The 144,179-nt window shown below is 46.8% G+C and overlaps 6 protein-coding genes across 12 annotated transcripts in view; 3 read left to right on the top strand and 3 right to left on the bottom strand.

Annotated features, from left to right (window-relative positions):
- The window catches only part of LOC139832797 (L-type lectin-domain containing receptor kinase SIT2-like), a 2,294-nt gene extending 1,061 nt beyond the window's left edge, over positions 1-1,233 (top strand). The window contains exon 1 of the mRNA XM_071822683.1: positions 1-1,233. This exon is cut by the window's left edge and continues 1,061 nt beyond it. Within this exon, the coding sequence (XP_071678784.1) occupies positions 1-1,029 (1,029 nt within the window). The 3' untranslated portion in view covers positions 1,030-1,233.
- Positions 1,234-5,457: 4,224 nt separating this feature from the next.
- Positions 5,458-7,705, top strand: LOC127329061 (L-type lectin-domain containing receptor kinase SIT2). Its single transcript, XM_051355608.2, has one exon. The coding sequence runs from the start codon at positions 5,489-5,491 to the stop codon at positions 7,505-7,507; it is 2,019 nt and encodes a 672-aa protein (XP_051211568.2). The 5' UTR covers positions 5,458-5,488; the 3' UTR covers positions 7,508-7,705.
- A 19,621-nt stretch (positions 7,706-27,326) lies between these two features.
- On the bottom strand, positions 27,327-29,164 carry LOC139832501 (uncharacterized). The gene is made up of 2 exons (XM_071822276.1): positions 28,118-29,164; positions 27,327-27,545 (listed from the first exon to the last, which is right to left on the bottom strand). The coding sequence occupies exons 1-2, from the start codon at positions 29,162-29,164 to the stop codon at positions 27,327-27,329; spliced, it is 1,266 nt and encodes a 421-aa protein (XP_071678377.1).
- A 26,075-nt stretch (positions 29,165-55,239) lies between these two features.
- On the top strand, positions 55,240-56,371 carry LOC127334488 (photosystem I reaction center subunit IV, chloroplastic). Its single transcript, XM_051360951.2, has 3 exons — positions 55,240-55,620; positions 55,734-55,799; positions 56,060-56,371. Exons 1-3 carry the CDS (start codon positions 55,351-55,353, stop codon positions 56,162-56,164), a joined length of 441 nt encoding a protein of 146 aa, XP_051216911.1. The 5' UTR covers positions 55,240-55,350; the 3' UTR covers positions 56,165-56,371.
- Positions 56,372-56,634: 263 nt separating this feature from the next.
- On the bottom strand, positions 56,635-111,597 carry LOC127334487 (uncharacterized). Of its 7 annotated transcripts, none has more exons than XR_011747269.1 (8): positions 110,799-111,597; positions 110,422-110,649; positions 110,104-110,227; positions 61,258-61,366; positions 61,085-61,148; positions 60,461-60,739; positions 60,258-60,320; positions 56,635-56,964 (listed from the first exon to the last, which is right to left on the bottom strand). XR_011747269.1 is itself a non-coding variant. In XM_051360949.2 (8 exons), the coding sequence occupies exons 2-5, from the start codon at positions 110,467-110,469 to the stop codon at positions 61,111-61,113; spliced, it is 228 nt and encodes a 75-aa protein (XP_051216909.2). In that variant the 5' UTR covers positions 110,470-110,649; positions 110,799-111,597; the 3' UTR covers positions 56,635-56,964; positions 60,258-60,320; positions 60,461-60,739; positions 61,085-61,110. The 7 variants fall into 7 exon arrangements, 2 of the variants coding, with proteins under 2 accessions (XP_051216909.2, XP_051216907.2); XM_051360949.2 differs by having other exon boundaries at positions 61,258-61,275; XR_011747265.1 differs by having other exon boundaries at positions 60,461-61,148.
- Positions 111,598-112,083: 486 nt separating this feature from the next.
- LOC139829707 (tubulin-folding cofactor C) lies at positions 112,084-116,275 on the bottom strand. The gene is made up of 3 exons (XM_071822682.1): positions 115,155-116,275; positions 112,981-113,913; positions 112,084-112,872 (listed from the first exon to the last, which is right to left on the bottom strand). Exon 1 carries the CDS (start codon positions 116,181-116,183, stop codon positions 115,167-115,169), a length of 1,017 nt encoding a protein of 338 aa, XP_071678783.1. The 5' UTR covers positions 116,184-116,275; the 3' UTR covers positions 112,084-112,872; positions 112,981-113,913; positions 115,155-115,166.
- Between the last annotated feature and the right edge of the window lie 27,904 nt (positions 116,276-144,179).

The raw sequence follows: 144,179 nt of genomic DNA, 5'->3' as shown, positions 1-144,179 counted from the left end.
GAATTCGGGCCACGACGATTCGCATACAAGGATTTGTACCGTGCAACAGGAGGTTTTAACAACACACACCTGTTAGGAATTGGAGGATTCGGCAGGGTATACAAGGGTGTCCTTCCAGCGTCTGAGGTGGAGATTGCTGTGAAGAAGGTGTCACACGACTCAAAGCAGGGCATCAAGGAATTCATTGCAGAGGTGGTTAGCATAGGACGTCTCCAACACCGCAATCTTGCACCATTACTTGGTTACTGCCGACGAAAAAGTGAGTTGTTTCTGGTCTACGAGTACATGTCAAATGGAAGTGTTGACAAGTACCTGCACGGCAGAGAAGGCAAACCAATTCTGAATTGGGCTCGTAGGTGGCATATCATCAAAGGCATTGCATCATGCTTGGTCTACCTTCATGAAGAGTGGGAAAAAGTTGTAATCCATCGGGACATCAAAGCCAGCAATGTCCTCCTGGATAGCGACATGAACGGAAGGCTTGGTGACTTTGGCCTTGCAAGATTGTACGACCACGACACTGATCCGCAGACCACACATGTGGTTGGAACGATAGGATACCTAGCTCCAGAGCTAGGACACACTAGCAAAGCGACCCCTCTTACTGACGTATTTGCTTTTGGAGTATTCATTCTTGAAGTTACTTGTGGGCAGAGGCCTGTCAACAATGCAAGCTTACAGGAGAGCCAAGTGCTGCTGGTCGAACGGGTGCTCGAGCAATGGAGCAAGGAATCGCTCCTCGATACCGTGGATAAGCGGCTTGAGGGCAACTACGACGCTGCCGAGGCATGTGTGGCTCTCAAGCTAGGCCTGCTATGCTCTCACCCATTCGCGAATGCAAGACCATCTATGCGGGAAGTGATGCAGTACCTTGAGGGGGACATGCCGCTGCCGGAGATGACACCGACGGATTTAAGTTTTCAGATGATGGCCATAATGCAGAATGGAGGATTTGACCAATTCATCATGGCATATCCTTCATCGTCAGCGAGTATTGAAAGCACGTCTCTAATTTCAGTTGGAAGGTGACATGCACCGTGATGCTGATCCGGACCCTGCGACACTACCATTCAGTGCATCAACATATATGTAATTTGTAACGGTTGTCATGTAATAGAACTCTTAGCAAGAGTAATACTTTTTATTTTGAAAATACCTAATGTAATAAGTGGTAGAATCTTTTTAGAAAGAAATTTTATTTATATAAATAAAATATCAATGCCTATGCACCCACTCGGTCTGTCCATGAAAATCAAGGCCACCAAACTACTAAGATCGAGGGCAAGGCCAAGCTTCTCCATACCAAGCACCACAAGTACGACCAATTCCTTATGCCAACACACAGAGCTCCAGATGACGAAAGACTGCGATTTGGCTGCCCGTGGCTTCATCAGTATGAAGCTCCTAATTTTCGCTATCCTCTGCGATACCCACTTCAGAAGTTCAACACCGCAAGATGGTAGATCCCCATCGAGGAGAGAACACGGCTTGCCCCTTCCCACAATCTTCCATGCGTGCCCCGAATTTGTCTACCCCGATAGGTGCAATGAAATGCACCACACCACAACGAGAAAATCGCCAAAGTCAATCTGCTCCACTGAGTAGCAAACCGGGAAGGTCTCCAACTTTGCCAGGTTCATGGCAGGTCACTAGCGTCTCCAAAGGTGTGCAAGATTGCGCACATTGCCTTTAGAGCATCTCCAGCCGCATCCCCAAAATCGTCCCCCAAACCGCGCCGGATTGAGCGTTTGGGGGACGTGTTTTGTTCGTGTCGCCTTTGGGGGACGTCGCTCCCCAGCCGCGTCCCCCAAACGCCTCCCCCAAACATTTAAAATACTTTTTTGACATTTTTATTTCAATTTCCACAAACTAATACATAATTGGGAACGTGGTTTACATGAAGACACGGTTTGGAACATGGTTTTCCACAAACTAATACATAGTTTGAACCATGGTAGACACAAATATAAAATTTTGCAAAGAAACTAAACCTAACTAGGCCGTGCATCGAAGGTTCCATGTGTTCGCTGCTAAGAAAGAACACTCGAGGGCACACCCAATCACCTAAACTGGAAAATCCAGCGGGAGGATGGTGCCCTTGTTGGTTCTACCGATGAGGTGAACATCCAGAAACTTCTGTGCACGTGTTCGCTGCGAAGAAACAACACTCAATCGTCCTCCTCATCGGTGCTGTCGCCGTGGTAGTCCCGGCGGTAGCGTGTCTCGTCGAAGACCTTGACGCTCATGTCCCTGTCGCCGAAGTAGGAGAACAGGAGGATGAAGCCGGCTTCGAGGCTGTGGTGTCGCGCGAACTTCTCTCAGCCGATGTTGAGGTACATCTTGTCGCGCGCATCGTAGATCACGTCGACGATCCACCGGTAGTAGCCGCACGCAGCCTCCCGCAGATGCATCGTGCACGGGCGGTCGTCGCCGGCGACGTAGTCGGCGAAGGAGTCCGGCAGCCTCTGGATGCTGCGCGGGTCGCCCTTGAGGACGAGGACGAACTCGAACAGCACGTCCGGCTCCACGTCCATCTCCAACGATGAAGCCGACGGCGTGGGAGGCGACGGTGAGCGTTCAGCTCTGCCGCGGCCACGACCACGACCACGGCCGCGAGGTCGGCCTCCGCATCTACCAGACATAGCGTCGAGTCTTGTTGAGATGGTGGTGACTAGGGTTTGGGAGAGAGGCGCTAGGGTTTGTGTGTGAGAGGGACGATGAGAGGCGGCCCTTTTATAGGCCGGAGGGAGGCGGAGGAGCGGTGGCGCTCATTAACGCCGGCACGCAGAGCTAGGCGCGACGGGACGCGTCACCGCGGCTCTGCGGGAACTGCACCGTTGCTGCGCGCCAATAACTTCCGTCGCGAGGTAGGCGATAGTTAGGTTAAAATTTATTGTGCCGCTAACGAGTCGGCCCCGCCACTCTCCGCCTCGCTTTTCGGTGTGTCCGGCGTCCCCGGTGCGTTCCCTGTGGGACGGGGACAGGCTCGGGACGCCGGACACCGTATGGGAGCGTGCCGGACAAAAATGGGCTTTGGGGGACGCGACTGGAACGGTTTTTTGGTCCGGCGCGCCCCAAAATCCTTTTGGGAGACGCTTTGAAGAACGCGGCTGGAGATGCTTTTATGTCCTTCATTTCAGACACATCTCACCTGTCTAGAGGTGAAGTGCTGAAGAATGCCACTATCCATGGCCGTGCGGAACAAAAATATGCACACGGCATGAGATAGTAGAAACTCTATCTTTAGACTTCATTTATTAGTTACATAAACGTGGCATACTACCTGGAAACTTCAAGTTACATAGAAATGTCCAAACATGCACAATCTATCACTTCAACTTATGTGGACCAGTAGCTAGAAAGCAAGGATCGCGTGACAAATGAAGATTCCATGGATAAGGGTGGCTGAGGACCGCTACACATTTTTCCAAAAGATACAGCCATGCTGCATTTATTGACTTGTAGATCAACTGGTAGACTATTCTGGTGAGATGTAAGGCACTAGTCAAAGTCACATACTCCTCATAGGCAAAGCCATGCTGCATTTATTGACTTGTAGATCAATCGGTAGACTATTCTGGTGAGATGTAAGACACTAGTCAAACTCACATACTCCCCATAGGCAAAGCCGTCAAAGTCATATAGGAGTAGTAGAACATGCAAAACTCAAATTGCCATCAAAGTCCAACTACCAAAACGTCATCATAGGGCGGCTCGGGTGGAAACACTAAGCCGCCGCCGCCTCTCCCCCCTCTTCCGATATTCCTCCTCCATGCCGCCGCAGGCACGCGCGGGGGTAAAGCCCGTGGTGCTCTGGGTGGCGGCATGCTCCCCTCTCGCGTCGCGCACGCAGAGGACGCGTGGGATCGACGATGGTGATCGATGGCCGGTAGCGGGGCTGTTCGGGGATCGGCGTGGTGGGGTACTATGCAGGATCCAGGGCGGCGGCCTCGGCCGGTGGTTATTCGGCGCAATGCACCTAGCTACCCTGGCGAGGGTTGCGGTGGCCGGGTGATACTTCGGCGATGCGGCCGGCAGCGGGGCTGTCCCCGACGGTTCCGGATCCGACATCTACGGCGCCGGGTCTTGCCTGGTGGTGGTCGATGGGTCCTCTATGCCTCTCCCTCCCGATGGCTCACGGTGGTGGCCTACTTCGGTGTTGGCGGTGGCGGCGGACGACTCGTCGATGGGTCTATGGTCGATGGCGGCCTCATTTTGCGTCGATGAGGTCGATCGCGGGCGACGACGTGGGGGCTAGCCGATCTTCCTAATAAAGGTGGTTGTTCTAGGGTTGTTCTTTTGCGAAGATGGTGACCTTCCTGAGGCCGGTCCTTCTTCATCTGGCTGGAGTGATGAGTTTTGGAAGGCTCCGCCGACGAATGTAACAGTGCACCTTATGCCTGGAGTTTGCTGGATCGGGTGGTATTCGGTCGTGCGCACCCATGCTTTTATTCCGACCGTTTGGTTTGGTTCTGGAGGAAGCAGCGTGAAGCTCGATGACATTCTGGTCCATGGTGAAATCAGAGGCGGAGGATTAGTAATGAAGGTTCAAGTCTCTACGATTTGTGATGTTGAGGGGCTTGCTTGGTGTTCTGGATTTCGCGGCAGTACGCAATTGGGGTCGGCAACGCAGATGAAGTTCAAAGTCTTACCTTTTAGGGTGAAAATCCAAGGTCTGGGGTTGTGCCTAGCAATGGCTTTGTTGAAGGCATTGTTTTGAGAGCTTTAGGATGAAAACCTAAGATCTTTTGATTGAGCGACGATGGCGCTTGTGAGTGTTTCCTTCTTAGAGGCATCGCTTTTGTAGAGTCTGGAGTTCATGTGTTGTCCTGGTGGTGGATGTATTGTTGTTGCTAGGGCTGGAATACCTTAGTAGTACTTTTTATTTCTTAGTTTTCCTTTTTTTTTTTAGTTGTGTGCATCCGTACTACTATTAGGGTATTGCGTTGTTGCAGAGGGTGAGTGTCTCTCAATATTACTATATTCCTTTTGTCGAGAAAAAAAAATATAGTCCCATTTCCTCCCGGAAAAAAACATGGAAGAGATCTGTCACCACATGAGTAGTTCTGACAGGCACTTCCATATATACATCTATATTTCTACATTCCTTCCATCTTCTCGTGGGCCTTTAAGACATATGAACTATCTTTGATTCATTCAAAGACGTGTAGTGTAAAGGCTGTAAGTCCCTCTTTTCTGAGAGAGAATTGCGGTCAGGTGTTGCCTAGTGGTTGCCGTCTAAATCAGGCAATTGATTCCATCACTACAAAAAAAAAAGATGTTGAAACTTCAACGTCGATCTTGACATAATTTCCAATATCTAATAGGAAGGAAATTGGACCTAGTGTTGCACTTTCTCTCGTAGATGGTGACGTATATCTTACTCGCGACTTGGTAAACATAATTAGTAATCCTATTTACGTACTCCTCTTTATACATCAGAAAAAGTATGATGCATATACTCCTAGTCGTTGGCCAAGCTCCAGACATGTATCCGATGGAGCGCACGTTGTTCCTACTACATGCCATCCCCTTCCTCGTTCTTCTTCACCTTGCAGCTTCCACAACCAGCAACGACCAATTCGTCTTCAATGGATTCGCTGGTGTTAACCTCACCCTCGATGGCAACGCCATGATCACACCAGACGGGCTCCTGGAGCTCACCAACGATACCGTCAATCTTGGCCACGCCTTTTACCCAACTCCACTGAGCTTGCAAAAGTTGCCCAACGGCACCGTGCAATCCTTCTCGCTCAGCTTCGTGTTCGCCATCCTCTCCGTCCACAACGGCATAAGTGCCGATGGCATGGCCTTCTTCATTGCTCCGACAAAGAACCTCTCCAACACATGGGCGCAGTACATGGGCCTCCTCAACAGCGGCAACAACGGCAACAAGAGCAACCACATGTTCGCGGTGGAGCTGGACACCACCCAGAATCAGGAGTTTCAAGACATCGACAACAACCACGTGGGCATCAACTTCAACAGCCTCAGCTCTTTGCAAGCCTACCCCGCTGGGTACTACGATGACAAGGCTGATGGATCCTTCAACAACTTGACTCTTATCAGTGGCAAGGCGATGCAGGTATGGGCTGACTATGATGGGGAATCCACACAGATCAATGTGTTCTTGGCTCCCATGGGATGGGCTAAACCGGTGAGGCCACTGCTTGCATCTTCCTACAACCTCTCCACAATTCTGAGAGACCCATCATACATCGGTTTCTCAGCCACAACCGGTGCAATCAGCACAATACACTGTGTTCTCGGCTGGAGCTTTGCCATTGATGGCCCTGCTCCAGCTATTGACATAGCTAAGCTCCCAAAGCTGCCACGGCTTGGTCCAAAGCCTCGCTCCAAGGTGTTGGAGATCACCCTGCCGATAGCCTCGGCCACATTCGTCCTTGCAGTAGGAGTTGTTATCATTGTATTTGTCCGCAAGAGATTCAGGTACAGAGAGCTGCGCGAAGATTGGGAGATTGATTTCGGGCCACACCGGTTCTCCTTCAAGGACTTGTTCCATGCAACGGAAGGGTTCAGGCAAAAGAATCTGCTTGGTGTGGGCGGGTTTGGCAAGGTGTACAAAGGTATGCTCCCAAAGTCCAAACTGGAAGTAGCGGTGAAGAGAGTGTCTCACGAGTCGAGGCAAGGGATGAAGGAGTTCATCGCTGAGGTTGTCAGCATTGGCCGCCTCAGACACCGCAACCTTGTGCCTCTGCTTGGGTACTGCCGAAGAAAAGGTGAACTTCTTTTGGTCTATGACTACATGTCGAATGGTAGCCTCAATCAGTATCTGTATTGTGAAAATGGTCGGGCATCACTGAACTGGGAGCAGAGGCTCCATATTATCAAGGGCATCGCATTTGGCTTGGTCTACCTTCACGAGGAGTGGGAGAAAGTCGTCATACACCGAGACGTTAAGCCAAGCAACGTGCTTCTAGATAGTGAAATGAACGGAAGGCTAGGCGACTTTGGTCTTTCAAGGTTGTACGATCATGGCACTGACCCACAGACCACACATATGGTTGGAACCATGGGGTACCTGGCTCCCGAGCTGGTACGCACGGGCAAGGCGTCCGCTCTTACAGACGTTTTCGCGTTTGGCGTATTTCTTCTCGAGATCGCTTCTGGGCAGAGACCTATCAAGCAAAATCCATTTGGGAACCAACATACATTGGTCGATTGGGTTATAGAGCGCTGGCATAATGGATCTCTCGTGGACACCCTGGATCCGAGACTCCAGGGTCAATACAACATCGATGAGGCATGTTTGGTGCTAAAGCTAGGCCTTCTCTGCTCCCACCCTTTTACCAGTGCAAGACCCACAATGCGGCAAGTCATGCAGTACCTCCAGGGTCATACACCGCTACCACAGCTAACAGCAGCACATTTCGGCTTCACTATGCAAGCTCTGGCGCAGAACAAAGGGTTGGAGTCCCCAAGTATGCCGTATCCTCAGCTATCGACCAGTTTTGCCACATTCTCTGGCCTCTCCGGAGGAAGATAGCTTATTATTTGGGATGGTATCTACACTTGGGATCTTATAGTCCCACTATAATCAGGACTGTCATGTACTCCCCCGAAATTCCCAATAAATGCTTTCGTAAATGGTATTCAGGTTTAACACATGATAAGATAGAGAAAGCATGTAGTCACATCTCATTCAGAAAATAGAAAAGCAATACACCAGGAACTGTTCCAACAACCTGCAGCAATCTGCAAGATTCTGCACTTGATTCAGCCCAAAAACGTGTAAAGGAAATGGAAGTTTGAAGAAGCAAAAAACGCTTCGGCCCGTCCTGTCGCTCCCCGTGGGCGACGGGCGGGCGATTCCCAAACCCTAGCCCCAGCCCCCTCCTTCCGCTCCCCCCGCCGCCGCCGCCGGCGTCAGCCGCCGGGCAAAGCCCAGGCGGTGCCGGCGGCGGCGGGCCTGGATCTTGCTTGTGTGGAGGTGGCACGGGGCCTCTCCCTCGGGCGGCGGAGATCCACTACGAGGAGTCGACGGCTCCTCGCGCGGCGGGCCGGCGTGCTGCGCGAGGCGGCTCCTCGAGGTCGAGGCGGCGGAGCTCGACGGTGTGGTCGCCTTCCTCGCGGGCGACGGCTGCGACGTCGTTGCTTCTACGGGACGCTGAGGCGGCGGTCTCAGAGAGAGGCGCCACTGGCTTGGCGGTGAGCAGTGCGCGTGGATGCGGGCCAGCACCCTCGGCCGTGCGGACGGCGAGGTGCTGTCGGGCGCTGGTCGTGGCGTGACGGCGGTTTCGCGTTCGCCGGCGCCATATCTGAAGGCCATCCTCCCCACTTCGTCCTAGGCCCACCCTGCATCTCCGGTACTGTCCATGGCGGCTCTCGTTCGCCGGATCTCTGGCCGGGTTAGGTGTTGGTTCTCGGGTTGTGAGAGAGGGAGAAATCCCTGGTCAGCCTCGCTGGTCCGACGGTGACGACACCTGCGGGCGCCGTGCATCCTTTGTTGGGGGGATGACCCCCGGTATACCAAAGGCATGCCAAACCAGATGGTTTGAGCCATCAAGATACCGGTTTAATGTTTATACCGGAGCACGAAGATAAGAATTTGGCTAAGTAAAGCTAAGCCGGTATCCCCAAGAGGGGTATACCGGAACCGGATAAAGAAGATACCGGGCTACCGGAAAGAAGAGAATGTCGGCAAGACTGGTCAAAGATTCTCTTCAGAGCTAGAAGACAAGGATGAGCTAAGCAAAGTGACTTTAATCGGAGCCCTGGCGCCAAAGAGAGGGGTGACGCTGAAAGAAACCGGAGGACGTCAGCGTCCCTGATTAAAGAAGACCCCGGCGTCATCCATGATTAAAGTAGCTTTGTAAAGTAGTTTGTCCAGTCAAAGATGCCATTAGGGTTTCTTGTTCTGTAAGCCACCCTCTCCCCTATATAAGGAGAGGGGGCACCGTCCTTCAGGGACACGCTCATGTACGCCCAGGAGATCGATCCCTAGAGAAATCCTGTATCCAGAAACCTGTAACCATGTTGAGATCAATGAAGCTAGCGATCTAGAGCAGAGTTCTTCCTCTTGTGTTTCTTCTTGCATACCGGCCTTTGGTTGTGTTCTTGAGGAAAGCATCCGGAAGTTCATCCCATCTAGTCGCAAACCCTCCCCCGAATCCTCTTGCGCCCATTCGGCCCCAACTTAAGCCATACCATGGCATATGCTCGTTCGCCACGACGACAGTTGGCGCCCACCGTGGGGCATGAAGTGGCGCTTGCTGGAGTTCACATTCGGGCGGGCATCCTCGACGTCGCCGGCCAGCGTACGGTGTCCGCGCTGGTGCAGCGCATCTACGCCATGGACTTCATCAACGACAACGCGGGATGCTTCGCCAACGGCGGCATCTTCCCCAAGAACGGCCGCATCATCGAGTTCGGCAGCCACCGCATCTACTTCGGCACCGTCCCCGTGCGCCAGCGCCCCTCACCGGTGCTGGTGGCGCCGGATCCGCCGAGATGGCTACATGCTGGCCGTGCTCCTGGCAGCGTGGAGGTGATGATGGCAGGCGCGGTCGACGCCGGCAAAGAAGCTATGGAAGAAGGTGATGGGCGTGCGGTTTCGACCCGTGCGGCCAAGCCACCGCTGGAGCGCGGCGCAGACGCTGCGGGAGCATCATCCGCACCACCGGAGACACCGCTCCAAGCGGCGATGAACGTCCTCGCCACCCCCATCGCGCAGAACATCGACCCGGCAGCGGCTCAGGCGGAGCTGGAGGCGCAGCGCCAGTGAAAGAGATATGCCCTAGAGGCAATAATAAAGTGGTTATTATTTATATCTTTATGTTTATGATAAATGTTTATATATCATGCTATAATTGTATTAACCGAAACATTAGTACATGTGTGATATGTAGACAACAAGAAGTCCCTAGTATGCATCTTAAACTAGCTTGTTGATTAATGGATGATTAGTTTCATAATCATGAACATTGGATGTTATTAATAACAAGGTTATATCATTATATGAATGATGTAATGGACACACCCAATTAAGCGTAGCATAAGATCTCGTCATTAAGTTATTTGCTATAAGCTTTCGATACATAGTTACCTAGTCCTTATGACCATGAGATCATGTAAATCACTTATACCGGAAAGGTACTTTGATTACACCAAACGCCACTGCGTAAATGGGTGGTTATAAAGGTGGGATTAAGTATCCGGAAAGTATGAGTTGAGGCATATGGATCAACACTGGGATTTGTCCATCCCGATGACGGATAGATATACTCTGGGCCCTCTCGGTGGAATGTCGTCTAATGTCTTGCAAGCATATGAATAAGTTCATAAGAGACCACATACCACGGTACGAGTAAAGAGTACTTGTCATGAGACGAGGTTGAACAAGGTATAGAGTGATACCGAAGATCAAACCTCGGACAAGTAAAATATCGCGTGACAAAGGGAATTGGTATTGTATGTGAATGTTTCATTCGATCACTAAAGTCATCGTTGAATATGTGGGAGCCATTATGGATCTCCAGATCCCGCTATTGGTTATTGGTCGGAGTGAGTACTCAACCATGTCCGCATAGTTCACGAACCGTAGGGTGACACACTTAAAGTTGGATGTTGAAATGGTAGAACTTGAATATGGAATGGAGTTCGAATATTTGTTCGGAGTCCCGGATGAGATCCCGGACATCACGAGGAGTTCCGGAATGGTCCGGAGAATAAGATTCATATATAGGATGTCATTTTATGTGAATTAAAATGACGCGGAAAGTTCTATGGAAGGTTCTAGAAGGTTCTAGAAAAGTCCGGAAGAAACCACCAAGGAAGGTGGAGTCCACATGGGACTCCACCTACATGGCCGGCCAACCCTAGTGGGGGAGGAGTCCCAAGTGGACTCCCCCTTAGGGTGCCGGCCACCCCCCCATATGGGAGGTGGAACTCCCACCTCTAGTGGGAGTCCTAGCTTGGGTAGTTTTCCCCACCATATGGAAGGTTTTTGGTTCGGGTCTTATTCGAAGACTTGGAGACCAACACTTGGGGTTCCACCTATATAATGAGGGGCCAAGGGGAGGGGGCCGGCCACCCAAGAACCACCAAGGTGGCCGCACCCCTTAGTGGTCGGCGCCCCCTCACCCCAAACCCTAGCGGTCTCTCTCCTCCACCATATCCCGCACGCTTAGCGAAGCTCCGCCGGACTTCTCCACCACCACCGACACCACGCCGTCGTGCTGTCGGATTCAAGAGGAGCTATTACTTCCGCTGCCCGCTGGAACGGGGAGGTGGACGTCGTCTTCATCAACAACCGAACGTGTGACCGAGTACGGAGGTGCTGCCCGTTCGTGGCGCCGGAAGCGATCGTGATCAAGATCTTCTACGCGCTTTTGCAAGCGGCAAGTGAACGTCTACCGCAGCAACAAGAGCCTACTCTTGTAGGCTTTGGAATCTCTTCAAGGGTGAGACTCGATAAACCCCTCGTTGCTACCGTCTTCTAGATTGCATCTTGGCTTGGATTGCGTGTTCGCGGTAGGAAAATTTTTGTTTTCTATGCAACGTTGTCCTACAGCCAGAAGATACTCGAGAGCGGCAAGGACGTCGTCAGGGCGCAGCGCGAGCTGAACCTAACCGTACGTGAGTATAACGCTGCCCATGGCTTTGCTTCTGTTAGCGCTCATGCTGCTAGGATACCGGAGAACCGGCTTAAGGCTCGCAATCTAGACCAGGATCTGCGTAAAGAAATTCATGCCGGCAAAAGCACTTCTGCATCTGTGAGCATAGTAGAAAAGCCTAAGTACAGTAGCCCAGATAAAACAATAAAAGCTGCTAAAGCTGCTGTGCAACTATGTGAATCGCTTTCCGGGGACGCTCTGGCAAAACAACAAGAGCGTGTCCGGGAACTTCTTGAAACTATCGAACAGCAGAACGCTGAGCAGCTTGATAAGCTAAACAAGGCTGTGGCTTCAAAATCCGTGCGTTCGACAAGGAATGCCGGTAGCAAGTCCCATGGGCAGGCTTCGTCCCCCCATCCGGACAGAAGAAGAGAAAAAGAGATGAATGCGCAGCAAATGACTGTGTATGATCCGGTTCTTGCCGGAAAACAACAAGCCAGGCAACATGATGCCGGTAGAAAAAGCCAAGGGGCAAATAGAGGCTACACCAAAGAAGGCTATGCCAGAAACAATCATGCCGGTAGACAAGAGACCGGGCAAAATTATCGAGCTGCAAGGGCGGCGTACGATGAGGAGGAAATAGATCCCCCAAGGTACCGGCAGGCAAGGGCCGCGGTACCGGAATGTTATGATGAGGCTGATTCCACAAGACCGGCAGCATACCGGATCCCGTTGGGAGAACGCTTAGGAGAAAGATACCTGCCAGAACGGGATGCGAGGCACCGTCTGGATAGAGTATACTTGTCAGAAATGATCGAGGCAGAAGGACCTCCGGGCCCAAAATGTTTTGGCCCTAGGATCATGAAAGAGGGGCCACCGGTTCGCAACTTCCAGTTGCCCCGTGACACAAAAACATACGATGGCACCACGAAGCCGGAAGACTGGCTCGCAGATTACGTGACCGCGGTATACGTCGCAGGCGGCGGAGGAAGCGTAGCAGGAGGAGGAAACCGGCGTTGGGCCGTGAGAATCATACCATCATTCTTGGTAGGACCGGCAAGAATTTGGCTGAACAACTTGCCGGCAGGAAGTATAAATGGTTGGTTGGACTTTGAGGAAGCTTTTGTGAGCAACTTCAGCAGCACCTATCGAAGGCCAAACAGGCCACAGCAGCTCGCTCTGTGCATACAGCGCCAGAATGAAACAGACCGGGACTACCTGGCCCGGTGGAACACCACAAGGAACTCTTGCGAAGGGGTGATAGAGGCGCAAGCCATCGCCTGGTTCAGCAGTGGGTGCAGAAGAGGTTCGCCGTTGTGGCAAAAGCTGCAGCGGAACATGCCGACAACGTTGGCAGAGATGATACGCGTGGCGGATAGCTATGCGTTGGGAGACCCAACGCAGCCGGCGGTGCAACTTGAGCCGGAACAGTCAAACCCGCCTCAGCAGCGCCAAGAGCAACACCGGGATAACCAGAACAACAAAAGAAGAGAAGATTTTCCGGATCGAAGGTACGGTCCGCAGCAAGTTGCTGCTGTACAAGAAAACTCTGAGGCCAGCGGCGATCGGAAGGCGAAGAACCGGATCACAGCCATGGGCGGGTCCAAAGAAACAGTGGGTCGAAAAGAAACCCTGGGGCCAGAAAAAGAACTGGCAAGAACCCGCGAAATACACCATGGAAGCTGCCATGGACCAACCTTGCCGGTGGCACACACCAAATCCGGCACACCCATCAAACCATCTGACGAAGGATTGTACCTGGACCAAGTACTTGATGCAAAAGGGAACGGTAAAAGATGCACAACCACCGCAAGACATGCCGCGGCAACAACAGCTACCACCACCACCACCGCTTACCGGGGCAAATGCCTTACCGGTACAGCCAAACCGGCAGCAATACTAGCAAGTTAACCAGGTGGGAGAAGGCAATGGCCAACCGCCTCCACCGGCACCTTTGGGCCGGAATGTTTACCATGACCCAGATATGTGCTGCGTTGTGTTCGTAACTGAGCCAACCGACAGACAGAGCCTACATCGCCGTTCTATGGAAGTGAACGCGGTGATGCCGGCAGTGCCAAAATACATGCTGTGGTCTGATCAAGAGATCTCGTGGTCGTTCAAGGATCACCCCAAGATCATGCCTAACCCGGGTGGCTATGCTCTCGTCTTGGACCCAATCATGCAAGGGCCAAACGCTCGAGTCAAGTTCAGCAAGGTGCTGATAAACAATGGGAGCAGCATAAACATCATGTACCGGCACACCATGAACATGATGGGGATAAAAGAAAACATGCTTCAGCCAACGCGTACGACTTTCCATGGAATCGTTCCGGGTCTGTCCTATGCACCGGTTGGAAAAGTCCGGGTGGATGTGTCATTTGGAGGACGTGACAACTGTCGGGTTGAAAACCTTGAGTTTGAGGTGGTGGACTTAGATAGTCCTTATCATGCATTGCTGGGGAGACCGGCGTTGGCTGCTTTCATGGCCTCAACTCACACGACGTATCTCAAGATGAAGATGCCGGCACCTCGTGGACCCTTAACTGTGGTGGGAAACTACAAAGTCTCACTGGAAACAGCTTCCGCCGGATCAAACCTGGCAGAGTCGCTGGTGATCGCAGAGGAAAAGAGGAGGATGCAAACTGCTGTTGCGCTGGCTCAGTCCTCACAGCTGAGCTTAGCGGCAATGAGTGCAAACCTGGGCACACCGGCATTCAAGCCGACAAAAGAAACAAAGGACATTGTGCTGGATCCGGCTTACCCTGAGCGCACCGTTCGTATCGGTGCCGGCATGAATGAGGCATAGGAAAGTGCGCTCGTCAGCTTCCTCCGTGAGAATCGGAATATCTTTGCCTGGTCTACTGATGACTTGGTAGGTGTTCCGAGGGAGCTGGCTGAGCACTCATTAAATGTCCGGAAAGATGCAAAGCCGGTAAGGCAGCCGCTGCGCCGGTTTGCTGAAGACAGGAGAAAGATCATCGGAGAAGAAGTGACAAAGTTACTGGTTGCCGGTTTCATCGTGGAAGTACTGCACACTGAGTGGCTAGCCAATCTGGTGCTGGTCGAGAAGAAGAAAGAAGAGAACATGGAAGCAAAAGCTCCAAAGGTGTGGCGCATGTGCATCGAATACACCAACTTGAACAAAGCTTGCCCGAAAGACCCTTTCCCTTTACCTCGGATCGATCAAGTGATTGATTCCACTGCAGGATGTGAGCTGTTGTCTTTCTTGGATGCTTATTCCGGTTTCCACCAAATCCCCTTGAAAAAGGAAGATGAAATAAAAACTGCGTTCATTACCCTGCACGGGGCTTATTGCTATGTCACTATGCCTTTTGGTTTGTGCAACGCTGGTGCAACGTACCAGCGCTGTATGCAAAAATGCTTGTTTGATCAAATCAGAAAAAACGTGCAAGTCTATGTGGACGATGTCGTGATAAAAACCAAGGTAAAAGAAACCTTAATCAATGACCTTCGGCAAACATTTGATAACTTGAGAAGATTCCGGATGAAGCTCAATCCGGCAAAATGTACCTTTGGTGTCCCTGCCGGCAAGCTGCTTGGCTTTCTCGTATCAAGCCGGGGCATTGAGGTCAATCCGGTAAAAATCCGGGCAATTGAAAGAATGACTATACCGCGCGATCTCAAAGACGTGCAAAAGTTTACCAGAAGCTTGGCATCGCTAAGCCGGTTCATAAGCAGGTTGGGAGAAAAATCTCTGCCACTCTATGCTCTCATGAAGAAATCTGATACGTTCGTCTGGACCCCTCAGGCAGACGCGGCGTTTAAAGAGCTAAAAACAATGCTGGCTACAGCGCCTATACTGGCTTCACCTCTAGAGAGAGAGCCTATGATGTTGTATATAGCAGCAACGAACCGGGTTGTGAGTGTAGTGGTTGTAGTTGAAAGAGAAGAGGAAGGAAAAAACCGTCCAGAGGCCGGTATACTACCTGAGCGAGGTGCTCTCCCTCTCAAAACAAAACTACCCTCACTTCCAGAAAATGACTTATGGCGTGTACATGGCCGCCACAAAGCTTAAGCATTACTTTGAGGAGCACCCCATGAAAGTGGTGAGTGAGGCACCCATTTCCGATATCATGTGCAACAAAGATGCTAGCGGAAGGATTGCAAAGTGGGCAATTCAGATATCACCATATGTACCGGTGTACGAAAGGAGAGACGCCATAAAATCGCAAGCTTTGGCGGATTTCCTTGTCGATTGGGCGGAAATGCAATACAAGCCGCCGGATCAAAGAATAGAGTACTAGAAGATGCACTTTGACGGATCCAAACTTAAAGAAGGTCTAGGTGCCGGTGTGGTGCTTACTTCACCCAAGGGAGATCATCTTCGGTATGTTTTGCAAGTGCATTTCAGGGCATCAAACAATGTCGCTGAGTACGAAGCTCTGATTCATGGGCTTAAAGTCGCAAAAGAAATCGGTGTGCACCGGATCATTTGCTATGGGGATTCAGATCTCGTGGTGCAACAGAGTTCCGGAGATTGGGACGCAAAAGATGCAAACATGGCCTCGTACCGGTTTCACGTGCAAAAGATTGCCGGCTTCTTTGAGGGCTGTGAGTTTCACCATGTACCGCGAGCGGAAAATGAAGCCGCGGATGCTTTGTCCAAACTGGGCTCATCTAGGCAAGAAATTCCTCCCGGAATAGCCTTGGAACACTTAAGGGTACCATCGATCAAACCGAGCCCGGAGTCGGAATCAATTTTCGTACCGGAGTCACACATAGTACCCATGGACATCGATGAAGGGAACCCGGGGACTGCTCCGGTAAACTCGGGGACTGCACCGGCAAGCTCGGGGGCTGTTGCAGCTATACCGGAAGAGACAATGCTGGTGGATAACATGGAGATAGACGCACCGGTGTTTCTAGTTCGGGAAGCACCATCGTGGGTTAAACCTATTAAGGAATTCCTGATCAACGGCACCTTGCCGGTTGACGAAAATGAATCCAGAAGGATCCAGAGGAGGTCCAAAGTATACACCATCATCAATGGCGAGGTGTACAAGAGAAGTGTTACCGGTGTCCTTCAAAGGTGTGTGGAACCGGAAGAAGGAAAAGAAATGCTTGAGGAGATTCACCAAGGAGAATGTGGGCACCACGCTTCATCAAGGGCGCTGGTAGCAAAAGTATTCCGGCATGGGTTCTACTGGCCTACTGCGTTGGAAAACGCTGAGGATTTGGTAAGAAAATGCAATGGGTGCCAAAGGTACGCCAAGCAAAATCATACCCCAGCGTCCGGTTTAAAAACAATACCGCTAACATGGCCATTTGCTGTTTGGTGCCTTGATATGGTTGGCCCATTCAAAAATGCAAGGAGCAGCATGACTCACATCTTGGTTATGGTGGATAAACTCACCAAGTGGCTAGAAGTGAAACCTATCGCAAAGTGTGATGGGCGCACAACGGTGAAGTTCTTAAAAGATGTCATTTTGCTGTATGGCTACCCGCATAGCATCATCACAGACAATGGAACCAACTTTTCTCACGGTGAGTTCAAAAGATTTTGCGAGGATAACAATATCCGGCTGGATTTGTGCTCAGTGCCACACCCACAAGGCAATGGCCAAGTGGAGAGAACGAATGCTTTGGTACTTTCCGGTATCAAACCAAGACTAATCGAAGCGGTGGAAAAGTCACCGGGGTGTTGGCTCGATGAGCTACCATCAGTGCTATGGAGTATAAGAACAACTCCAAACCGGTCCACCGGATACACTCCATTCTTCATGGTTTACGGAGTAGAAGCAGTCATACCAACCGACATCATCCATGACTCACCAAGAGTGCAGCTCTATACCGAGCAAGAGGTCAAAGAGGCCAGAGAAAACGATGTGGACTTGCTAGAAGAAGCAAGAGAATTGGCATTGGCAAGAACAGCCATTTACCAGCAAAACCTCAGATGCTATCATAGCCGGAAGGTTAACCCGAGAGTATTCCGGGAAGGAGATCTGGTGCTACGCCTGGTGCAGCGCACTGAAGGCCGGCATAAGCTTTCACCCCCATGGGAAGGTCCCTTTGTCGTGAGCAAAGCTCTCCACAATGATGCTTATTACTTGATCGATGCACAGGAGTGGAAAAAAGGAAAGGCGGACAGGTCCGGAGAGGAGAGCAAGCGTCCGTGGAACGTAGCTCTGTTGCGTCCTTTCTACTCTTGAAGTTGTGGAGTAAGAAGTTCCTTTTTTGAACCTTATATGCTATGAATAAAAAGATGTCGGAACCTCGAATGAATCTCGGGGACTACCCCTAAAGTTGCATGCAATATGTTTATTTTTTCAGTTCACCGGTTGCTTAGTGAACATTTTTTCTTTCCGGTTTGGTAGCATGCTAAACCTACCGGAGTCTTCGACTCTACTGCTGTCCGCAAACCGGCTTCGTGGCAAGCAAGATAAACCGGTAGCAATTAAGCACGCGAACTGCGAAAAGAGAGAGTGGGAACAAACAATCCGGAAAAGCTTAACGAACCCCGGTTAAACCGGTTTTTTGCAAAAATTTCGAGTTATTTCTAAGTTCAAGAAAATGCTTGTTTGGCAAAAGAACCTTGTGCTCATACGCCAAAGAACGCCCAGAGAAGGCAGGCAGAGCCAAGGTTAAAGAGCCAAGTGTGCATCAAATTGGATGCGGAAACAATTCCGAAATGTTTGCAGTGCAGGATAAAATCAAAACGATAAGCAAATATGCTAAGGCAAACATAAGATAATTAACTACCGGTATAACATACCGGCATGAACTGTTGTGCCACAGCCAAAAGGGAGATTAAAGTTTTACATCACGAACCCCGGCATACCGGGGTAGAATTTAACGGATAGTGTTTTGAGTCAAGCAGGACCAACAGGCATTTCATAAGCAAACAGTTAACAGCAGATAATCAAGCAGCAGGGGCTTCGGGAGGAGCGTCGTTGGCACCAGGACCCTCTGAAGGCGCGTCACCAGCTTCGGCCTCCTCATCAGCTTCACCTTCCTCCTCGTCACTGAGATAGTCCTTGATGTCTGGAGGAGGGGGGATGAAGGTGCGCATATCAGCGTACTCCGCGATGTGGTACGCCTGATCCTGCCGCTTAGCGGTGAGGACCGGGTCCAGATCGGTTTCAGCTCCTTCACGTACTCCGAGGAGGGCGTCCAGGTCTAGCTCCGGGTACCAGGAGCAGGCAACGCGAAGCGCGGAGTCTGCTCCGGCACGGGCAGCAGAGCACTGCCACTCCCGGATCCTTCTACTGGCACCCTTCAGGCGGTCGCTGATAAGGGAGAAGGTGTCTGGCACCACTTCTCCAGGCCAGAGAGTGCGGAAGAGTTGCGTGGCCACATCAGGGATGTCGGAAAGGTTCCGATCTATGGCGCGCATATGGGAGACCCGCGCGTTCAGCGCAACCAGGTGGTCATAAGGATCCCAGGGCGCACCCAGGTTCTCATATGCCTGTGCCACCCGGCGCTCTTCAACCCTCTTCATGGCAAACGCCTGGGAGTCCGGGAAGAGCCCTATAAGGTGAAGGAAAGAAGTTAAGCAAATGCTACCAGAAGAGATAAGCTTATAAGCAGAAACCGGAAAGGAAAAAAGAAATACTTACGAAAGGCATGCGCATCAGTTTCCGTGACCAGAAGGTCGTATTCCTTCTGCTCCGCCTCCAGCCGCGCGGCCTTGTCCTCAGCAGCTTTCCGCGCCTTGGCGGCCCCCTCCAGCTTGGCCTGCAACACCACACTGGCGATGCCGGCATCCTCCAGCGCCTCGTGCAGCTTGGCCTCCGCAGCAGAATCAGCGGCCTTCAGCGCCTTGGCATGGTCAAGGCCAAGCTGGATAAGCTGGCCCTTGAGCTCCATATAGCTGGTTCTCTGGGCGCTCAGCTCCTCTTGATGCTGCCGGATGAGCTGGTCCTTCTCCTCTGGAACCCGGAAAGAAAATGTTAGCAAAAGGTGAACTGGTATAATGAAGAAGGAACAAGCCAACCGGAAAACAGGAAGCCGTACTTTGGGCGGTGGCAAGCTGCGTCCTGAGGGCCTCAATAGAAGCTTCCGGGATAGCTGTTAAAGAAGAAAATCATAAGTACTCAGAAAAAGAAAGCTTTCCGGTAAGAGGATGCCGGAGGCGCAGAGATTTACCTTGGCACTTGCTGTGTGCCTCAGCGAGGTCCCGGTGCTCCCAAAGAAGCTCCTCAAAGAGGATCTTCCGAGCGTCAGCCGTGGTCTGTTCAAGAAAAAGATGTTAGCTAAGTTTCGCGCTAAGAGCAAAGTTCTTAACCCAAAACTCGGGGACTGGCTATGCCGGTTTCGCACGTTTCTAACTAAGTTTCGCGCTAAGAGCAAAGTTCTTAACCCGAAACTCGGGGACTGGCTATGCCGGTTTCGCGCGTTTTTACTTAAGTTTCGCGCTAAGAGCTACGCTCTCAACACGAAACTCGGGGACTGGGAGAATAGACAAGATTCAGGAAAAAAGAGAAACCGGCAAAAGTTTAAAAGATGAAGAAAACATAGACAAGATCCGGAAGGAAACAAACCGGCAAGAATTGAAGAGAGTTGATGGAACTTACCATCAAGTTATTCGTGGCATCGTACCACGCGCTGTCCAGCTCTTTGACGGCCCGACGCAGCCGCATGAAATGCTCCTCAGAGGACCGGTCACCGGCAGGGTCAGGCGCCGGTAGCCTATCCTTGCCCAGGCCGCGGGTCGCCGGAGACATGTCCGCGGCGTTCCACTTCTGGGCGTAAGGCAGCAAGTGCCCCAGCTCCCGGCCTTCGCGCTGGAACTCGGTGATCTGGCCAAGCAGGCCGGTGGCCTTCTCGCCGGCAGCGCTAGCGGCGCGGGCGACGTGCAGCACCAAGGGCTGCTGACCGCCGGAGGCGACGTTGGAGGTCATGGCCTTCCCCTTGACGAGCGTCAAGGTCTTGGCCGGCAGCGGTGTTGGAGTAGCACCGGCCGGCTCGGTGCGAGGAGCTTTCGGCGGTGGCGTTGGAGTGGTCCTTGGAGAAGGGGGAGCGCCAGGCGCGTCACCCGGATTGGAGGAAGCCGGCGCGGAAGTTTCCGGCGCGGCTCTGGAGGGGGGAGACGTCGTGGTCTTCTTCTTCTTTTCTGGGACGGGAGGAACCAGAGGTTCCGCCCGCCCGGTAGCTTCTTCTCCGGCGCCGATGTTGCTGGCGCCGGTCTCTTGGTTCTCAGGAGGGGAGACAAGGTCCTCCTCCGCGCGGTGATCTGGCGGTGTAGGGGCCGCGCGCCCCGAACTTGTAGTGCCTCCCAGAGGGGAGGCAGAGATGTTGCCGGCACCAGATGGTGTCGGGCTTGAGTGAGGAGGAGGGGTTGAGGTCCTTGCGGATCCAGCAGAGCCCTCAGGCCTTGGGCCAAGCTTGAGCGCAGGGCTGAACGAAAGAAAAAGAAAAGGTTGGGAAAAAGCAACCGGCAAAAGAACTTAGTAAAAACGAAAGAAGCAGGGAAGCAGGAGCTTACCCAGAGGAGGTCGGCATTTGTTTGCGCTTGTAGCGCCTCACGTCTGCTTCCTTCCCCGCCAAAGGCTCCGTCTGGAAGCGCTTGGATGCAGGGGCCTGGCTCGAGCCGGCGTCAGAGACCGGAGCCTTGTTCTTCTGGCCCTGGGCCATGAGCTTCTCCACGAACTCGTCACCGGCCTCGGCCTGCAGCGGGGGAACGTGCTCGTGGACCTGTGGGTTGATGTTGGCTGAGGGAACATTCACAGAGGAATAATATCAGGAAAATATAAGAGATCAAAAAGAATAGCTACCTCAAGCAAGGTCAGGTCGTCAGACGAACCGGCTGGCTCCGGTGGATTCTTGCCGAGGCGCGAGGCTGGAGTCCGGCCCATTTTCAGGTCTTACCAATGAATATAGGGGTCCGGGTCGAACTTGTCCAGGCCACGCTTCCGGCAAGGGCCTCGCCGATCTGCGTCAATCCGGGGGAAGCGCTCCTTGGCCTAAAAACAAAAGAAAAGAAGATTAATCACAGTATAAAAGTTACCGGTAAACCGACCCGAGTTGCGTAATTTCTTACTTCTTGGGTCGGAGGGTTAGTGGAGCTAAGAGGCCGGAGGCCCCATTCCCAATCATCCGGCATGGCAGTCTGGCAGATCTGCCTAGCCTTGCGGACGATGTCCTTCTTGCTGAGAGGAAGCCCGGAGATCTTGGTGGGATCACCGGGGCCATACATCTCGCTCATCTTGTGCTGCCGGCGCTTAAGAGTAAGCACCCGGCGCGAGATGAAGGCGCGGATAATATCGTCGGAGCAGATGTTAGTCCCCTGCATCAGCTGCCCCATGAAGCGTACCACCCGGTTGGTTTCGATATGATCTGTCTTCGGGTGATAACTCCAGTTGATCTTCCGGGGCGGCGCCGGATTAAAAGGCGGCAGATCGATGAGATCTGCGACGCCGGTGTTCTTCACATAAAAGAAGGTCCCTTGCCATAACCGGCATGACTCGAGACCGAAAAACTTGAAGAAAGGGCTCCCTTGGCGGGAGCCGATGATAAAAGACCCGCACTGCACGGGGGGTTTGGGTTTAGGGATTTCCTTGCCCTGAACGGAATTGATCCGTAGAGCAAAGAAACGGGCAAACGTCTCGCGAGTGGGACGAATGCCGATGTAAGCCTCCATAAAGGTGGCGTAGCAAGAAAGGTAAAAAATGGAGTTGCCGGGAAGATGATGAGGTTGAAGCTGGTAAAAATCAAGGAACTCCCGGAAGAAAGGAGAGGCGGGAAGGCCGAAGCCGCGCTCAAAGTGAGCGAGGAAAACAACGCGTTCACCGGGTTCGAGCACCGGTTGAATCTCGTCGCCAGGGAGCCGGCAGGATACTCCCTCCGGAATCCTCCTGGACCGGTAAAGCCAGTCGATTTCGTACTGGGTGACGTTGGAGCCCATCCAGGCCCCGCGTGTGGCACCGGAAAGGTCTACGCCGGAAGCTTGGCTAGAGCTACCGGCTTCTTGATCGCTACCGGCATCGACGTCCATCTGGACGAGGTCAGCAGTCAAACCGTCGGAGGAATGGCTACGCCGGCTACCAGAGGAAGAGGCCGAAGAAGAGGCGGAAGAAGAAGCAGAGGAGGAGGCGGAGGAAGACTCCTCGCTAGACATGAGTTTAGATGCGGAAAAACAAGAATCCCACGATTTGCCCCCGCGCGAAGATCTACGAGTAAGAGAAAAAGCAAAAGAAAAGGGGAAATAAATATACTACCGACCCAAGATCTGGAAAGCAAGCAAAGAGGAGTAAAGGTAGATTGAACCTAACCTGAGGCGATGACGTCGCGGTGGAAGAGGTTCGCCGGCGGAAGGGAGAGCTTGCAGTTGCCGACGAAGTCCGTCGACGGCGAGGTGGAGAAGAGCGCGAGGAAGCACCAATGCTACGGACTCGAGAGAAGCACCACGGAGATTCTCCGCGCGGCGAAGTCCGGCGAACTCCGGCGGGACAGCAGCGAGGACTCACCGAGCGCAGAGGTTCGACCGGCGACCGAAGCGGCGGAGGCGCAGAGAGCAAATGGCACTATGCGCGAGGAAGTGGAGAATGCGAGAAGAGGAAGAAGAGGGGGCGGTTTTGCCTTATAAAGGAAGAGAGAGAGGTGGGCCGAAAACCGCCGGGCCGCGGCGGTTCGCTCCGCGGGCCATGACGGTTCGCCTCACGGGCCGCCACGTGGCGCAGTGATACACGCGTAAAAGCAGGAAGCCACAGGGAGGCGCACACGGATCCGGAACAGTGACTAGGATCCGCTGTGAAGCAGTTAATGCGCGCGCAGGAACCGAAGGGAAGTGACCCCTGACACTGGCGTGTCAGTCACAGTGCGCATGTCACTGACAGGCGCGGGGCCCGAGAAATTCTCGACTTCGCCGAGGAGGTAGTTAATGACTAAGATACCGGAAGACAAGATACCGGAGAATACTTTGCAGAAAGAGAAAGAGTGAATCCGGGCAAAGATGTCGGATCCAAGCTAGGCGTCGGAAGGATTAAACCGGTATCCTAAGACGAAAGAACCTGGCATGGTCTGTTGGATAGGACCAGACTATACCAGCTTCGGGGACTAATTTTGGGGGGATGACCCCCGGTATGCCAAAGGCATGCCAAACCGGATGGTTTGAGCCATCAAGATACCGGTTTAATGTTTATACCGGAGCACGAAGATAAGAATTTGGCTAAGTAAAGCTAAGCCGGTATCCCCAAGAGGGGTATACCGGAACCGGATAAAGAAGATACCGGGCTACCGGAAAGAAGAGAATGTCGGCAAGACTGGTCAAAGATTCTCTTCAGAGCTAGAAGACAAGGATGAGCTAAGCAAAGTGACTTTAATCGGAGCCCTGGCGCCAAAGAGAGGGGTGACGCTGAAAGAAGCCGGAGGACATCAGCGTCCCTGATTAAAGAAGACCCCGGCGTCATCCATGATTAAAGTAGCTTTGTAAAGTAGTTTGTCCAGTCAAAGATGCCATTAGGGTTTCTTGTTCTGTAAGCCACCCTCTCCCCTATATAAGGAGAGGGGGCACCGTCCTTCAGGGACACGCTCATGTACGCCCAGGAGATCGATCCCTAGAGAAATCCTGTATCCAGAAACCTGTAACCATGTTGAGATCAATGAAGCTAGCAATCTAGAGCAGAGTTCTTCCTCTTGTGTTTCTTCTTGCATACCGGCCTTTGGTTGTGTTCTTGAGGAAAGCATCCGGAAGTTCATCCCATCTAGTCGCAAACCCTCCCCCGAATCCTCTTGCGCCCTTCGGCCCCAACTTAAGCCATCACATGGCATCTCGTTCGCCACGACGACATCCTTCTTGAGGTACCGTCCTTACTCTCCTCCCCTCCCCCGCCCCCTTCGTCTCCCGGGTGAAAACCCCAACTTTGTTGGGGCGGCGGCGGTGCTGGTAGCGTCGTGACCTTCTTGAAGGCGCCGCCTTGGGATAGATGGGGCGGTGGGTGTGGCTCTTTGTTGGCTGGTGGTGGCGGCGGCGGCAGTGTGGCTCGGGGTTGGTCTTGGTTCCTTGTGTACCTCGGTGAGCTCCTAGTCCTTTGCATCTTCTTCATCAACGATTAGACCCGCGGCTTCGGCTCGGCGTGAGTGGATCCATGGCGGGCGGCAAGGCGTCTCAAGGCGAGCTCGGTGTAATGTGTAGCTCGTCTCTTTCGTGTCCATTTGGCAGTCTGGTTCCTGGATGGTTATCTGCTCAGGGTGAGATTTTCCAATGATGGCGGTGCGGCGCCCTTCGAGCCGGGGCAAGAGGGCAGGGGTCCCTCTCCGATCATGGAAGAGAACGCTCAGGCGATGGCTTGCTTCTTCTGGCAAGGACGGCCACTCTGTTGATGACGCTTCTTCTTCGAATACTCCCTTCGATGCCCCCTGGTGCTTCGCTCTCGTTTGAAGGGCATCGAGGACTCCAGCTGTTTTTCTTGTTTTTATCCTTTGTTGTGCTGTTGTATGTGTTGCTTGTAAGCTGCTCCTCTACATCTTGTACCAAACCTAGCCGTATGGGCTTTATTAATTTAAAGCTGGGCACTTTGTGTCTTCTGTTTAAAAAAACACATGATAAGATAGCAGAGTGTAACATAATGGACAATATTTCTGCAAACCTGGCCCAGGTCCACTTCAAGCTCTTCCCGCAATCATAGATAACTAGCAATGATAGTTAGTCCAGCTAGTTCGGAATTTATCCTTCTCAATTGAAGAGATAAAATCGTTGCACTTTGAGCTTCTCTGTGGGCAATAAGCAAAGGCCAATGTAGATTTAGAGCAGAGATCTGGGAGTACAATTTCCTTGAGGCTTGAGAGATGGTTGTTCTGAAAGCGACTGGCTGTTGATGTCTACAGCATAAAATTTCAAGAGCTCAAACTTAGGGGCTACTCCTTCATACTTCAACGAGAGCACGCCATTTACATGTTCTAGCTCGATCCAGAGCCTAACACTACGCTGGAGAACGTCTATAGATGGAAACCGAGACAAACGCAGCAGCTGAGGAACACTATTTCTGACACTGCAATGAAATGCCATCCCCTGGTCCATAAATCATATGACCAGATCTGTGCGTGAACGATAACAATCTGTGCGTGACCGTGGTGCGCCGCCTGTGGAGGTGCGGCGGGAGCAGCAGCCGCCGGTGCTGGCTCAGCGGCTGACGCCGGCAAGGGAGCGGCTTGGGCCGCGTGGTGACCCGCCGGCCTCTTCTTCGCCGAAGGAAATGCCCTTTAGGCCGGTGGAGGAGCTACGCCGGGAAGGTCGAAGCTGGGACTCGTCGTTGCATGCGGCTGGCTCGGCGGCGGCGATCTCCAGCGAGCACAGAGCTGCTACCGGTCAAGGGGTGGAGCGCTGCATCATCTACCGCTCGCCGGATGTGGAGGAGGCGGAGCAAGCCCTGCGCTGAGCCTGGTTGCCTACGTCTCTGGCACCAGGAGGCCGGTGAGCTGCGGTGCGGCACAGGACGCCATCGTTGAGCACTTCCCCGCCTCGGATGGGCACGCCTCGGTTCACAGTGTAGAAGGGTTTTGGGGGGAAGCCTCACACGGTATAATGACGTGGGGTTCCAGTGTTTATATAATAGGCCAGAGGCCTATGGTTTGGTTACAATTACAATATAGTCCTACTGTAAATACAATATAGACAATCTAACACCCCCCTCCCGCAGTCCCAGCGGGAGGTTCTCGGACGTTGAGACTGGACCGGAAGTCGAGGAAGAGCTGACTCGGTAATCCCTTCGTCATGACATCCGCGAACTGGTGGGAGGACGGAACATGTAGAACACGGACCTCTCCCAAGGACACCTTCTCGCGGACGAAGTGGATGTCTATCTCGATGTGCTTGGTACGCTTATGTTGCACCGGATTCGAGGACATGTAGATAGCGGAGACGTTGTCACAGTACACAACCGTGGCGGATCTCATGGGGCGGTGAAGTTCCTGGAGCAACTGGCGGAGCCAACAACACTCGGCGACGGCGTGGGCGACGGCGCGGTACTCAGCCTCTGCAGAGGACCGGAACGGGATACGGTGGTCTGTCGCTTGGAGGACCAAGAGATGAGACTATCACCGAAGTATACGCAGTAACCGAAGGTGGAGCGGCGCGTGTCCGGACAGCCGGACCAGTCGGCGTCGGAGTAGGCCACAAGGGCGGTCGACGAGGAGGCGTGGAGCTGTAGGCCAAACTGCAGCGTACCCCGAACATACCGCAGAACACGTTTCACGAGAGCCAAGTGAGACGTGCGCGGAGCATGCATATGAAGGCAGGCTTGCTGAACAGTGTAGGAGATATCGGGGCGCGTCAGTGTGAGGTACTGAAGGCCTCCCACAATGCTCCTATAGTCGGTGGCGTCGAGAAGGAGCTCGCCGTCGGAAGCGGAGAGCTTAGAGGACGTGTCGACCGGTGTAGGCGAGGGGTGACAGTCAGACATGCCAGCCCATTGGGGGCACGGACGGCGTGCTGAAGAGGTCGTCGAGTCCGCGCGGCGCAGGAGGCGCAGGCGCGGATGACGAAGTTGCATGCTGAAAAGGAAAAACCGTCTCATCGAAGACAACATGTCGCGAGACGAGAATTCTCCCAGTGACAGGGTTAAGGCAGCGGTAGCCACGATGGTTAGAGGGATACCCAAGAAAGACACATGCCATGGAACATGCACTGAGCTTGTGTGGGGCGGTGGACGCGATGTTAGGATAGCAAAGGCAACCGAAGACTCGAAGATCAGTGTATGAGGGAGGATGACCATTGAGGCATGTGTAGGGAACTTGGGAGTTTATGGCTGTACTAGGACGGCGATTAAGCAAGTAGGTGGCAGTGGCCAGAGCCTAGGCCCAGAAAGGAGCTGGGATATGAGCCTGGAACATGAGGGTGCACATAGTATCATTAATGGTACGAATGGTGCGCTCGGCTTTACTGTTCTGCTGGGAAGTGTATGGGCATGACAGCCGCAGGGCGGTGCTGTTGGTGGTGAGGAGAGTATCAACAGTCTTGTTTAGAAACTCTTTACCGTTATCTGTCTGGAGTGAGCGAATAGTGACACCAAACTGCGTGCGCGCATAGGCGAAAAAGGTTTCAAGAGCACGGGCAGCACATGACTTGTTGCGAAGTGGAAAAGACCAATAAAAGTGAGAATAGTCATCGACAATGACAAGGTAATATCGAAAACCTGAGGTGCTTATAATTGGAGATGTCCACAAATCACAATGTATCAAATCGAATATAGCACTAGACGTTGTTGTAGACTGACTGAACGGTAACGGACGTGCTTGCCAAGTTGACATGCATGACACACCCGAGTACAACTAAATTTATTACACTTGATAAAATCTATACGCTAAAGAGCCGACATGGCATCATGCCCGGGATGGCCAAGACGCTGGTGCCATAGCTCAGCGGTGGCGGTGACGACCAAAGCGGTGGAGGAAGAACGGCGAAAGCTGCTCCTCCTGGGAAAAGTGTAGAGATCTCCGTCACTATTGCAACGAAGAATCACACGACGGGTCTTCAGGTCCTTCACAGAGAAACCAAAGGCATCAAACTCAATGTAACACATATTATCGCGGGTAAACTTGCGAACTGAAAGCAAATTGCGGATAATGTGCGGTACTAGGAGTACGTGGTTGAGTCGAAAGACGTGACCAGAGGGTGTGCGAAAGGAGGTGAAACCAGAAGAGGCAATAGGGATGGTGGTGCCATCCCCGACGGTGACGGAGTGAGGAGTGCGAAGGGGGAAGGAACGAGTGAGGTTACCATCGTCGTTGGTCATGTGAGAGGACGCGTCGGAGTCCATGACCCAACCACCTTGCTGAAGCGCGAGGTTGTTGAGGGCGGCTATGAGAGCCGAGTTGTCCCACGTGGACATCGAGGTCGACGGCGTGGTGGCGGTGTAGGCCTGGGGGCGAGGGCCCAGGATGCCCTGTCCAGAGGAGGGGGCGCGCCACTGGCCAGCTCCCGGGGAGAAGCAGACCCACAGGCCGGCCGGGGTAGGTGGGCGGGCGGTCTGGGTGGCCTGGGTGGCGCCTGCACCCTGGCGTCCGCCGGTGCGGCCCTTCGGCTTGGCCGGCTGCTTGCCCTTCCCGGCGCCCGCGCTAGTGGCGGGACCCTCACCGCGGCAGCCGGGGTCGGGGCATGGAGGGGCGGGGCCGCGGGCCTGGGTGACGAGGGCGGTGGTTGCGGAGGTGGCTGTCGCGTTGGCCTGCTGCATCTCCTCCATCTGGAGCATCACCCTGGTGCGGAGGAAGGTTGGTAGAGGGTCGGTCATGGAGATGACCGTGGCGGCGGAGGCGAAGCGAGGGCCAAGGCCGTGCAGGGTGTTGAGGACGAGGGCGCGGTCGCTCACGGGAGAGTCATTGTCGGAGAGCGCATCGGCGAGGTGCTTCTGGCGGCGACAGTACTCGTGGATGGAGAGGGATCCCTGCACAAGCTGGCGAAAGTCATTGTCAAGGTAGATGGCTTTGTACGCTTTGTTCGCGGTGAAGAGGTCGCGTGCCGCGAGCCACAGCTGACGCGCGGTCTGATTCCCCGCAAGGATCATGTCTGTGACGTCTTCGTCGATGGCGGCATGGAGGTGGTTGAGGACGGTGTAGTCGGCGGTGGTGGGGGCGGCGGCGATGGTGCCGTTGATGTGGTCGAGGTAGCCGGAGCGGCCGAGAGAGGCGCGCATGTAGATGCACCACTTGGAGTAGTTCCCGACGGCGAAGGAGAGGAGGACGGGGCCTGCGTGACGCGGGCGCCGGCGGGTGCGAGGGCGGCGGCCGAAGCGGCCGCAGGGGCGGTGGAGGTCCCGTCGGTGAGGGCAGGGAGCTCCATGGCAGTGGAAGGTGGGGTGGCGGCGGCTCGACCTAGGGCGGCGGCGGTGGCTAGGGTTGGGAAGGGGGCGGCGGCGGCTAGGGTAGGACCGAGATTAGTCTGATACCATGTAGTAGGGTTTTGGGGGAAGCCTCACACATATAATGACGTGGGGTTCCGATGTTTATATAATAGGCCAGAGGCCTAGGGTTTGGTTACAATTACAATACAGTCCTACTGTAAATACAATATAGACAATCTAACACACAGGTTCTGGCCGGCCGACTTCTTGGTGGTCTTTGACTCGAGGGATCGGCGCGATGAGGTGCTCAATGCTGGGGCTGGCGTGCTGGACGCCGCGGACTTCTCCCTCCTTTTCAGCCCGTGGAACGGAAAATTTCAAGGTACCCGCCGTGTGTTCAGCTACCGTGTCCATGCCGAGGTGGTGGGCGTCCCAGCCATCGCCTGGAGCTTAGCCACGGCCAATACCATCTTTGGCTCGTCGGCGTGGGTGGAGAGACTTGGCACTGAGACTGCAAGCCGGGCCGATATGGAGAATTTCAGAGTCACGGTTTGGACGGACGACCCGGCACGGCTGCCTCGCTCCAAGCAGTTGTGGCTGGCTGAACCCCTCGAGTTTGACGAGGAAGATGAGGATCTCTTGCTGCCGGTCATGGTCCTTGTGCCACAGGAAGTTGCTCTGCTCGAATTCAACGCTACCATCCACTTGATGAGGATCGAAGACGTGGGAGCTGTTGGTGGTCGCCATCCTCGCGACGAGGATAGGCGCGACCACGGTGATGCTGGGGCTGGTAGCTCTGCAGGCGCACCCCCTGGTGGCCACGGACCTGGTGCCTCCTCGCCGCCCTCTAGATGGCCGGGGGCCGGTTCTGGTGTGGATGCTCTGAGGCCTGTAGGACGCTGGGGTGGTGGCCGCGAGCGGAGAGTGGCTCTGGGCCCGTTGTGGCGGTGAACCAGAACCCGTCGATGGTGCGCACGTCTCTTCTTCAGCTTGATGGCGCTGGCGCAGCCGTCGTGGCTCTGCTGGTTAGCTCCTCTAGGAGCGTGGATGAGGACAAGTCCCCAGGCTCTCCGCCTGCTCCGGTTTGCTCCCCTCCCAGCGCGGTGGCAGATTCTCAGAGGCCTCCCGTGCTAGGGGCTCTCCTTCGCTCCAAATGGGGCCGGCGGGGTTCGGCGAGGGTTTTGGCCCCGTGCTCTGGTCTGATGTGGACGGGGATTCGGAGGCTGACTCTCCCTCCGGCTCGCGTTGTTCGAGTGTCTCGTGGGACACTCCGCTGGACTTTGAGGTTGGTCCTCCCGGCAGGACGAACACAGAGGGGATGTCCATGTTCACCATCGAGATCTCCCCGGACTCTTACTTGCAGCGGCCGGGCCGGGAGATGATGAGCACTGGCCGTGCGTCGCTGTTGTCCGTGGATGCGCAGCCGGATAGTGTGGGGAGGGCGCTCGACGTGGATCCTCCCACTCCCCTTGGGGCGCGGCTGGCAACGCCGACTCCCTCGCAGCCGGCCTGCACCGCCCCGGCTTCCTCGGCCTCTACGGACTTGGGCATGGGACTGGTGGCTTTCCGCGAGAGATGCAGGCTCAAGAAGTTGCAGCCACTGCTGCCTCGGCCAGCTCCAAGGAAGCCAAGGAAGAAAAGGCAGCCTCCCTCGGTGATCCACCGCAGCAGTAGAGTGGCGGGGCGCTTTGCTCCTGGCTCTTCGATCAAGGTGCAACAGAAGACGTTGATGCTGCAGCTAGGTATCGCCAGGGAGGGCGAGACCACTGGTGAAGATACGCTGCAAGCCTACCTCAACTACTTCCAGAAGAAGCCACTTACGGTTGAGGATCTTTCAGCTTGCCTGGCGCTCTTTGGCTGGGTGCCGTCGGCCTTGCCGCTTGCCGGCGATGATGATATTCTCGTGGTGTAGCCCTGTCCTACATGGTTCGTATGACATTCCGGTGTTGTAGACATCTCTCTTTCTAAATCTTGATTATGTCGGATTACCTCTCTCTGTTGGTGTGGAACGTAAGAGGGCTTAACTCCCCTGCCCGTTGTGATGCCATTTATCAGTTAGTTTTGCTCTCGGGTGCGAGCGTGGTTTGCTTTCAGGAGACCAAGCTGCAACTGGTCACTCGGGCAGTGGTGGACCGTTGTTGTGGTAGAGATTTCGACGGTTTCTTCTTTCTGCCCGCGGCTGGTACGTGTGGAGGCATCCTCCTCGCGTGGAAATCGTCCGCGGTCTCCTTCACTAACCCGCATATCTCCACCAATGCGGTGACGGCTAGGGCCGAGGTGACTGGGTCGGCTGGCTGGTGGTTTACGGGGGTTTATGGCCCTCAGGCCGATGTGGACAAATGTCAGTTCCTGCAGGAACTGAAGGACATTCGCGACTTGCACCCGGGTGCGTGGGTGGTGGCCGGAGATTTTAATCGTTGATGACGCAGATAAGAACAACAACAACCTCAACCGGCATATGATGGGAAATTTCCGCAAGATTCTTGCCGACCTGGAGCTCAAGGAGCTCTATCTTAATGGCCGGAGATACACGTGGTCTAGCGAGCGTGTGCGGCCTACGCTGGAGCGCCTCGACGGGGTTTTCTCGACGGTGGACTGGGAGACGGAGTACCCCTCCTCCTTTCTCTCAGCCTTGAGCTCTTCCACTTCGGACCACTGCCCCCTCCTTCTCAACCCAGCAGCCCAGCTCAAGACTGGGTGGAGATTCAGGTTCGAGGCTTTTTGGCCGAAGGCCGACGGTTTCATGGAGGTGGTGGCAGGGGCTTGGGCCTCGACGCCGGTGATCGCCAATCCTTTCAAGAGGTTGGCGGCCAAGCTCGCGGCTACTTCTAAGGCCTTGATGAGCTGGAATGATAAGTTCATTGGCAATGTTAAACGGCAAATCTTGATTGCCAATGAGCTTATCTTACGTTTCGACATGGCGATGGAGACGAGGCCCCTATCCACGGGCGAGCGGGGTTTGAGGAAGTTGCTTAAACGGAAGTTGTTGGGCTTGGCTTCCCTGGAGCGCATCCTAGCCAGGCAAGGATCGAGGATCACGTGGCTCAAATAAGGTGATGCTTGTACACGCTTCTTCCACCTTCAAGCAAACCATCGGCGTTGAAAGAACTTCATTCCCAACCTGCGGGTCGACGGGGTCTTGGTTGCCGACCAAGAGGATAAGGCTCGAGTTGTTGACGACTTCTATGAGCAGATGTTGGGCTCAGCGCCTGAGCGTGGTTTCTCCCTCGACCTTGACTTCCTTGGTGTGCGGACACATGACTTGTCAGACCTGGATGCGCCGTTCTCTGAGGAGGAGGTGTGGTCAGTGATCAAGTCTCGGGAGCCTGACAAAGCTCCTGGACTGTGATGACCCAGCGTACCACTGCATGGTGTAGTACACAAGTCGTTGACATAACACAAGTGAAACACCGTTCCACTCATATTACATCTCTCAGAGTGGTACAACAGAAACATATGCGAGTCCAAGGTATGTCTATAGAAGTACACACGAGCTGTTTACAGAAGATCAACACAGCCTCCTATTTTACAGTGAGGTAAAACTTCAAATAAAGCTCCAGAAGAACAACTCGTAGTCTAACTTGTTGCTAACTCAAGCTTAAGAGCTACTTGGCTTGCTATAGAAATCTAGCTACTTAGGTGCTATGATTAGGGAAAAGTTCCCTTCTATTACTAGTCTAGGTTTCCATTATAGCTGATGCAGAAGTTGACTCCATTGACTCATTTGATTGGATTCTTCATCTTGTTGCAGTTGACTCCTTTGTCTTCGAGTTCCACGGAAGTTTCTCCTTCGGTGCCTTGATCTAAGAAGGGGGTTCAAACGAGATAGAATGAGTACGAGCGTACTCAGTGTAACATCCCAAGTTTCAATAAAATGAACAAGAGAGAGAGTTCAAGAATCCAAAAATCAGGGTTAACAAAAACTTTTCTCACCATATAGGTTTATGCATATAGATCACCTTATTAATTATTTTGAGTGTGCACTTGCCATGATGTTTGCTTATGTGTTCTCTCTCACTCTAAAACCCTAGCAATGATCACTTGATCACCCAAAGTCAAATAAAAAGAAAATAGAAAAGAAATAATAAAAACCCAACTTCACACACCCATAAGGCTTAGGCCATTTTTACAAATCTTTGTTATAGACCTTTTTGGTTTGCACCATTGGGTGTAAATGGATACCAAACATATATTAACAACTTTGGAAACCCTCAAACACTTTTCAAATCAAATTTGAAGCAATTTTGAGCTCACATGTGATTATGGTCACATGAGCCATTTTTTAGTCTGATGCTCACTTTGAGCCCCTGGTTTTCTTCTTTCCACTTCTAAACTTTGTCAAACCTTTTCACCTCATCCAAGACAACATCAAGCACTACAACTTTGCCCAAAACCATCACCCCAAATTCATCACCAATTTCAAATAGGAAGCAAGCAAAGTTGGAACTTTCTCACAAAAACAAGATCATATGCAAAATGTGATTTTGCATATCAATTCCATTTTGACCACCACCACCACCAAAATGCTCCATCTATTATATGTTTTCAACCCACCAAAAAGATTTTCAAAATTCAAAAATATGTTTCTTGCGGGCATTCTGTCGAACACATTGCAGGCAGGGTAAAAATTTGAGCCCATACTTCATTTTCTACCTTGGACTTGGTCCAACCTTGCTCTCTCTGCACCCTGGAGTCTCCCTCTCACCTCACCACATCAACCTCACCACTTGCACTGGACATGGTTTGAATTAAACAACCCAAACCATGCCATGCCGTGGCATGGCATGCCACTTCATGCCATCTCCTCCCCTGGTCATTTCCAACGTGCCACACCGTGTCAAATCTCTCCCTCTCACTCCCCTGATGCTGCCCAGCCACTGCCCGACGAAGCCAGGCACCAGAGACGTCAGCACACGCGCGCCCAGTGGCGCCCAGAACACGTCCATGCCGCGCCAGAGCGCGCCTGGCGCCGACCCTGGACGCCCAGAGCATGACGACGCCCCGCGCCCTTGCGTCACCTCCGCCCTCACGCTCACCGCCAGTAGACGCACCACGGCGCCCTGCATCGCCTGGACACGCGCACGAGGCCGCGGGAACGCCGTGGACGACGACCGCGTCCACGACCATCCGCCACTGTACCCCACGGACGCGTGACGCACTCCATCGTAGCTTGACCACCGAACGCTGTTCGGAGCTCGCCGTGACGTTCCCTGAGCCTGCCTAGACACGACCATGCCCTCGCCCACGCCGTTGATCGACGGGAGCGCGCCAGAGCCACCGTCACCATGACCGTCCGCCCTGGCTCGGAGCCGCTATAAAAGGAGCACGCCGCGCCCCAAATTGAGCACGCCAATCGCCTCCACACATCCTCAGAACTCCCCCTGCCACCTCAATTTCATAAATACGCCGCCGGAGACCGCCAATCGCAAGATCGACGCCGCCGCCCGTACACGGAGGCCGCCGGAGCAGGAGGTCGCCATTGGAGACGCCGCTGCTTCCATCTGCTTCACCGTCGTCGACAACGTTGCTGTGCACCTCGCCCTCGACCGCCGGAGCTCCGACGAGCTCGCCGACCCCCTGCCGCCGTCGCGGTGAGTTCCCCCTCTCGCCGGAGACGAAGGCCATCCTCGATCGTCCGATCCAACTCTAATCCTACGGTCCACCTCCCCCGTACCGTTTCGGTGTTTAAAACACACTGACGTGTGGTCCCCACACTGTCAGGCGGCCCGCTGCGCTGGACGCAGTACTGGGCCGGCCCAAGTCTTTTCCCGCGCAAGCCCACCTATTTGAATTCAAATTTGGAAATTTGATAAAATATACATTCTGATGCAAACTTTGAAATTCAATTGTGACAAATCTACTCAGCCAAATTTTGCAAACTTTATATTTTTAGAAACCTTATGAAATTATCTACACCTTGCCACTGGATAGAACCCTAGATCCTTTGTAGAATTAAAGTGACAAAATAAACAAGGCAGGGACTTTTCTGCCTTATAATAATACTTAAAAATCAACCATAAATGCTTTTCAGTTAATTCCACCTCCAATAATTCACTTTTCACTTATACTAATTGTTTCTACAAAAATATGCCATGCTTTCTTTGGATGATCATGGTTTAGTTGATTTAAATGCCTTATGGCTATTTTCTAGTCAAAGATATTATCCAAAACTATTAAGAAATCTTATGTGGGAGTTTTCCCTCATTTAAATCTTGTCACCACCAATTCCAAATGAAGTGGAGACTCTGGTTATTTAGGTCCCATAGGAATTGTTGGTGATATTAAATCTTTGTTATGCTAGAATTAAATGGTATGAGGTGCTCACCTCATTTAAATCTTTTTCTCCAAATGCTAAGTGTGAAGAGGTTGACTTGGGTCAACCTAGGTCACATATTATGCATAAGAGAAATTAAATCTTAATAAGATAATGAGAGGAAATTATTTCTCTAAATAATTCAAAGTAACATTTAAGTTTAGTATGAGAGGAAATTATTTTTCTTAAATACTAAGAAAAACACATCCACCAACTTTAGCCAAATGTGATGCTAGTTTAGGTGTGTGAACCATGTTTGTGCATAGTTTAGTAGATTAGTTTGGTGTGATGATTGTGTACTCCGTATTCGTATTTTAGACGCTAGTACCGAGGAGTACCAGGAGGAGGAGGAGGTCTACTTCCAGGAAGAAGAAGACCACTGTGACCAGTTTCCCAACCAAGGCAAGATAATACTCTTGCAAAGTGCAAAGCTCACCATGAGCAAGGCATTACCCCATTTACTTTATGCTTATGATCCTATTTTCCCAGTTTTACTTTACAAGCTTTATTTACTCTTGTTTTATCAAAGTACTTCTTGAGTTATGAATTACTAGATTAGTATGGAGTTAGTACAAGAGTATCAAACTTAGCCTAGAAGCAAAGCAAATACTTAGCACCCCTCACACATAGTGGCTAGTGCTAAATTTAAATTGACTACTCTAGATGGGAACAATGTGTTGATGAAATAATGATGGTGAAAACCTTGGAATGATTAGTCATTTCCATTGAAAGATTTTGAAGGTGAATATGACACTGAAGTTGACTTGGGGACTTTGGCTAAAAACTGATGATTGATTGGATGCGATACCATTCCAATATTGAGTACCCCCACAATACCTGATTATGGGTAGGGCTTAGCTGGAAATTTACGTGTCTTAGTATGGGTTCCCTCTGAACACACATCATAGGGGTTATGCTTGAGGCTGCCTCCGTGGTTGAGAAATGATGTGAATTGAAGGTGAATTGTACGGCCAAGCCCTGTGCGATTCGGGTTAACGATTGGTTTTCACCGGGAGGCCAAGCTCATGGGGAGAGGTGCCTATACTAGGGTGTGTAAGTGAAAGGTTAACGGTTGATGATCCGCGTCTTGAGTTACGATTATTCAGGGTTTTATCACGACGGATGTAATCAAATGTTGTGGCACAAGTGTGCGACCTCTGCAGAGTGTAGAACTATTCGAATAGCCGCGTCCGCGGATATGGACAATTGGAAAGGCCATTCTGTTTCCGTCATCAGAATTTATATCTTCGTGACTGATGATTTTTGAACTTGAACTTGAACGGTGATTTTTGAATCACAACTGAGTTGTGGGAATGACACTAATGTTCCCACTTGAGTTAGTTAGCACATGAGGAGTTGTTTACAAAAAGTGTTTATGAAATAAAATTGGCTTTATGCAAATAACCTTAGAGCTTAGAACACCTTCAATAGTGATGTTAGTACTTACATTAGTATTAGATTGCGAGTACATAAAGTACTCACGGCTTTGTCCCTGGCTATTCAAATGGCCAGAATATGAAGCCGAGCAGCAGTACGAGGAGGACGATCAGCAGGATGTCTACCACAACTAGGAGCTTCTAACGTCAAGCGTTGGCCTGTGGACTAGAGAGTCCTTGTATCTTACGCTTCCGCTATGAACTTGTGTTTGTTCGTTGATCATTAGATCAACTATTCGTGTAATATGGATCATGTGATTCCAAGTTGTAAGACATTATGGTTTGTAATGGATGATGACTGTGATACTTAACTATTATGCCTCGCAACAACAATTTCCTGGGATTGCGATGTATGACATAATAGGCATCCGGACTTAAAAATCCGGGTGTTGACAAGTTGGTATCAGAGCCATTGTTTGACCTTAGGAGACCCTAGTTAGAAATGGACGTTCTGAAAAATTGAGTTTCAAAAAGAAATGAAGTATTTCTGAAAATTTTAATCTTTGTCTTCTCCTTGAGCTCTTTGGAAAAACAAGAAGTCATGCTCTTCCTTAGAAATATAACTAAAATTTTGCCACACTTGTTCACTTCTCTAACTTAATCCTTTACTTCACTTTCAGATGGAGCCCGTGAACACGAAGTTTTACCAGCTTGGGAATGGGGGAAGCTTGATCTTGAGCACGACCTCAACGCCTGTCCGACCACCTTGGTCGCCCGCACCCGAGTTCCACGGATCGCAGATCGCGAACCAGCCGGGAGGCGAGCTGCGGTGGATCATCACCGCTGACTTGAGGGGCAAGATGGAGCCTCCCACTTACGAGAGGATCCTCTTCTCCTTCATGGAGAGCAACCGGCTGGACGGACTCGCTCGCGGACTTCGGGAGGGACTCGCACGCTGTGCGGGATGAGCGGGGAGGCACTCAAGCACCCTCGCTTTTCGCACCTTGCGAGGCGTAACTCTGCTGGAGAGCCCATGGACATGACATCTCACCCGGAGCTGAAGCACCATGTGGAGCATCTCGACTTCATGCTGTACCACACTCAGCAGGATCTCGACCACTCCCGTGAGTACGCCAACCAGACTCACGCCCGCATCATCGAGCAAGGAGACGCCATCAAGATGCTCGCCAACGACCGCAGGACTCTCCGCGACAGCGTGCGAAGAAGGATGCCACTATCACCCGCCTCCGCGCGAAGATAGCCGCACTCGAGGCCACCGTCAAGGCCCGGGAGGAGCAGATGAAGAAAATGGAGGAAGATGGAGAAGACATTCAGGGAGGAAGCAACTACGAGTGACGACAACGACCGAGGAAGATGACAACACCGACGCGGAAGACTACGACTTCCTGGACAACGAGGATGATGACCACACCCCCATCGATGTTGATGAGGAGGAGGAGTAGTTCACTTATGCACTATCGTAGGTGTGAGTTGTATCCCGCCCCATGTATCGTAGCTTGGAGAAGAAGGGTTCTTAAAACCCTTAGTGTGTTAGCTTGTAATGTGTGTTGTTTGCTATGAATGAATGTATGTTTGTGTCATCATGAAAAGACTTCAAGTTTTAAGCTTTTGAACTCAAACACAAAACAAGCCATAGAAAATTTCCCCCTTATCTCATGATCAATCTCAATACTCAGATGGCCCCTCCAACTCGCAACGCGAACCAAGATGCTATGATGCAGATGTTGCAAGTTATGCTGGAAGATAGAGAAGCAGAAAGAGCTGAAAGGCAAGCCAACATTGCAGCACTCCAACAGCTTGTCAACAACAACCAAGGTCACCATGATCATCCAGGATCCAAGCTCAAGAACTTCCAGAATACCAACCCGCCAGTTTTCAGCAAGACTGAGGAACCACTGGATGCAGATGATTGGCTCCAAACTATGGAGAACAATCTAGAAGTAGCTGGAGTGGAAGAGAATGAGAAAGTGCTGTTTGCCACACACTACTTAGCAGGACCAGCAAGAGCTTGGTGGACAAGCACCCGTGCCATGAACGCGGGACAGTTCATGACTTGGACTGATTTCCAGCTCAAATTCAGCAAGTACCATGTGCCCCCGGGTCTGATAAAGAAGATGAGAGATGAATTCCGTGAACTGAAGCAAGGCCGGATGTCCGTGGTAGAATACCGCGACAAGTTTCTCACACTGTCCAGGTATGCCCCGGATGAGACCGACACTACTGAGAAGAGGAAGGAAAGGTTCTGAACGGACTGCATGATGAGATGCGGTTGTGTTGATCAACATCCCCTTTGCCGACCTTGAAGCCCTCGTTGACTCCGCCATCCAGATGGAAGGCAAACTGCACCAAGCCAGCGAGAACCGCAAGCGCCGCATGATGAATCAGAGTGGGCCCAGCAATGCCCCAAGGTATCGCCCCAACTCAGGCGGAGGTTTCAGAACCAACAAGCCCAATGCACAGATGTCACGTCCGGTTTATCAGAACCGGAGTGGAGGAAACCCCAGGCCAGGAGGCCACCACAACAACAGCAACTACAACACCAACAACAACTTCAACCGCGCTCCGCCAAGAGCCCCCAACAACCACAACAGCAACAACAACACCAACACCGCACCAAGGACCGGGAGCAATGCAATTCCCGTCGCGAACAAGCAAGACAAGACCACCATCACTTGCTATGAGTGTGGTGTAGTGGGGCATTACTCCAATGAGTGTCCCAAGAGGCTCGCCAAGCTCGCATGAGCAACCCCGCACCACCTGCTCAGCAGCAACGCCGTGTCTCCACCGGCAAGAAGTTCGCCCCCAACAACCCGAACAACCGCGGGGGTCGCCTCTACCACATGAATGTTGAGGAAGCCCAGGAAGCACCTGACGTGGTGCTGGGTATGTTCTCTGTTAACTCAATACCAGCAAGAGTGTTGTTTGATTACGGAGCATCGCATTCGTTAGATTCTGAGAAGATTTTGTGTGCACTAGTAAGATTCAACCAATCAGCTTGAAACATGTCATGGTAGTTCAAATACTGGATCAACAACTAAAGCTAGAAAATTTTGCAAAGATGTACCCATCGAGAATCCATGAAATAGACTTTTATGCAAACTTGATTGTTAAGGGAACAAAAGGATTGGAAGTAGTCCTGGGTATGGTGGATGGCGAAACATCATGGATTGATAGACTGCGCCAAGAAGGCCATCACCATGACAAGTAGCACAGGAATAATAATAGAACACCTATACGAAAAACTACCCAGAAAATTCACTGCAATCAAAGTGTAGCAAAGCCAACTACGGATCAAATCGGGGTCGTTTGTCGATACCACGATGTGTTTCCAGGATGATCTACCCGGTATGCCCCCGGATCGGGATATCGAGTTTATCATCGAGTTAATCCCTGGAGCAGGACCTATAGCCCAGAGAGCCTATAGCATGAACCCCTTGAGAGCTGATGGGCCCAGAAAAAGCAAGCTGGATGATATCTTGTACAAAGGTGCGATTCGACCAAGTGCGTCACCTTGGAGATCACCCGTTTTGTTTGTGGATAAAAAGGACGGTGCCACTCGTTTGGTTACGGATTATCGTAAGCTTAACGATGTCACCATCAAGAACAAATATCCCTTGCCAAAGATAGAAGACCTGTTTGACCAGCTGACCGGTGCCCAAGTTTTCTCAAAGATTGATGCGAGGACGAGTTACCATCAGCGAAGATCCGAGCAACAGATATTCCAAAGACTGCCTTTACCACCGGATATGGACTGTATGAGTACAATGTCATGTCCTTTGGGTGACCAATGCCAGCTTACTTCATGAATCTCATGAACAAGATCTTTATGGAATTCTGGACAAGTTTGTCGTTGTCTTCATCGACGACATCCTTATCTACTCCAAATCGAGAAGAAGAACATGAGCAACATTTGGAAGTGGTTCTAGAAACCCTTAGGCAACATCGGTTGTACGCCAAGTTTAGCAAATGTGAGTTTTGGTTAAGAGAAGTGGGATTCTGGGACACATCTTGTCTGCGGGAGGAATTCTTTGTAGATCCCGCAAAAATCAAAACCGTTGAGGAATGGAAGGCCCCAACCACCCAGACGGAAGTCCGAGCATTTCTAGGATTGGCGGGATATTACCGCCGATTCGTTGAAGGATTTTCCAGTATCGCAAGACCAATGACTCAACTGTTGAAGAAGGACCGGAAATTTGACTGGAATGACAAGTGTGAAGAAAGCTTTCAGCTACTCAAACTCAGATTAACCACCGCCCCAATACGGATCATGCCCGAAGTCACCAAGCCATTTGATGTCTATTGTGATGCATCCAAGACTGGACTTGGATGTGTGTTGATGCAAGAAGGCAAGGTGATATCTTACCTATCAAGGCAACTGAAGCAACATGAACAAAATTATCCAACTCATGATTTGGAGTTAGCAGCCGTAGTGTTAGCCTTGAAGGTTTGGCGTCATTACCTCATGGGTAATCGATGCGAGATATATTCAGATCACAAGAGCCTGAAGTACATCTTCACCCAGAAGGAGCTGAACATGAGACAGCGCAGATGGATAGAGTTAATCAAGGATTACGACATGGAAATTCACTACCACCCCGGCAAGGCCAATGTGGTAGCGGATGCCTTGAAGCGATGCCGTGTCGGTTGAACTCCATGATCGCAATAGAGCAACCAAGCCTGTACCAAGAGTTTGAACAATTCCGAGCTAGAGCTAGTGAGCGAAGGATTCCTCACTTGACATTGAACTCCAACCCACTTTGATGAGCGAGATAAAAGAAGCCCCGGAAGGGAAATGCCAGCATTGACGGAATAAAGAGTCAGATAGCTGCAGGAAAGGCACCAGGATTCACCGTAGACGAAGCCGGAGTTCTTTGGTACAAAGAACGTCTCTGCGTACCATCGGACTCTGACTGGAAACAAGTCATTCTGCAAGAAGCCCATGACACCCTTTATTCAATTCACCCCGGAGGTACCAAGATGTATCAAGACCTGAAGGAACAATTCTGGTGGCACGGAATGAAGCGAGAGATAGGAAGCTACATCGCCAAGTGTGATATCTGTCAGCGAGTCAAAGCAGAACATCAACGACCCGCAGGCCTGTTGCAACCTTCTGATTCACGAGTGGAAATGGGATTAATCGGTATGGACTTTATCACGGGATTGCCCAAATCTAGCGAGGAAATGACTCCATTTGGGTAGTCATCGATAGGTTAACCAAGGTTGCACATTTCATCCCTGTCAAGACCACATACCAAGGCCCAAAGCTAGCTGAGTTATACATATCCAGAATAGTCAGCCTGCACGGAACACCGAAGTCAATTGTGTCAGATAGAGGATCACAATTCACCTCAAGATTCAGCGAGAAAGTGCATGAAGGACTAGGAACCCGTACTGAATTTCAGCACAGACCTACCACCCGCAGATGACGGACGGCCGAGAGAGTCAACCAGATCCTAGAAGATATGTTGAGAGCCTGTGTGCTAGAGTACGGATCCAAATGGGAAGACTGCTTACCATATGCAGAATTCTCCTACAACAATAGCTATCAAGCCAGCTTACAGATGGCCCCCTTTGAAGCCCTGTACGGAAGGAAATGCCGTACCCCTCTGAACTGGTCGGAAGTCGGAGATAGTCAAGTCTTCGGCCCCGACGTTCTCCGCGAAGCCGAAGAAAAGGTGCACAAGATCCGCGAGTACCTCAAGACCGCCTGATCCAGGACAAAAGAGCTACGCAGAGCAAGAGACGCCGAGAGATGACATTCGAGATCGGAGATTTTGTGTATCTCAAAGTCTCACCCCTCAAAGGAATGCAGAGATTCCAACTTAAAGGAAAGCTCGCCCCAGATATGTCGGACCATTCAAGATTACGGATCGCCGAGGAGAAGTCTCATATCAGTTGGAACTACCGGAAGAGATGTCCGCCGTACACAATGTGTTTCACATCTCACTGCTTCGGAAGTGTCTAGAAGTGCCTGAGAAGACCGAAGTATTCAAGAACATCGACCACAGAGCCATTGATATCAACAAGGACCTAACCTACCGCGAAGTGCCTATTCGCATCCTTGAAGAAGCATTCAGGACCACCCGCACCAGAAGTATCAAATTCCTGAAAATACAATGGAGTAACCACACCGAAGAAGAAGCAACTTGGGAACGCGAGGAAGATATGAAGAAGGAATACCCAAATCTCTTTAGTACCTAGTTTTCTCTAGATCTCGGGACGAGATCTTTTGTAAGGGGGAAGGGTTTGTAACATCCCAAGTTTCAATAAAATGAACAAGAGAGAGAGTTCAAGAATCCAAAAATCAGGGTTAACAAAAACTTTTCTCACCATATAGGTTTATGCATATAGATCACCTTATTAATTATTTTGAGTGTGCACTTGCCATGATGTTTGCTTATGTGTTCTCTCTCACTCTAAAACCCTAGCAATGATCACTTGATCACCCAAAGTCAAATAAAAAGAAAATAGAAAAGAAATAATAAAAACCCAACTTCACACACCCATAAGGCTTAGGCCATTTTTACAAATCTTTGTTATAGACCTTTTTGGTTTGCACCATTGGGTGTAAATGGATACCAAACATATATTAACAACTTTGGAAACCCTCAAACACTTTTCAAATCAAATTTGAAGCAATTTTGAGCTCACATGTGATTATGGTCACATGAGCCATTTTTTAGTCTGATGCTCACTTTGAGCCCCTGGTTTTCTTCTTTCCACTTATAAACTTTGTCAAACCTTTTCACCTCATCCAAGACAACATCAAGCACTACAACTTTGCCCAAAACCATCACCCCAAATTCATCACCAATTTCAAATAGGAAGCAAGCAAAGTTGGAACTTTCTCACAAAAACAAGATCATATGCAAAATGTGATTTTGCATATCAATTCCATTTTGACCACCACCACCACCAAAATGCTCCATCTATTATATGTTTTCAACCCACCAAAAAGATTTTCAAAATTCAAAAATATGTTTCTTGCGGGCATTCTGTCGAACACATTGCAGGCAGGGTAAAAATTTGAGCCCATACTTCATTTTCTACCTTGGACTTGGTCCAACCTTGCTCTCTCTGCACCCTGGAGTCTCCCTCTCACCTCACCACATCAACCTCACCACTTGCACTGGACATGGTTTGAATTAAACAACCCAAACCATGCCATGCCGTGGCATGGCATGCCACTTCATGCCATCTCCTCCCCTGGTCATTTCCAACGTGCCACACCGTGTCAAATCTCTCCCTCTCACTCCCCTGATGCTGCCCAGCCACTGCCCCGACGAAGCCAGGCACCAGAGACGTCAGCACACGCGCGCCCAGTGGCGCCCAGAACACGTCCATGCCGCGCCAGAGCGCGCCTGGCGCCGACCCTGGACGCCCAGAGCATGACGACGCCCCGCGCCCTTGCGTCACCTCCGCCCTCACGCTCACCGCCAGTAGACGCACCACGGCGCCCTGCATCGCCTGGACACGCGCACGAGGCCGCGGGAACGCCGTGGACGACGACCGCGTCCACGACCATCCGCCACTGTACCCCACGGACGCGTGACGCACTCCACTGTGCTTGACCACCGAACGCTGTTCGGAGCTCGCCGTGACGTTCCCTGAGCCTGCCTAGACACGACCATGCCCTCGCCCACGCCGTTGATCGACGGGAGCGCGCCAGAGCCACCGTCACCATGACCGTCCGCCCTGGCTCGGAGCCGCTATAAAAGGAGCACGCCGCGCCCCAAATTGAGCACGCCAATCGCCTCCACACATCCTCAGAACTCCCCCTGCCACCTCAATTTCATAAATACGCCGCCGGAGACCGCCAATCGCAAGATCGACGCCGCCGCCCGTACACGGAGGCCGCCGGAGCAGGAGGTCGCCATTGGAGACGCCGCTGCTTCCATCTGCTTCACCGTCGTCGACAACGTTGCTGTGCACCTCGCCCTCGACCGCCGGAGCTCCGACGAGCTCGCCGACCCCCTGCCGCCGTCGCGGTGAGTTCCCCCTCTCGCCGGAGACGAAGGCCATCCTCGATCGTCCGATCCAACTCTAATCCTACGGTCCACCTCCCCCGTACCGTTTCGGTGTTTAAAACACACTGACGTGTGGTCCCCACACTGTCAGGCGGCCCGCTGCGCTGGACGCAGTACTGGGCCGGCCCAAGTTCTTTTCCCGCGCAAGCCCACCTATTTGAATTCAAATTTGGAAATTTGATAAAATATACATTCTGATGCAAACTTTGAAATTCAATTGTGACAAATCTACTCAGCCAAATTTTGCAAACTTTATATTTTTAGAAACCTTATGAAATTATCTACACCTTGCCACTGGATAGAACCCTAGATCCTTTGTAGAATTAAAGTGACAAAATAAACAAGGCAGGGACTTTTCTGCCTTATAATAATTCTTAAAAATCAACCATAAATGCTTTTCAGTTAATTCCACCTCCAATAATTCACTTTTCACTTATACTAATTGTTTCTACAAAAATATGCCATGCTTTCTTTGGATGATCATGGTTTAGTTGATTTAAATGCCTTATGGCTATTTTCTAGTCAAAGATATTATCCAAAACTATTAAGAAATCTTATGTGGGAGTTTTCCCTCATTTAAATCTTGTCACCACCAATTCCAAATGAAGTGGAGACTCTGGTTATTTAGGTCCCATAGGAATTGTTGGTGATATTAAATCTTTGTTATGCTAGAATTAAATGGTATGAGGTGCTCACCTCATTTAAATCTTTTTCTCCAAATGCTAAGTGTGAAGAGGTTGACTTGGGTCAACCTAGGTCACATATTATGCATAAGAGAAATTAAATCTTAATAAGATAATGAGAGGAAATTATTTCTCTAAATAATTCAAAGTAACATTTAAGTTTAGTATGAGAGGAAATTATTTTTCTTAAATACTAAGAAAAACACATCCACCAACTTTAGCCAAATGTGATGCTAGTTTAGGTGTGTGAACCATGTTTGTGCATAGTTTAGTAGATTAGTTTGGTGTGATGATTGTGTACTCCGTATTCGTATTTTAGACGCTAGTACCGAGGAGTACCAGGAGGAGGAGGAGGTCTACTTCCAGGAAGAAGAAGACCACTGTGACCAGTTTCCCAACCAAGGCAAGATAATACTCTTGCAAAGTGCAAAGCTCACCATGAGCAAGGCATTACCCCATTTACTTTATGCTTATGATCCTATTTTCCCAGTTTTACTTTACAAGCTTTATTTACTCTTGTTTTATCAAAGTACTTCTTGAGTTATGAATTACTAGATTAGTATGGAGTTAGTACAAGAGTATCAAACTTAGCCTAGAAGCAAAGCAAATACTTAGCACCCCTCACACATAGTGGCTAGTGCTAAATTTAAATTGACTACTCTAGATGGGAACAATGTGTTGATGAAATAATGATGGTGAAAACCTTGGAATGATTAGTCATTTCCATTGAAAGATTTTGAAGGTGAATATGACACTGAAGTTGACTTGGGGACTTTGGCTAAAAACTGATGATTGATTGGATGCGATACCATTCCAATATTGAGTACCCCCACAATACCTGATTATGGGTAGGGCTTAGCTGGAAATTTACGTGTCTTAGTATGGGTTCCCTCTGAACACACATCATAGGGGTTATGCTTGAGGCTGCCTCCGTGGTTGAGAAATGATGTGAATTGAAGGTGAATTGTACGGCCAAGCCTGTGCGGTTCCGGGTTAACGATTGGTTTTCACCGGGAGGCCAAGCTCATGGGGAGAGGTGCCTATACTAGGGTGTGTAAGTGAAAGGTTAACGGTTGATGATCCGCGTACTGAGTTACGATTATTCAGGGTTTTATCCCTGACGGATGTAATCAAATGTTGTGGCACAAGTGTGCGACCTCTGCAGAGTGTAGAACTATTCGAATAGCCGCGTCCGCGGATATGGACAATTGGAAAGGCCATTCTGTTTCCGTCATCAGAATTTATATCTTCGTGACTGATGATTTTTGAACTTGAACTTGAACGGTGATTTTTGAATCACAACTGAGTTGTGGGAATGACACTAATGTTCCCACTTGAGTTAGTTAGCACATGAGGAGTTGTTTACAAAAAGTGTTTATGAAATAAAATTGGCTTTATGCAAATAACCTTAGAGCTTAGAACACCTTCAATAGTGATGTTAGTACTTACATTAGTATTAGATTGCGAGTACATAAAGTACTCACGGCTTTGTCCCTGGCTATTCAAATGGCCAGAATATGAAGCCGAGCAGCAGTACGAGGAGGACGATCAGCAGGACGTCTACCACAACTAGGAGCTTCTAACGTCAAGCGTTGGCCTGTGGACTAGAGAGTCCTTGTATCTTACGCTTCCGCTATGAACTTGTGTTTGTTCGTTGATCATTAGATCAACTATTCGTGTAATATGGATCATGTGATTCCAAGTTGTAAGACATTATGGTTTGTAATGGATGATGACTGTGATACTTAACTATTATGCCTCGCAACAACAATTTCCTGGGATTGCGATGTATGACATAATAGGCATCCGGACTTAAAAATCCGGGTGTTGACACTCAGCAAGTTCATATTAGGAAATATGTGTATCATGCACTAGCTACAGCCATAGACCATAAAGTCATAGGCCAATGCAAGTTTTCATAATCATTTCTTCAAAAGGTTTATTTTATTCTGAAAACTATGCCCGTCAGTCTTCACAGGTTGACTAGAACTTCGTGGAGTTCCTTTCCTGCCGCGTTCGCAGTTCCCTTCCCGGAACAGGGAGTGACAGTCACAATTCAGTATCCTCTGCAGAGGTGCGTTATTTTTCCCATAAGAGAACTTATCCTTGTTGCCAACCGAGTAGCATGCTCGTCCACACTTCCTTTGGTGTGAGGCCGGGTGTAAGATCCAAGCCCACACCACCTTCTCCGCGACTGCAAACCCACCCTTTTGTCCAACCGTACACCCCCAGTAGACTTCCCCCGATAATACGGCTTTACTCACGGTGTACTCCGGACAATCCTTCATAGATCGTAGAGCCATCATCACTAATGGATGGGGATTTAAAAGGCTATCCCAACCTACGGCAGTGCCTCCAACACCCCGCCGGCTCTACCAATCCGTTGGCGTGCAGAAGGGAAAAGATACGGCTGGCTTCCCCAGAGCCATTATAGATCTCATGGTCAACGCGGTTTGTACGGCGCTAGAATCACTGGACGGCATTGGTAATTAATCCTAGGGTGATATAACCCATTGCAATGGAACCTCCACCATATCAACACATACCATGGTTCCATTGCCCACCACATAGTCATATTCATAATTGTAAAATAATACTTTGCTTTTCAATGCATGAGTGATAAGTATAGTACTTTGCATATAGTTTGATACAAATAATCAAATGACATGAGCAAGCGATGAACTTGCCTTTCTTGACTGCAAGATTATGCAGGCAAAAGCTTCGATACGTGATAACTCCAAATGCTGAAATACCATCATCGTCCGGTAAGGACAATGTTTAAAGAACTGGCAAAGATGCTATAATGCATAATATGAGATGCAATCGTCCCGAGTGTAACCTAACCTCGATGGTTTAAGATGTATGAGTTGTAAAGATTTCTTTAGGGTTGGTTGCACTTTTAGAATGGTTCTCAAACAAGGTTCTTATTAGGGTTGGTTATATTAGCATCATAACCAAGTGATGTAAGACATCATAACAATCATACACATAAAGAATAGTGATGGAATAATATGTAAAGAACAATTGTCAATTTTAAGTTCTATAGAACATGGTTGATGATTACTTGTATTATACTTCAAAAGAATAACTTTTGAAGAACATGTTGTTTAAGAAATAATTAGTATTTCAAAGAAGGATTAGGGCTTCTAAGGTTTGATTGACATTTGTACTTCAAAAGAATAACTTTTGAAGAATAGGTTAAATAAGAACAAGAACTATTATAATTAGGGGCTATGGCTTCTAGGATTTACTTATTAGATTCATTTAGTTCTCTAATAGGAACTAGTTGGATTGTTAAATAGAATTGGTCTATACATAGCAAGTATTAACAATTTATTACTATGGTTGATTATGGTTATCATATCAAATAATGATGGTCAAAGTGTTGCTATAAGTTAGGGTTTACTATGGCTTCACATTTGTTTCACTAAGTAATGCTTAATAGCTTCTAAATTAGATGGTTTATCTCTTCCTGAATAGGGTTCAGTGGAATAGGAGCATGTGATGTGTATTACTACACAGGATATTGGTACTAGGATTGATCTCCATGGTTCTTCTAGGGTTTGATGGTTTAGGAGAATTCCAATGGTGTGGTATTTAGGATTGATGATCAATGGTGCTAACATATTATCAAGCTAGGGTTTGCTCCTAGGTGACACTAGTGGATCATATAGGTTTAATTAGAAAGCAAAAACATGAAATAATGATCACATGTGAATTGGTTTTATTTTAGTAGATTACAAACATGGATTCATTTGTTGTTAATTAGGGTTCTATGAGTATAGATGAAATTCAGATAATTATATGAGATAAACAACTAGGATTTTATAGTTGGTTCTAATATGGAATGATCACATAAAATAATGGGACCAAAGTTCTTACTTATATTAGAACTAGGTTTTTAATTTGTGTTACAATTCTTAAAATAAGAATTGGTGATAGATTTGAAATCATTAATAACTTTGAAATATAAACAATAATGAGTTTAACATTATATTACTTTTTAAAAGACTTAATAAAATATGATAAATACTATTAGGGTTTAGGACTTTAATTAATAGTTGAAGTATTTATCAATTAGGATTTTCATATGATTAAACATAATCATCAAGAAATATTTGTTGTTTTATATGGCATCTTAAGGTTAAGTAATATTTAATGTTTTCTTCATGTGAAGAATTGAAACAAGAATTTATCTACTTAGTTTTTAGGTTTTAATAGTTTAAAATTTAAAATTTGGTCTTCTAAAATTTTAGAGGAAATTCATATTGTTGTTCTTTTAAACTTTAAGTATTTGTTTTCTATTTTATTTATAGAGGTCATTTTATGATACTCAATTCTATTTATTGTTTTCTTTTTATTTTCTTAAATGTTTAAAAGATTTCTCAAAAAAAATAACCAATAAAGAAAATAAGATTAAAAATAGACCAAGTGGTCTGTTGGGCTGGCCCAATTGATTTGGCCCAAACCTGGCCCGGGTCGGTTGGGTCTAACCCAACCCAACCCCCACTCTCTACCTCACCCTCTCTCTCACTCACGCACACGGCACGGCCCTCACCTTTCTTCTCTCTCGCGACCACCACGCCCCCCGCGGCGGCGCCGCTCGCCCCCGGCCGCTCCTGACCAACCCAGGCACCGGTGTGATGGGGCTTTTGCTCTCCTCGACGAACTCTACCACCTCCCCTAGGTTGATTTGGCCGCTGTTGTCTCTAGCGGTCACCTCGACCCCGAAACCCTAGCTCTGCCTCATGCATGTCTGGTCATCGCCGGCCGCTACCGCCTCCGGCGCCTCCGGCTGCTCACTCTGGCAAACAGGACCTCCTCTTGGAGCGCCACGAGCCCCAGCTCAGCTCTGCCCTACCCGGCTGCTCTGGTTCCTCACGTGGTGGTGTCCTGGTGGTGTGTTGCGGTGCTGCTGTACTGGTGGCTGACTCGACCTCGACCTCGATGGACGGCGCCATAGACGCAACCTCGGTGTCGGTGTACTGGTGGTGCTGTCGCTGTCCTTACGGCATCCTCGACCTCGACGCCGGTAGGACGGCGTCGCCGACGCAACCCCGGCGTCGACTGCTTCTACTGCTGCAATTGCAATGTGAGCTAACCCCCTCTCGACTCTGCCTATCAGTATTCTATATGGCTATGGATTTGTTGGCCAAACATTTGGGTGTGCTTAACCCGATTGCTGCATGTTCATGGTGATTATCAAATGATATTTCTGTTAAATTATCTAGTGTCTTGTGCTTTATCCAAGTCCTCAACTTGGATAAATGAATCATCCCAGCCTGTATAATTATGTCACTGATGATCTGTGATTTCTATAGACAACACTATCTATGATTAAAGGATTATGCTGCTGGTATGATATTTGCTTGTAGCTGTTTAATAAGACAGTGAATTGATGCGAGCAATGATTCCTAGCTAGATTAACTAGGAAAATGATTTGAATTCATTTGGTATGAATTGCAAGTGTGTGGCTATTTGTTGGGTTGTACTGTCCACCTGACAGTGGTTAATTGGATGAATTCAGTTATATTTTTGTGTAGACTCCTGTTGAGCTCAGATACAAGTACTGATACATAAAGGTGGATTATTTACTTGATGATTTATGGTTGAGCTTGTATGCATATTTGTGATAGTTTTACTGGAGATTTGAGATGATCCATTAATTGTCTGTGATTCATTATGTGTGGAGCAAAGTTAACTATGTGGTCATCCCCTGATGGGTTTACTACTGCTGCTACTTGGGTTCTACTTGGTTGGCCTGGAACTTATTTTCTGGACCCCAAGTAAGTCCTGGAGATTGTAGATATTTTAAGGAAAACTGTGCTGTGTAAAGATTTATAAGAACAGATGCTGTTGCTTGATTCATTGACCCTGCCTGTGATGCAAAGGCTGAGGCTAGATTTTTAGATAAGAACAGATACTAGTTGCAATTTTCCAAACTCTATGATGAGCATAGCATAGCACTTCTATGCCAGATCTGAGAGAAATAGTCCATCAAATCCTCCTAGGCAAGTTCTAGTTGAAGGGTAGTTGGATGGGACAGATTTATATTATTCCCCTGATTTACTTGATATGACTATGCAAAAGATAGGAACAGATACTGCAAGATCTAGTCTCTGAATTGCTACCTACTGTACTCTGTAGCCTGTCTTCTGGATACTGATTGCTTCTTGTGGTTAGCCTGCACCTCCTCACTGCTTCTGCTTCTCCTAGGATCTATCTGATGATTTCAGTGGTTTATCTAGTGGATTTGTTCTTGCTGTTCTATAGCTACTGATGCTGTTCTATGGCTGGAATGAATTTGCTGGAGAGCTCAAATGGTTTGGCTTGTTGTGGCTATGCTGTTTATATAGTGCTGGGATGTTGGCTGTGGGAGTGACAACACACAGTTGTATGTGTGTGTGAGCTGCTTACAGTGACATCATGTGATTGTACAAGTTCCTAGGTTGGCATGCTTTTCCTCTAGTGCAAGAGAACAAGTTCCCTTTCTTCTCCTCCTCCACAAGCTATGGCTGATTGATCTTTATCCATGCTTTGCCTTATTTTGGTACTGCCAAGTGTTAATTCTTATGGAACTGCTACATGTGAGCTTTGCATTATAACCTGTGGGATTAAATTGTGTGGCTAATGATCATTCATCTTGACCATCTAATGTCAATGGTGAATTATTTTATTTAAATCATGTGGGCTTGTTTAAATAGGAACTTGGCTAGGTTAGAGGGATTAATTGGTTGCCTTTGTTGCCTAAAATAAGTGGATCAAATATTGTTGCCCTTTTCTCTTATTTGACATGGATCAAATATTGTCACTTGTCCCTGTTGCCTATTTTCTTACTGTTCATAATGATACAGAATGATCCATTGGTCCCTCTTATGATCCAGAGATGATATATAATTCCCAAAGTTGCCGATAACTGAAATTGATCCCTCTATTCCACAACTTAGATATTAGGACAAGTTTCTAATATCTAGTAGTCGAGTTGCAATATCAAAATGCCTCATCTGTGATGATGGCGACATTTTAACCATAACACACTTTGTTTTCCTTTTGTCTTTGTTTTGTTTCTCTTATTGCAGTAAATGAAGACTAAGGATTGAGAAGATGAAGATTTAGCCTTAGGGTTTTCTTTTCATTATTTTGTAATTTTCCATTTTGTATTCTCATATTTCTTGTGTAACTTGTAATATTATAATAAGTGTTGTAATAATATTTATGTGAACTGTTATTTGTAATATTTGTTTCTCATTTATATTTATTGTTACTTTGCATTTATATAATTGTTTAGAATTCAAATTCCAATTCAAGATCTTGTTTGAATTCTGTCTTCCATATTTGAATTTGAATTCAAACTGCTTCCCTTGAAAATATAATAAATCAACAAAGGTCATGTCGAAATTTATCGCACTTGTGTGGATGACACACATCAATTCCATCGACACAAGAGAAACCTCGATCACTTTGTGTTTTAGATGAACGCGCGAAAATCCCCCGGATTTTCTATGCATGAATGCAGTGCACACTCTCGTGTTCTCTCTTTTTCTTGCCTCTAAACCTGGGATATTACATGGACCTGATGGCTTCACCGGTAGATTCTACACCGTGTGCTGGCATATCATCAAACATGATGTCATGGAGGCCTTCGACACCTTGTGGAGGGGTGATGCCCGTGGTCTTCAGCTGGCGAACCAGGCATTGATCTCCCTCCTCCCTAAGCACGCGGACGCGGTTGAGGTGCGGGACTTTCGACCCATTAGCCTCATCCATAGCGTGGCCAAGTTGGTGGCTAAGGTGCTCTCTTCCCGCCTCGCGCCGAAGATGCCACAGATTGTGGGTCCGCATCAGAGTGCCTTCATTAGGGGGCGTTGTCTTCATGATAACTTCCAGTTGGTGCAATGCACGGCTAGGCGTTTGCATGCCACCAAGACCCCGGCCGTAATGTTCAAGCTCGACATCACCAAGGCGTTTGACACGGTCGACTGGGCCTTTCTCCTGGAGGTCCTTGCCAAGCTTGGTTTTGGCCCACGTTGGATTACGATGGTTTGTGGTCTGCTCGGTACAGCATCCACGAGGGTGTTGGTCAATGGAGTGGCGGGCTGCCTGATCTCCAACAGGCGTGGGCTGAGGCAAGGGGACCCTCTCTCCCCTTTGCTCTTTGACACTGTCATGGATGTGCTCCACCTCCTGTTTGAGAAGGCTGCGGCCGATGGCCTGCTTGCGCACCTGGCGCATCGTGGTCTACGGCATCGTACATCTATGTACGCGGATGAGGAAGCCGCAAGGTTAGTACCCGCACGGTTAAGGAAGGCCTTGGCGGTGAATGGCTGCGTGACTGTGGCCCAGACTTGGGGCATGCCGCGGTGGCGGAGTTCTTCCTACTATGGCGGGTTGAGGGCGCAGCACGGCTGGTGCCCGAGCGCTCGGATGAGTTTGTATGGCGCTGGTCCGTCGATGGGAAGTTCTCGGTGAGCTCGGCCTATCAGGCCTTCTTTGCTGGCAGGGTCGGGGCACCGACGGCCTCTCAGATCTAGCGCTCGTGTGCCCCTACTCCTGTAAGTTCTTCGCGTGGCTTGTCTCAAGGAACAGATGCTGGACAGCTGATAGGTTGCAGCGGCGTGGCCTCCCCGCCCCGGCCTCTTGCCCCCTTTGCAGTCAGGAGGAGCCAGAGACGATTCGGCACCTACTTCTGGGTTGCGTTGTGGCTCGGGAGGTTTGGACCTGGGCTTTGAGCCGTTGGGGTAAGCTTGGTTGGCTACCTGCTGCTGACGAGGACCTAGTTTCCTGGTGGACCTCTAGACCTGGGCAAGGGGCCTCGCAGCGAGACCTGTGGACTTCGCTGATTCTGGTTTTCTGGTCCATCTGGACACACAAAAACGATGTCGTCTTCAACTCGGCGAGGCCGGCGGTCCTGGCGATCAAGACGAAGATCGGGGAAGAGTATGAGAGGTGGCGTCGCTAGGCTTTTTCGTAGTGATAGTTTTGGCTTCCCGGAGCCGGTGGAGTTGTGGTGGCAATTAGGAGAGTAGGCTTAGGGTCGGGGAGCTGCCACCCCATGTTGGCAGCATGAACTTACCACTTGCGGCGTCGCCGGGCCTCTTTGCCCCTTCTTCTATATATTAATACACCTTCCAGGGTGTATTCTCGAAAAAAAATAACAATCAAAGGAAAAAAAATCGACGCAACAAAACATATAATCTAAGTACGCATTTTCATCACAAATGAGCATATCCATTGGGTGCAGCAGCGTACACGCGTATAACTGAATTAAAATACAATGATATATTAGTGATACTAAACATGGTACAGGCGGGAAGCAATTCAGATAAGTTGGTCAAGCGACTGGTGTCCTAACAATGGTAAGCGAATCCATCGAATGGATGGGAGGTTATCCACATCGGTGGATAAGATATGCCATGTGGCGGCACCGTAGTGGGGGAAATCAGCCACTTGGCTGGAGATAATCCGCCAATCTAAGCTCTCCATCCTGAACTCGCCTTACACGGTTACACCTCATCCTCGCCATCTACTTACGCACTTTTGCTGGCCGGAGCCACACGACCACAAGGAGCTAGCTAGCAACGACAAACAACGCTAGAGCTGGCCTGAGCTCGCCGTCGCGATGGCAAGCACCAACATGGCGTCTGCCACCTCCAGATTCATGCTAGCCGCGGGCATGCCCAACGGCGGCAGCGGCAGCAGCAGCAGCAACCGCATCAGCTTCGTCTCGTCCAAGCGGCTCGGCAGGAGGCTCGTCGTCCGCGCCGAGGAGGAGCCGGCAGCGCCACCAGCACCCACTCCAGCGGACACGGAGAAGTCAGAAGGCGCCGTGGCCACAAAGGCGCCCGCCAAGGCCAAGCCACCGCCGATTGGACCCAAGAGGGGAACCAAGGTACTCCTAAGTTAACATGCATGGAACATGCTTGCGCTTGCACCGTTACTCGGCTACCTTCTTTATCTAACTTGGCTCAACTTTTGCATTCTTCTTCTATATATGATGATCAGGTTAAGATTCTGAGGAGGGAGTCCTATTGGTACAACGGGACTGGATCCGTTGTCACGGTTGATCAGGTAACTAAGGAATGTCCTAATTATTGTTGCAGTAAAATAGCTCTGTGCGTATTCTTGCTTTTCTTCTTTGTTTAGGTGGTTTATTTTTGCTGCTACTTTGAGTAGTCCGTGAGATGTAAATACTACTGAACCTTGAAATAATACGGAGGTCGTATACATCGCTCTGATGCAGATGCTTGAACGATGCTCCCATCTATTTCAAAAGTAAAATGCCTCTGTGAATTGGATCACCAATTAATAATGGTATATATGGTGTGCAGGACCCCAACACCCGTTACCCGGTGGTTGTGCGCTTCGCCAAGGTGAATTACGCCGGCGTGTCGACGAACAACTACGCCCTGGACGAGATCAAGGAGGTTGTTTAAACGTGCTCCATCCCAGTGATTGCATTGGTAGCTCGCGTGTCAAGTGACGACGTGATCTTGTGTGTAATAGTGTAACCTCTATGATTATATGTATTTGCGTGCTTCCACATGGACCTAATAATCTCCCCCCTTGCTCAACATGATTGTATTTTTTCCACTTTTGTACATGCACATCATTTGCAGCTGCTTGATTTAATTTGGTACTCAGGATCTGTTCGTCTTACCCCGATACAGTCCATGGATGCCTGCAGCATTTTTTTGGCTTTTGCTTTTCTGGCTAAATATCATATTTCGTACCGTTAACGTTTCGGTAGCAAAAAATGTACCATTAACGTTTCGGTAGCCGTTAACATCTCTGAACGTGAAATGATACTACTAGCAAGTAATGGCCCGCTGCGCACTCAAGTCAAAGAATGAAGCACATTGCATGTTATCATGTACCAATGAGGGGAGTCCACAGTCGGATCAGGAAGTGTGCTCAGACATGAAAACATCATGATATTGAGACTGTTAAAAGATCTTATTACAGAAACAGAACACAGTGAACCATCGACTGTTAAACAAGAGCAGGACACATACGGGAATTATGACACACAACACATAGTAGACTACTATGCCAGGGGGAGTGCAGTTATTTTTCCCTCTAGTGCTATCTCCGGAAGCAAGGATGATGTTGTCCATGTATTTGTCCATGGATTGATGGATTGAATGTCTGCTTCTTTGCGTGTCGATGGCTTGCCTTGTTCGCCACTCGATCTAACATCAGATCAGTCACGGTCTTCTTTGCAGATCTTTCTTTGCTGACAAAAAAAAGATAAAACAGTACGGTTTCAAAAGAACAGATGCAAGCGTTATGTACAAAGACCTCGGTAGACAAAAGCTGATATACATTGACCTAATCATTGTTTTCATTCAACTAATAATTAACAAACACCCAAGCAGGCCACACATTCGACTTCAACATAGCTTCCTGGAAACAAACCATTGTTTTTTTCAGAATGGATTATATCTGAAAGGAAAAACCATAAGAGGTCTGGGAATTTCCAAGGCACCAGGGTTTATAAACTTCCTAAGAATCATTTTTCGGTGCCCCTTCCAGTTTGCATGCCCCTAACATTGAGTGCTTAATTGGTAGCTCGCATTCATGCATAAGCTTTGTGAACATATGAAAAATAGAGAATTTTATGTGCGACTTAGCCAATGCTGCACAACCAGGGGAGTTGGTGGTCCGAGGAAGCCAAACACTTCACAAGTTGGCGTATGATGTTAAGTTTTACGTGATATAACAACGGTGAAAAGATATGCCTGACTAGTATTTGTGCTTGTATATTCCCTAAATATTGTTTCTTGTGAAAGCCAGTAATCCCAACGTTGTTAGCATTTAGTACTTCAAGCCAGGGCAATAAGCAATACTAAATTCATAAACCTTCCTCGGATTCGAATGTAAATATTACTACCATGAGTGAAAAAATTATATAACTATACTAAGCAGAGCTCCTTTGTAGGGCAGAGGAAGACAAAAATATAATCTATACCTAATAATAAAGGGAGAAGCGTTTCCGTGGTTTGGTCCGTGCGTTTTGTCGTCCGTCGTGCGTTTCTTATGTTGTCGCTTCGTTCGTACGTCGGCCGCTCTGTTCCGTTTGTATCATGATCGGAAGCTGGGCTCGCTACGTTTCAATCCGGAAGCCTGGCTCGATATGTTTCATTCAATAATACTACTCGAGGTCTCCAGGTCGACGTCCACGTACTCTTACCTAATCTAGGCGCTCATATATATACACAACCCAACTAAAGCCCCGAGGTAATATCAACCAACCCGATCAGCAATATATAGCTCTTCACCGGCGAGTAGCGTGATGGTTTTGTCTCCCGTATGAAAAAAAAGACTGCCGGTCGATCACGTGTTGGCTTTGATAGCTGGCGCCTTTCCTAGCTCTCACCCCTGCATATACACGTGAGGTCGAGGAATACGTGAGATCAAAAACGAGATCAATCGAAGAAGCGACGGCCAGGAATTTCGAACGCTGCGAGTTCGTCCACATGATATTGGTGAACCGCGCGGCTGCCAGGTCTCGGACAGGGACCTTCCCACCTTCGCCAGCCTGCTCCCCGCCAGTTCTCACCGTCGCCCAACCACTTGGCCGCTTAGGTTTTCTCTTTCCTCACGACCACGTACGGGGAGGTGCGGGCACCGCCGTGGGTTCCACTACACTGACCAGCCGGCCGGGCTCGTCACCAACCAGGGCGAGGCTGTGGGGGACGCCGCGCTCCGGGGGAGGTGCTACAAGCGGGAGGGGAGCGCGAGCAGAATCGCCCGCGAACTGGGAAAGCCCTCCCATGGCGGGAGACCACACGAGGAAGTCGCGAGGCCGTAGGAGGACTATGGCCGCCGCAGCCGGCACCAGTGGAGCAGGCTGGAGCTTGTGTCGTTGATCCGTTCTTCGCCGCGATGCCTACCCTCGCCTTGTCGTCGATTCGTTATTCATCTCGCCGCCGAACACTGGCGAGGACTATGGCCGCGGCTGCCGGCGCCCCGTTGGAGCAGGCAGGAGTAGAACACATACGACGAAGGTTGTGGCTGTCTCTTGCGAGCGTGAGCAGCGAAACATAAGGTTGGGCATGCTGGGATTGCTGGTGATCTCTATGGAAGAATTTTCAAGCCATGAACTGATCTGGTATGGTCGAGAAGGCCATTGTTTAAGAAAAATCCTAGCAGCACCGAAGTTATGGAAGCTCCAGCTGTGCAAAGCGATGATATGTTTGAGTACATAAAGCTCTTCTTTGCATACAGCTAGACGCTGGCTCGAGCTCCTCCTCGGAGGCCCAACGCGCTGCAGGTCGAAGTTGCTGACTACACAAGGAGGAAAAAGGGACATAATTGTGCGTGGAAAATTAGGTTCTGATGTCGCAACTTCTACTCGAGTCTTTTCTTCTGTTGGTACAAATTGATTTTCCTCTCCTTGTGTTTCTAGCTCTCTCAACGTTGCCAAAAAAATCGTAACTTTTTCTGGCAAATCAATGTAGAAATCCACGGTTATGTACAAAACTCATGTTGTTATCCATGTTTTAAAACTAATTCTCCGATTATTTTCTTATAGTGCTTGGGTAGCTAGAGTTATATTATAAAATTATCCCTACTTTCATATGTGAATATGTGATTCACCTGAGCAGAAGGATTAATCTGGCATTATATTGACAACAAATTACATAACATATAGCTGGCAATGCCTGAAAAGAAATTTTAACATAGCTTCTGATAAGTACTTTTGTCAAATTATTAGCATTTCGTTTGCAAGTCTGTTCTCTACATTACCATGTACACACATATACGTCGTGCCTTTTTTTGTGGTTGCCTTTGCTAATCCCTCTGTGCAGAACATTCAGTCTATGCCTAAAGTTTTAAGTTGCACTTTGTTTTTGGCAACTCCGGCAACTCTCTTTTAATTAGTAGCTCCACATCCAGTTTGTCAGCGTTATCTGTTATCAGCCAACTTTACATTGGTTGCAATCTGTTCATTTTTTCTTGTCTCAAGAAGAAGCTAAATGATCTTTCCATGTTTGTTTCTTTCCCTTTTTTGTTCTGGGTTTTAGATTTTCCAAGGGACATTATATTTGGTCATAAAATAGTGAAAGTATATTAAATAACTTTGAGCATGGAGGAGCCAGATGGGAGCGAGGGGATGCCACTAAAATCATACTCGTCTTAATCTTGACACATATTCCTCAATCACTGAGCACTATGCATCATCTTGCACTTAATATTTTGAGGGTGATATTGTTGAATGAATTAATTGTTTCTATGCTAAACATAGAGCCGATAGACAGAGCAAAAAAGTAGATACTAGAAGAAGTGTTCCGTTTATTAATATTAGCTATTGACTTTTGTCGAGATTGTTGTGTAGTGGGGCACGTAAGAGAACTGAAATTTGTTAAGCCACATATTTCTAAAACAATGCTAAAACTAAATTTCAAACCTAAATGGTCGATTTTTATTTTAAACCCGTTGCAACGCACGGGCACTTTTGCTATCCTAAATAAAATATGCAAATACATTCCCGTGTGTTTTCTTTCCAGCATCAATGACCCATACCTATGCTTATGTAGTCCCAACGCAGAAATGACTTCTACCAATTTTCTCTTTTAGCTCCATGTACTGTAGAGAATACATTACAACAATGCAACAATGCTTTAAGCTCTTGGTGCTTCTGATAGGACATTATCTAGTTTATCAACATCATGAGTTGGAACTGAAGCAAGAAATTTACTGATTAAACATGATTCAGAGATAGAAACCTGTCATACTTCTCAACCCTCCTGTGACGTTATTGATAGAAAATGAAACTGTGGGAGCTCGCCTTCCCGAGGCGACCCAACCCGCCACCCCGTGCTTCTTTTGCCGAGTGCTGGGACGGCCTCCCCGGGGATTCCTCCAGCTCGGGCCAAAAACTCTCACAATTTCGAAAGGCACTAACTCACCTAGACGGGCACGCACTCGATTTGCCTCGCCAGGCTGATGGTGGCACGGTCAGAGATGATCTCAACCTCCCTGGGAAGGTACATGGCAGTATTGTCCTATACTTTCATAAAATAATACATTGCATCAACTGGGAAATGAAACAGAATATGACCCCTCCAAAGAAGATACAAAACATGACATTGCATTTATATTGACCAACACTTAATGGCAATATCAACAGTGTCACACCTTCAACAGCAAGTTAAGGTCTTAAGGCTAACTCCTTTGTTTCCACATATATATGAACAACAGTGCAAAGGCTTATGTTAAGTTCAAGACATACATTTTGGGATCCACGATTAATTCATCAAACAATATGAAACGACAACAGAAATAGTACAGGAAAAACCATTGAGCCACTTCGAACATAAACATAAAGATTGATTCGAGGATTACATTACCAATTATTGAGCTCATGTTTTGCTACTCATGTCCATTTAACTGCGCCCAAATAGAACTTCCAACCTGCATGAGAATGAGCCAGGAATTTAGTTGTAGGATTTCCAAAAAAAAGGGCAGTATACACCAAGAATAGTGTAGCACTGCAACATGAGAAAAGCAGAGAGAGAACTACCTTTTATTGTTTTCCAGGCTTTGAACAATGGAGGTTGCATCAAAACAGAGAACAAAAAATCATTCAGACACAGAATCAAACACAAACTGCAAGTTGGGAAGCACTTCCACTGGAAAGATGCCAATAATATGCTATCTTCAATTTTACAATAGGTATACTGCAGAATCTCCTCTCGTGATCATGCAATTTCTATCTTCTTCTCATTTTTATTCTCTCTGAAGATCTATGTAAACCTTGTAGTGACCATCATTTGTTTCCAACTGAGAAAACATACATCGGATTGCTACCGTAAAAGAGTAAGGTCTAGCAATATGCAAAACATATCTTGTTATGTTCTACATTAGCTTAACATACATTGGACTATCATCTTAGTCCAAAGACAATATATAGAGCCACACAAATTTAGAGAAAAGCAACAATAAACTTATCATAATTCAGTTTCGCCCAGTTCATACCACAAACCTCATTTTCATTAGAATATTAGATGAAAATTTGTAGACTGGACCACCTTCTAGAAAATATGTGCTAAGGCATTATTTGCGTCCCTATTCCATTGCTTTTCCAAAACATACAATTAACAGCAGGTATGGTTGAAAAGTAATAATACGATTGGCTGATATCAGTAACAGCCATTGTAGTGTACAGTAGGTAATTCATCTTAACACAAAGTTAACGCCAATGATGAAAGTTCCTTGATGCATTCATCTTAACACAAAGCTGTGGAAAATGGGCTGGTAAGAAGCTAGTGCTGCTGGCATACTGTGGTGACCCTGCATACCACTGCATGTTGTAGTATGCCAGTCGTTGATATAACATTCACGAAGTACCATTCCGCAAATATTACATCCCTCAGAGTAGTACAACAGAACATAGCAGGTCCATAACTCATTCATTTATTATTACAACTATCATACACATGTCATCTTGGAGCTCCTCTTGGGTCCTAAGAGGAATACTCCTGGGTTCGAGGCGAACCCAACTTAGCTTACAATATAAGAGTTTCATTAAGTTATACATTTATTTCCTTGAGCAGCTAAATACTAAGAGTTCGGGCTGCTCAGTTACTACTACTACTGGATATCTCTAGGCTTGATCTCCTCCGGAAGCCTCCCCGGATCCGTAGACGATGAGGTAGTCTACGCCTTCTACACCTCCAGAGAGGTCTGGTTCTTCATAGCCGATGATCTCGGCTCCTTCATTGTTGTCGTAGTCCTCCTCCAGATGATTCAGACAATCTAAGCATGGGATTTAAGAGTGGTATGAGTACGAGCGTACTCAACAAGTTCATTATAGATAAGAGGTGTTTAATGCACTAGCTACGATATTAGACCAGAAAGTCTAATACCAATGCAAGTTTTGATAAACATTTCTTCAAGAGATTGCTTTTATTCCAAAGAGCTATGTCTGTCAGCCTTCACCGGTTTACTAGAACTTCATGGAGCTCCTTTCCGGCCGCGTTCGCAGTTCCTTATCCCGGAACAGGGAGTGACATGTCACAGTTCTTTACACTCTGCAGAGGGGTGTTGCTTTACCCATAAGAGATCTTAACCTTGGTGCCAACCGGGCAGCTTTCCCGTCCACACTTCCTTCGGTGTGAGGCCCGGTATAAGGTCTAGCCAATCATGTTCCTCCGCTACCTCGAACACCCACCCTTTGTTGCATGCCCCGACCCTGGGTCCACGCCGGTCCCATTATTCCCGTAATTTCAGGGTGGACCCCGACCACGACGACAGTGCTGGGCTCTACCATACACTCCTACGCCGGTAGCTGCAACCCATCATAGACCGCATTACCGTGGGGAATTAGAATGGGATCCCCACCCTCTGGTTGTTCCGCAAGACACAACTGCTACGGCAAGCAATGCTTTACCGTGGGGAATTAGAATGGGATCCCCACCCTCCGGTTGTTCCGCCAGATACAACTGCTACGGTAAGCGCATCCGTTGATGAACGAGAGGTGGAAACACTTTTGACTACTCCGTCCCACTCCGGATCTTATGGTTAACACGGGTATTACGGCACAAGAATCACTGGCGACATTTGTTGTTTAATCCTAGATGGATATAAACCCGTGCAATGGAACCTCCACCATATCAAGACATTCCATGGTTCCATTGCCCACCACATAGTCATATTCATAGTTATGAAAGTAGTGGTTTTGATTTTTATGCAATAGTGATAACCATAATACTTAGCAAGTAATTTGATAGAAATACTCGAATGACATGAGCAAGTGATGAACTTGCCTGAACACTGCAAAGTTTTGCAGTTGGATGGTGTGGACTGACCCTTGTCCTCTGTCTCTGAAAAATAGCATCATTGTCCGATAAGGGCAATGGTTAAAGAAGCAATTATGCATGGTTCCAGTTTTAGGGTTTGTCCCCCCCTTCCGATGTTGTTATTATTTCATGTAGGAGGTTATTACTAAGAATAATTTGGGAATACTTGATTTAAAGTAATATACAACCTTGAAATGTTGTCAAGGTGTTTTTAAAGTCCAAATGCATTAATGGACTTATTTTTATTATTGAAAATTATATGTGTGATTTAAATGATTATTTAAATCATCAAATGAAGACTTATTCTTAATTGTCTTCAAAAATTCCCCTTTGTATTTTATTATGATAGAGAATTTTATGCTGATCTATTTTCATATTTTTAATTATTTTTTTAGAGCTATAAAGTATTTATTGTGCCTTTCCAAAGTTTATACATTTTAATTGAATTGTGAAATGGCGAAAATGCCCCTGGGCCCACCTGTCGGTGCAACCCAGTGGGTTAGGTCGAACCGACCGGCCTGGTCCGGCTCGACCAGCCCCACTTCTCTCTCTCCCTCTCACGCGCGACCGAACCCTAACCCTAGCCGCTCTGGCGACTCGCGTCGCCGCCGTCTTCTCCGAATTGTTCCGGCCGTCTCCGGCCGTCGCCGCCGGCGAGATATGGCGCATCTGAACCGCCGTTCAACGGCGCTTCAGATCCACCGCGGCGATTTGTGAAGCGCCGCCTGCTCGTCTTGCCCCTCTTCGCTCTGGTCGCCTGGCGTGGAGTGCCGTGGCGATCTCGTCGCCACCGACGCTCCAGATGCCGTGGCGCCGCCGTGCCTAACCGTGGTGGTGCTGGTGCCGTGGCGCCGCCATGGCTTGGCCTGGCCTGGCGCTGCTGCGCCCTCGGCGTGTGCCGCCGTGGCCGCCATGGCCGTGCCCTGCGCTTCACTTCACCAGTGAGTATCCATCGCCTCCTACTTTCCCTGTCTGCTCTGCTCACTTCTCTCCTCACCCTCTTCATCTTGCTCAGCCACTGGCCTGCATCTCCATGTTGAGATGCTTGCCGTGACTATCTTGCGCCGCTCTTTGTGCCTTGCTAGCCTGTTCATGTGCTACCGTGCTTGTGTTGCTATGCTCTTGTCTTTGCTGTTGTAAATCTGTTTGGCCTCTTGCCATGGTTACTACTGTTGTGCTATCCTGCCATGCTATACATGATTTTGTGCAAGATTCCTAGGCTCTGTGCTTCCTTATGTTTGCAATTCTTGCTTAATTCTATCTCTGTGATCTTGTCCTTGATGCTATTACTGCTGGATCATCAAGTGTATTCAACTATTTGCCCTGGCTGTGATTACTGTGTGTATTCCTGGCAATTTTTGTAAGTGCCAGTGCCATGGTGTGCTATTTCTTGTGCTCAAACTCATGAGCATGCTCAATTGAGCATTGCTATTGGCTTAATAGTATTCTTCAGTGATGAATGCTATGTGTGTTACTTGTGTATCTTGATCCAGTGGTTCATCAAGCCTTTGATGTGCTTCTGGATACAATCATATAGTCATTAATTCAGTTATCTATTTATTCAGTTATGACTTGGTTGGATTTCTTCAGTAGCTGATTAATTCCTGTTGTTGTACTTGGCTATGGCAATCTGTAGCAAGAGCTAGCAAGCTCTGATGATCATCTGATCATCATTTGCTTGATAGTTAACTGCTGTGTTTCTTTCTGTGGCTCTCTGGGGCTCACTCTGTGCTGTGTATGCATCACACAGGCTTTGCCTGATGTGTGTTGTTGCTTGCTTAAGCATCAATTGATGCCTGCTATGATCCATTTGATCATTTGCAAGACCCTGGTGCATCAATTGCTTGTCTGTTTCATTTATCTGTTTATCTGGCTTTAATAGATGGATGAATGATGTGAACTGTGATTCAGTGATGATCATTTCAATGAATTTGCTAGGGCTAGCTGGATGCCAACCACTGGTTGGGTACCCTAGCCCACTACTGAACCTTTCTGGTGATGATGTGGTGGTTCTAAGTGTTGGCTGTGGGTTGAGGTAGCCCTGGCAGCACTGTGATGCTGTCAAGGGTAGCTCCCTTCTTCTGTGGCTTGCTCTAGTTGGTGATTGCTTGCTGGATTTGAACAACTGCTCACTGGCTTGATCTAATACTGGACTTCCAGTGGCTTTTGATGTTGAGAAAATATATAGACAAGGATTTGTCTGTAGTCTGATGGCCTAGCTAGCTGTAGGTGCTGAGTGTGTGGGCTAGGTTAGCTATGAATTCATTCTTGGCTGGATTCCTTTAGTTATGCACTGATTTGCATAACTGATGTTCCCATAGGATGATTTCCTAATGGTCTTACCCATATTTGCTTGCACCAAATGGCTTTGTAGCCAGATGATGACACAAACAGGGTATTCTACCCTTCTGTGCTCCTGTGATGCATTGTATGCTTATTTATGAGCAAAACTTGGTTTTGCTCAGGTTGATTTGGTTTATACCTCACTCCAGCTCCTAGATTGTTTGTTGGTGTAGAGGATTTCTTGATGTTGAGCTTATGCTTGCCCTGCTCCTCCTTGCAAGCCTGTGGTGCTTGAGTTGATGTTGTGATGGTGTGAGCAGGTTGAACAGCAGTGTTGTTCTTCCTGTTCTTGAGTTCTTGGTTTCTGGTGGACTTACCCAGTGTAGCCTGTCGATGGATATGGCTTAGGGTTTACTGTGGAGGCTTTTATGTGGCCTTCTCCTTCCTCTCTGGTCGACAACAAGGCCTGCAGCTTGTGGTGACTCAACGGCTTTGTGTGTCTTTGTTGAGCATGCATACCGCACAGTGAGCGGTTGTTTGTGTGTGTACCAAGTGCTTGGTACCCGGCTTGGTAGTTGCCTGTGAGTAGATCAGCTCGGCGGAGCTGTGAGCATATCCTCTCTGTTGCCATTTTATTTCTAACTTGCCAAGTGACAATGCCACTTGGCATAATTGTTGCTTTGCTTTGTTGTGTGCAGGGAATCAAGATGATAATCAAGTGAAGATGAAGATCATCAAGCTCAAGATTAGTTGATATTCACATTGTAGTATTTAGAACAGATTCATACTTTGTAATTTTCTTTTCTTTTTCTTTTAATTTTCTATTTCTCCAATTCTTGTAATGTGTTGTAAATTTATATCTCAATTCTGGATATTGTAATTGACATTGTATCTTGTGTGAATATCAATAAAGCTCAATTTTCCTTAATGAGCTTTCTATAATTGTTGTTCTATTTATATTCTTGATTACTTATAATTGTTTATTGAATTAGCTCAAGTGTGAATAATGAGATATCCATTTGATGTTTGAATTTGAAATTCAAATTCAAATTTGGTTTGAATTCAATCATACAACTTAATTTAGAATTCAATCATGCAACTTAAGGATGTGATGCAAACTCTCCCCTCTCTTCTCAAAACCCTAATCTAGCTAAGTAGGAACAAGTTCACAGCTCTCTCGAAACCCTAACCCTGTAAAGTGTCGAGAGAGAAACCTGTCCCCCTTCGATGCAGTTTTTGTTTAAAAGCGCGAAATTTCCCCAGAATTTGCAATGCAATGCACATCCCTTTCTAAAAACTACCCCTCGATCGTCACTAAACCTGGGACATTACAGCCTTTCCCCCTTAAAGAAAACTTCGTCCCGAAGTTGTGGTTGTAATACCTGAACAGCTCGGGGTATGTTTTCCTCAGGTCTTCTTCCTTTTCCCAGGTGGCTTCCCTCTCGGGGTGATGCTTCCATTGTATCTTGCAATACTTGATAGCTTTATTTCTGAGTTGTTTCCAGCTCTCTTCGAGAATCTTGGCTGGCTTCTCGATGTAAGTCAAGTCTGGTTGTAACTCGAGCTCTTCATGTGATACTGGTTCATCGGGGGTTTTCAGACACTTTCGGAGTTGTGACACATGGAATACATTGTGAACTTGAGCTAGCCTTCCCGGTAGATCCAATTCAAAGGCTAAACCTCGGTTCTGACTCAGTATCTTGAAAGGTCCTATGTATCTAGGACTGAGCTTTCCTTTTACTCCAAACCTCTGGAGTCCTTTCATCGGGCTTACCTTAAGATATACCATGTCTCCAACTCGTGGCTCCCATGTTCTCCTCTTCTGATCGGCGTAACTCTTTTGCCGGCTTTGGGCTATTTTCAACCTATCTCTGATAATGTCAATTATTTGTTGCTTTTCCTTGACATAATCAGGGTTGAACTCTTTGCTTGCTCCGGCTTCATACCAACATATCGGTGATCTACACTTTCTTCCATAGAGAGCTTCAAACGGTGCCATCTTGATGCTGCTTTGATAGCTATTATTGTATGAAAACTCTGCTAGTGGTAAGTGCTCCTCCCATGATCCTCCGAAGTCTAGGGCACAAGCCCTGAGCATATCCTCTAAGATCTGGTTGGTTCTCTCGGTTTGTCCACCTGTCTGGGGATGATAAGCGGTACTATAGTCCAACTTGGATCCTAAAGCTTCGTGTAGTTGCTTCCAGAATGCGATGTGAACACGGACCCTCGATCCGACACGATCTTCTTAGGCACTCCATGCTTACTCACGATCTCTTTGATGTAAAGATCGATGAGTTTCTCTCCTTTGTCCTGCTGATTTACCGCTAAGAAGTGTGCGCTCTTCGTCAACCGGTCCACGATTACCCATATCATGTCCTTCTTTTTATTAGTCATGGGTAGTCCGGTGATGAAATCCATCCCTATTTCCTCCCATTTCCACTCTGGAATAGGTAAAGGTTGTAACTTTCCTGCCGGACTCTGGTGTTCAGCCTTCACTCTCTGGCAGGTATGGCATTCCGCCACATATTGTGCTATCTCTCTCTTCATGTTATTCCACCAGAATAGTTCCTTTAGATCCATGTACATCTTTGTACTTCCCGGGTGTATGGAATATGGTGTTTGATGAGCTTCCCGGAGTATTACTTCCTTAATTTCAGCAATATCCGGAACGCAAATTCTCTTCTGGAACCATAATGATCCAGATTCTCCGCGGTGAAATTCTGATGGTCTTCCTTCATCTATTCTTCTCATCTCCTCAACGATAAATGGATCGTCCAGCTGACCCATCATTATCTCATTCTCCAGGTTGACATTTAACTCATCAGCTACTTGCAACGCCGATAATCCTTCATGTGCTTCCTTCTCCCAAAGTTGTATTTGGGCTTGACATATTTCCTTCCTCAACTCCGGTGAGATTTCTTGTTCCACTCCGCCGGTACTCTTCCTGCTCAAGGCATCTGCTACAACATTGGCCTTCCCTGGAGTGTAATTGATGGTCAAATCATAATCCTTGATTAGTTCAAGCCATCTTTTCTGCCTCATGTTGAGTTCCTTCTGAGTGAAGAAATATTTGAGACTCTTATGATCTGTATAGAGCTCACACTTGGCTCCATAAAGAAAATGTCTCCAGGTTTTGAGTGCAAATACAGCTGCTGCTAATTCCAAGTCATGTGTTGGATAATTCACTTCATGAGGTCTGAGTTGCCTAGATCCATAAGATATCACTTTCCGATCTTGCATGAGTACGCAACCCGATCCGTGCTTGGATGCGTCACAGTACACGGTGTAATCCTTGCCAACTTCCGGAACTGCTAACACCGGTGCCGTGGTGAGTTTCTCCTTCAGAGTTTGAAAACTCTTCTCACACTCCTCTGACCACACGAATGGTGTGTTCTTCCTTAACAGCTTTGTCATAGGTCCTGCTATCTTAGAGAATCCTTCAATGAATCTCCGGTAATATCCTGCCATTCCTAGGAATCCTCGGATCTCCTTGACAGTCTTGGGTGCTTCCCATTCTAGAACTGCTGCTACCTTACTCGGGTTAACAGCTATTCCATCTTTACTAATAACATGACCAAGGAATTCCACTTGATCAAGCCAAAATTCACACTTGCTAAATTTGGCATAGAGTTGATGTTCCCTTAGTGTTTGCAGCACTAACTTCAAATGTTCAGCATGTTCGGCCTTGTTCTTGGAATATATCAAGATATCATCGATGAATACGATGAAAAACTTGTCTAGATATGGCATGAAAATCTTATTCATGAGATTCATGAATATTGCTGGGGCATTGGTTAATCCAAAAGGCACTACAAGGTATTCATGATGTCCATACCTTGAGACAAAGGCAGTTTTCGGAACGTCTTCCTTCTTGATCTTTATCTGGTGATAACCGGATCTTAGATCAATCTTGGAAAAGACTCCCGCGCCTCTAACTTGATCAAATAGATGTTGTATTCTTGGAAGTGGATACTTGTTCTTGATTGTGACGTTGTTCAGATTCCTGTAATCTCCGCACATCCTTCTTCCTCCATCCCTTTTATCCACGAAGATCACAGGTGATCCCCATGGTGAAACACTTTCTTGTATGAATCCTTTCTGTTCCAAGTCATCCAGTTGCTCCTTTAGTTCTTTCAACTCCTTAGGCCCCATTTTATATGGTGCTTTAGCAATTGGAGCTGTTCCTGGAATTAGGTCGATAGTGAATTCTATCTCCCTATCTGGTGGCATACCAGGTAATTCCGCAGGAAATACATCCTGGAATTCATTCACTACAGGTATATCCTCTAGTTTCACTTCCTTCATGCTGTTCAGCTGTAGCTCTACTTCAATCTGCGTATGTTTGTCGCCTTGGTAGATCATTCTACTTCCATCGGGGCTTTTCAATGATACTGTCTTGTTCACACAGTCGATCAATGCTCCATTAGCTTCTAACCAGTTCATTCCAAGAATGACATCAATGTCCTTCATTGGTAGAATGAACAGGTCCGCGTCAAACGCGCACTTATTGATCATGATGACTTGTTTTTGTTTAGTATGAGTTACTACTATCGTTCCCGCCGCAGAAAGTATGGTTATGGGTGTGCCTAACTTAGTGCAACTAATCCCATGTTTGATGATGAATTGTTGAGAAATGAATGATGTAGTTGCACCAGTATCAAAAAGTACTTTGCCAGGATGAGTGAGTATCTGGAGCGTACCTATCACCGCCTGATCGGAGTTGACCACCTCCTCCAGACTGGTACAGTTCAGCTTGCCGAAGGGCTTCTTATTCTTCCAGTTCCCTCCGGTGTTTCCTCCTCGGCTTCCTCCTCCTCCGGATTGACCTCCTCCGGTGTTTCTCTTGGGGCAGTCCTTCAGCATGTGCCCCTCCTGGCGACAACCAAAGCATATGATCTTTGGCTTCTTACAGTCCTTGGCAAAATGCCCTGTGAATCCACAGCTTCTGCAAACTATTTGATTTGCAGACTGGAATGCTTGGTTCTTCCTACTACCGTAGTAGTTGCTGTTGTTGTTGTTGTTGTTGTTGTTGTTGTTGTATCTGGGCTTGAAACTCAAGCTGGTATTAGGCTTGTTACTAACAAACCTCTTAGGCTCAAACTTGGCCTTTTTCCTTTTCTCCTCCTGTAGTTGTTTAAAATCATCTTCCAGAGTGATGGCTGCATCCACCAACTCTTGAAACTCCATTGCTCTCATCATACGGAGCTGTACCTTGAACTGGGGACTTAACCCCCTCAGAAACCTCTTCTTTTTCTTGTCCTCGGTGTTGACTTCCTCAACAGCATACCGGGACAGCTTTGAGAATTCCCTGACATAAGTCAGGATTGCCTTGTCCTTCTGCTCGAGACTTTCAAATTCTCGACGCTTCAGCTCCACAATACTTTCAGGGACATTGGATTCCCTGAACTTCCTCGTGAACTCCTCCCAGGTAAATACCTTTCCAGCCGGATAAACGGCTACGATATTGTCCCACCATGATGCGGCAGGTCCACACAGCAGATGAGTAGCATAACGAACCTTTTCTTGGTCGTTACATCCAACGGTGTTGAGCTTTCGCTCAGTATCCATAAGCCAATCTTCCGCGTCCATTGGCTCGGGCGCATATGCGAAAGATATAGGCTTGGTGTTCTGGAAGTCTGCTAAGGTGACTCCCGGATTCTCGGGTCTCTCTACCCGGTTCTGTTGCAGCAGCTCTTGAAAGAATTTGTTCTGCTGCTCCAACGTCACACGTTGTCTTTCCTCCACCAGCTGCATGTACTGGACGAAATTCTGCTGCGTCATGGGTGGTGGTGGTGGTGGAAACTGATCTCTGGATGCTCCCTCAGCCTCTTCCTTTTGTTTTGCTTCGCGCTCCATGCGTTGCGCTTCGGTCTCCTCTCCTAACGCTCCCGACATAACCCCCTAGTTCTGCAACACAAGATGATACTCATAATTACTCCATGCGCAAGTTTTCTGAGCTCAACTTTGTGCACAGAACTAGTCACACAATGGAAATCAAGAAGCAAATCCAAATCATACAAAACATATACCATGTATATACATACTTAAGTGGTCTTATTACAATACTCAAGTCGATGTGAGTATGTAACTCACTTATTAAAGTATATGTACAAATTTATACAAATATTACATACTATAATACACGTGGTACTTGTGTATTATAGCCTCGCCTCCCTTGGTGGACTCTAGTCATTCTTCACTCCCGGTACATCCCAGGCTTCCATCCGGTCGAACGTGTCATCCTTCTGATAGACCCTGGAACATAAGGTCTCCCCGTTGGCTGGTAATCCGAATCAGATGATGATCCTAGGGAGAAATCAGTGTTCACAAACTGATCATTAAGTGCATCATAGTCCACCCATCGGGTGTACTCCCCTGTAGCTCCACCATAGGTGTTACCAACACTCATACCCGACTCAACCTGTGTCGGATACCCTCCATCAACTCCTTCATTACTAGGATAACTCTGGTTCTGGGTTGTGGCGTCATCATTCATCTCCCCATCATAATACACAGAAGTACTATGAGTTCCAGTATCAGATCCCCAACGCCAACCCGTGGAATTTTCGATAGGAGTCTCGGAACGCTGATTGTTTCCGGATTCCTCTCCGCCCTCGTATCCCCCATAGGAACTACCCAGATAGTTCCCAGGTGTAACAGGTGTAGGTTCACGCTCAAGAGGATCAATACTAATGTAGTCACCAGCTGAGTAAACTGGTGTGTGCACCACATTCTCCATAGGTTCTTTCCCCCTAATCTCCTCCTTGGGTTCAGTAAACTCCTCTAGCATCGTATCAATTGCTCCCGTCAGATGATGGTTCAACTGAAAGAGTAATGATATGAAGTTGCGGCTATTATCCATATATTTTGCAGCTGCTATAGGTTTGCGTTTTGCATATTTGTAGTGGTTAAGCATGGGATCTTCTTCCTCCTGATTATGAGGAACTAGCAAAATTACCCGCGCATTTGCGCGGCTAGAATTCATTTGTAATGTATGTCTAATCTACAGTGTTGTTGTAATTACATTAATATATAGTTTAATATAGAAAGTATTGTACCCCAAATGTGCATCATAAACATGATTTACTATTGTAATCTTTCCATGACATATTAGAAGTTTGATAAGCACAATAGTTAGTCTTGAACCAAATATGCCCACTTTTGCGCTAATATCCACCTTCCCCTCAACCTGATGCACCGTATTACTTATGATATTTCATTGATAATTAATATAAACATAGATCTCCCTTACCCAATGCTCAGTTTTGCTCTTCCTTGATCAACCCTCTTTGTATATCTTTCCAATATATAGTTGTTCAGGAAAACTCTTTCAAAATTAAATATATTGTTGATGGCTCATACATATATGCTTTGTTCTTTTCTCCATCCATGTTATCAATTATAGTGCGCCAGCCCTGTTTTATATATGTTTAGTACGATATCAGGCTTGTAGGCAAGCCATGTTACCCTAGTTGGTTTAGACGCTTGCATGTCTAAGATTGTAATTATTCATAGGAAAGTCCACCTTTTACTATTGCTATCAGAAAACTATTCAACTTACTTTTCATTGGAACTAAAATAACTACTGAAGGAATGAAAATCGAGATGACACGAAAAGGTTAAGAGAGTACCTAAAATATCAGTCTTATATAGTAGTGAAAAGGTTAAAATGTAAGTTGTGGCCGGTAGTCGGGTAGTGTACATCCAAATTTATGAGAATCGGGAAGTTAGAAAAACACAAAGGTTCAGAATGTATTTACAAAATCATAGTCTAAGAAACTCTCCTGCAAACAAAATAGTTTGTCGTAACCTATCTTAAAATTTCAATCTTTTTGGAAGCACGCTCTGCAGCCTTGTAATCTGACCATGTTCACAAAATAGAAGAATACACATCAGCAAGACTGATGTAAGAATCGTATGCTATAATTTATCCTATGGTCTTGCTTATGAGGTCAGTATGTACGATCAGCATATCATTCTAGCCCATCTGGAGAATCAAGAAGTAAAAGAAACAAAGAGAGAAAATATAGCAAGTGTCTTGCAAATGTTTGTTAGATACCGATAGGTAATCATATTATCAGAATCAGAATCGATAACCAAAGCTTCGAGTGAGCATATATGATAACATATAGGATGGTAGAGGATTATGCGAAAGCTGAAGTAATATATATTAACGTTGCGGGCGCATGAATAAAACATGCTTTGTAAATTATTTGTGCATCATAAACTAATAGCTAGCACTCTTAACCCAGAGGGCAAATTAATTGAATCGAAATTTTGATACCCACATTGTTATGAATTCACATCTGAAACATTGTTAGCTCCGTGCTGTACTTAACAGTAGTAGTTTCCTCACTTAACAGTGGAGGAAAATGGAAAAAAATCTAATGGAAAAATTGAGCAAAGCAAAATATAGCAGTTTCCTCACCTAACAGTATCACGTTGCCTAGTAGCACGTTCAACTGCCAGCTGCTTTCCCCCAAATTTTGTTTTATAGGTTTTGATGTGCTGATTTTTTTTTTTTTTGAAACGGGCAAAAAAGCTTTTGCCTTATATTAATATAGGAGAAGAAAACATGGGATGGCCTAAGCCAAAAAGAAAAAGAGAAAAGGGGGGGAAGCGAACCCCCCCTCCCTAAGAAAACACCACAGAGGTTTCATTACATGTACACAGCGACATCGTAGAATATAGGCCGGCCGGTTGCCATACATGTATGTCGCTATGAGAAACCGGAGAAAAAAACATACCTCCAATTGGTAACTTCCAGCATTGGAAAGATATTGGTTTGGCACCAGCTCCTTTTAGAGAGTGAGAATTTCAAAATCAACTTCAACAACAACATTTGAGATCTGGATGTACAAACAACCTCGATTCCTTCTCAATAGAGCCTATCATATTACGCTGGTGCATGTAGAGCACTACATGCCACAAATTATTGCTAGCATTCATAGTTTCACTACACTTGATGAGCCTTTCTTGTTACTATTGCTTGAACGTTGTTCCATACATACGAAAATCATTATAGTGATTACCCATTCAATGAATTCGTGTTCTCCAAATAATTTGTTCAACGCAACGAATTTGAGGCTCCTGCAGAAATACTGCCCCAACACCAGCTTGCGTCCATTGTATCAAATCTAGCAGAGTACCTGCAGGAAAGAGACAAAAATTAATACCAGATGGCCATTGCTCCAATGTGAGGTTGTGGAATTCAAGAAGGCATGTAGTATCAGGTAGCGGTCACGTGATTAAACATCAGTGGACACCATAGTACCCCCACTGTGTCGTCTTTTTGTTCAGTGTAGAGGGATAGCCAACCATTGTTGCGCGGTCGCAGAATTTGGATGACGCCGACGGATATGTAGCAGCAAATTCTCCACGATCCATCGGAAGAAGCGTCACTTGTTTAGCTCAATGGCGGCAGTCACTCTCGGTAGAGAATCAGCGGATCGATCTCAATGCAGCCGGTGCGCTAGGGAGTCATGTTGGACCAACCAGAGCTAGGCGGAGATGGAGAGGCGGCACGAATCTCAGTTTGCCATGCTAGGCCAGGCTGCTGGGAGTTCGTAGTAGATGGCCGCCCGCTCGATGAACAAAACCTCCCGCTGACACCATCATTAGAGCTTCGCGCCATCCAGTCATCTAGTACGTATTTGGATGATAATGAATCTAACCCACCGACGCCTTTGCTTCTCTCCACATCGATATCAAAATTACGTAGACCTTGCACCCTGAGCAATGTGTGTCCGCCACTTCGTCGGCGTGAGATCGACAACCGTCGTTGGCTTGTTGTTGTAAAGACGCGGCGATCAATTGAAGAGATTCCAGATCTAGGACCCCTTAGCGGTGCAAAACCTACAATCGTGTTGGTTGCTAAGCCTGCCAATGTTTGGTCGATCTGAGAGAGAAAAACAATTCACGTCTTATGTGTATTGGCCAAGAGTAGTTGTTGAGATTTAAGTGGAGCGTGGCTGTTGTGATTTTGTTTGGGAGCCGTGGCTGTTGTTTGTAGACGTGCGTGAGAAGAACGGCAAAATAATCTTGGGCCGTTGTTTTGGTTTCATTATGTCTAAGCTAATCCACACCGTTGGGTGTTTGTTGTTTTAATAATATAATAGATAGATATGGGAGAATTCGGAACCCATAAGCTCTTTCGTCTTATGTTCCCGAATGTCGGTTATGGCTCTCATAACAGCTATATGGTAGGCTGCGTTGATTGTCCTATCTTCCCCTGCTGGCATGACTACGCTCATTCCCAGAGATTCAGGAAGTCGCAGTCCTACCCTACACTTGGCCAATACAGTACCATCATAGTACATGTATTTCTTTACTTGGATCTGGGGATCACACCCAAATTCAAGTAACATGGCTCGGAGAATATCTGCAAGTCCTCCTTCGTATTCACTCAGTGTGGAATCCATCACTTTCACGTTTCGTCCGGGACGTGAACTTGCCATGTTGGCTGTAGAAATAGAAAGATTATAAGATTAGTAATAATGCATCATAATAGAGATAATAAAGAATTATCGCACTAAAAGATATGATTGTTGTATTCTCAATTGAATATACACCATATTTTTAGAGAATTCTTTACTAGTCCTATTTGACTCCTAACGTTTGGTCCCATTTACTAGGCTCCAACCTAAGGTCAAAGCTTTTGCTCTGATACCAACTGTGGTGACCCTGCATACCACTGCATGTTGTAGTATGCCAGTCGTTGATATAACATTCACGAAGTACCATTCCGCAAATATTACATCCCTCAGAGTAGTACAACAGAACATAGCAGGTCCATAACTCATTCATTTATTATTACAACTATCATACACATGTCATCTTGGAGCTCCTCTTGGGTCCTAAGAGGAATACTCCTGGGTTCGAGGCGAACCCAACTTAGCTTACAATATAAGAGTTTCATTAAGTTATACATTTATTTCCTTGAGCAGCTAAATACTAAGAGTTCGGGCTGCTCAGTTACTACTACTACTGGATATCTCTAGGCTTGATCTCCTCCGGAAGCCTCCCCGGATCCGTAGACGATGAGGTAGTCTACGCCTTCTACACCTCCAGAGAGGTCTGGTTCTTCATAGCCGATGATCTCGGCTCCTTCATTGTTGTCGTAGTCCTCCTCCAGACGATTCAGACAATCTAAGCATGGGATTTAAGAGTGGTATGAGTACGAGCGTACTCAACAAGTTCATTATAGATAAGAGGTGTTTAATGCACTAGGTACGATATTAGACCAGAAAGTCTAATACCAATGCAAGTTTTGATAAACATTTCTTCAAGAGATTGCTTTTATTCCAAAGAGCTATGTCCGTCAGCCTTCACCGGTTTACTAGAACTTCATGGAGCTCCTTTCCGGCCGCGTTCGCAGTTCCTTATCCCGGAACAGGGAGTGACATGTCACAGTCTTTACACTCTGCAGAGGGGTGTTGCTTTACCCATAAGAGATCTTAACCTTGGTGCCAACCGGGCAGCTTTCCCGTCCACACTTCCTTCGGTGTGAGGCCCGGTATAAGGTCTAGCCAATCATGTTCCTCCGCTACCTCGAACACCCACCCTTTGTTGCATGCCCCGACCCTGGGTCCACGCCGGTCCCATTATTCCCGTAATTTCAGGGTGGACCCCGACCACGACGACAGTGCTGGGCTCTACCATACACTCCTACGCCGGTAGCTGCAACCCATCATAGACCGCATTACCGTGGGGAATTAGAATGGGATCCCCACCCTCCGGTTGTTCCGCAAGACACAACTGCTACGGCAAGCAATGCTTTACCGTGGGGAATTAGAATGGGATCCCCACCCTCCGGTTGTTCCGCCAGATACAAGCCCCACTACGGTAAGCGCATCCGTTGATGAACGAGAGGTGGAAACACTTTTGACTACTCCGTCCCACTCCGGATCTTATGGTTAACACGGGTATTACGGCACAAGAATCACTGGCGACATTTGTTGTTTAATCCTAGATGGATATAAACCCGTGCAATGGAACCTCCACCATATCAAGACATTCCATGGTTCCATTGCCCACCACATAGTCATATTCATAGTTATGAAAGTAGTGGTTTTGATTTTTATGCAATAGTGATAACCATAATACTTAGCAAGTAATTTGATAGAAATACTCGAATGACATGAGCAAGTGATGAACTTGCCTGAACACTGCAAAGTTTTGCAGTTGGATGGTGTGGACTGACCCTTGTCCTCTGTCTCTGAAAAATAGCATCATTGTCCGATAAGGGCAATGGTTAAAGAAGCAATTATGCATGGTTCCAGTTTTAGGGTTTGTCCCCCCCTTCCGATGTTGTTATTATTTCATGTAGGAGGTTATTACTAAGAATAATTTGGGAATACTTGATTTAAAGTAATATACAACCTTGAAATGTTTTCAAGGTGTTTTTAAAGTCCAAATGCATTAATGGACTTATTTTTATTATTGAAAATTATATGTGTGATTTAAATGATTATTTAAATCATCAAATGAAGACTTATTCTTAATTGTCTTCAAAAATTCCCCTTTGTATTTTATTATGATAGAGAATTTTATGCTGATCTATTTTCATATTTTTAATTATTTTTTTAGAGCTATAAAGTATTTATTGTGCCTTTCCAAAGTTTATACATTTTAATTGAATTGTGAAATGGCGAAAATGCCCCTGGGCCCACCTGTCGGTGCAACCCAGTGGGTTAGGTCGAACCGACTGGCCTGGTCCGGCTCGACCAGCCCCACTTCTCTCTCTCCCTCTCACGCGCGACCGAACCCTAACCCTAGCCGCTCTGGCGACTCGCGTCGCCGCCGTCTTCTCCGAATTGTTCCGGCCGTCTCCGGCCGTCGCCGCCGGCGAGATATGGCGCATCTGAACCGCCGTTCAACGGCGCTTCAGATCCACCGCGGCGATTTGTGAAGCGCCGCCTGCTCGTCTTGCCCCTCTTCGCTCTGGTCGCCTGGCGTGGAGTGCCGTGGCGATCTCGTCGCCACCGACGCTCCAGATGCCGTGGCGCCGCCGTGCCTAACCGTGGTGGTGCTGGTGCCGTGGCGCCGCCATGGCTTGGCCTGGCCTGGCGCTGCTGCGCCCTCGGCGTGTGCCGCCGTGGCCGCCATGGCCGTGCCCTGCGCTTCACTTCACCAGTGAGTATCCATCGCCTCCTACTTTCCCTGTCTGCTCTGCTCACTTCTCTCCTCACCCTCTTCGTCTTGCTCAGCCATGCTGCATCTCCATGTTGAGATGCTTGCCGTGACTATCTTATCTCTTCGCTGTGCCTTGCTAGCCTGTTCATGTGCTACTGTGCTTGTGTTGCTATGCTACTGTGCTGCTGTTGTAAATCTGCTGGCCTGCTACTGCCATGGTTACTACTGTTGTGCTATCCTGCCATGCTATACATGATTCTGTGCAAGATTCCTAGGCTCTGTGCTTGCTTATGTTTGCAATTCTTGCTTAATTCTATCTCTGTGATCTTGTCCTTGATGCTATTACTGCTGGATCATCAAGTGTATTCAACTATTTGCCCTGGCTGTGATTACTGTGTGTATTCCTGGCAATTTTTGTAAGTGCCAGTGCCATGGTGTGCTATTTCTTGTGCTCAAACTCATGAGCATGCTCAATTGAGCATTGCTATTGGCTTAATAGTATTCTTCAGTGATGAATGCTATGTGTGTTACTTGTGTATCTTGATCCAGTGGTTCATCAAGCCTTTGATGTGCTTCTGGATACAATCATATAGTCATTAATTCAGTTATCTATTTATTCAGTTATGACTTGGTTGGATTTCTTCAGTAGCTGATTAATTCCTGTTGTTGTACTTGGCTATGGCAATCTGTAGCAAGAGCTAGCAAGCTCTGATGATCATCTGATCATCATTTGCTTGATAGTTAACTGCTGTGTTTCTTTCTGTGGCTCTCTGGGGCTCACTCTGTGCTGTGTATGCATCACACAGGCTTTGCCTGATGTGTGTTGTTGCTTGCTTAAGCATCAATTGATGCCTGCTATGATCCATTTGATCATTTGCAAGACCCTGGTGCATCAATTGCTTGTCTGTTTCATTTATCTGTTTATCTGGCTTTAATAGATGGATGAATGATGTGAACTGTGATTCAGTGATGATCATTTCAATGAATTTGCTAGGGCTAGCTGGATGCCAACCACTGGTTGGGTACCCTAGCCCATTCTTACGAACCTTTCTGGTGATGATGTGGTGGTTCTAAGTGTTGGCTGTGGGTTGAGGTAGCCCTGGCAGCACTGTGATGCTGTCAAGGGTAGCTCCCTTCTTCTGTGGCTTGCTCTAGTTGGTGATTGCTTGCTGGATTTGAACAACTGCTCACTGGCTTGATCTAATACTGGACTTCCAGTGGCTTTTGATGTTGAGAAAATATATAGACAAGGATTTGTCTGTAGTCTGATGGCCTAGCTAGCTGTAGGTGCTGAGTGTGTGGGCTAGGTTAGCTATGAATTCATTCTTGGCTGGATTCCTTTAGTTATGCACTGATTTGCATAACTGATGTTCCCATAGGATGATTTCCTAATGGTCTTACCCATATTTGCTTGCACCAAATGGCTTTGTAGCCAGATGATGACACAAACAGGGTATTCTACCCTTCTGTGCTCCTGTGATGCATTGTATGCTTATTTATGAGCAAAACTTGGTTTTGCTCAGGTTGATTTGGTTTATACCTCACTCCAGCTCCTAGATTGTTTGTTGGTGTAGAGGATTTCTTCAGTGTTGAGCTTATGCTTGCCCTGCTCCTCCTTGCAAGCCTGTGGTGCTTGAGTTGATGTTGTGATGGTGTGAGCAGGTTGAACAGCAGTGTTGTTCTTCCTGTTCTTGAGTTCTTGGTTTCTGGTGGACTTACCCAGTGTAGCCTGTCGATGGATATGGCTTAGGGTTTACTGTGGAGGCTTTTATGTGGCCTTCTCCTTCCTCTCTGGTCGACAACAAGGCCTGCAGCTTGTGGTGACTCACTGGCCTGTGTGTGCTGTTGAGCATGCATACTGCCTGGTGAGCAGTTTGGCTGTGTGTGTGTACCAAGTGCTTGGTACCCGGCTTGGTACTTGACTGTGAGTAGATCAGCTCGGCGGAGCTGTGAGCATATCCTCTCTGTTGCCATTTTATTTCTAACTTGCCAAGTGACAATGCCACTTGGCATAATTGTTGCTTTGCTTTGTTGTGTGCAGGGAATCAAGATGATAATCAAGTGAAGATGAAGATCATCAAGCTCAAGATTAGTTGATATTCACATTGTAGTATTTAGAACAGATTCATACTTTGTAATTTTCTTTTCTTTTTCTTTTAATTTTCTATTTCTCCAATTCTTGTAATGTGTTGTAAATTTATATCTCAATTCTGGATATTGTAATTGACATTGTATCTTGTGTGAATATCAATAAAGCTCAATTTTCCTTAATGAGCTTTCTATAATTGTTGTTCTATTTATATTCTTGATTACTTATAATTGTTTATTGAATTAGCTCAAGTGTGAATAATGAGATATCCATTTGATGTTTGAATTTGAAATTCAAATTCAAATTTGGTTTGAATTCAATCATACAACTTAATTTAGAATTCAATCATGCAACTTAAGGATGTGATGCAAACTCTCCCCTCTCTTCTCAAAACCCTAATCTAGCTAAGTAGGAACAAGTTCACAGCTCTCTCGAAACCCTAACCCTGTAAAGTGTCGAGAGAGAAACCTGTCCCCCTTCGATGCAGTTTTTGTTTAAAAGCGCGAAATTTCCCCAGAATTTGCAATGCAATGCACATCCCTTTCTAAAAACTACCCCTCGATCGTCACTAAACCTGGGACATTACAGCCTTTCCCCCTTAAAGAAAACTTCGTCCCGAAGTTGTGGTTGTAATACCTGAACAGCTCGGGGTATGTTTTCCTCAGGTCTTCTTCCTTTTCCCAGGTGGCTTCCCTCTCGGGGTGATGCTTCCATTGTATCTTGCAATACTTGATAGCTTTATTTCTGAGTTGTTTCCAGCTCTCTTCGAGAATCTTGGCTGGCTTCTCGATGTAAGTCAAGTCTGGTTGTAACTCGAGCTCTTCATGTGATACTGGTTCATCGGGGGTTTTCAGACACTTTCGGAGTTGTGACACATGGAATACATTGTGAACTTGAGCTAGCCTTCCCGGTAGATCCAATTCAAAGGCTAAACCTCGGTTCTGACTCAGTATCTTGAAAGGTCCTATGTATCTAGGACTGAGCTTTCCTTTTACTCCAAACCTGCGGAGTCCTTTCATCGGGCTTACCTTAAGATATACCATGTCTCCAACTCGTGGCTCCCATGTTCTCCTCTTCGATCGGCGTAACTCTTTTGCCGAAGCTTTGGGCTATTTTTCAACCTATCTCTGATAATGTCAATTATTTGTTGCTTTTCCTTGACATAATCAGGGTTGAACTCTTTGCTTGCTCCGGCTTCATACCAACATATCGGTGATCTACACTTTCTTCCATAGAGAGCTTCAAACGGTGCCATCTTGATGCTGCTTTGATAGCTATTATTGTATGAAAACTCTGCTAGTGGTAAGTGCTCCTCCCATGATCCTCAAAGTCTAGGGCACAAGCCCTGAGCATATCCTCTAAGATCTGGTTGGTTCTCTCGGTTTGTCCACCTGTCTGGGGATGATAAGCGGTACTATAGTCCAACTTGGATCCTAAAGCTTCGTGTAGTTGCTTCCAGAATGCTGATGTGAACACGGACCCTCGATCCGACACGATCTTCTTAGGCACTCCATGCTTACTCACGATCTCTTTGATGTAAAGATCGATGAGTTTCTCTCCTTTGTCCTGCTGATTTACCGCTAAGAAGTGTGCGTTCTTCGTCAACCGGTCCACGATTACCCATATCATGTCCTTCTTTTTATTAGTCATGGGTAGTCCGGTGATGAAATCCATCCCTATTTCCTCCCATTTCCACTCTGGAATAGGTAAAGGTTGTAACTTTCCTACCGGACTCTGGTGTTCAGCCTTCACTCTCTGGCAGGTATGGCATTCCGCCACATATTGTGCTATCTCTCTCTTCATGTTATTCCACCAGAATAGTTCCTTTAGATCCATGTACATCTTTGTACTTCAGGTGTATGGAATATGGTGTTTGATGAGCTTCCCGGAGTATTACTTCCTTAATTTCAGCAATATCCGGAACGCAAATTCTCTTCTGGAACCATAATGATCCAGATTCTCCGCGGTGAAATTCTGATGGTCTTCCTTCATCTATTCTTCTCATCTCCTCAACGATAAATGGATCGTCCAGCTGACCCATCATTATCTCATTCTTCAGGTTGACATTTAACTCATCAGCTACTTGCAACGCCGATAATCCTTCATGTGCTTCCTTCTCCCAAAGTTGTATTTGGGCTTGACATATTTCCTTCCTCAACTCCGGTGAGATTTCTTGTTCCACTCCGCCGGTACTCTTCCTGCTCAAGGCATCTGCTACAACATTGGCCTTCCCTGGAGTGTAATTGATGGTCAAATCATAATCCTTGATTAGTTCAAGCCATCTTTTCTGCCTCATGTTGAGTTCCTTCTGAGTGAAGAAATATTTGAGACTCTTATGATCTGTATAGAGCTCACACTTGGCTCCATAAAGAAAATGTCTCCAGGTTTTGAGTGCAAATACAGCTGCTGCTAATTCCAAGTCATGTGTTGGATAATTCACTTCATGAGGTCTGAGTTGCCTAGATCCATAAGATATCACTTTCCGATCTTGCATGAGTACGCAACCCGATCCGTGCTTGGATGCGTCACAGTACACGGTGTAATCCTTGCCAACTTCGAATCTGCTAACACCGGTGCCGTGGTGAGTTTCTCCTTCAGAGTTTGAAAACTCTTCTCACACTCCTCTGACCACACGAATGGTGTGTTCTTCCTTAACAGCTTTGTCATAGGTCCTGCTATCTTAGAGAATCCTTCAATGAATCTCCGGTAATATCCTGCCATTCCTAGGAATCCTCGGATCTCCTTGACAGTCTTGGGTGCTTCCCATTCTAGAACTGCTGCTACCTTACTCGGGTTAACAGCTATTCCATCTTTACTAATAACATGACCAAGGAATTCCACTTGATCGAGCCAAAATTCACACTTGTTAAATTTGGCATAGAGTTGATGTTCCCTTAGTGTTTGCAGCACTAACTTCAAATGTTCAGCATGTTCGGCCTTGTTCTTGGAATATATCAAGATATCATCGATGAATACGATGAAAAACTTGTCTAGATATGGCATGAAAATCTTATTCATGAGATTCATGAATATTGCTGGGGCATTGGTTAATCCAAAAGGCACTACAAGGTATTCATGATGTCCATACCTTGAGACAAAGGCAGTTTTCGGAACGTCTTCCTTCTTGATCTTTATCTGGTGATAACCGGATCTTAGATCAATCTTGGAAAAGACTCCCGCGCCTCTAACTTGATCAAATAGATGTTGTATTCTTGGAAGTGGATACTTGTTCTTGATTGTGACGCTGTTCAGATTCCTGTAATCTCCGCACATCCTTCTTCCTCCATCCCTTTTATCCACGAAGATCACAGGTGATCCCCATGGTGAAACACTTTCTTGTATGAATCCTTTCTGTTCCAAGTCATCCAGTTGCTCCTTTAGTTCTTTCAACTCCTTAGGCCCCATTTTATATGGTGCTTTAGCAATTGGAGCTATTCCTGGAATTAGGTCGATAGTGAATTCTATCTCCCTATCTGGTGGCATACCAGGTAATTCCCTTGAGGAAATACATCCTGGAATTCATTCACTACAGGTATATCCTCTAGTTTCACTTCCTTCATGCTGTTCAGCTGTAGCTCTACTTCAATCTGCGTATGTTTGTCGCCTTGGTAGATCATTCTACTTCCATCGGGGCTTTTCAATGATACTGTCTTGTTCACACAGTCGATCAATGCTCCATTAGCTTCTAACCAGTTCATTCCAAGAATGACATCAATGTCCTTCATTGGTAGAATGAACAGGTCCGCGTCAAACGCGCACTTATTGATCATGATGACTTGTTTTTGTTTAGTATGAGTTACTACTATCGTTCCCCCCACAGAAAGTATGGTTATGGGTGTGCCTAACTTAGTGCAACTAATCCCATGTTTGATGATGAATTGTTGAGAAATGAATGATGTAGTTGCACCAGTATCAAAAAGTACTTTGCCAGGATGAGTGAGTATCTGGAGCGTACCTATCACCGCCTGATCGGAGTTGACCACCTCCTCCAGACCGGCAAGCTTCAGCTTGCCGAAGGGCTTCTTATTCTTCCGAGTTCCTCCGGTGTTTCCTCCTCGCTTCCTCCTCCTCCGGATTGACCGCCTCCGGTGTTTCTCTGGGGGCCGTCCTTCAGCCTGTGCCCCTCTGGCGACAACCAAAGCATATGATCTTTGGCTTCTTACGATCCTTGGCAAAATGCCCCCGTGAATCCACAGCTTCGCAAACTATTTGATTTGCAGACTGGAATGCTTGGTTCTTCCTACTACCGTAGTAGTTGCTGTTGTTGTTGTTGTTGTTGTTGTTGTTGTATCTGGGCTTGAAACTCAAGCTGGTATTAGGCTTGTTACTAACAAACCTCTTAGGCTCAAACTTGGCCTTTTTCCTTTTCTCCTCCTGTAGTTGTTTAAAATCATCTTCCAGAGTGATGGCTGCATCCACCAACTCTTGAAACTCCGTTGCTCTCATCATACGGAGCTGTACCTTGAACTGGGGACTTAACCCCCTCAGAAACCTCTTCTTTTTCTTGTCCTCGGTATTGACTTCCTCAACAGCATACCGGGACAGCTTTGAGAATTCCCTAACATAAGTCAGGATTGCCTTGTCCTTCTGCTCGAGACTTTCAAATTCTCGACGCTTCAGCTCCACAATACTTTCAGGGACATTGGATTCCCTGAACTTCCTCGTGAACTCCTCCCAGGTAAATACCTTTCCAGCCGGATAAACGGCTACGATATTGTCCCACCATGATGCGGCAGGTCCACACAGCAGATGAGTAGCATAACGAACCTTTTCTTGGTCGTTACATCCAACGGTGTTGAGCTTTCGCTCAGTATCCATAAGCCAATCTTCCGCGTCCATTGGCTCGGGCGCGTATGCGAAAGATATAGGCTTGGTGTTCTGGAAGTCTGCTAAGGTGACTCCCGGATTCTCGGGTCTCTCTACCCGGTTCTGTTGCAGCAGCTCTTGAAAGAATTTGTTCTGCTGCTCCAACGTCACACGTTGTCTTTCCTCCACCAGCTGCATGTACTGGACGAAATTCTGCTGCGTCATGGGTGGTGGTGGTGGTGGAAACTGATCTCTGGCTGCTCCCTCAGCCTCTTCCTTTTGTTTTGCTTCGCGCTCCATGCGTTGCGCTTCGGTCTCCTCTCCTAACGCTCCCGACATAACCCCCTAGTTCTGCAACACAAGATGATACTCATAATTACTCCATGCGCAAGTTTTCTGAGCTCAACTTTGTGCACAGAACTAGTCACACAATGGAAATCAAGAAGCAAATCCAAATCATACAAAACATATACCATGTATATACATAATTAAGTGGTCTTATTACAATACTCAAGTTGATGTGAGTATGTAACTCACTTATTAAAGTGTATGTACAAATATTACATACTATAATACACGTGGTACTTGTGTATTATAGCCTCGCCTCCCTTGGTGGACTCTAGTCATTCTTCACTCCCGGTACATCCCAGGCTTCCAGCCGGTCGAACGTGTCGTCCTTCTGATAGACCCTGGAACATAAGGTCTCCCCGTTGGCTGGTAATCCGAATCAGATGATGATCCTAGGGAGAAATCAGTGTTCACAAACTGATCGTTAAGTGCATCATAGTCCACCCATTGGGTGTACTCCCCTGTAGCTCCACCATAGGTGTTACCAACACTCATACCCGACTCAACCTGTGTCGGATACCCTCCATCAACTCCTTCATTACTAGGATAACTCGGTTACGGGTTGTGGCGTCATCATTCATCTCCCCATCATAATACACAGAAGTACTATGAGTTCCAGTATCAGATCCCCAACGCCAACCCGTGGAATTTTCGATAGGAGTCTCGGAACGCTGATTGTTTCTGGATTCCTCTCCGCCCTCGTATCCCCCATAGGAACTACCCAGATAGTTCCCAGGTGTAACAGGTGTAGGTTCACGCTCAAGAGGATCAATACTAATGTAGTCACCAGCTGAGTAAACTGGTGTGTGCACCACATTCTCCATAGGTTCTTTCCCCCTAATCTCCTCCTTGGGTTCAGTAAACTCCTCTAGCATCGTATCAATTGCTCCCGTCAGATGATGGTTCAACTGAAAGAGTAATGATATGAAGTTGCGGCTATTATCCATATATTTTGCAGCTGCTATAGGTTTGCGTTTTGCATATTTGTAGTGGTTAAGCATGGGATCTTCTTCCTCCTGATTATGAGGAATATGGGAGAATTCGGAACCCATAAGCTCTTTCGTCTTATGTTCCCGAATGTCGGTTATGGCTCTCATAACAGCTATATGGTAGGCTGTGTTGATTGTCCTGGCTTCCCCTGCTGGCATGACTACGCTCATTCCCAGAGATTCAGGAAGTCGCAGTCCTACCCTACACTTGGCCAATACAGTACCATCATAGTACATGTATTTCTTTACTTGGATCTGGGGATCACACCCAAATTCAAGTAACATGGCTCGGAGAATATCTGCAAGTCCTCCTTCGTATTCACTCAGTGTGGAATCCATCACTTTCACGTTTCGTCCGGGACGTGAACTTGCCATGTTGGCTGTAGAAATAGAAAGATTATAAGATTAGTAATAATGCATCATAATAGAGATAATAAAGAATTATCGCACTAAAAGATATGATTGTTGTATTCTCAATTGAATATACACCATATTTTTAGAGAATTCTTTACTAGTCCTATTTGACTCCTAACGTTTGGTCCCATTTACTAGGTTCCAACCTAAGGTCAAAGCTTTTGCTCGATACCAAGCTGTGGTGACCCCGCATACCACCGCATGTTGTAGTATGCCAGTCGTTGATATAACATTCACGAAGTACCATTCCGCAAATATTACATCCCTCAGAGTAGTACAACAGAACATAGCAGGTCCATAACTCATTCATTTATTATTACAACTATCATACACATGTCATCTTGGAGCTCCTCTTGGGTCCTAAGAGGAATACTCCTGGGTTCGAGGCGAACCCAACTTAGCTTACAATATAAGAGTTTCATTAAGTTATACATTTATTTCCTTGAGCAGCTAAATACTAAGAGTTCGGGCTGCTCGGTTACTACTACTACTGGATATCTCTAGGCTTGATCTCCTCCGGAAGCCTCCCCGGATCCGTAGACGATGAGGTAGTCTACGCCTTCTACACCTCCAGAGAGGTTCCGGTTCTTCATAGCCGATGATCTCGGCTCCTTCATTGTTGTCGTAGTCCTCCTCCGCACGATTCGGACAATCTAAGCATGGGATTTAAGAGTGGTATGAGTACGAGCGTACTCAACAAGTTCATTATAGATAAGAGGTGTTTAATGCACTAGCTACGATATTAGACCAGAAAGTCTAATACCAATGCAAGTTTTGATAAACATTTCTTCAAGAGATTGCTTTTATTCCAAAGAGCTATGTCCGTCAGCCTTCACCGGTTTACTAGAACTTCATGGAGCTCCTTTCCGGCCGCGTTCGCAGTTCCTTATCCCGAACAGGGGAGTGACGAGTCACGATTCTTTACACTCTGCAGAGAGGGTGTTGCTTTACCCATAAGAGATCTTAACCTTGGTGCCAACCGGGCAGCTTTCCGTCCACACTTCCTTCGGTGTGAGGCCCGGTATAAGGTCTAGCCAATCATGTTCCTCCGCTACCTCGAACACCCACCCTTTGTTGCATGCCCCGACCTCGGGTCCACGCCGGTCCCATTATTCCCGTAATTTCAGGGTGGACCCCGACCACGACGACTTGGTGCTGGGCTCTACCATACACTCCTACGCCGGTAGCTGCAACCCATCATAGACCGCATTACCGTGGGGAATTAGAATGGGATCCCCACCCTCCAGTTGTTCCGCAAGACACAATCGCTACGGCAAGCAATGCTTTACCGTGGGGAATTAGAATGGGATCCCCACCCTCCCGTTGTTCTCGCGAGATACAAGCTGCTACGGTAAGCGCATCCGTTGATGAACGAGAGGTGGAAACACTTTTGACTACTCCGTCCCACTCCGGATCTTATGGTTAACACGGGTATTACGGCACAAGAATCACTGGCGACATTTGTTGTTTAATCCTAGATGGGTATAAACCCGTGCAATGGAACCTCCACCATATCAACACATTCCATGGTTCCATTGCCCACCACATAGTCATATTCATAGTTATGAAAGTAGTGGTTTTGATTTTTATGCAATAGTGATAACCATAATACTTAGCAAGTAATTTGATAGAAATACTCGAATGACATGAGCAAGTGATGAACTTGCCCGAACACCGCAAAGTTTTGCGGTTGGATGGTGTGGACTGACCCTTGTCCTCTGTCTCTGAAAAATAGCATCATTGTCCGATAAGGGCAATGGTTAAAGAAGCAATTATGCATGGTTCCAGTTTTAGGGTTTGTCCCCCCCTTCCGATGTTGTTATTATTTCATGTAGGAGGTTATTACTAAGAATAATTTGGGAATACTTGATTTAAAGTAATATACAACCTTGAAATGTTGTCAAGGTGTTTTTAAAGTCCAAATGCATTAATGGACTTATTTTTATTATTGAAAATTATATGTGTGATTTAAATGATTATTTAAATCATCAAATGAAGACTTATTCTTAATTGTCTTCAAAAATTCCCCTTTGTATTTTATTATGATAGAGAATTTTATGCTGATCTATTTTCATATTTTTAATTATTTTTTTAGAGCTATAAAGTATTTATTGTGCCTTTCCAAAGTTTATACATTTTAATTGAATTGTGAAATGGCGAAAATGCCCCTGGGCCCACCTGTCCGTGCAACCCAGTGGGTTAGGTCGAACCGACCGGCCTGGTCCGGCTCGACCAGCCCCACTTCTCTCTCTCCCTCTCACGCGCGACCGAACCCTAACCCTAGCCGCTCTGGCGACTCGCGTCGCCGCCGTCTTCTCCGAATTGTTCCGGCCGTCTCCGGCCGTCGCCGCCGGCGAGATATGGCGCATCTGAACCGCCGTTCAACGGCGCTTTAGATCCACCGCGGCGATTTGTGAAGCGCCGCCTGCTCGTCTTGCCCCTCTTCGCTCTGGTCGCCTGGCGTGGAGTGCCGTGGCGATCTCGTCGCCACCGACGCTCCAGATGTCGTGGCGCCGCCGTGCCTAACCGTGGTGGTGCTGGTGCCGTGGCGCCGCCATGGCTTGGCCTGGCCTGGCGCTGCTAACGGCTTCTGGCGTGTGCCGCCGTGGCCGCCATGGTCGTGCCCTGCGCTTCACTTCACCAGTGAGTATCCATCGCCTCCTACTTTCCCCGTGCCGCTCGCTCACTTCTCTCCTCACCCTCTTCGTCTTGCTCGCCCACCGCCCGCATCTCCATGTTGAGATGCTTGCCGTGACTATGCGCCGCTCTTTGTGCCTTGCTAGCCTGTTCATGTGCTACTGTGCTTGTGTTGCTATGCTACTGTGCTGCTGCTGTAAATCTGCTGGCCTGCTACTGCCATGGTTACTACTGTTGTGCTATCCTGCCATGCTATACATGATTCTGTGCAAGATTCCTAGGCTCGGTGCTTGCTTATGTTTGCAATTCTTGCTTAATTCTATCTCTGTGATCTTGTCCTTGATGCTATTACTGCTGGATCATCAAGTGTATTCAACTATTTGCCCTGGCTGTGATTACTGTGTGTATTCCTGGCAATTTTTGTAAGTGCCAGTGCCATGGTGTGCTATTTCTTGTGCTCAAACTCATGAGCATGCTCAATTGAGCATTGCTATTGGCTTAATAGTATTCTTCAGTGATGAATGCTATGTGTGTTACTTGTGTATCTTGATCCAGTGGTTCATCAAGCCTTTGATGTGCTTCTGGATACAATCATATAGTCATTAATTCAGTTATCTATTTATTCAGTTATGACTTGGTTGGATTTCTTCAGTAGCTGATTAATTCCTGTTGTTGTACTTGGCTATGGCAATCTGTAGCAAGAGCTAGCAAGCTCTGATGATCATCTGATCATCATTTGCTTGATAGTTAACTGCTGTGTTTCTTTCTGGGGCTCTACGGGGCTCACTCGTGTTGTGTATGCATCACACTGTGCTTTGCCTGATGTGTGTTGTTGCTTGCTTAAGCATCAATTGATGCCTGCTATGATCCATTTGATCATTTGCAAGACCCTGGTGCATCAATTGCTGGTCTGTGTCATGTATCGGTGTCTCTGGCTTGAATAGATGGATGAATGATGTGAATGATTCAGTGATGATCATTTCAATGAATTTGCTAGGGCGAGCTGGATGCCAACCACTGGTTGGGTACCCTAGCCCACTACTGAACCTTTCTGGTGATGATGTGGTGGTTCTAAGTGTTGGCTGTGGGTTGAGGTAGCCCTGGCAGCACTGTGATGCTGTCAAGGGTAGCTCCCTTCTTCTGTGGCTTGCTCTAGTTGGTGATTGCTTGCTGGATTTGAACAACTCGCTCACCGGCTTGATCTAATATTTGGACTTCGGTGGCTTTTGATGTTGAGAAAATATATAGACAAGGATTTGTCTGTAGTCTGATGGCCTAGCTAGCTGTAGGTGCTGAGTGTGTGGGCTAGGTTAGCTATGAATTCATTCTTGGCTGGATTCCTTTAGTTATGCACTGATTTGCATAACTGATGTTCCCATAGGATGATTTCCTAATGGTCTTACCCATATTTGCTTGCACCAAATGGCTTTGTAGCCAGATGATGACACAAACAGGGTATTCTACCCTTCTGTGCTCCTGTGATGCATTGTATGCTTATTTATGAGCAAAACTTGGTTTTGCTCAGGTTGATTTGGTTTATACCTCACTCCAGCTCCTAGATTGTTTGTTGGTGTAGAGGATTTCTTCAGTGTTGAGCTTATGCTTGCCCTGCTCCTCCTTGCAAGCCTGTGGTGCTTGAGTTGATGTTGTGATGGTGTGAGCAGGTTGAACAGCAGTGATGTTCTTCCTGTTCTTGAGTTCTTGGTTTCTGGTGGACTTACCCAGTGTAGCCTGTCGATGGATATGGCTTAGGGTTTACTGTGGAGGCTTTTATGTGGCCTTCTCCTTCCTCTCTGGTCGACAACAAGGCCTGCAGCTTGTGGTGACTCACTGGCCTGTGTGTGCTGTTGAGCATGCATACTGCCTGGTGAGCAGTTTGGCTGTGTGTGTGTACCAAGTGCTTGGTACCCGGCTTGGTACTTGACTGTGAGTAGATCAGCTCGGCAGAGCTGTGAGCATATCCTCTCTGTTGCCATTTTCTTTCTAACTTGCCAAGTGACAATGCCACTTGGCATAATTGTTGCTTTGCTTTGTTGTGTGCAGGGAATCAAGATGATAATCAAGTGAAGATGAAGATCATCAAGCTCAAGATTAGTTGATATTCACATTGTAGTATTTAGAACAGATTCATACTTTGTAATTTTCTTTTCTTTTTCTTTTAATTTTCTATTTCTCCAATTCTTGTAATGTGTTGTAAATTTATATCTCAATTCTGGATATTGTAATTGACATTGTATCTTGTGTGAATATCAATAAAGCTCAATTTTCCTTAATGAGCTTTCTATAATTGTTGTTCTATTTATATTCTTGATTACTTATAATTGTTTATTGAATTAGCTCAAGTGTGAATAATGAGATATCCATTTGATGTTTGAATTTGAAATTCAAATTCAAATTTGGTTTGAATTCAATCATACAACTTAATTTAGAATTCAATCATGCAACTTAAGGATGTGATGCAAACTCTCCCCTCTCTTCTCAAAACCCTAATCTAGCTAAGTAGGAACAAGTTCATAGCTCTCTCGAAACCCTAACCCTGTAAAGTGTCGAGAGAGAAACCTGTCCCCCTTCGATGCAGTTTTTGTTTAAAAGCGCGAAATTTCCCCAGAATTTGCAATGCAATGCACATCCCTTTCTAAAAACTACCCCTCGATCGTCACTAAACCTGGGACATTACACATACAACTCTGTTTCTAAGCGCTTATTGATGGATAAAGGGTCTGAAAGAAATTTTTTTGCGAAAACGCAAAAGCCTTGCGTTTCGATGCATTGATAGAAAAGAAGGTTATATGTACAAGCCCGAGAACGGACGAACACCACGCCGTACAACTCGACCCAAGAAAAGGAAACCTAGTCTAGGGCAGCAGAAGGCGCACACCCCGGGCTCCCGCGTCCGCCCAAAGCCGCGCCTCCGCCACGATGTCGTTGAATAGGGTCGTCACCGAAGGCCGCACGTTGTCGAAGACCACCGCGTTTCGATGCTTCCATATCCACCATGCCGTAAGCATGATAACCGACGACGTGCCTTTGCGTAGCTGGCGAGGGGCGGTCCGCACCGCCAGGGACCACCACTCCGCGAAGTCGCCCTCAGCCATGGGAGGGCTTGAAGTGGATCGGATCCACGACAGCACCTCAAACCAAACCATCCTGGAGAACGAGCAGCCTGTGAGAAGATGGCGCATGGTCTCCGTGGACTGGTCGCAGAGCGGGCAGTTGGGGGTATGCGGCAACCCCCGTCTGGCCAGCCGCTCCCCCGTCCAACACCTGTCAAGACATGCCAGCCACAAGAAGAATTTCACTCTTGGCGGCGCCCAGGATTTCCAGTTCAACTTCCAGAAGCCTGCAATTATCGCCCCTTGGAAGAGGGCATCATAGCAAGAACTGGAAGAGTACTGGCCATCCGTCGTCCAACGCCAAACCATCCTGTCCGGATCCGCCGAGAGTTGGGTGTCCCTGAGCCGGATCCACAGTTGCACGTACTGCCATAGAGCCAGAGCGCTCGGTGCCCCTACTATGTCAGCGATCCAAGTGCGGTCCATCAGGGCTTGGCGGACCGTACGCGCCTTTCTCCGGCGCTTTGGTACCAGCGCATATACCTCAGGCGCCACCTCCTTCATGGCTTTGCCGTCCAACCATCTGTCTTCCCAGAAGAGGGCGGATTCCCCGTTCCCGATCACCATGGTGGTGGAGACCGCGAAGGCATCCAATTCCGTCTTCGAGAAGTTCATGTCCAGCCCGCGCCAAGGTCGCAGGGGGTCGGTATGCATCCTCCATATCCACCTCACCCTTAGGCTGGTAGCAGTGCGAGCTAGGTCCGGAATCCCGAGGCCCCCAAGCCTCAGAGGTCGGCAGACCCGTGCCCAATTGACGTGGCTGTGCCCGCCATTGGCATCAGCTCTGCCGGCCCAGAGGAAGCCCCGCAGGATTTTGTTGACCTGCTTCAGAGTGGTTTTGTTGACCCCCAACACCAACAGTTGGTGCAGCGGGATCGCGGCGAGCACCGAGCGGATAAGCGTCAGACGCCCCGCCCTTGGCATCATAGCCGCCTTCCAAGTGGGAAGTTTGTCGGCAATCCGATCTGCCAGAGGCTGGAAAGAGGCAGCCGTCAACCTCCTGATAGACAGTGGTATGCCAAGGTACTTCACCGGGAAAGGCGCTAGTTGACAACCCATGCGCTCAGCAGCGCCAGCAGCCTCCTCATCCGAGCACCCGATCGGGGATACCGAACATTTGGCGAAGTTGGTATGCAGCCCTGAGGCCATCCCAAAGAGCTCCAGGATACCACAGACAGCTCGCAGCTCCGTCTCATCTGGGTGACAGAAGATCACCACGTCGTCCGCATAGAAGGAGACCGAAGTCATCAAGTCCCGTCTTGCAAGACGCCTTAGGACACCCAGCTCGATGGCCTTCACCAAGAGCTTGTTGAGCGAGTTCATCACCAGAACAAACAGTGATGGCGACAGGGGATCTCCCTATCTCAGACCCCTCCGATGCCAGATGGGGGGGCCTGGCTCGCCATTGAGCAACACCCTAGTACTCGCTGTGGATAGTAGGATGGACACCAACTCGCAAAACCTAGGGCCGAACCCTAATTTGCGCAGGATCTCCAGAAGGAAGCCCCACGAAACAGAGTCGAAGGCGCGAGCAATATCCAGCTTGAGCATCACTCTCGGCTGCTTTTCCCGATGGAGGAATCTAGCAGTCTGCTGGACCAACATAAAGTTGTCATGGATGCAACGTCTGCGAATGAACGCACACTGGTTGCGATCCACCAGAGATTCCATCCGGGGGGCCAGGCGGGTAGCCAACGTCTTCGCCACCAGCTTGGCGAAGATGTGGATAAGACTGATCGGCCGGTAGTCACCCAAAGCAGCCGCATCAGGGCGCTTAGGCAGCAGGGTTAGTAGGGCCTGGTTAAGACCCTGGAACCCGCGCCCACACATCGTGTACATCTTGTCAAAGGCAGCCATGAAATCACCCTTGACCACGCTCCAGCATTTCTGCAGGAACTCAGCCGTGAAGCCGTCCGGTCCTGGCGCCTTGCCTGCCGGCAGTCGCCGAACCACCTCCCAAACCTCGTCCTCGGTGAATGCTACCTCGAGCTCGGATAGATCCTCCGGGTGGGTGCCCAGGAAATCTAGGTCCAGCGAGTGTAGCCTGTCGACCGAGGTGCCCAGCAGGCCCTCAAAGTGCGAGAAAGCCGCTTCAGCCATGGCCGCATGGTCAGAGATGACCGCGCCTTCAACCTGCAGGCTATGGATCACATTTTTCTGGCGCCTGTACGCCGCATGCTGGTGGAAGAAGGCCGTGTTGGCGTCCCCCTCCTTGAGCCAGGCAATCTTGGCCCGTTGCCGAGCCATAGTGCGCTCGAGGGAGGCCAGACCCAGGTAAACGTGTTTGAGGTGGGCCCTGAGTCGACGTTCATCCGGAGACAAGCGTCGTGATTCCATGGCAACATCCAGCCTCAACACCACCTCCCGCGCTATCATCAGCTGCAGTTTGACACACTGACAAGGTATTAACTTGTCAATGCCTACGGGTTGTAGACTAGGGTTTAGTTGGAAGTAGAGGGCAAGTAGATCTCGAAGGTTTCAGCCGAAAAGTACTCGACAATTATGAAACTAGGGTTTTAGAAACAATGATTCGATGCTTTCTTTGTCCCTCGACTCCCCCTTATATAGGAGGCGGAGCCGAGGGATTCGTATTGTACAAGTTACAGAGTCCGGGAAGGTTTCTAACTCATCCCGCAAGATTACAAATAATGCTTCCTATTACAACTCTAACTTTCCTTAACAATATCTTGGGCTTCCGAATCTTCTTATTCCTCGGGTAGTGGGCCTTCAGTAAACCCCGGGTACTATCTTCGGCAGGCCCATTGGGGATGCCTATGTCGCAGGGCCCCTCCTAGAGATTTTGCTTGAATCGTAAAGTCAGGGAAAATCTCCACTGTTTATTTTTACTCGACAACTTAAAACTTTTCTATATTTCTTCACATAAATTTCTATATTGTACAGGGATAATGGTAGTTGGGGCTAGTTCATCTGACGGATCAGGTACTAGTTAACTGCTCTAGTGGCAATCCGCAAAAACCTACTTCAAGATCACGTCCCTGGACATGATCTCGGGATACTGGTGTAAACTTCGACAGGTGCCGCTTAAGGTCTTACCATTCTGTCGAGTCCCAGTCATATTTATCGGGTACCTAACGCGTCCGTTAGGATTTTTCTTCGTATCTGTTGATACGGATAAAAAGTAGCAAACCGACGTCAGAGACGGCGCCACGCCACACAGAACGGATCTGGGGTCTTACCTTCGCAAAGTTTTGCGGCATTCAGAAATTGATCGCAACTTTGGCGTTCTGAGAATATATTGTCGAGTGCTTATTCGGCTGTTGCAATGGCACATTTTATCGAGTCAAAGATGACTTATATTGCTCTCCCGATGGGAGTATATGCAGAGTTATTTATAACTCGAAATATACTCTTTTGCTCTTCTATCTTTCTTCTTTTCATTCTTTCTTTCTTTTTTATAATTTCATCGGGCACGCGAACAGCGTTCCCGATGGGAGTAGCCCCCGAGGCTACAGCCAAGGACTTGTACTTGGGTGTAGGCTCCACGCCTTATGCTGCTATATTTTCTTTCTCTGCCGAAGTTTTATAATTTCTCGGGTGCGCGAACAGCGCTCCCGATGGGAGTAGCCCCCGAGCATTTGATCAAAAACTTGTATTTGATCAAAGGCTCTCCAATATTTTTGCATGTCGCCTTTTTATACAGCTGTTGAGTCGAATTTTTCTCCATCCAAAGTGACGTTATTGCTGACGATAGCCACGATTGCAAGTCCGAAAATCGCGAGAAGTCCTCTCCCGCTGCCTTGCGGGCCCAATTTATCCATTATCTTGACACGTCGTGCAAGTGGGGGACACACGTCCTCCACTTTTCCTGGCGCACGTACCGTAACTTCTCCAATGTTAAAATACTTTTTTACCCCTGTTTCCATGTGGTTATCATCTGCCGCACACTTTTTCCATCCAACGGTTCGCCGCTTCGCCGCACCTCTATATAAGATCCCCTTCTTCTTCCTCGAGCACGTCCGCTCGCGCCGTTCTCCTGCTTTCCTCTGCAAAGCTTACTCCTGCGCCCCACAACTCCCTGAGCTCATCTTCTCCAAGCTACATTCTTGCGCCATTGTTGATGCCACCGCGTCGGTTGATCAAACACAGCACGCCGGAATCGTCAATGGCAGCCGTAGATCTGGGAAGCGCGGAGTGGGAAAGGTCCAAAATTTCCACCCAGGACGTCAATCTCTTGAAGAAGCTGGGGATCAGCAAGAAGCCCAAAGCGCTGTGCTTTCCTAGTGAAGAAAGCTACCCAACCCCTCCAATGGGGTATCGGGTAAGTTTCGTCGACCATCTCATCCGTGGTCTTTCCGCCCCCATTCATCCTTTCCTCCGCGAATTGCTTTTTGTTTATGGTCTGCAACTTCACCACCTCACGCCCAATTCTATCCTTCATATTTCCATTTTCATCACCCTCTGCGAGGCCTTCCTTGGCGTCCAGCCTAACTGGGCGCTATGGAAGCGCATTTTCTTTTGTCGCCGCAATGGCTCTCCCAATGTCGCCTATAATATAGGCGGCGTTGTTATTTCCGTTCGCCCCACAGTCGATTACTTCGACGTCAAACTCCCTGACTCAGTTCAAGGGTGGCGCAAGAAGTGGTTGTTCATTCAGGAGGAGAACCATGGATGTGCTGAAGACAACATCCCTCCTTTTGATGGTGCCGAGAAAATCCTTCGCCGCCGCTCCTGGGATGCTGAGGCTACCGAGGAAGAAAAAATATCGACAGAAGCCCTGATGACTCGCATCCATGAGTTGCAGAATACTCGCGGCAAAGAGCTGTCAGGTATTCAAATCACGGCGTATTTTCTTAGAACCAGAGTGCAGCCTCTTCAGGCTCGCAAATACCCTCTCTGGAAGTACGCTGGCGACAAGGACACAGATCGGTTGTCGGCGGATTTAGAGGTCAAGGACTTAGAGAAGCTTGTCCGAAAAATCTCCTCCCTCGGCAAAAAAGATCCTGTCCCTTCTTCTTGCCGTGTAAAACCATATAGCGCCACCAATGCGCTTCCCAAGGTAACCTTTGTCGATTGATTTGTTATTGCCTTGCTATCTTTTTGTAACTCCTTTTTTGACATCTTCCCCTGTTTTTTGTATAGAACCATCCAAATCTTGTCTCGCTTCCTCCCCTTCCTGAAGGTGGAGAAGTCGATGAAAGGGCCGTTGTCACCGACGACAACCAAGATGCCCCCTCTTTTGTGAATGAACCCGTAGATTCTCAAAAATCTGCGGGCTCTTCTGAAAAGGAGGCTGTCTCCGAAGGCACTGCATCGGCACAATCTCCTCCTCCTGCTGTTTCTCCAAGGAACAAAAGGAAAAGGGATGATGTCGAAGATTCCGGCACCTCCAAAGCCGAAGAAGCTGTTCCTTCACGCCAGAAGGCAGCTTATGATCCATACCTTGAGGCCCTCATCAGCTCGTAAGTCACCTTTTATTTCCCTTTATTTTTGTACTCGAAGATTTTTGTCTATCTTACTTTGTATGCTACCGACATTTAATCGCAGTGATGATGAGGAAGAAGTACCAACTTTTGATGTGGCTGCTCGAACGAGTACATCACATACTCTAGTTGTTTCGGAGACGCCAGTCGAAGGAGAGGAATCCTCGCCTCCTCAACAAAACGTCGGCGCTCCTACTCCTCCTTCAAGCCCTCTTGTCCCTTCACCAAAAAGGACAAGGGTTGAAACAATCCCGGAGCCTACCCTCCAATTGGGTAGCTCCTCTAGCCCTCTCTTGGATGATGTAAGTTCTTAATTTTCTTGTCACTGTCTATATTTCCTCTGTTTGCTTCTTTATGCCATCATATTTTCCCCATACCGACGTTTTCTTTCTTTATCCTTCTTTGATAGCCTATGATCAAAGAGCTTATTCGCATCGGTGCCCAATTCGTTGGGTACCGTGAGTATGCCGGCAAGACTGAAGGTAATAATTCTTTGCTGGCCCTTGTTTATAACTTCTTGCTCCTGTTTTGTCGCAATTTTGACGATTCTTAACTATTTTGGCAGAAAAACTTGCGAAAGCCAACAAGCTTGTCGACACGCTTGCTCAGAAATTAGAGCAAAGTGAAGCGGCTCGCAAGAAGGCTGAACTTGATGCTGGCAAAGCTAAAGCGGAGGCTGATAAGGCCAAGGCAGAAGCTGCTGGTGTCGAAGATCTGCAAAAAAGACTTGATGATGCCGAAACTGCTTTGAACGAGCACAAAGCCGCGCAGGCTACTCGTGAAAAGGCGATCATCAAGCGCTTGAACACGCAGAATCGGCGCTTTGTCGGTAATTTTGTCGATCCATTCTATTTTTCTTAGGCTTGCTTTTCTTTACTTACTGTCGACCAACATATATTTTCTGCGGTAGGTAAAACAAACCAAGAATTTGAGCTTGAAGATCCCGACAACGATCCTCTTCTTGATGCGCTCTCTGTCCTTGAGTTTCATGGAACCGAAGCTCGCGAAGGCATTGAACAGGATGACGCAGGATTGTCACGGTTGTTCCCCTACTTCTTCCCGAAGAAAGCGGAACCCAAGACTTTCCTTGCTCTTGCCAAGGACTTCAATCCACCAGAGGATCTTGGACTGAAGATGCGCCAAGAAAACATGAAGATTGCTGTCGAAAGTACTGTCGCCTTGGTTGCCGACAGCCAACAAACTATCGACTGGGCGAAAGTAGGCGACACAGAACAGATAGAGCAAACAGAATGGCGATCACTGATCAGGGCGGCAAAGCCCAACACGAAGAAAATCCTGGCCTATCTCGGAATCAAGCCATCTTCAACTCCTAGCTCATCAAAGCCGGAGGTCTAGTTGAATGCCCCTTCTTTTTATTTTTTCTGTTTCTTTAGCTATTGTCGCCATACTAGCTTTGGCGACAATTACCTTAGTAGTCCCTTTGAAGAACCCCTTCTGTAATATCCATGTAAATTTCCTGAAGATCAATGGGATTCTGTCTTGTGCAATCATTTGATATTGAAATTTTCTTTTCCAGTTGATATTTGATAACTACTCTGCCAATCCTCATTCTGTCGATACTTCTCCTGCTTCCTCATTCTCGAAGAAAACACTGGTCGATGATAACCTCATCAAAGGTTCTTCAAGCCAACATTTGTCGCAAGATTTACAAGAACTACGCCAACAACTTCAATCCATGAAAAAACAGACTCTGACAATGATGGAGCAATCTCGACAAGCATCCGAGAGAGAGAAAATTGCTCTTCAACAGGCGAAAGAAGCCATTGCTGCAAAGGATGCTGCTGTTGCTGAGGCTACCGAAGCTTCTTCTCAAGAAAATTATATGCTTCAGCTAATGACTGACGCCAGCCTGGACATGACAGGTATGTTTCCTGTTCATAACCATACTGGATGTTGTTCTTGCTATTTTTCCTCCCTTGACAATTTATTTGATGTACCAGGCTCATTTTTAGATACTGCTGTCGAAGATCAACGTGTTGAAGCTCGAGCCAATGTTCTGCTCAGACTGGCTGCACAACATGGTTCTAACTTTTGGGTTACTCCTGAGCGTACCCGCCAAATTGTCAGATTCCAAGATCGCGCGGCTCAGGTCCGTGACTTCCTTGACTTCTGTACGAAGACTTTATTTTTAGTTTATGGAACCATGTTCCCTCGCAACAAGATGCCAGAAACTCTTCCTGCTTTAATGGAAAAATTTCGAGATGCTCCTCGAATCCATGGCTTTGTGCGGGCTCAACTCTCTGCTGGCGCAAGATTTGCTATGATGATGATAAAGATTTGCTATCCAAAATTGCCCATGAATCAAATTGTTCCCACGTGCCTGGCTAAGATGTCGAAGAAAAAGAGAAACATGGGCAAGATTGATGATCTGGTGACTCCTGTAGCCGAAGATATGATGGATGAACTTCTTCGGATGGATGCTGAGTTCTTTGTGAAGGGTAGCTATGCCGAGCATAGTACTCGTCCTTCTAATGAGCGAATAACCATAGACCATGTGCTAGGTATCCATTGAGGGTTTTTTCCTTTTTCTTGCTGTAGTTTCACCATTGATACGTCTTTGTGTATTTGTAAACATGATCTATATTGTAAAGCTGTCAACTCTGAAAATATGTATTGTTTCTATTTTTGATCGTCGAGCCCCCGAGCCTTTGGCTGGAGTTTATACTGTTTTGCTATCCCGAAGATTGTTCTCTTATTGCAAGAAGATATATATATTTTGCTGTCGATGGGTACGAGCCCCCGAGTGTCTTGGTGGTGACGTTCTATATTTTTGTTGCGAGGTTTTTAGACCAAAGCAGTAAAATTTTGACGAGTACACTATATTTATAGTTTGTAGCTTCCGATGTTCTACTTGGCGAGGTATTCTTGTACCAAGGCGAAATATTTCGGTAAGTCTAGTTTATCTATATTGTGTATATTTTGTAACTTGAAGCCGTTGAGCCCCCGAGCGTGTCGAAGAATAAGAAGTATATCTCCACTATCTTTATTATATTGCAGCACCGCGAGCCCGCCTCATTAAAAACCTTTCCGGCCCCCACTCGGTGCCCCGAAAAGGAAAAGAGTGCGTCTGAAAACTCGCGGGCGTTTCAGTACATTGTATTTTTTCAGAGGAGGACTATATTTCGACTCTAAGCGTAAAACCGCCTGAGCTGCGCCACGTTCCAGGGGATTTTCTCGGGAACCCCTGTCTTCTTGTCCTTGATCATGTATGCCCCTCCGTCGATGACTTCCGTGACGACGTAAGGTCCCAACCATGGTGACTCGAGCTTTTCAGTACTTTGTTGGTTAAGCCGTCAGACCAAATCGCCGACCTGGAAAGATCTGGGCCGCAATCGTCGACTGTGGTAGTTTTTCAGGTCCTGCTGGTACTTGGTGACTCGTGATAGTACTTCATCTCGAGCTTCATCGAGTGCATCCATATCGTCCTCCCGAGCTTTTCGTGATGTTTCCTCCTCATACTCTGTTACTTGGAGAATCATGCTCTATTTCGATTGGTAGTACTGCTTTGGCTCCGTGGACGAGAAAAAACGGAGTTTCTTGTGTCGCCGTATTTGGTGTTGTTCGGATGCTCCACAAAACACTTGGCAATTCTTCTGGCCAGGTATGTCGAGCCTTTTCGAGCGGTCCTAGTAGGCGCTTTTTAATGCCGTTGCAGATGATACCATTGGCTTTTTCGACTTGGCCGTTGGTTTGCGGGTGTCCAACTTACGCAAAGTGTAATTTGATGCCTACTTCTGCGCAGTATGCCTTGAACTCCTTAGCTGTAAAGTTAGTACCGTTGTCTGTGAAAATGCTATGAGGCACTCCAAACCGAAAAACGAGGCCCTTCACAAACTTTATTGCCGACGATGAATCTGGTGAATTTATTGGCTTCGCTTCTACCCACTTGGTGAATTTGTCGACAGCAACCAACAGGTACTCGTATCCTCCTGGCGAAGCTTTATGCAACTTTCCCACCATATCAAGTTCCCATTGGGCAAAGGGCCACGACAATGGTATTGGCATCAGCTCTGCCGCCGGAGAGTGAGGTTTTGCGGCGAATCTCTGGCACGCATCGCAGGTTCTTACTATATCTTTTGCATCCTCGATTGCTGCCAACCAGTAAAATCCTGCCCGAAAAACCTTGGCTGCAATAGCTCGGCTGCTCGCGTGGTGACCACATATTCCTTCATGCACATCTTTTAGGATTATCCTTCCTTCTTCGGGTGTGACACACCTTTGCAGGACGCCTGAAATACTTCGCTTGTATAACTCACCCTTGACCACTGTGAAAGCTTTGGATCGTCGAATAATTCGCCTTGCCACAACTGGATCGTCGGGTATTTCTTTCCTAAGGATATACGATATGTACGCTTGCATCTAGGGAACTTCTACCATCATCACAAGCTCTAGGTCCTCTTCGTCCTCCACGGCTTCTTTGAGGGGCGCCGAAGTTTTTTCTTCCTTTGCTTTTTTCTGCGCCTTCTTCGGCTTTGTGGATCTCTCCGCTATCTCTTCCCAAAATACGCCTGGCGGGATTGGAAGGCACTGCGACCCGATGTTTGCGAGAACGTCGGCTTCATCATTGCTCAACCTACTGATGTGATTTACCTCGCATCCATCAAACAACTTCTCAAGCTCATTGTACACCTCCTTATATGCTATCATGCTATCATTGACTGCATCACATTGGTTCATAACTTGCTGAGCCACCAATTGTGAGTCACCAAAAAATTTTAATCGAGTTGCACCGCAAACTTTCGCCATCTTCATCCCGTGTATGAGGGCTTCGTATTCTGCTTCATTGTTGGATGCGTTTGGGAACGTCATCCGTAGGACATACTTTAACTTGTCGCCTTCGGGTGATATAAGTATTACTCCTGCGTCAGCTCCTTCTACTCTCTTGGATCCATCAAAGTTCATGGTCCAAGTTCTCGACAAATCTGGGGTCCCGTGTTTTGCAGCTCCATCCACTCTGCGATGAAATCTGGCAAAACTTGCGACTTGATTGCCTTTCTTTTTTCATACGTGATGTCCCGAGGGGAAAGTTCTATTCCCCAAAGGGAGACACGCCCTGTAGCTTCTGGATTGTTCAGTATATTTGAAAGAGGTGCTTCATTGACTACTATTATCGGGTGTGCCGAAAAATAGTGGCGCAACTTTCTTGCCGTTGTAATCACTCCATATGCTAGTTTGCATATGGTGCCGCTGTTTGGAAGGCGATAAAACTTCGCTGATGAAGTATACCGGCCTTTGCACTCCATGGAGTTTTCCTTCTTCTCTTTCGACGACTAGCACCGTGCTAACCACCTGGGGTGTGGCTGCAATGTACAGCAGGAGAGGTTCCTTTTCCTTCGGCGCCACCAAGATTGGTGGTGTTGAGATTGTGCGTTTCAAATCCTCGAAAGCTCTATCGGCTTCTTCGTTCCACTGGAATTTCTCCCCTTGCTTTATTAAAGCGTAGAACGGTAACGCTTTTTCTCCCAGCCTGGCGACGAATCTGCTTAAAGCTGCGACTCGCCCAGTTAATTGCTGTATTTCTTTCAACTTTGTTGGTTTCCTCATTGTTATGATAGCTTGTACTTTGTCGGGATTTGCTTCAATCCCTCTTGCTGAAACTAGAAACCCAAGAAGTTCTCCTGCTGGGACGCCGAAGGAGCACTTCGTCGGGTTTAGCTTGAGGCAGAATTTGTCGAGGTTGTCAAAGGTTTCCTTGAGATCCTCGATCAGCATCGCCCCCTTTTTTGACGTTACGACGACGTCGTCGATGTACACTTGCACATTTTTTCCAATCTGTGTCGCCAAACACTTCTGCATCATCCTCTGATATGTTGCTCCCGCGTTTTTCAGACCAAAAGGCATTGTTCTGTAGCAAAACATGCCGTAGGGTGTGATGAACGCTGTTTTTACTTCATCTTCTTCTTTTAACCTGATCTGGTTATAACCAGAATATGCGTCCAAAAAGGAAAGACGTTCACATCCTGCCGTGGAGTCGAGAATTTGGTCGATCCTCGGGAGGGGAAAGTGATCCTTTGGATAATGTTTATTGAGACACGTAAAGTCGATGCACATGCGAAGGACCTTAGTGTTTTTCTTCGGCACCAACACTGGATTTGCTACCCATGTGGCCTCTGTGTGCAGCTCCTTGATAAAACCAGCTTCTCTTAGTCGATCAATTTCTGACAGCATAGCCTTGCGGTTTGGTTCCGAAAAACGTCGCAAAGGTTGTTTGATTGGTCTCGCTAGTGGATCCAAGTTTAGGTGGTGCTCGGCAAGTTCCCTGGGTACTCCTGGCATGTCAGCTGGACACCATGCGAAGATTTTCCAGTTCTCACGGAGGAACTCGACGAGCGCGCTTTCCTATGCGAGGTCCATGTCGTTTGCGATGGATGTCGTCTTTTTTGGATCCGTTGGGTGAATCTGCACCTCCTTAGAATTTTTCTCAGTGTTGAAAGTTGATTCTTTATTTGGCCTTCCAACGTCTGGCAGCACGTCGTAGTCAGTCATGAGCCTTGACGCCAAATACTCAGCTTGCATCCCGAAAGTTTCTGATATTCGATGAAAATCCTTATCACATTTATCGGCTAGGGCGAAGCTTCCTTTGACTGTGATTGGTCCCTTAGGTCCAGGCATCCTCCACAACAGGTACGTGTAATGTGGTACCACCATAAATCTAGCATATGCTGGTCGTCCCAACAGAGCGTGGTACTGTGACGGGAAATCTACGACTTCAAACTCCAATTTCTCGATTCTGTAATTTTCTCGGGTCCCAAACTGAACGTCGAGATTAATCTTTCCCAGCGGATAGCTTGGCTTCTCTGGTGTGATACCGTGGAATCTCGTGTCTGTTGGCTTCAGGTTTGCTAGGGATATGTTCATCTTCCTTAATGTATCTGCATACATAAGGTTTAAGCTGCTGCCGCCATCTATAAACATGCGAGATACGTCAAATCCTGCGATGACCGCTGGTAGTATGAGTGCTGACTGCCCTGGTCGAGGAACTTGCTGTGGATGATCCGCTATGGTGAAGCCAATGTCTTGCCCTGACCAATTAAGATACTCGACTGTTGGTGGAGGCATTTTTTCTGCCATAAACACCTGCCGCGAGATTACTTTCTGAGCTCTATTGGATGGCCTTCCCTTCTGAATCATCGAGACCGCTCCGTTAGAGTTAGGATCCACGTAAGGCGGTGGTGGAGGTTCTGCCGTTATTCTGAGCTGATGTCTATTGTCGTCTGTAATCGCGGGAGGAGGTGGCAAGTGAATCTCACTCCTGGGTTCTCGAGGATTTCTCTGTGCTGCCTGAGCATTAGCATGCCCTGCATACCTTAGCATTGCCTGGAAATTGCGACAATCCTTGAGATGTCCCGACTGTCTTTTCCGTTCTTTGTCGAGGAAAAAGTGCATCTGACACGGCCCGTTCATCATCTCTTCGGGAGACACGAAAGGCCTCTGGAACCTTGGCCCGCTATTTTGCCTATTGTTTCGAGAGTCGTCTCTATTGTCGCCTCGTTGCTCATTGCTTCTCTGGAATCATCTCTGTTATTTTCTCCGGCGCTTGCTCGGAAGCCAGCCGAGATTTGACCTGGAGCGTCATAGCTCGAGTACTGCCGAGGAAATCGTCGCCTTGGTTGATAATTTCGACCGCGGTCTTCCTCTGGCGACCTATGCCGCTTGTTGTGAACAGCATCTTCTCCATCTGCCCATCTGTTTGCTATTTCCATTAGTGCAGATACTGTCTTTGGATTGGTCCTCCCCAAATCCTCGACAAAATCTCCACGCCTGATCCCTGCGACAAACGCATCTATTGCTCTCTCGTCAGATATATTTTCTGCCGAGTTTTTGATGATATTCCACCTTTGGATATATTTTCTCATTGGCTCGTCTGGCTTTTGTCGACACGCTCTTAGCTCCTCTAATGACGCAGGTTTTTTACATGTGGACCGGAGGTTCTTGACGAACACGTCCTCGAAGCTATCCCAGCTGTCGATAGATCCTGGAGGAAGTTTCTTTATCCAAGATCGTGCGGCTCCACTCAAATGCACCTGGATGCTTTGCATAGCTGTTGCTCTGGTTCCTCCTGTGAGCTTCACCGTCTCGAGATAATCAACTAGCCAATCCTCTGGATCTTGAAGGCCGTCGAATTTCTTGAAGTTATCAGGTAACTTGAATCCTGAAGGGACTCGAGTTTTTCGAACTCTCCTTGTGAAGCATGGCAACCCACACATATCCTCGTCGTTTAGCTCTGGGGACTGCCGATGTTCCCTTCTGCTTTGTCGCGCTCTGTCGACCCTTGCTTGTGCTGCCGTGTCCCTTGCTCCACTTGGTCCTTCGGGAACTGCTGCTGTTGCTGCCGCAGGTCGTGGACTATTTTGCCTTGCTGTTTCTTCGGGAGGTGTTGATACAAACGCCGTCCCCATGGCTCCAACTCCTGCCATTGCCATGTTGTACAATGCCTCCCTTGGATCTCCTGGGGGTGGTCTGGATGCAAGGATGAAAGCTTGTGTCGCCATATACCCAGCTTCTGGTGTCTTGGGGATGATGTTTCCTCTCGTGTCTATCGACATAAAAGACATGTCGAGGTTTTGAACCAAGTGTTCTCTTTCTCCTTCAGGTACGTTTTGTAACCTTGATCTTGCTCTGTTCCGAGCTTCCCTGTGGCTATCACCCGAAGTTCTAGATTGTCGACTCAGCTCTGCCCTGCGCCTACTTGATGCAGAGGCTGCCTCCTTTCTTTTGTTTAACTCAGCTGTCTGTTTTTCCAATTCTCTTGCAGCTCGTGCGAGCCTGTATTGATATGCTTGTAATTCTTCTGGCGTGGCTGTGGTGGCCATTGGTTCTGAGCCATCCATAGCCCTTGCGGCTCTATCCCATGCTGCTTGCGGAAGTTGGACTCTATCTCGCGGCTGTGGCCCGATATATTTATTGCCTAGGCCTCGTCGCAAATCGGAGGGATCGACGTATGGATTTCCCAAATCGTCGAAAGCCTCAGATGTTTCCTCCTGGTCACGGCTTGGCTCTCCGATGACATAAATCTGATGATACTTTGTATTCAGATCTATGTTGGGTTTGGTGACACCATCATGAAGATTGGCGAAGACCTTGTCCACTGTAGTAGATTTGTCGATGAAGTTGTAGCTGTCGACACTGCTTGAGCCATCGCTTATATAGGAGTCCGCAGATGACTCAAACGACATATCGCTGAAGATCTTGGCAAGTTTTTCTCTTGCCCTGGTGCTGATGAAGCGTGACGACGAAGTTTCTTCCTCTCCTGATTCGGTTAACGATGTATAGCTTGAAAAATCGGAATCGACCGCCGACGATCCCGGCGAAATCGGAATTTCGACACGATACGATCCCTCTTTCTCGACGCGAAAGTGAAATCTTCCGAACGTCATCTCCATAGGCTCCTCCAGATACGCATATGCATCCAAACGGGAGGGCGGGTGAGGAACAAAATCGACAAGACCAGTTGCGATCTGTTTACCTCGATCCATCGCGTTGCTTGCGGTTGATGAAGTCGACGATCTTGAACGTGCCATCGAGATCGGATCCTTGACGCCTCTAGTTCCCACAGACGGCGCCAATTGACAAGGTATTAACTTGTCAATGCCTACGGGTTGTAGACTAGGGTTTAGTTGGAAGTAGAAGGCAAGTAGATCTCGAAGGTTTCAGCCGAAAAGTACTCGACGATTATGAAACTAGGGTTTTAGAAACAATGATTCGATGCTTTCTTTGTCCCTCGACTCCCCCTTATATAGGAGGCGGAGCCGAGGGATTCGTATTGTACAAGTTACAGAGTCCGGGAAGGTTTCTAACTCATCCCGCAAGATTACAAATAATGCTTCCTATTACAACTCTAACTTTCCTTAACAATATCTTGGGCTTCCGAATCTTCTTATTCCTCGGGTAGTGGGCCTTCAGTAAACCCCGGGTACTATCTTCGGCAGGCCCATTGGGGATGCCTATGTCACACACCCTACCTTCTTGTCGCTCCAGCTCTGCAGGCAGCGTGCTGTGCGTTTAAGCTTGGCGGTAAGCCGCCGAAAGGGATCGGGGTCCCCTTCGATAACCTCCCAGGCGTTCCGCACAGCCTCGTCGAACCCATCGAGCTTCAACCAAAAGCGCTCAAACTGGAAGCGCTTACGCCCCGTGCACTTGGTGGTGCAGTCAAGAAGGAGTGGGCAGTGGTCAGCCACCACCGTTGCCAGACAGCGCAACATGCAGCTGGAGTGGAGCTCCTCCCAAAAAAATAACCTTCGTTTAATGGATCTGAAAGAAATTGAATATATGTTTCCTGGACACCAATGTACACCATAAATACAATCTATTTCCTAAATACAAAATTATCAACAACATTTCAAGTAAAATGGTAGAAAACTCTTTGATTATAAAAGTTATTCAGCGGTATCAACAGAGAGCTGCAAACAGTTCTGACAACATTGTATGTAAAAAATACAAATAGGTCTCTATATGTGAAATTGAATCATAGAAGGCATAAATAGACATTAAGCAATGAAATCATTGACAACACCCTAAAATTCTCACAAATATGTCTCCAGTATCCCAGGTATCAACTATAGTGCATCTATACTGTACATATTGTCATGAGGCACTACTATATTAACTTTGAATTTTCCTTGGAAAGAACTATACACCTATGAAAGATTTAGTGAAAAACTGACAACTAAAACAAAAAATGCAAGTAAGTACAAAATAATGTATTGATAGTACTTACCAGTTATAAAAAGTAGACCATCCTGTAAATCTATCTAGATGATGACATGCCATTACGATGTGGATATTTCTATTTATACATCAGGGAATTATATATAAAAAAAAACCAGCTTCAGTCAAGTCACAATAGGAATCCTTTTAGTGAGATAGGGCATGAACATCCATGAATAGAAGGGTACAGGCAACAATTCTTTGTGGAACACTCAATTAGACCTACCGAGAATAACTCTTTAAAAATCAATAAAATCTACAGGCGGATGTTCAGAGAAATGGGCACCATCTACATTTGAAAAGATCACCGCTCTGACTTAATTATGATGGTATACCTGCTCAGTTTGAAAACCCTCCAGTATTTGAACTCAATGAAGGAGTTACAGAACATACTTTCACCATCGATGTCGTGCGTAATCACTGAGTAATCGATTTCTCAAACATATAGTTCTGCTCAGATCCAATCCAATGTTCTGAAAACATAAGAAGTCAGTGCGGGCATAGTGGATAAAATTTTACTTGATCTCAATAATTCATTCAGTCTAGTGCAAGGATGAGGCAAGGCTGCATTGCGCACTGAACTTACCGGGGCTCATGGAGGAGAAGGTGGTAGTGCCGGTGTCGGTGATGTCACAAGTGCGCTCGAGGATTGAGGGGTGCTTCCATCTCCATGAACCTTGAGCGTCAGACTCTAGATCATTGGGGGAAACCTTGAGCAAAGCAAGAGGAGTAATTTTAAGCTAAAAATCATGGCACATAAGATGAAGAGAAAAAGTAAGATAGAAATTTGCCTTAACATGAGCGGCCGTTTGGAACTCAGGTTGCACAATCATCTAAAGCCAACTAATCTAGAAACTAGCTGGAGTATAGATAGTAGGTACACGATTATACACTTGGTGCTCACCTTAGTCTGATCTGCCGTCACATGGTGAGCCTCCCATACAACTGCCATTAACCGGACTTGTTAAATTGGATAAGTAGTTCAGACCTCAAGCCAAGGATCCCAGAGGTAAATCACAGGCCAAGGACGGCGAGCTGGTGGCCTCTGGCACCGCTGCCGCTCTTGTTCCCGACACTGTCTCCGCTGCTGGACACAACGGCCAGAGCAGTGCTTTCATCAGGGCCGACCTACCTGCTGGCCAAAAACGGAACCAAAAAAAATTATCAACCCAGCGAATCAACCCCAAATCACAACAACAAATCAAATCGACCCGAGAGGTGATCCCCACAGATCTAGTGAGGAATTCGAAATTCGAACATGGCAAGAGGAAAGAATCGCACCTACTGAAAGAATATAACAGCGAGGAAAACTGATGTGAGTGTTGAGCTCACAGCCGATGGCGATCTTGGACGTTTCTGCACTGCCGCTCCCGCGGAGGTCGAGGTCGGGGTCGTCGTGTGCGCCCGTCTGCGCACCATCACTGTCGGGAACGTACGCCGTGCCAGCGACCAAGCGCAGGGCGGGGCTAGACGCGCTTAGAGCCACTGCCGAGCAGCACAGCGACGGGGAATCGAAAGAGGAGTAGGAGGCGGCAGCTCGAACGTGGCCAGGAAGGGGAGAGGTGGGAGGCTCGGGACCAACGAAGGCTTTGACCATCTAACATCGCTACAGCCATGCTGAAGGAAGCCAGAAAAAACTGCATAGGTGTTTTCCAGCCTACTTTGTAAAAGTCCTAGAGAGCACCAAATATGTACATAGGAAAGGAAATTGCGGGGTCCATAGTCCCACAGCCATTGGCTGGCTAGGCCCTCTCTCACCGAGCAAGCAGTGGCCCTCCTACGGGAGACCATCTTGACCACATTCGGCGCAATCTCCGCCACTTTAGAGCCATCCAGCCACCGATCAGTCCAGAATCGAGCCCGCTCGCCATTGCCCAGAACATAGCAGGTGGCCGCGTCAAAGATAGCGGAGCAGAGGCTAGGGAGCTGAATGTTAAACTCCGCACAGGCCTTAGAGGGGTCCACCTTCTGTAGCCATGCCCACCGGCAGCGGAGAGCAAGATTAAGCAAGCGAAGGTTTGGAATACCTAGCCCGCCAAGGTCCTGGGGAGGTCACCTTGTCCCACGCGACCAAGTAGTGTCCGCCCCATAGTAGCCGGATACGGGGTCCACGCCGTGTTCCGCGATCCAGGATCGATCGATCCGGATCGAGGATCGGGAACGCGAGCGGATCGACGTGGGTCATCGACGGTTCACGATCGCGTTCAATATCTGTCGACACTTGATTTCCCATAATAAAAGCTATTACCTGCTGTTTCCTTTTCTTCAGCCAACCGCCTGACTCCAAAATCGCATGTACCGGTCAAGATTTCCCGTAATAAAAGCCTGCCGTTTCCAAACTTTCTTCATGCGAGGAGAGCGCGGAAGAGGAAAAACAGCCAGGCTTGCCTCTTCATCTCTTCTTTCCTTGAGCAGTTAAGGAGGCCATCGATCCAAAATTAAGAGGATCCCGGCCCAGGTTCCAAATTAACGTACCAGAGATGTATACCCCTCATCGACCCTTGTTTGCTGGGATGTCGACCCGCGATCCTCGATCCCGTTCCTCGACCCGCGCGACCCAGATTTCTGGCAACTATGGTCCGCCCTTGACCTCCTGCCGCCCTTTCCAAAGGAAGGCCCGGTAGATCTTGCGCAGCGCTTCAATGACCTTCGGCGGAATGTCGAGCGACATCATGGTATGCACCGGGATCGCCGAAAGCATGGTCTGGATGAGAATGGTCCTGCCACCACGGTTGACGAGTTTGACGCACCACGGTGGCAGCCTGTTGGCTGCACTGTCCATGATGGGCTGCAACTGAGACGCCGTCACCTTCCTGAGCCCAAGGGGGAGGCCCAGGTACTTGAACGGAAAAGAAGCTACCTCGCAGCCGAGAATAGAACTGGCCAAGGCCACCTGATCCTGAGAGCATCGGATGGGGTGGAGCAAGCACTTGGCCAGATTGGTGCGTAGCCCCAACGCCACCCCAAAGTCCTCCACAATCTGCGTACAAGCACGCAAGTCCACCTCGGTGGGTCTGATGAAGGTAACCACATCATCGGCTTACATCGACGTGCGATGCCGGAAGAAACTAGCCGAGAGCTCAGTGAGCAGGCCCACGGCCGCCGCCCTCTCAAGCATAAGGTGAAGGACATCCATCACCGTATCGAAGAGCAAAGCGGAGAGAGGATCACCCTGGCGTAGCCACGGCGGTTGTAGATGAGCTCCCCAGCCGCGCCATTCATCAGCACACGGGTCGAGGCGGAGCTGAGAAGGGTGCACCTCACTTATACCAGCTCCATAGTTCAGATAGCTACTTGATTCTTCGCCAGGAACCCAATAAGCACTTGAAGATAAATTAGCATTATCCTTAGAGGCCTTAGGCCTATATGGGAGTATTAGCACAAAATAAGACAATAAATTCCATGGATAAACATCCTACTCTCTGTAGCATGAAGAAAAAAACAGACGGTAACAAAAAATAACCTGGGAAATCAAAGAGTCCCATGACACAGCACCTCCTTGATATTTGAGCTTATCCATGACTGGCTCCAGTCTGTCAATCAGCATGCTGCAGATCTGAAGGATTGCTGCACAGCTAAATTCAGATGTAGTACTGCCAGCAGTAACTCCACCTTGGATTAAGCTCAACGTATCAGCCTGAAGAACACGCACTCTATCAAGAAGGCATTCACACCCATCAGGCCACAGTTGTCCCAAAGCGAAAGCAGTCATCTGCTGTAATTTTATCCACAGTCATTGACCAATTTCAATACCTTCAACCTCAGCCACAATGAATTGAGCACAGAAACTCTTCCGGAGCTGGTTTTGGTGCTACCTTGAAAACGAGGGGCACGCAAGAGATACCCTGCTTTCGCCACTTGTTGCAACTGTTGAACTGCTTGGCGGATTTGGCTCGATTCAGGTAGCTTGATGTTGATAGTAATCTACCAAAAATAAAATGTAGTGTGTATGCAGAAGCTTCCCTTAGAACAACACCAGACTATCATAGGTGTGAAAATTCTTTTGCCTGATAGTGTCAGCATCAAGTGAGAGCACTGAAGCAACATGTTCAATTATAGCTTCAGCAAACAAAGAGCCTTGTGTATCTCCAGGAGCAGGCATCACTGATTTGGATGTGTTGTTTGTTTTACAGACCTTGATGTCAAATGACAGAGCACCCCAGTTGTATTTCTTCAGACCTAATATAATAGCTTCTGATATTCTGTGGTTCGCATCTGGAGAAATTCCTACTTCCAAATGTAAGGCTGTCATTCTCCCATCAGACTTGAAACCAACCGAGTAATATGCTTTCACTGGGTGCCGACCCCCAACCATGACCATGTCAGTGCTGAGATTGAGATATATCTGCACAGGACGCTGTAATTTGTATGCACAAAGCGCAGCTTCTGTTGCTACCTAGAAAAGTAAATATTTGATCAATCAGCAGAGAGTCAGAGACAGCTCAGCTTGTCAATGTTTTTGGCTGAAGTTGAATGAATGATACATGAAGTTCAAATGACCAAACTCATGTTAATCCCTCTTTAAAATAAAATAAAATGTTGGATCTTAAGTCTTGAACCCAAGCAATTAAAACCTGTGTAGTGTGTCTTACGCTCTCGTGTGCAGTTCGGTATGTGCTAGAGGTAAAATTGCAGCTACCCCTGTGTTATATTATGAACCTATATGAAGATATTACACTTAAACATTTGCATTGTAACAATATATTGAATTATGCCTCCTCAGCAGAAAGCAGTTTTGTGCCAAGCTTTGCTAGAGATTTTATTCTTTCAAGTATGACTCGTGACAGAAAGTGTACTTGTATTGATGGATGAGGACTGAAGCTGGAAAAAACTATACTCGACCCTAATCAGTTATAATCTTGAACCAAATCATATCTATATCCTGTACTAACTCACTGGTACTCAAATATTTGTCTCCACAATATAGTCAGCACCCGATATGATGAAATAGATAAGCCTCACTCCAACATATACTCAGATCATTGTGTAGATAATTTGGTTCAACTATTATTGAAACAAGAAATGCTCGTAAGGCTGTATAACTAAAAAAATAGAAGAATCTCCAGATAGTACTATACTTTTAACAGAGTTTCAAGGTAAGAGCTAAAACTTGATGCTTTTAGCTTTTGGGTACCACCATGGTGCCCATTTCTTACAATACAGTCATACTTCCGAGGTCCTGCATATCACGCAGCAAAGGTCTCGATGGAGATTCGTGACTATGAGTCGGCTAACACAAATTTCACGCACAGGAAACTTCCGTACCACAAAATCACAAATTCCTGCAAAATTACGAATTCCTCAACCTCCATAGCATTGAAGGTCACAGCATTCGATAAACCAATATATTTTTTATTTCTCAGTGAACAGTTCTGGATTCTGATGCCAGCAACTATAAAACTCATACACCAAGTATGCTTCTTGCACAGAAAACTTCATGATCATACTAGGTATGCGTAACTATGATCAAGATATTTCTGAACACACATTTAATCTCTCATGCTCCCAATCCTGAATTTAGCAAGCCCTAGATACAATGAAGCCATTAACGTAAACAAACAGAAACAGGTAATCACCGTAAGCATAAATATTAACTAGTCCAGAAATATAAGCCGAAACTAGAGCTGAGAGCAAAACCTCCCGAGCAGCTCAGTTACAATCATCCCGTTCATGAACTTCTGAAATGTCTAGAGTCGGCAGACGCTCTTCCTCCGGAACCAGACACCAGTTTGGTGACTGCACTGCCCTGAGCCACTTGAAGTCGTCTACATTGGCCCAATTACCAGTATCCTCCTCAAGCCCAGAATCCCTCAGATCCTCTTCAATCCCCACATACTTGAGAGCATGTGGTGCGAATCTCACACCACTGCAATCTTCAATGATCGGCCTGCTCCTCACCCGCAGGTAGAAATCCGTTGCCCTGGCTTCATGAATCCTGATCTGGTGCGCCGCCATTACAAACGTACAGCGCTCGACATCCTCTATGAGGACCGAGCCGAAGACAGGGCCAATAAAGACACGGCAATCTCTCAACTTGTGAATGTACAGCGCCCGGCATTTGCCCTTGAGGTAGACCTCGCATGAAACCAGATCAGCAAGCGTGAAATCCCCATCCTTCTCGTTGGCCACTCGCAGATCCTTCACCAAGGTAGCGCCGTTCCTGCCCCTGAACCCAAGCCCTGGCAGGATGGCATCGAAAGTAGGCTTTGGCTGCTCCGGAGGTGGCTGGGGCGTGGCGGGTGGATCTTGCGGAGGGTTCTTGGTGGCTTTGCTCTTGTTCCTGAAGGAGAATGACTTCTTGGGCCGGATTTCGGAGGCAGCGAGCTTGTGGGCGGCGCGGAGGTCGGAGACGGCGGCGAGGGCGGAGCGGAGCTCGTATGGGGGGAGCGAGTGGGATGCCTCCGCGACGAGGCGTTCGAGATCGTCGACGGCGGCGGAGGCGGCGGCGAGGGAGGCTGGAGCGTCGTCGGGGGAGGAGCGGCAGGCGGAGAGGGCGGACTCCGCGACGACCTTGGCGGCGGCGAAGCGGGAGAGGAATGCGGCGACGGGGGAGGCCTCGGGAGATTCCGATGAGGAGGTCGCGGTGCGCTTGGAAAGGCGCTCGAGCATGGCCAGGTGCTTGCGGTTGCCGGCGGCGGCTTTGGTGCTGTCGGACTCCGGCTCCATCCTGACAGCAGAGGTGGCGGCGCTGGGTGGACTAGTGGACTGGGGTCTCGGATCCGCAGCGCTCTTCTGGCGTCGGTCCTTCGGATCTAGCGGGGCCGTTCATGCCGAAATGCATCGACTCGCCTGGACTACACATTTGGTCTGGGCCGTCTGCCAATTTTGGCCTCTTCATTTTAAACTGAAACACAAAAATAGAGTAAATTCCATTTGTTACCCCTATTAGTAGAAAGTTATCCGATTTACCCCATCTCTATCTCTATACTACTTAAAAAGACTAAATTGGTTCCTTATTCTGCCATCCACAATACGTCAAACTTTGGTCGTCATTCGTCGTCCTCCCGTTCCGCACCTGTTGCATTCCGTCGGTTTTTTTCCGTCCTCCTCCTCCACCGGTTTTTCTTCTGGTTTTCCTGGTTTTTGTCCAATCACACATGAGCTTTCCCTTCGGTCCTCTCTCCCTCGCGCGTCGCCTACCTCTCGCCATCGCCGCCGCTGGCTCAACGATGAGAGTGCCCCTTCTCCCGCCAGCCTCCACCGCACGGCCGTCGCCGCCCGGACCCCAAGGCTCCTCGGGATCTCCTTCGTGGGTGTTCTGACGACCCTTTCTGCGCCGACCTCCTCGAGCTCATACGGATCCTCCTAGGGGTTTCCACCGCCTCCAGGCTCCGATCCCGCCGCCCACCGCCTCCGGGATCCGATCCCGCCGCCCACCGCCATGATTCACTCGGACTCGGAGGGTGGTCTGATCCAAGGAGACGAGTGAGGAGGGTGGTCTGATCCAAGGAGACGAGTGAGGAGGGAGGCCCGACGTCCTTCACAAATTGCGAGAAAGAGCAGCAGTGCGGATGCCGAGATCCGACCTTCCCCTCCTCCTCTCTACCCCTCTCTCTAAGCTGCAGCAATCAGACCATTTACCATGTGTTCTTGCAGTGAATTTTAGGTCACTAGATGTGGACGAATTGAAGCATGTTTTGTACTCTGAATTGAAGCATGCTTTGTGGATATGGAAGATGGGATCAAAGCACGCCTTGTGGACATGGGAGGTCAGTTGGTTACGGAAGAGATGGAAGAAAAGGTTGTATTTCATACGTGAAAATCGTGCTAAAGGTTAGTTCTGATGCTTGCTTTTAGTTTTGATGTTCTTCTGGCCTGCATTACTTTTTAAAATATTACCTTGACTGCTGTTAAATTATGATGCGCTGATAAATATAAATAAATCTCCTTGACTGTATGATCTCTTAAATTCCACATATTGCTTATGATTAGTTGTATTGTGCTACTATACGTGGTTACATAATTCAGCAGGAATGGATTGTTTTTGTGTTGTTCTCTAGAATGTTTATGCTTGGTTCATTTGAGATCACTTGCAGAAAATTACTTGCTCCATCATAGAAGTACACAACCTAACACTCTCATGACACTGTGTGCTTTGCTAATATTATACCATCGGAATATAATATAAGTTCATGGTTCAAGTCTCTGATGGAAATATTATAGCAGTCTGAACATGTTAATTTGAAGTAGAAAGGTGCATTAGAAAGGTGCATTTAGTTGTTATTAACTGTCAACCAGTGTTTTGTGGTCTTGTTCCCACAAAAGAAATACTGGGCATCTCTCTGAAAATATTCTCAGAGTTCTTCTCTAGGTTCTTGGAAAATTAATGATCAATCATTTTTAGCATATATATATGTCTGTTGCTTCAGATTCTTATCCTTTATGTGTCATACTGTATTGCCTCACTTTCAGTCGAAGAAGAAATTTGCATTGCCAACTGTAGATGGGTGATTGGCCATCTGAGGAGGCAAAGGATGGCTGAGTTAATTAAGTTTCTTTGTGGTGCATCTGTGTGAGACCTAGGATTTAAATGCAAGAAGGTAAGACAAGTTGTTCCTTTTCTTAGTTGTGGGTATGTGGCTTCGTTTTGTTTATGCTCATCTTTACTTTTTTTATTATTGGCGGATCGTGTTCAGCTAGATTGCCTTACAAGAATTCTGTCATCTATTTTTTGCCAACTAAGGTATGTGAATCTAGATGAAATCCCTGGAGGGGTATGATCTCACCTGGACATTGATCATCATTAAAGTTATGCCCTCCCTGGAGGAACTATACTTGACAATATGTTCCTATCCGAAGCTCGATCTCTTTTTTCTACTGTATGCAGCAAACTTTTATGTTAGATTCTGTAAAAACTTCGCTATCATATAAAAAATGGGAAATTAGTAGCATGTGTTTATTCGCTCTGTCCTATGACATGCAGGTGTGGAGTCACCTGTGTAAAATGGAAATGAATGAGGAGAGCACTCTTGTAGGATTGGACTGGGCATAGGTGCTCGATAACTAGACATGGAGGCCTGGATCCGACCTTCCCTGCTTGATCTTCCCTTTTTTCATGACCTCCCCGCTCGGTAACATACTTTACCTAACCTGGCCTAACACATTGAGGTAGTCTTATGCTCGGCTGATTCCTCAATGACATCTTATGGTAAAATATATAGGTTCGCTATGATCTTATGGTCTTTAAATAGGAAAGGTTTATTCTACTGCAAACAATTGCTGCCTACAATTGTCCTTTATTTGTATTTAGGGTGTAGAAATGTTTATGATTGTAATTGTATTCATTTTCTTTCTAGGACATATTAGGCTGATTTAGGAGAAAATTAAACAGGGGTGTGCACTTCAGAAGGATCTGTCATTAAAGGTAGGTTAACTTTGCAGAGATGCATATATTGAAATTTGAACATCCCTTCCTCTTATTCATATCTCAGCTTTTTTTTGCCTTGTGAAATGCGAAAATAGTTTAAGGTGAACCTCATGTTCATACTCAGTCTTGGATGAACAACATTACTTAGATGCAAACTGAGTTTGCATTTTGTGAGGAGTTGTGGCGGAGAGATACATGTATACATTTAATAGGGATAAATTCAATGTACGCCTGAGCAAAAAGAAAAATTGTCTGTTATGAGGTACGTCTTTGAAGCTTCTTCAAGGGCGCGGAAGGAAGCACAGCCTCCTTATTAAAGGTAGCCTGAGCGAAAAATTGTCTGGTATGAGTGCGTCTTTGAAGCTGCTTATTCAAGGGCGCGGAAGGCAGCACAACCTCGGGTTCTGTTACTTAGGGTTCTGCTTCGGGTTCTGTTACATCCTTGGCGAGCTCGAGACGGAAATATTTTTTTCTTTGTGTCTTGCTTGACTGATTTCCCCTTCTCTTGCTTCGGGTGGGGTGCTGTTACCTGTTACAACCATGAGTATTTTGTACTACCCTTGTAGCTTATTTTGTTTGATACATATGCCACAAAATATATAAGGAGGGCAGCCAATTCTCTCATAAAAATGATCTATGTATTCTCCAACCAGTTGAATTGGTTTTGATCCTTTTTAGGTTGGAGTACGAGTAAACCTGGTTTGGTTAATCAAGTCAAGAAATGGTAATGACAATGCATCTGTTGTTCCTTTTGATATGAATCTTATGCGGCGAGATGCATCAAAGTGGTTTATTGTACTCACATATGCTATTTCCTTCTTTTGTTAGCAATGATGCCATAATGAAGGAGGCCATCGTTGGCGAACAGTTCCAACAGCTGGCTGTGTTTGATAAGAATCTTGTCAATAGCTTTAAAGTACCGTTGTTGTTTTCTGAACACTGAAAATTTCCTACTCCGTGTTGTCGAGTGTTCATCCAGTTAGTCTGTCGAGTGTCGTCGATCCCCTAGGGTCTGCCCTGCCCCGTGAGTGACGAGGTGCAGTGTGGTCGCGAGATGAGGCCCGCGGACACCAACGTCGACACAGTGAACGCGGCAGCCGCCTCAGTCAGCCTACCTTGGATCTGGTTAGTTTCTCTATACATACCCTCCTGTGTGAATTGTATTACCATCCATGTCTCTATGACCTCATGGTTCTGGGCAATCAGTGGACTTGCAAGAGTTCAGAAATAATGCATCATCTTATTAATGTAATAAAAGGGGAACTCAGCAAGTGTTTGTGTTCTATACATTGTGGTCAACAGTATTTTGCCAGCCTCCGACTTGTCAACTTTAGAGTACTTATGATAGAAACTATGCAAATAAAATAGGTGTGGATTGATGTGGTCTTGCATTTTCATGATACTTTTAACTGAATTTCAAAAGGGCAGTCCAAAATAAGATTGCAATCAGTCACACGCACCCTTCAACGAACATAGATTGCAAAACCATAAATCTTCTGCTAGATGTGAACTGTGAAACAAGAACACTGAAGTTTTACGATCTAAGCTGCACTTTTATTGGTGATACTACATTCAGCCATTGTGATCATCGGTGGTTTCAAACAGCTTGTGGTGGTGAATTCTGCAGGTTTTAGGAACAAAACAGTTTATCTGTGTGTATGTGTATTTACTATTAAGTGGTGTTTCCTTGGATTAGTTTTGTCCTTTGCTTTATGTAAAGTGTTTTTCCTCATTGCTCTTTGATCATCGCCTGGTTCATCCGTGATTTGGCAGTGACAAGATAAGGAAGGAGAGGCATGCGTGGGAATTTATATGACGATGCTACGACTGATTCAGATTATGTAGACGTTATTCATGACCAACCACGAGCCATATGAGGTGAGTATCTGAGATGTCATGGTCCACCTTCATGTGCATACATCAGATTTGGTTACTTACTCCACTGAAATATCAAAATATTACTTAGAAATTTCAACTTTTTCCGGTGATGTGACACAGACAACACCAGGAGTGGCATCACACAGCACTGAGTAGCATGAGGTGGTGCCGCACAAGCAACGACAGCTCCCTGCGTGATGGGATCCTCCTCCCAACGGTCGGATCATACTACCGTGAATCACATGCTGATCAATATTTACCACTCCTTTCCTTTTTGTGCAATTTCTCATGCAAACAGAGCACAAGCTATTGGATTCAGGTGCTCTGTCTGTTCAGCGTAATCCAACCGATGATCGGAAGTTGATAAAGCTTTTGCAAGAGGAGCTCCGAAACTATGTGAGCATTTAGCATTGAAAAGTTGAATTTTCCCTGATGATGATGTTATGTGAATATTTGATGGCATGCTTCTTTCATTTACTGCTTGATAAGGAAAGAAATCTTATCTCTGTCAGAAAACTATGTAACCTATCAGTGCTTCACATATATTGTAAACTTACATCACTCTTAGCAATAATCGCTGATCCAGGATATAATATAGGGAGATTTTTTTTTTTGCTGTCTTATGTAACTCTCTGAGCTGCCATACAAGTAGAGAAGGTTCTGGCTATGTAGGAAGTTTCATATATTTAGTTTGCATTTTGCTTCAAAAATATTTCATTGTTTGTAGCAGTACAAGCATAGCGTATTGGTGCACAAGTGTCTGATCTAAATTTAATTGATTGCTCATCAAGCAGCGGTGCTGCCAATGCTAAGAAAGTAAGTTCATTTTTGTGTCTGTATTCCACTGTTATTCTTTGTTACCACATACATACTTTATATATTGCTCAAATGCCCAACAATTGACTATACTTTGATTCAAAAGGAAGAAATGCAGAACTACTCTTGTTGCCAAGGAGAGTTCACCACTCAAGGTCTCAAAGCATGTTATTTGTTTGTATCTATATCCACGATATCTTTATCCAGCTAAACATGTCTGTATTTTTTGAACACAGATTAATATGAGTATGAGTAAAAACAAGACTCACTATTTATTGATACATATGCCATCACTATTCTTACAGTTGGTCCTGACCTGAAATAATGCAGAAAAGATCACATTCATGCATAGCGTCCTATTTTGTTTGTTGGCTTTCCACCAAATACTTTTAGAAGTGGTTCCTGCTGCCATATGTGGTAGTGTCATTTCCGTAGAATTTGATTTCTAAAAACCCGAAGCTGTAGTTCATGCTCATTTCAATACTGCCATTTCTAGCCTTTGCACGAACCTAGCTATATGAATAAAAGTTTTGTACCTGAACTCCCCACCCCACATAGCAATTGGGATATGACCACCTTCATTTCTGTTTGGAATCATAAGCGGTTCAGAAAATCATTCTAATTTATTCCCTTTCCAACTAAAGATTATTGGAACAAATAAAGCATCAGCTATCGTTCTTGGGTTATTAAAAAAACTTAACACTTTTCTTATCTTTGTAAACTTACTACTGCTTGCATATAGTTGGACTATTAACAACCGCAATTTGTGTTTTATCCCAGCCAAGAGACAGGAAGTGTGGGTGGCCATGTGCACGGAAAGAAGAAATATTCCTTTTATCGCTATGGAGTTCATGAATGAGTATTGCCAACTATTTTATTTCAATTTACCATGCAAGAATGAGCTGCAATATATTCTGTAGTTACTTGTGTTATAAGAGTGTCAAGCAAGACTTTTATTATCTAACGACAGCTAGGAATCAGGTGCAATGGTCATCATGTGGTGATTACTATAATGGACACTATAAATATATTTGCTTCCTGTATGATTTGTATAACTCTTTCATCTGCTACCCTATCATTTCCTTGATCACCTATGGTTATTTCAGTTGCACTCTATAAGTTATAACATTGAGTGTCAATTAGAATTTTGCGACCAACCATGTTCACAATTGAAGGTGATGCCAGCGCGGAGTGACCCTTGCAGCCTTTTTCGAAAAAAGCCAACTTGTTATTTAACTATTGTGTTTTTCATACAATAAGATTTTTCTTGCATAGCATTTCAGAGTCCGTTTCGACAAGTGAGTGTGTTCATTTAACATTGTCAAATTTGGCACACCCAGATTATGCTAAATAGTTAACAAATCGTAACATCTGTTGAACTACTCTTCTACCTGCGTTGTTGCATGCCATTACAAAAGAGTCTCTTCCCGCTACACATGTAATACTCAACTGAGGCACATCTTGGAGTATTACATAATGAAGTAATACAATATTAATTTGTCCATGATGATTAACTTGCTGAACATAAAGCAGGACAATGCACGTCCTCTCATCCACCACCGGTGAAAGATGGACTGCATATAAAACCACTTTGACGGGAAGGGGCGGGATCACATGCTCAGGGAGGAAGGCATCATGCTCCAAAGAGAATTGTTTTCCCTTGTCTGCTCTTACGTACTCTTAGGTGCAGGAGTTCCTCCATCTTTTCTGGGTGCTCTTTTAGATTAGGTGGTGTATATATCGGGCCACAATGTTGCTTTTAGTTTCTTTTCCCAGTTCAGAGCCCTAATAATTATTCGTAACTCTAGATTTCCAATGCTCATGAGACCATGTCAAGTTCAATTCTTTTATTTTCAAAAATAATTTATATATAATATTCATGTACTTATATTTATTTGCATTTTTGCCATGTGGCAAAGCACGGGCATTTAACTATATATTACTTAAAAAGGAGGAATTTTCTCCGGTCGCTGCTTTGATTCCAACTTTTTTTGATTGCTTTGCCCTCCCACCAAATCCATTAATACTGTCATGCCATGCTACCGGTTCAGTTTATACCCCCTCTCACTAAGGTCGTAGGCCACACGGGAACCGCCTGTTCCTGCTCGCGAAGTGCGCGAGAAGAGGCACCAGAGGGCCTTCAACCTCCGAGAAGGGTGAAGAGCGGGACCAGGTGGCGTCCTAGCATGACGGCGTTGATGGGTGCAGAAAGGAGGAGAGGTGCGACGAGGGGATCGAGGAGGGACGAGATGGAGGTGGCATCTGCCGCCGGTTCCTGCTCGCCACGCGTGCGAGAAGAGACGCCAGAGGGCTGTCGACCTCGGGAACGATGAACATAGGGAGCATGCGGGACAACTTCGATGGATGGCTGGGAGCTTGACTTGTGATGCACGCAGAGGGCGTGGTGTAGGTGGCTGATGATTGGGAGCGCCCACGATGATGGCAGCGGTCGCAGGTTGCTCTCTTCATGACGATGCAAGAAAGGAAGAGCATGAGAGAGGAGTTAGCTCAAGGTCGGTCTGACAACCTCTGACTAACCTACAACTCCAAAGCCGACATGTCGAAACAGGTAACAACTGGAAGTTTGAATCCCTTCACTCATATTTGCTTCTTTGACCTCTAGAAATTTGTTGCAGACGTTTATACGGTCATGCCCAAGCTAGCTTTGTTGTTGGACTTCATGTTGGTATGGAACCATTCTCTTTAAATCTAAATCTCAATTGTGAACGACAGTTGGAGTATTATTTATTTGTAATACCTGCAGTGTCTAGGTTGTTCCCCTTCAACAAGTGTCTCTTTGGCAATATAACTATAGAAGTTAGGAGGAAGGATCACATGTTTTCATCAAGTGCAAGGAGATTAACCCGGTTTGTGGTGGAAGCATGAACTAGAGCATGTTTGACATAAACGATCGTCTGGACAAACGCTGATATGGCACTACATATTGTGTGGAAAATATTGGAGCAATCGAGGATTCAACTGATGACTGCTTGCTGGAGTAACCAGAATAATATCCATGTAGGAGATATCCCTTTCTCGGTTGAAGCATAGGCTTGATGCTATTCTATATATGTACATTGAGAAATGAAATTTGAGACCCGTAGCAACGCACGGGCATTTGTACTAGTTTAGAGAAACACGTGCCAATTCTTACCCTAATTTAAAAAAATCACCGTTCTACTTGACTGCAACATGGCTCTGTACCTGTCTTCCGGCCCTAGCTAGTAATTCCAGTAGAGGATAGCGTGTAACCAACGTATACATACTTAAGCAGACTATAACTATAGCATCACTAGCTACATAGCTAACTAGTCAGCGCTTAATTAGCTGAATTCAGAAAACATAAGACGATGGTGTTGCAGCCGCTGTTAACAAAATTGATGCCTCCCATGAGCTCGGCACACAAGATCATTACATGAGTCCACCTATTTCGTTAAGGGCCGCGCTAGGCGTCGGGCGACCGATCCCGCCCCCGGATCGGTTGCCTCGACCGCCGTCTGTTTCATGCATCGAACGCCTGAAAATTATCCTCTGGACAGGTCGCTTTCACCGCAGATGTGTGTCAGGTGGTGTTGTCTGCTGAGACGCGCTGTGACTTCTCTCGTGTTGCAGCGTTGATGCCATTCATGCATACGTGTGTCATGCCTAGTTAAGCTGGCTGCTAGTTGTTGCATGCCTTGCGTGAGTGCACCTGCTTGCACGTGCATGGGAGTGCTCGCATGGATACACAGCGCTCCACACTTAATTACACGTAAAAAATGTAGCAATAGAGGTTAGAGTATCTAGTAACAAAAATAAGTAATCTAACAAAAAGTAGGCTGTTTTACAACAATACTCACAACGATTTCAACAAAAAGCAACAATTTTAGCACTAATAATTATTAGTACGAAAATATATTTGTACAACAAATCATCAATATAATTACCATAATAATTAACAACAAAAACAACAAGTTTTTTAGGTGTTTACAACAGTAGTCAACTACAATTAAAAACAATAATTCCAACACTAAAACATTCCGAAGACAAAAATATTTTTGCAACAAATCATTAGTATATTTACAACAACAGTTAAAAACAAAACCAACAAAAATATTGGATGTTTAAAATAATAGCCTACAACAAGTCCACAAAAAATTCCCATGCCAAAAATATCTTAACAATAAATCACCATTATATTTACAATAAAACGTATTATCAAAACTAACATATTTTTGGGTGTTTACAACAATAGTCAACTATGTTAACAAATACTGAGGCTAAAAGTTTTCACAGCATATCAGATAGTGATTTACAACAATATTGCATAACTGTCTCAGCTAAATCAATTAACTAATCCAACATTAGTAATATTCCCATGCAAAAATGTATTTGTAAATAGAATCATAAGTCTTTTTCAACAAATTTCGTGGCAAACAATGTTGTCCATTGCGGCCATGTACTCTATGATTCAGCTAGGCGACCACGAATCCATTTCGCCGGAGGGCCGGTAGCACTAGCTTCGGCGACCTCCGTCCCATTCCCACGGGTCGCTCGTGTATTTGGAACGAACAAGACACTTGTTTGTCAAAAATAATTTATACATAAAATCGAAAATCCAATTCTAATTTTGGCACTACAATTTTAGTTAATCATTGACATTTCTGTGGCTATGCAAAAAAAATGTTGGATAGCTAGCTTGTGTCACAATCATAGCCTGGCACTCCACATCTCTGGTCGTACGCTAGCACACAGTAAGTAGTACACGAGTAGTAAAAAATAAGCAGGAGCAATGGTCGAAGCTACTGGCCTGACAGACTCGACGAGTTCGTCTCCACCATCAACCCCTCGGTTGATGTCTTCAATGTCGGTTGGATCCGATAACCCCGTATTATCGGAGATGACCTCGTATTACTGCCTGAACTGCGACACCAGGCACGGGTTGGGATCGAGTGACACACCGTTCATCTGCAGTGCACGGCATTTGTCGGGAGAGTACAGTGTCGACAGCGTTGTCAAGGAGGCCACCTGGAAAGCGGCACGTCACCAAGTTTATGCCGCCAATAACGCAGGAAACGCAAGAAACGGGGGAGGTGGAGATCACACCCCTCGCTCCAGCAGACGATATAGCTTTGAAAACAGTGTCAGTAACAACAATAGCGATTACATCATCGCGGAGGAAGAATGGGCAGCAGCCCGGGCAACCATACTTAATAACACACTGCTTCCCGCCGGAACTTCGGTTGGAATCCTCAATGCTTATCGCTCCATCTTGGAGAAAAATCGGGAGCGACTATCGAATGAGCAGGCCACCCTCGAAAGACGTCTGTTAGCAGCAGATCAATCTAGTGAACGACGAAGGGGCTCACGAGGAAGCGCGTCCCGAAGCAGCCAAGGTGTAGGGAGGCACTGGTCAAGGCTATCCAGACTTTCGGAAGACGATGCTAGAGAAATAACGTCAAACTTATCTAATTTCTTCATGACTACAGACACTGCGGGTATGTTAAGGCCAAAAACCGTTGAGGGGGCAACTGCCAACCTTGCGGCGTACCTCATCAACCAACGACCCGAAGGTTCTATGGCTCAAGCTCATCGGGGCGCCCTGGAAAGCCTCGGAATCTTGGGAGACAATCTGGTCCCACGAAAGGAAAAGTCCACGCTCCAAGCCAGCGGCTCGAAGCATCGCTCAAGGGACGCCCGAGACGAAATCACCCAGAGTAGAATCGACAAAGCTAGGCGACGGCGAGCCGCGAGGGAGGAGTACGATAGCGACGCCTCAGAAGAAAGTCAGGAGTACACCGATGAGTTGAGGGGAGCTGATTGTTTAAGCTACAAGATCCGTGAGACAATGCCACCCAAAAAGTTCAAACCTACCCCTACCGACGCCGCAAGTATGATGGACAGCAGGAGCCGAGGTCATGGATAGACGATTACTTGCAGACTGTGATCCTACCCAAAGGAAATCAGATAGCAGCAATGCAGTGCTTGCAGCTCTACCCGAAGGATTCGGCACGAGCCTGGTTGCGAGGCCTGCCGAAGGGTTCCATCAAATCATGGGACGATCTGGTGGACGCTTTCGTCGCAAACTTCCAAGCAACCTACAAGAGGCCTGTTGGGATCGACGAACTACGGCATTGCCAGCAGAAGCCGAAGGAGTCGATGCATGCATACATCGGGAGGTTCACTAAACTCCTGAATGCCGCCGAAGATGTTTCCATCGACAGAGCAATCGATGCCTTTAGCGATGGCATCCGACGTGAAACCTACATAGAGGAACTTGGGCGCAAGAAGCCGAAGACCATAACCGAGTTAATCGAAATTGCCAACAGCTGGGCTGATGGCGAAGACAACGTGCGAAGGCCACGACAACGTAGTGACGACGAAGACGGCGATCAGCCGAGACATGATTCGGGTGGTCGAAGGGATCGTCGAAAGAAAAGGAAAGACCGCTGTTACGATGACAGCAACTTGGTAGCCGCAGGATATTCCGATCAACGAGATGATCGGTATGATGACATGCGAGATGATCGGCAGGACGGCAATCGGAGTAACTCTGGGAACCGTGGCAACTACAAACCACGACCTCCGAGGACCCCCGAGCTACCCTTCGCTGAAAAGATAAACGCCCCTTGCTACCTGCATGCGTACATCAACCCTAAAGACGGCAAGAAAAAGTCAAGTCACTTGCTCAAGGAATGTCGGCAGTTCATCGAGATGCAGAAGCTCATCCAGTAGCAGCAGCAGCCAATCCCACCTCCATCTCCACCTCAACACCAGGTCCAGCAAGTTCAGCCCCACAACTCTAACGAGTCCTTTCCGCCACCACGTGGACAAATGAGTATGATTCACAGGACCGGTGTTTCGAGAAGGGAGACGAAGAAGCTCACCCAAGAAATCAACCTGGCGGAAAGCATTATGGCTAATATTCCTGAATATATCGACTGGTCATCTTAGAGCATTATGTTCAGCAGAGCGGATCACCCGATGAAAATTCCAAAGCCAGGGCACGGTGCCTTAGTAGTTGAGGCGCGAATTGGAGGGTTTAAGATGAGCAAAGTTTTCATGGACGGTGGAAGCGGATTAAACCTGATATTCCTCGACACGATCAAAATCATGGGAATTACGATGAGGATGCTAGAAAAAACAGATACCTGTTTCCACGGGATTCTCCCCACCTTACCGGCGTACTCTCTTGGCAAAGTTTACCTGAATGTTGTCTTTGGAAAACCCGACAACTTCAGGAAGGAAAAGATCGAGTTCGAAGTAGTAAACTGGGAATCACAGTACCACGCTATACTCGGAAGATCAGCTTATGCCAAGTTCATGGTTGTGCCGCATTACGCATACCTCAAGCTGAAAATGCATGGGAACAATGGAACAAACATCACAGTCTATGGAAGTTTTTCGCGCTCAGATAATTGCGATCGCGAGTTTCAGACGATTGTTGCGAAGTTCGGGCTAAAACAGGAACCTGACGACTTCCCTTAAAAATCTTCAGCACTCGATAGTAAGGAAGATGGACGTGTAAAGAAATCGAAGAAGAAGCCAGCCGACCTTGCCCTGGAAGCTTCGACAGTGAAAACCTCGGCAGCTGACAGCAAGATAATTATAGAAGAAAACAAAACTCCGGCAATCGCCGCAAGAACTCCTGATGAAACCAGTGATGCTTCCAAAGCCACTGGCATGTCGGACAAGCTTGAAGACAAGAGGAACCCTCCTCTTGCTTAAAGGGATGTCTCTCGAGACCTGGTTCCCTATATAAGGGCCAGGAGAGGGGTTGCCGAGGGACACACGCAATCTTAGCAATTTTAGCCACCATAAGTCTTGAGCTAGGTCCCCGTAGTACTTAGCCTCTCGACGAGATCACAGCCGAAACCTTCGGCACCCCATTGTAACCCGATATTCTCATAATCAAGATCAGACGTGCAGGACAAAAGGGTTTTACCTCATCGAGAGCCCCGAACCTGGGTAAATCGCTTTCCCCGCTTGTTTGATAACCGATGTCTCGTGTCAGCCTACAGGATTCCATCTACCCTAAGCCCCAAATGGAGGGCATTGCCAAGGAGTACCCTCGACAATCGAGCAGAGAAGGTGCATTATTACTTTGATAAGTATAATGCTCATCTCTCGATGGTATGGAGAACCTTGTTTCCTTTAGACCAAGCACCCAAAACTTTATCTACCTTGTTCACTCGATTCAAGACTTCGGAAAGGATTCGATTGTTGGTGCAGAAGGAACTCCTGGCCGGTGCCGAACTTGCTCGTGCTTCAGTTTTAGCATGTCATCCGACCTTAGATTTGAAGGCCATAGCAAATACCAGTAGGAGATTAGACATTGCTAGAAATCCCGCATATGTTATCATCTCCCGGATGGAAACAGACATCGAAAGGGATCTGAAGGTCCGAGAAGACCAAGAAAACCTGCCATAAAGTTATGTACATATATATATATATATATATATATATATATATATATATATATATATATGTAATGACCTTATGTTTACAAGGGGTAATCCCGTATGTAACTCAATGTGTGTTTTATACATCATGTACTTTTGGTGAATTTGCTAATTCAATCAATAATTTTTTTGTCGGGGGCGGCTGAGTGGTGAAGTCAGCCTGCTCACCCGATGACTCCGTTGTAATTGCAAGTTTATTTCGGAGTCGATGTGTAAGTTCTGTAAGAGCGACACCCGTCGATTAAACGAGTAATTTAGCCGCTTGGCTTCGTTACACTGTGCACCGGTTTGAGCCTTGTTTGTAATAATATCCCCATCGACTACAGCACTCGCGTATTTTCTCGAGGCTTGGATGGGTTGTTGCGTATCAGTAACTATTAGTTAATGATACTGTAAGGACGTATTTTTGGCCAAAGCTCCCGATGGGAGTAGGAGCCAATAACGGAGGCCTCGAACAGTTGTTCGGGTAATAATGCCTGGAACAATAAGGGTGGAAACCCAATCAGAAATTTTATTCATAATATAAGACAAGCTTAGGAGCTGCCATATAACAAGTAAAGGATAGTTGTATCCTATGCGTAGAATCGACGCAAATGTGCGACCTTCCAGGGATTTTCAACGTCTTCACCCGAGGCTGGATTCTTGAAACGATAAGCTCCCCCTGGTACCACTTTAGTGATGATGAACGACCCTTCCCACAGAGAATCGAGCTTCATGGGTCTTTCTTGTTTTAGTCGCAGTACCATATCTCCAACACTGAAGCTTCAATTGTGTACTCGTCGACTGTGGTAATTTCTTAACGCCTGCTGATACACCATTGTTCTTGCCAAGGCGATGTCCCAAGCTTTGTCAAGGAGATCCACGGCATCTTGCAGCGCATTGTTGGAAGTTGCTTCCGTGTATGCGGTCACCCGAGGGGCTTCGAATCTAACATCGGCTGGCAAACTGCTTTGGCTCCGTATACCAGAAAGAATGGAGTATACTGAGTCGATCTGTTGGGTGTAGTACGCAAACTCCAAAGTACAGATGGCAATTCTTCGACCCATGCTCCAGCTGCACCCGTAAGGCGCTTTTTGAGGCCATCTCCTATTAGACCATTGATCCTTTCAACTTGACCATTGGTTTGGGGATGTGCCACTGAGGCAAATTTTAGTCTGATACCACCGTCGTCGCAAAATTTCCGGAACTTTTTGGAGTCAAAGTTAGTTCCATTGTCTGTAACGATATTGTGAGACATGCCAAAACGACAAGTTATTCCCTTGAAAAACTGGACGGCGGTTTCGGCTTTTTGATTTCTGACAGGTACAGCCTCAATCCATTTGGTAAACTTATCGACTGCGACCAGTAGATACGTGTGACCTCTAGGCGATGATCTTGGCAGCGGTCCAACTTGGTCGACTCCCCATTGCATGAAGGGCCAAGCCAAAGGTATGGTCATTAGATCTGTTGCAGGAGCGTGCGGTTTTGGTGCAAAACACTGACAAGGGTCGCACTTCCGTACCAAGTCTCGAGCATCCGAAGCTGCCGTTGGACAATAAAATCCTGCTTTGAAAGCTTTCGCCACAAGGGCCCTGCTACTTGCATGGTGACCACAAGTTCCTTCATGTATCTCGCGTAGTAGAGTCTTTCCATCGTCGATGGCAATGCACCTTTGAAAGATACCAGAGATACTACGCTTGTAGAGTTCTCCGTTCACTATAGTGAATGCTTTAGAACGTCTCACAATTCGTCTGGCTTCCAGCAGATCCTCTGTTAATCGTTGCTCTATTAAGTATGCTAAAAAAAAGGCTTAGTCCACAGGGGCTCGAGGAGGAGGACCTGCTCTGTGGATTGTGATGGAGCTTCTTCGACATCTTACTGCAGTCTTGCTTCTGAATCGTCAGCCGATAATTTTGGAGGTGCCGATACTTTCTCCTTGATCGATCGTTGAGCAATAACTTCATAAAATACTCCGTCTGGAATGGGGGAGCATATGGATCCAATGTTTTCCAGAGCATCTGCTTCCTCATTGCTGGCTCTGCCGATGTGTTTGAGTTCGCACCCTTTAAATTTGGCTTCCATATTCCGGTATAATTGACGGTAGCGATCATATTATCGCTCACTGCGTCGCATAAATTCATCGACTGCTGCACCACCAGATTCGAATATCCGTAAATTTCTAAGCGGGTTGCTTCACATGCCTTTGCCATCCTCATTCCATGCAACAGTGCTTCATATTCTGCTTCATTATTTGTCGGTAGGGAGAAGTTCATGCGTAGGATATACTTCATCTTGTCTCCTTGTGGTGATATCAATATTACTCATGTGCCTGCACCTGTACTCCGCTTCGATCCGTCAAAGTACATTGTCCATAAGCTAGACATGTCGGGTGCTGCCGGAGTTTGCGACTGAATCCAGTCTGCCATGAAATCTGGGAGAACTTGAGACTTGATTGTCGTCCGATTGACGTAAGTTATATCGTGTGGTGCTATCTCGATAGCCCATTGAGATACTCGACCCGTAGCTTCTGGGTTGGTAAGTATATTCTTCAATGGTGCTTCGCTTACCACAATAATCGGGTGCTCCGTGAAATAATGGCGCAGCTTACGAGCTGTTCTCCATACCGCATATGCTAACTTCTGGTGATGAGGATATCTCTGTTTCGCTGGCGTGAGTACTTCGCTGAGGTAGTAAACGGGTCGTTTGATAACACGTGAAGCACATGTCCATTGGGAACCCCAAGAGGAAGGTGTGATGCGTACAGCAGCAAGTTTTCCCTCAGTAAGAAACCAAGGTTATCGAACCAGTAGGAGTCAAATGCCACGTGAAGGTTGTTGGTGGAGGAGTGTAGTGCGGCGCAACACCAGGGATTCTGGCGCCAACGTGGAACCTGCACAACACAATCAAAATACTTTGCCCCAACGTAACAGTGGGGTTGTCAATCTCACCGGCTTGCTGTAAACAAAGGATTAAATGTATGGTGTGGAAAATGATGTTTGTTTGCGAAGAACAGTAGAGAACAATGATTGCAGTAGATTGTATTCAGATGTAAAAGAATGGACCGGGGTCCACAGTTCACTAGTGGTGTCTCTCCAATAAGAAATAGCATGTTGGGTGAACAAATTACAGTTGGGCAATTGACAAATAAAGAGGGCATAACAATGCACATACATATCATGATGACTAATATGAGATTTACTTAGGACATTACGATAAAGTACATAGACCGCTATCCAGCATGCATCTATGCCTAAAAAGTCCACCTTCAGGTTAGCATCCGCACCCCTTCCAGTATTAAGTTGCAAACAACAGACAATTGCATTAAGTATGGTGCGTAATGTAATCAACACAAATATCCTTAGACAAAGCATTGATGTTTTATCCCTAGTGGCAACAGCACATCCACAACCTTAGAACTTTCTGTCACTGTCCCAGATTCAGTGGAGGCATGAACCCACTATCGAGCATAAATACTCCCTCTTGGAGTCACAAGTATCAACTTGGCCAGAGCCTCTACTAGCAACGGAGAGCATGCAAGATCATAAACAACACATATATGATAGATTGATAATCAACTTGACATAGTATTCCATATTCATCGGATCCCAACAAACACAACATGTAGCATTACAAATAGATGATCTTGATCATGATAGGCAGCTCACAAGATCTAACATGATAGCACAATGAGGAGAACACAACCATCTAGCTACTGCTATGGACCCATAGTCCAAGGATGAACTACTCACACATCAGTCCGGAGGCGATCATGGTGATGTGGACTCCTCCGGGTGATGATTCCCCTCTCCGGCAGGGTGCCGGAGGAGATCTCCTGAATCCCCCGAGATGGGATTGGCGGCGGCGGTGTCTCTGGAACTTTTTCCGTATCGTGGCTCTCGGTAATAGGGTTTTTGCAACGGAGAGTTTAAGTAGGCGGAAGGGCAGAGTCGGAGGGCTGACGAGGGGCCCACACTATAGGCCAGCGCGGGCCCCTCCTTGGCCACGCTGCCCTATGGTTAGGGCGCCTCGTGGCCCCACTTCGTATCCTCTTCGGTCTTCTGGAAGCTCCGTGGAAAAATAAGACCCTGGGCGTTGGTTTCGTCCAATTCCGAGAATATTTCCCTTGTAGGATTTCTGAAACCAAAAATAGCACAAAACAAGAACTGGCGCTTCGGCATCTTGTTAATAGGTTATTGCTGGAAAATGCATAATAATGATGTAAAGTGTGTATAAAAGATGTGAGTATTATCATAAAACTAGCATGGAACATAAGAAATTATAGATACGTTTGAGACGTATCAAGCATCTCCAAGCTTAGTTCCTACTCGCCCTCGAGTAGGTAAACGATAACAAGGATAATTTATGAAGTGACATGCTATCATAATCTTGATCAATACTATTGTAAAGCATATGAGATGAATGAAGTGATTCGAAGCAATGGTAAAGACAATGATTAAACAACTAAATCATATAGCAAAGACTTTTCATGAATAGTACTTTCAAGACAAGCATCAATAAGACTTGCATAGGAGTTAACTCATAAAGCAATAAATTCTTAGTAGAAAGTTTTGAAGCAACACAAAGGAAGATATAAGTTTCAGTGGTTGCTTTCAACTTCAACATGTATATCTCATGGATAATTGTCAACACAAAGTAATATGATGAATGCAAATAAGCAAATATGTAGGAATCAATGCACATAGTTGACACAAGTGTTTGCTTCTAAGATAGAAAGAAGTAGGTAAACTGACTAACCATAAAGTAAATTAAAGGCCCTTCGCAGAGGGAAGCATGGATTGCTATTTTTGTGCTAGAGCTTTTCATTTTGAAAACATAGAAACAATTTTGTCAACGGTAGTAATAATTCATATGTGTTATGCATAAGACATCTTATAAGTTGCAAGCCTCATGCATAGAATACCAATAGTGCTCGCACCTTGTCCTAATTAGCTTGGATTTACATGGATTATCATTGCATAACATATGTTTCAACCAAGTGTCACAAAGGGGTACCTCTATGTCGCCTGTACAAAGGTCCAAGGAGATAGATCGCATTTGATTTCTCGTTTTTGATAGATCTCAACTTAGGACATCCATACAGGGACAACATAGAAAACAGATAATGGACTCCTCTTTAATGCATAAGCATTCGACAATAGGTAATATTCTCATAAGAGATTGAGGATTAATGTCCAAACTGAAACTTCCACCATGATACATGGCTTTAGTTAGCGGCCCAATGTTCTTCTCTAACAATATGCATACTCAAACCATTTGATCATGATAAATCACCCTTACTTCAGACAAGACGAACATGCATAGCAACTCACATGATATTCAACAAAGGTGTTATAGTTGATGGCGTCCCCAGAAACATGGTTACCGCTCAACAAGCAACTTATAAGAAATAAGATACATAAACCACATATTCTTCATCACAATAGTTTTTAAGCTATTTTCTCATGAGCTATATATTGCAAAGACAAGGAATGAAAATTTAAAGGTAGCACTCAAGCAATTTACTTTGGAATGGCAGAGAAATACCACATAGTAGGTAGGTATGGTGGACACACATGGCATAGTTTTTGGCTCAAGGATTTGGATGCACGAGAAGAATTCCCTCTCAGTACAAGGCTTTGGCTAGCAAGGTTGTTTGAAGCAAACACAAGTATGAACCGATACAGCAAAACTTACATAAGAACATATTGCAAGCATTATAAGACTCTACACTGTCTTCCTTGTTGTTCAAACACCTCACCAGAAAATATCTAGACTTTAGAGAGACCAATCATACAAACCAAATTTCAACAAGCTCTATGGTAGTTCTTCATTAATAGGTGCAAATTACATGATGCAAAAGCTTAAACATGATCTATTGAGCAAAACAATTGCCAAGTATCAAATTATTCAAGACAATATACCAATTACCACATGAAGCATTTTCTGTTTCCAGCCAAATATCAATGAACGAAGGAGTTTCAACCTTCGCCGTGAACATTAAGAGTAAAGCTAAGAACACCAGTGTTCATATGCAACAGCGGAGCGTGTCTCTCTCCCACACAAAGAATGCTAGGATCCGATTTTATTCAAACATAAACGAAAATGAAAACATACAGACGCTCCAAATAAAGCACATAAGATGTGGTGGAATAAAAATATAATTTCACTAGAGGTGACCTGATAAGTTGTCGATGAAGAAGGGGATGCCTTGGGCATCCCCAAGCTTAGATGCTTGAGTCTTCTTGAAATATGCAGGGATGAACCACGGGGGCATCCCCAAGCTTAGAGTTTTCACTCTTCTTGATCATATTGTATCATCCTCCTCTCTTGACCCTTGAAAACTTCCTCCACACCAAACTCAAAACAAACTCATTAGAGGGTTAGTGCATAATCAAAAATTCACATATTCATAGGTGATGATACGTCTCCGACGTATCGATAATTTCTTATGTTCCATGCCACATTATTGATGATATCTACATGTTTTATGCATACTTTATGTCATATTTATGCATTTTCCGGCACTAACCTATTAACGAGATGGCGAAGAGCCAGTTGCTGTTTTCTGCTGTTTTTGGTTTCATAAATCCTAGTAAGGAAATATTCTCGGAATTGGACGAAATCAACGCCCAGGGGCCTATTTTCACACGAAGCTTCCAGAAGACCGAAGATGATACGAAGTGGGGCCACGAGGTGGCCAGACGATAGGGCGGCGCGGCCTAGCCCTTGGCCGCGCCGACCTAGCGTGTGGGGCCCCCGTGTGGCCCCCTGACCTGCCCTTCCGCCTACATATAGTCTTCATCGCGAAACCCCCAGTACCGAGAGCCACGCTACGGAAAACCTTCCAGAGACGCCGCCGCCGCCAATCCCATCTCGGGGCATTTAGGAGATCGCCTCCGGCACCCTGCCGGAGAGGGTAATCATCTCCCGGAGGACTCTTCACCGCCATGGTCGCCTCCGGAGTGATGAGTGAGTAGTTCACCCCTGGACTATGGGTCCATAGCAGTAGCTAGATGGTTGTCTTCTCCTCATTATGCTTCATTGTCGGATCTTGTGAGCTGCCTAACATGATCAAGATCATCTATCTGTAATGCTATATGTTGTGTTTGTTGGGATCCGATGGATAGAGAATACTATGTTATGTTGATTATCAATATATTACCTATGTGTTGTTTATGATCTTGCATGCTCTCCGTTATTAGTAGAGGCTCTGGCCAAGTTTTTAGTCTTAACTCCAAGAGGGAGTATTTATGCTCGATAGTGGGTTCATGCCTCCATTAAATCTGGGACAGTGACAGAAAGTTCTAAGGTTGTGGATGTGTTGTTGCCACTAGGGATACAACATCGATGCTATGTCCGAGGATGTAGTTATTGATTACATTACGCACCATACTTAATGCAATTGTCTGTTGTTTTCAACTTAATACTGGAAGGGGTTCGGATGATAACCTGAAGGTGGACTTTTTAGGCATAGATGCATGCTGGATAGCGGTCTATGTACTTTGTCGTAATGCCCAATTAAATCTCACTATACTCATCATATCATGTATATGCATTGCCATGCCCTCTCTGTTTGTCAATTGCCCAACTGTAATTTGTTCACCCAACATGCTATTTATCTTATGGGAGATACACCTCTAGTGAACTGTGGACCCCGGTCCATTCTTTAACATCGAATACAATCTACTGCAATACTTGTTCTACTGTTTTCTGCAAACAATCATCATCCACACTATACATCTAATCCTTTGTTACAGCAAGCCGGTGAGATTGACAACCTCGCTGTTTCGTTGGGGCAAAGTACTTTGGTTGTGTTGTGCAGGTTCCACGTTGGCGCCGGAATCCCTGGTGTTGCGCTGCACTACATCTCGCCGCCATCAACCTTCAACGTGCTTCTTGGCTCCTACTAGTTCGATAAACCTTGGTTTCTTACTGAGGTAAAACTTGCCGCTGTACGCATCACACCTTCCTCTTGGGGTTCCCAACGGACGCGTGCTGTACGCGTATCAAGCAGATTTTCTAGCGCCGTTGCCGGGGAGATCAAGACACGCTGCAAGGGGAGTCTCCACATCCCAATCTCTTTACTTTGTTTTTGTCTTGCTTTACTTTTATTTACTACTTTGTTTGCTGCACTAAATCAAAATACAAAAAAATTAGTTGCTAGTTTTACTTTATTTGCTATCTTGTTTGCACTCTATATTAAAAACACAAAAAAATTAGTTACTTGCATTTACTTTATCTAGTTTGCTTTATTTACTATTGCTAAAATGAGTAATCCTGAAGTTGAAGTTCGTGCGTTTAAGCAAAAAGGGGGAGAATGTTTAAAAGATGCTTGGTATAGAATTAGTGATGCCCATAATAGGTGCACTAAGAAACACTCCACCACTATCCTACTGAGGAATTTTTATTTTGGTATCTCTAGCTGGAATAGGTATGTTCTTGATTGTCTCGCGGGAGGTAACTTCCTAGGTACTCCTGCCTTAGAAGCTAGTTGCATTATTGAAAGTTTATTTGGAATACCACCTGTTAATGAAGTTAAAATTGAAACCTCTATTGAAGATGTCATGAAAAAGTTGTAAACCATAGAGCAAAACCTTCCAAGTATTGATACTACTTTGGGAGCATTACTTGATAGCACTGATAAACTTGATAAATCTCTAGGTGGAATTAATGAGAGAATCGCCATCTTAGAATCTTGTGCTATTCAGATAATCAAACCCAAAGGATTAGTGAACTTGAAGAGGCTATGGGAACATTGGGTTCGACCTTTTCATCTATAAAGTTTAGAGAGAAAGCTTATGTGGGTAAGGAGCAAAAGTTCATGTATGTCTCTAAGGGGCCTAAACCAAAAAGCTATTATAGGCCTAAAATTGATAAAGCTCTTAAAACCACTATAGATAAGGGAGCATATAAGATACCCAATGGGACAAATTGTGAAAATTATGATGTTGACACTTCGTTTCTTTATAATACTTGATATACACTTTCTGCGCCTAGCTGAAAGGCGTTAAAGAAAAGCGCTTATGGGAGACAACCCATGTTTTTACTACAGTACCTTTATTTTATATTTGAGTCTTGGAAGTTGTTACTACTGTAGCAACCTCTCCTTATCTTAGTTTTGTGCATTGTTGTGCCAAGTAAAGTCGTTGATAGCAAGGTTCATACTAGATTTGGATTACTGCACAGAAACAGATTTCTTTGCTGTCACGAATCTGGGCCTAATTCTCTGTAGGTAACTCAGAAAATTATGCCAATTTACGTGAGTGATCCTCAGATATGTACGCAACTTTCATTCAATCTGAGCATTTTCATTTGAGCAAGTCTGGTGCCTCTTAGAAATTCATCTTTACGAACTGTTCTGTTTTGACAGATTCTGCCTTTTATTTCGCATTGCCTGTTTTGCTATGCTTGATGGATTTTTCAATACCATTGACTTTCAGTAGCTTTGTGCAATGTCCAGAAGTGTTAAGAATGATTGTGTCACCTCTGAACACGTAAATTTTAATTATGCACTAACCCTCTAATGAGTTGTTTTGAGTTTGGTGTGGAGGAAGTTTTCAAAGGTCAAGAGAGGGAGATGATACAATATGATCAAGGAGAGTGAAAGCTCTAAGCTTGGGGATGCCCCGGTGGTTCACCCCTGCATATTTCAAGAAGACTCAAGCGTCTAAGCTTGGGGATGCCCAAGGCATCCCCTTCTTCATCGACAACATTATCAGGTTCCTCTAGTGAAACTATATTTTTATTCCATCACATCTTATGCACTTTGCTTGGAGCGTCGGTTTGTTTTTGTTTTTGTTTTTGTTTTGTTTGAATAAAATGGATCCTAGCATTCATTGTGTGGGAGAGAGACATGCTCCGCTGTTGCATATGGACAAATATGTCCTTAGGCTTTACTCATAATATTCATGGCGAAGGTTGAATCTTCTTTGTTAAATTGTTATATGGTTGGAATTGGAAAATGATACATGTAGTAATTGCTAAAATGTCTTAGATAATGTGATACTTGGCAATTGTTGTGCTCATGTTTAAGCTCTTGCATCATATACTTTGCACCTATTAATGAAGAAATACATAGAGCTTGCTAAAATTTGGTTTGCATAAATGGTCTCTCTAAGGTCTAGATAATTTCTAGTATTGAGTTTGAACAACAAGGAAGACGGTGTAGAGTCTTATAATGTTTACAATATGTCTTTTATGTGAGTTTTGCTGCACCGGTTCATCCTTGTGTTTGTTTCAAATAACCTTGCTAGCCTAAACCTTGTATCGAGAGGGAATACTTCTCATGCATCCAAAATCCTTGAGCCAACCACTATGCCATTTGTGTCCACCATACCTACCTACTACATGGTATTTCTCCGCCATTCCAAAGTAAATTGCTTGAGTGCTACCTTTAAAACTTCTATCCTCTACCTTTGCAATATATAGCTCATGGGAAAAATAGCCTAAAAACTATTGTGGTATTGAATATGTAATTATGCACTTTATCTCTTATTAAGTTGCTTGTTGTGCGATAACCATGTTCCTGGGGACGCCATCAACTACTCTTTGTTGAATATCATGTGATTTGCTATGCATGTTCGTCTTGTCTGAAGAAAGGGAGATTTACCACTAAAATGGTTAGAGCATGCATAATATTAGAGAAGAACATTGGGCCGCTAACTAAAGCCATGATCCATGGTGGAAGTTTCAGTTTTGGATAAATATCCTCAATCTCATATGAGAAAATTAATTGTTGTTACATGCTTATGCATAAAAGAGGAGTCCATTATCTGTTGTCTATGTTGTCCCGGTATGGATGTCTAAGTTGAGAATAATCAATAGCGAGAAATCCGATGCGAGCTTTCTCCTTAGACCTTTGTACATGCGGCATAGAGGTACCCCTTTGTGACACTTGGTTAAAACATGTGCATTGCGATGATAATCCAGGTAATCCGAGCTAATTAGGACAAGGTGCGGGCACTATTAGTATACTATGCATGAGGCTTGCAACTTGTAAGATATAATTTACATAACACATATGCTTTATTACTACTGTTGACAAAATTGTTTCTTGTTTTCAAAATCAAAGCTCTAGCACAAATATAGCAATCAATGCTTCCCTCTGCGAAGGGCCTTTCTTTTACTTTTATGTTGAGTCAGTTCACCTATCTCTCTCCACCTCAAGAAGCAAACACTTGTGTGAACTGTGCATTGATTCCTACATACTTGCATATTGCACTTGTTATATTACTTTGCATTGACAACTATCCATGAGATATACATGTTACAAGTTGAAAGCAACCGCTGAAACTTAATCTTCCTTTGTGTTGCTTAAATACCTCTACTTTGAATTATTGCTTTATGAGTTAACTCTTATACAAGACTTATTGATGCTTGTCTTGAAGTACTATTCATGAAAAGTCTTTGCTTTATGATTCATTTGTTTACTCATGTCATTTACATTGTTTGGATCGCTGCATTCATTACATATGCTTACAATAGTATGATCAAGGTTATGATGGCATGTCACTCCAGAAATTATCTTTGTTATCGTTTACCTGCTCGGGACGAGCAGAAACTAAGCTTGGGGATGCTGATACGTCTCCGACGTATCGATAATTTCTTATGTTCAATGCCACATTATTGATGATATCTACATGTTTTATACATACTTTATGTCATATTTATGCATTTTCCGGCACTAACCTATTAACGAGATGCCGAAGAGCCAGTTGATGTTTTCTGCTGTTTTTGGTTTCAGAAATCCTAGTAAGGAAATATTCTCGGAATTGGACGAAATCAACGCCCAGGGGCCTATTTTCACACGAAGCTTCCAGAAGACCGAAGATGATACGAAGTGGGGCCACGAGGTGGCCAGACGATAGGGCGGCGCGGCCTGGCCCTTGGCCACGCCGACCTAGTGTGTGGGGCCCCCGTGTGGCCCCCTGACCTGCCCTTCCGCCTACATATAGTCTTCGTCGCGAAACCCCCAGTACCGAGAGCCACGATACGGAAAACCTTCTAGAGACGCCGCCGCCGCCAATCCCATCTCGGGGGATTCAGGAGATCGCCTCCGGCACCCTGCCGGAGAGGGGAATCATCTCCCGGAGGACTCTTCACCGCCATGGTCGCCTCCGGAGTGATGAGTGAGTAGTTCACCCCTGGACTATGGGTTCATAGCAGTAGCTAGATGGTTGTCTTCTCCTCATTATGCTTCATTGTCGGATCTTGTGAGCTGCCTAACATGATCAAGATCATCTATCTGTAATGCTATATGTTGTGTTTGTTGGGATCCGATGGATAGAGAATACTATGTTATGTTGATTATCAATCTATTACCTATGTGTTGTTTATGATCTTGCATGCTCTCCGTTATTAGTAGAGGCTCTGGCCAAGTTTTAACTCTTAACTCCAAGAGGGAGTATTTATGCTCGATAGTGGGTTCATGCCTCCATTAAATCTGGGACAGTGATAGAAAGTTCTAAGGTTGTGGATGTGTTGTTGCCACTAGGGATAAAACATCGATGCTATGTCCGAGGATGTAGTTATTGATTACATTACGCACCATACTTAATGCAATTGTCTGTTGTTTTCAACTTAATACTGAAAGGGGTTCGGATGATAACCTGAAGGTGGACTTTTTAGGCATAGATGCATGCTGGATAGCGGTCTATGTACTTTGTCGTAATGCCCAATTAAATCTCACTATACTCATCATATCATGTATATGCATTGTCATGCCCTCTCTATTTGTCAATTGCCCAACTGTAATTTGTTCACCCAACATGCTATTTATCTTATGGGAGAGACACCTCTAGTGAACTGTGGACCCCGGTCCATTCTTTTACATCGAATACAATCTACTGCAATACTTGTTCTATTGTTTTCTGCAAACAATCATCATCCACACTATACATCTAATCCTTTGTTACAGCAAGCCGGTGAGATTGACAACCTCGCTGTTTCGTTGGGGCAAAGTACTTTGGTTGTGTTGTGCAGGTTCCACGTTGGCGCCGGAATCCCTGGTGTTGCGCCGCACTACATCTCGCCGCCATCAACCTTCAACGTGCTTCTTGGCTCCTACTGGTTCGATAAACCTTGGTTTCTTACTGAGGGAAAACTTGCCGCTGTACGCATCACACCTTCCTCTTGGGGTTCCCAACGGACGCGTGTTGTACGCGTATCAGGTGACATAATCATTCTTAACACTTCTGGACATTGCACAAAGCTACTGAAAGTTAATGGAACAAAGAAATCCATCCAACATAGCAAAAGAGGCAATGCGAAATAAAAGGCAGAATCTGTCAAAACAGAACAGTCCGTTAAGACGAATTTTTTAGAGGCACTTAACTTGCTCAGATGAAAAATCTCAAATTGAATGAAAGTTGCGTACATATCTGAGGATCACTCACGTAAATTGGCAGATTTTTTCTGAGTTACCTACAGAGGGGGCTACTCAAATTCGTGACAGCAAGAAATCTGTTTCTGCGCAGTAATCCAAATCTAGTATCAACCTTACTATCAAAGACTTTACTTGGCACAACAATGCAATAAGATAAAGATAAGGAGAGGTTGCTACAGTAGTAACAACTTCCAAGACTCAAATATAAAACAAAAGTGCAGAAGTCAAATAATGGGTTGTCTCCCATAAGCGCTTTTCTTTAACGCTTTTCAGCTAGGCGCAGAAAGTATGAATCAAGTATTATCAAGAGATGAAGCATCAACATCATAATTTTCACAAGTTGTCACAATAGGTATCTTAGATGCTCCATTATCCATAGTGGTACTAAGGGCTTTGTCAATTTTAGGCCTATAATAGTTTTTTGGCTTAGGCACCTTAGAGACATACATGAACTTTTGCTCCTTACCCACATAAGCTTTCTCCTTAAACTTAAGAGAAGAAAAAGTTGAACCCAAGGTTCCCATAGCTTCTTCAAGTTCACTAATCCTATGGGTTTGATTATCATGAGTAACACAAGTTTCTAAGATGGCAATTCTCTCATTAATTCCACCTAGAGATTTATCAAGTTTATCAGTGTTATCAAGTAACATTCCCAATTTAGTCTCAACACTTGGAAGATTTTTCTCTATGGCCTCCAACTTTTTCATGACATCTTCAAGAGAAATTTCAATTTTAGCTTCATTAACAGGTGGTATTCCAACTAGACTCTCAATAATACAACTAGCTTCTAAAGCAGG

The sequence above is a fragment of the Lolium perenne genome, chromosome 6, assembly GCF_019359855.2.
Source record: "Lolium perenne isolate Kyuss_39 chromosome 6, Kyuss_2.0, whole genome shotgun sequence".
Classification (NCBI taxonomy): domain Eukaryota; kingdom Viridiplantae; phylum Streptophyta; class Magnoliopsida; order Poales; family Poaceae; genus Lolium; species Lolium perenne.
This window is presented reverse-complemented; position numbering and strand designations above follow the sequence as displayed.

Coding starts and splice junctions, on each gene's coding strand:
- LOC127334488 (XM_051360951.2), top strand. CDS start 55,351: ATGGCAAGCACCAACATGGCGTCTGCCACCTCCAGATTCATGCTAGCC. Junction 55,621..55,733: donor GACCCAAGAGGGGAACCAAG/GTACTCCTAAGT, acceptor TATGATGATCAG/GTTAAGATTCTGAGGAGGGA. Junction 55,800..56,059: donor CCGTTGTCACGGTTGATCAG/GTAACTAAGGAA, acceptor TATGGTGTGCAG/GACCCCAACACCCGTTACCC.
- LOC139832501 (XM_071822276.1), bottom strand. CDS start 29,164: ATGCGCGCCTCTCTCGGCCGCTCCGGCTACCTCGACCACATCAACGGC. Junction 27,546..28,117: donor ACGTCTTTCGACTCAACCAC/GTACTCCTAGTA, acceptor GCGCGCACGCAG/TTTGGTGTCACTATTCGCTC.
- LOC127329061 (XM_051355608.2), top strand. CDS start 5,489: ATGTATCCGATGGAGCGCACGTTGTTCCTACTACATGCCATCCCCTTC.
- LOC127334487 (XM_051360947.2), bottom strand. CDS start 110,469: ATGGCAGTTGTATGGGAGGCTCACCATGTGACGGCAGATCAGACTAAG. Junction 110,228..110,421: donor TGACGGCAGATCAGACTAAG/GTGAGCACCAAG, acceptor GCTTTGCTCAAG/GTTTCCCCCAATGATCTAGA.
- LOC139829707 (XM_071822682.1), bottom strand. CDS start 116,183: ATGGAGCCGGAGTCCGACAGCACCAAAGCCGCCGCCGGCAACCGCAAG.